The sequence below is a fragment of the Lacerta agilis genome, chromosome 14, assembly GCF_009819535.1.
Source record: "Lacerta agilis isolate rLacAgi1 chromosome 14, rLacAgi1.pri, whole genome shotgun sequence".
NCBI lineage: Eukaryota > Metazoa > Chordata > Lepidosauria > Squamata > Lacertidae > Lacerta > Lacerta agilis.
The window spans coordinates 36401968-36545645 of NC_046325.1; the positions used below are offsets into that span (position 1 = coordinate 36401968).

The following is a 143678-nucleotide window of genomic DNA, read 5'->3' on the forward strand; positions in this document are numbered from 1 at the left end:
TTACGGACGGCGCAGGAGCACTACTCTTCTGCACCTGACCGCCCTAACCGGCCTTTGGCTCTTTCTCTTCACTCTCCTAGACTTTATTACTATTATTAATTTTATTTTTATTTTCACATTTGCTTGGCCTTATTGTCTATTTCAACTGCATCGCTATCCTGTTGCCATAGGGCGCTTTGTGGCTTCTGCGTGTACCGCGCCGGCAGTTCGTCCCCGCCCACGCGACACTACGTCACCGGCGCAGATCCGGGGAAAGGGAGGTTTGGCCGCATTCCTTCCTTCCGGCCGGCGCCCGCCGCGAGGCATGCCGGGAGCTGAAGTCCCGCCGCCCTCGCCCGATGCTCGCTGGGAATGGTAGTTCGCCGCCCACGCCCTTTGCACTGTCAGCCTGGCCTTGAAAGGAAGCCGCTCCCGGGGATGGGCACGGTGCGGAGTTTTAGTTGCTGGAGTGCCAGCTTCGCGAGGGTAAGATGCTTTTATTGTTATTATTATTTATTTTTCTCCTCCTGGGAAGTCTGGGTATTGTTAGCCACGCTAGTAAGCCGGCTGGGGAAGGGGATTTAAAAACAACAACAACAACCACCCGGGCTGGGGAGGGCTTCTTTTAACTAAAACAGTTGCGCTTTAGAGCACGTACAGAGTGCAGCCTGCCTGCCTGCCTGGGCAGGATCAGCAGCTCCCCCCAGCCCAGTGCAGCTACCTATTAAATTGCGATTAGGGAAAGTTTTCTAGCGAAAAGGAAAGGACTGTGAGCTGTAAGCTCTGTTGTCTCTCTCGGGGAGTTATATATATATATAAGATTGGGATTAGGAAAAATTTCCTGGTGAAATAGAAGACTATGAGCTGTCAGCTCTCATGTAGGCCGCTAGACGTTTTAATAATATGTTTATAATTGCTTTTGGAAACACAGTTTGGGCATGGGGAATTAACTCTCCTGTCCGGGCAGTTCGATGTTGTTTGTTTGTTTTATTCGTTTCGTTAGCTAAAAATCTATACACTGCTTGCTTTTAAAGAAAAACAGCAGCCCTCAAAGTGCTTTGCAAGAAGATCAGGCAATAAAATCAAGGCGCTTTGAAACGTAACTAAAGTTGAAATGCTAAAACAGGTTCGAATGATCTCAGCTTCCTATTTATTTGCCAAATTTGGATACCGTCCTTCGTCCATGGATCTCAGGGCGGTTTACAGCATTAAAATGCAGGGTGGAAATGCAAAATACACAATAAAGCGAACCAATATACCTCCCTGCCCCCATGCTAGTCTTCACTCAGAGTAGGACCACTGGAATTAAAAGGCAGGAGTAACTTGGGGTTTCCTTAGTTTCTGTGGATCTGCTTTCTCAGTAGGACTTGTTTGAATACAGCAGCCCTGTGTCTTTCTTCCTAGCATGTATGCTGGCGGCTTCTATATTTTAGGAGACCTTTTTTAAAAGCCTGTACAGTAGTGACATGAATTGGCACTACAGTACTTTGCTAGCATTACCTTGCTTGCCTGGGGAACTTGGCTAGTGAGGGCTGGTTTGGACAATTATAATTTTAGCAAATTGCAGTACAGCTCTTCTGTTCCTGTTAAAACAAAATAAAGCAGGGTGGAAGGGGGAAAACGGTTTTGATCTTTAAACGTTAAGTGCCTTTAGTCTGCAATCCTAACACCATTTACCCTGGATTATTGAATTCAATATGACTTACATCTGAGTAGATAGGGTTCTGCTGTATGTTGTGGAGGAATAACTTTAGACCTAATGGTTCAAAACGCTTTCGGTGAAGTCAGTTTTAATGCTGCAGCTACATTAGTTGCATGAATTTTATGTGAATTTTGATCGTAACGATTGTATCGTGTATTATATTTAGTTGTATGTTATTTAGTTGTACACTGTCCTGTGACTGCTGCGTTGATGGGCAGTATAAAAAACACATCAATAAATAATAAATTTCACCAATAAATGGATATTGGTGGTGATTTCTTTAAGCACTGTTTTTTTTACTATTCTAGTGGCTAAAATATTTGGTTTCTGTGTGTCTTAGTAATATGTGTTTTGATTCTTTCTCTCCCATCTCTTAGACTTAAGGAGTATTCATTTTGGTGGGACCATGTTGTTTGTTGCATTCAGATACTGCCTTTCTGCCATGGAAGTTAACATTTGTCGTTATGCTCTTGTGGCTTCTGTGGTGTTGTTGATGATGGTCGAAGTATCGGCAGTGATTGGTTGGGGCTTCCCTGATGCTGGTGTCGGGTGGAAAGAGGGAGGAGAGTCTCTGGCTGCCATTGGCTGAGCTGCTGTGATCCGAGAGAGGGGGGTGTGGCAGGTAGGAATGCCTTGGAGATGAGTAGAAGAGAAGACAGGTGACATGAGAAGGTGTTACGCCTAGGGCAACTTAAAAGAGGTTCAGAGTAGGCAAAGGGGTAGCCGAGAAGAACCAAAGGAAGCCGCTTGAGAGGGTAAAGGAAACGATGAGACGGAATGAGCAAAGAGGAAAGGGGCTGAAGTGAGAAAAGCCAGAGTACACATAGTTGATGTGAAACTACCAGCCAGGCAGTAGCTCACTAATGCAATTGCATTGATTTGCCTGCCTTCTCTGTCTTCTGTGATTTCATTATTGGACTTTTTTCCCAGGGCTGATCTCTTGCAGGAAGAACCTCTTGGACCTGCGTCGATCTGATGTCTGGGTCCGGACGAAATGAAGCTCCTGGGGTTTACCATGAGCGGCAGCGGCTGGAGCTGTGTGCCGTCCATGCCCTCAACAACGTCCTGCAGGAGCGAATTTTCACGCAAGAGGCGGCGGACGAGATCTGCAAGAAGTGAGTACTGTAGCTGGAACGTCTTGTGCTTTTTCCGCCTCTCGCTAATACCTCTGTATCTGCTTTCAAGATTCCCAGAGGAGACTTTTCTCTGCATGCAGGATCCTTTTGTCAATGCCCTAACAGCCTTTCAGCTCTGTAAATGGCTTATTACGGCCGCCGCCTTTAAAAATTCCCCAACAGTCAATTGTTTTTTCAAGGAGCGAGGGGGAGAAGAAGGAGAAGGCTGTATCTCCTTCATATTTTCTGCTGTGCCCCCCAAATCTGACAGCCTTGAGGACTAGAACCTCCAGGCTGGCTGCTGGAGAGCCCCCATAGACAGCCCCCACAGTGTCATGTGACAAAGACGCATGAGACCAGGAACAGCTGTTGGAGTCTAACTGCCATAACTGCCATTCTAGTTTGTAACTGTCTATCAGTGCTGTGTGAGTTACTTACCTTGACTGTGGTGGCTAGTTCCTCTCAGAGTGTGTGCCTGTATAGAGAAGAGCCTGTCTTCTATATGTGATCTGTTTTTAAGAAGTTTATTTTAAGCTTAATAGAAGTTTTATTTGTTTCAATGAAAACTCTGCTTAAATAATTCCCGCTGCGCGTCACACAGTACCATGAAATGCATGTGAGCAGTGTTAGAAACTCAGATATATAAGCTAGGCGCCAAACAGCTCTTTAAACCCAAATGTCTCATTGCCATTTTGGGGCAAGACAGCTCTAAAGTCTTATTTTTCAAACGATGGAGTGACTGCGATTGATTCTCAGTTATAGATCTGGCTAGTTCAGATGACAACCTTGAGCTAGGTTAAGAGCTTTGAGAACTTAAAGAAAAGTAACTTGATGCAGGGACAGTCCACGTATATATATTGGCCGATTCCAACCTCTTTCTTAATGGTAACTGCTCCTGCTCAGGCTGCCCAGGAAAAGCATTTTGGTTCCAGAAGTTCATTCCGATTGTGCAGATAAAAATACAACTGATGGAATTCTACAGGATGGGGCATTAGTGTGTGGAAGAAGCAGTCAAGATCCAGTGATCCCCAGGCATGCACCTCCAGATGGTGGAAATGTCAGGCATCATCCTGGCTCCCAGGCATCTTCTCCGAGTCAAAAGTGGTCGAAAGCCACGGCTAATTTTGAACACTGCGTGTGAGGTTTTGCATAATTTGTGCTTAACTAGCTTTCAGTGAATCATCTTTAAAATACAGTTCTGCATTGGCACATGATGGCGCATCACCCCTTCCGCTTGGCGTGGACCTGCCAGTCTCTTCTCGTGCGCCTTTAAATTCGGGAGCACTGCACTAGGTTAGGGCACTAATTCTGTGTGTCTGTCACCGACGGTCCAGCTGTGTCCTTGACAGTTGATGGATGGACTGGGCAACTCCCAAGGTGTTTTGTGGGAGATGCTGTTTCCTTTAGTCACTTAAACCCACTGGTCATCGTGGTACTTTAATTAGCACAGTGCAGGTATAAATCTTGCATTCAGCAGCCACTCCAGTGGATGGAACAGGTGTGAAGTCCGCATCTGAAATACTGCTTCTTTTGCAGTATAGATCTGTTGATTGATTGTTCATTTTTATACAACGTTGTTCAGGGCAAGCACGCTTCCCTGGGGTATAATATTTCTCTGGAAAAGCAGAGGAGGCAGTTGAATAGAAAGAAGTACACATCCTTTATTCTCAATATATTTTGAGGGTATCTCTCTCCGGGGACAAGTTTCTACGAACTTTAAATGGGAACAGGACGTGTGAAACACACGTATTTTATCTGGCACAAACGTAGGAGAACCAAAAATTTGCAGGTTGATAATAAATGAATAAATTTGCAGGATGATAATAAAGAAATAACAACAGCTACATGGTAACATCATTGGGTTGGTGCTTTTACAGAATACAGTAGAAGAAAGAAAGGACTGTCTCGTGGAGAATACAATATAGCATTTGACAGAGGAAGATGGAAATAGGGCTGGGGGAGTTTGCAATGCAATTCAGTAATGATGTACTTAGGTTAAATCATGCATACATACTAAAGGGTTGTGCTGACCAGAGAAGGTGGGTATTGAGGAGAGATAACATGATGTGGTTAAACCCCTAAATGCCCTCGCCCCGTATACCTGAAGGAGCATCTCCACCCCAGTCGCTCAGCCCAGACACTGAGGTCCAGCTTCAAGTGCCTTCTGGTGGTTCCCTCACTGCGATAAGTGAAGCTACAGGGAACCAGGCAGAGGGCCTTCGTGGTAGTGGCACCTGTCCTGTGGAACACCCTGCCATCAGATGTTAAGGAGATGAGTAATTACAGTGGTACCTTGTGTTAAGTACTTGATTCATTCTGGAGGTCCGTTCTTAACCTGAAACTGTTCTTAACCTGAAGCACCACTTTAGCTAAAGGGACCTCCCACTGCCACTGCGCCGCCAGAGCACAATTTCTGTTCTTATCCTGAAGCAAAGTTCTTAAACTGAAGCGTTATTTCTGGGTTAGCGGAGTTTGTAACCTGAAGCGTATGTAACCCGAGGTACCACTGTAAATAACATTTAGGAAACATCTGAAGGCAACCCTGTATAAGGAAGCTTTTTAAGGTTTAATGTTTTACTATGTTTTTATATATGCTGGAAGCTGCCCAGAGTGGCTGGGGGGACCCAGTCAGATGGGTGGGGTACACATTAATAATAATTCGAAACAGTAATTCTCGGATTGAGGTCGAACACTGATCCCAAGAATTTCCATGTGCCTTATTTTTTTTCACTGGCGTCCAGCCCTCTGGTTCTTACAATGAGTCCCTCCTTTCTTCCCTCCAACAGGCTGGCCCCAGATGCCAGGTGGAACCCACACCGCAGCTTTCTGGGAACCGGGAATTATGATGTCAACGTCATCATGGCAGCTCTTCAAAGTGTGGGACTAGAAGCCATCTGGTGGGACAAACGGAGGTGAGGAGAGCCTGTTGTTGTGTATCTGTTTCCCCTGGCACAGGTGACTTTGCAGGCTCCCCATCATCTGTCGGCTTGCCATTGTTACAGTGGCGGACTTGCCACGCTTCTGTCCTTCTCCCTCCCATTGGCAGATCCTCTTCCACCTTCCTCTTTTAGCTTGCTTCTTTATTATGTTTATGAGATGCTTTTCTTCCAAATTGCTGGCGGCCACGGCTGACAATCTAATATGCAATTCTGTTACATGAAAGGAAAACAGAATGAGAAGTGGAGAGAGAGGTGGGGGGAGGGGAACTAAGCAGAGTTGCATAGCATCTTCAGTTCTAATAACCGGATGGAGTGGCCACTGCAGTGAGAGGGTTTGGAGAGAAAGAGGGCAGCCAGTTGGCGTCTGGTCCCAGCTGAGCTCATGGAGGGGCTCTTGCTGGCTCAAGGTGGCAGGAAGTGTCTCCATTTCATCCCCCATGTTACGCTGTGTGCATGGAGATGAATTGCGAGCACCCGAGGTGAGTTGGTCTGCGCTGCAATGTTGAGTAAGGAAGGCCAAAGTCTCATCCACTGAAATCTCCCACCGTTTGCTCTTTTGATATGATTGCAGTCCCCATAGGGCAGGCATTTCCAACAGGTCAATTGCGATCTACTGGTTGATCACAGGGCGTCCCTGGTCTTCTCTCCCCCCCCAAAAAAATCTCAACAACTTTGCTCAATCCAATGGATAGATCACTGCCAGTTTTGTTATAGTGGGAGTAGATCACAGTCTGTTGGGAGTTGGACATGCCTGCCATAGGGTGTTTTAGTTGTTGTCCCCTACCATGAATTCCTCCCGTTTAAAAAGTTGGACCTGGAATTTTGGAGAATGTGGAAGTGACTTTTAATCTCCTCTCCCGAGCTGAGACCAGCCTTACCAGCTCAACACCATTGAGTTTCTACAAGTCACTTGAGAAATCTCTGTCTCTCTCCAGAATCAAACCTTCTTTGATGAGTCTCATCTCCCTTTGTGCCTTAGGCCCCTAGAGCAGCTCTCCCTGGAAGGGGTTCTTGGCTTCATCATCAACGTCCCATCCAATGTGTGTCTGGGCTTCCTGTCCCTCCCAGTGAGGCGCCGCCACTGGATCGCTGTGCGCCAGCTTGACGGCACCTACTACAACCTTGACTCCAAGCTGAAGGGTCCGGCTCCAATCGGTGGTGAATCTGACCTCAGGTACTGCTCCTGTGGCTGGTTTGGGGATGACTATTGTGTAGTCCCAATGATGTTTATTTTAAAATACTTTATATCCTGCCTCCTTTATTCTCCTCGCGCCCCCAAAGTGAATCAGAGTTGGCTTACACCAAAGCAGATTGTGCAGTAGAATAGAATTTATAGTGTGAGAAAGAGACCTCAAAGTTCATTTTGCTGATTTAAGGAATCCACTGCGATAGCATTCCTGCTAGATGGCCATTTGGCAATAAATAAGAAATACATTATAACCTTGCTGGAAAGCCAAACACCATCAGTTTTGGAGGTAGACATTGCTTAAATAACAAGAGCATCAGAAAACTCAGTTAAAAGACTTCTGGTATAGTCTTGTCTTCTCTTTGCCAGGCCTCTTAGAAGAGTATGAAGTGTTGGGTCCTGACAAGCTTCCCTTGAAAAGTTATTCATAGAATCACAGAATTGTAGAGTTGGAAAGGGACCCCAAGGGTCATGTAGTCCAACCCCCTGCAATGCAGGGAACTCGGCTAAAGCCTCCATGGCAGATGCCCAACCAACCTATGCTTAAAAACCACCGACGCAGAAGAGTCCATAGGTAGGTGCTGCTATCAAAAAAGCCTGGCTTTTAGTAGCTGTTCATGGTATGTCATTTGGCAGTGGGAGAGAGAAAAGGTGAAGATGGAGAAGGAATATACAGGAGGAGGAGCCGGAAGATACACGGGTCCCAAGAATACTATGCAGTAGGTGGTAAAAAGAAGTTTGTGTAGTTTTAAAATCTCGCCACTGCCAACATGTAAAGGAGCGTCTCCACCTCCATCATTCTGAAGTCCAGCTCCGAGGGTCTTCTGGCGGTTCCCTCCCAGCGAGATGAGATTACAGGGAACCAGGCAGAGGGGTTCTCGGTGGTGGCCCCCGCCCTGTGGAATGCCCTCCCATCAGATGTCAAGGAAATAAACAACTACAGTGGTACCTCGGGTTACATACGCTGCAGGTTACATACGCTTCAGTTTACAGACTCCTCTAACCCAGAAATAACGCTTCAGGTTAAGAACTTTGCTTCAGGATAAGAACAGAAATCGTGGTCTGGTGGCGCAGCAGCAGCTGGAAGTCCCATTAGCTAAAGTGGTGCTTCAGGTTAAGAACAGTTTCAGGTTAAGAACGGACCTCTGGAACAAATTAAGTACATAACCAGAGGTACCACTGTATCTGACTTTTAGAAGACATCTGTTTAGGGAAGTTTTTAATGTTTGATGTTTTATCATGCTTTTAATATTCTGTTGGGAGCCGCCCAGAGTGCTTGGGGAAGCCCAGCCGGATAGGCGGGGTATAAATAAATAATAATAAAAATAATTAAGCTTTTGTTATTCTGAGCTGCCAGCATGAGAGATATATTTGAGAGAGAGATATTTGGGAGATGTTACTGCCACCACCCCTGTAGGCCCCCCCCCCCATTCTTGAGCTCAGAGGAAACTGACGTCGTTCTCTGGACATCTTTGGGATTCACAAAGACACGAGCCAAACAGTCCACTCCCTGCCTTTTGAGTTACAAAAACGAGCTTGGCAGCATGTGACAAAGCAGGCAGGTACGGGATTCAGAACCAAGTTCACTTCAAGCAGCTGTGCAAGGATAAATGCAATGCTTTATTAAGAAGGTTACAGCTGCTCCTTCTCCCCACACTTACACGGGGTTTATGTTCTGGGCCCCTGCAAACGTAAGTGAAATTGCATAAAGTGGGGAACCCACCCCACTTCAATAGGGAGGGCGTGTGGGGAGGAAAGAGAGAAAGAGGCTCATATACGCTATTGCAGCTGTTGCCTGGTAGTCGCTCGGAGTCGCTGCCCAACCTGTCCCGAGTCTTCCCATGTTGAGGACCGCTGCCCGGCACACCTTTCACCCACTCATTTCTGAGCAGCAGCCCTGAGCAAGAGAAGACTAATTAATTTATTAATTACGCAGTGACCCATGTAAACACAGTCGCATGCGAGTGGAATATGTAACATAAGCGTAAGAACCCTTTGCCGATAAAATACAGGCTTAACAGTATATGGTGTATTTGGGAATTGGGGGTGCAGAATAGAAAATGGCAGAGCCAGCTTGCCTCACGCTAATACCAACCATTAGAGTCAAACACCTCACTAGCAGATTTCCTCCAGGCATGCATGGTTTTTGCAGTTTACGATGCTTCAGCCAAATTGGAGCTATTAGACCCAGGTCAAAAGACAGGTTAAAAAAAAATAAATCAAAAAGTGCCTGGATACAGAGAAGGTAAATTTTTCCATCAGACAGTCTGGTCCTGGGAACATATTCCCCCAGCTCTGGAGGGTTATGTGCTGGGATATGTGCTCAGTGGATTTCTGCACAGTCACCGTGACCTTGACGCAGTCTTGCTTCAGATACGCAGGTGGCAAGATGAACTGATTTAATGAAACGTCTTCCTCAGTGAAGACTGTGCCCGGGATCCTGAGCAAAAGGCCATTTTAAAATGAGGCGGAAAGGTAGGGTTTATTTGCAGGAGGGGCAGGCAGAAGGCAGCCCAGAGGTACTTTGCAAAGTCTTGCTCTGGAAAGCAGTCAGGTCTCTTCCTGTCCCCATTTGCGTATCTGTGTGATGATATCCTTTGCATGATGGGTTAAGCCAGAGTTACTCTGGGGAAATGGACCCGAGGGACCATAATCCAAGAAAGAACGTTGTCCCATTTTTCTATTTGCAACTACTGATGCTACAGAAGAGGTGCTTCTGTTTCTGCCGCCGATGAGAGGCAACGCCTGAATCCAGCTCAGAATAGCCTAGGGCCAGAGTATCTGAAGAATGCTCCACCCCCATCGTTCAGCCAGGACGCTGAGGTCCAGCTCTGAGGACCTTCTGGTGGTTCTCTCATTGCGAGATGTGAAGCTACAGGGAACCAGGCAGAGGGCCTTCTTGGTAGTGGCACCTGCCCTGTGGAATGCCCTACTGACTGATTTTTAGAAGACATCTGAAGGCTGCCCTAGTAATGTTCAGGGAAGTTTTTAATGGCTTTTTTGAAGTTTTAATGAAATTCTTTTGTTGGGTGCCACCCAGAGTGGCTGGGGCAACCCTGTCAGATGGGCAGGGTGGTGGTGATGATGATGATGATGATGATGATGATGATGAACCACCTTCTCCTGTAGGAACCTGCCCTTTCCCTGAGGTCCTCACTGAGGCTGTTATCCAGGTTCCTCTTCCTTTGGGAAGGATAGATGGGTGGTCACTGGAGATAAATTGTCTTCATGGTAGTGCCCCAACGTAGGGGATATTCTTTCCAATGAGTCTTTTGGCAACCATCCTCCCAGTTTGCAGACACTGTGTTAAAACTCAGGCTGCTAAAGAGTTCTTAGGGTGCAGTCCTTTTGTGTGCTTACTTGTGAGCAGCACCAACTGAGCACAGTGTTACTTGCTTCCAAGTAAGGGGCAGGCTAGCATATGGATTCCAGTTGCTCATGAGGAAACAGCAATAGCCCCGGAGCGCTTTGTTTCACAAGGTGATGCATGGATGTGACACAACTGGCATTTTTAATAGGCATTTGCTCTTCTTGGACAGCAGGTAATTGCTTTAAAGGTGGCATTTGCCACCCACGATTTTTATATGTATTAAAAATGGTAAAGAAATCTGACTGAGTGGGAGCCCTTGGCTTTTCGAGAGAATAAGATGTCAATCCAGCAGCGGCTTAAAAACAATTTTCTTCTGCTGAACTTTGACAGGTAATAATAATGTGATAGGTTGTTTGTTTCTTTCCTGCCTGTTACAATCACAGGCAATTGCCTTGCACCAAGTAAGAGCATTGGTCCATGTAACTAAGTATTGTCTACACCAGGAATGGGGACCCTGTGATCCTCCAGAATGTTGGACTGCAACTCCCATCAACCCAGTTGTCTGGGATCATGGGCGTTGTAGTCCAGCAACAATCTGGAGGGCCACAGGTTCCCCCTTCCCGGCCTACACTGACCACCAGCAGCTCTGCAGGTTTTCAGAGAGAGATCTCTTCCAGTACTTACCTGGATATTCTTGGAATTGAACCTAAAGGCCCTTCGGCAAGCAGCGCATGTGTTCTATCACTAGGCTGTGGTGCTGCTGGTTCTGTTGCTGTGTGTTCCACTTTCAGAATGTATGTGACTGACTTTGGGTTGTAAGTTGCGTTGAAAACCTGATAGCGCAAAGGCAAGTCAGTAAAGAGGAACTAAATCAAGAAAACCAGAGCGACTTCTTGTAGCCAGAGATCATGCAGGCAATATTTTTTTCATTTTTTCATCGGATTCATGAACTAGAGTGTTAAAATTGGGGTGTGCACCGAGCAAAAGGGTCATTGCAGGATCAACCAAGCTAACCACGTGAGGAGGCACAAGATGGTAGGAACGTGGAGAACACAGCCTGGTCATCTGGGGGCGTGAGACATGAATGTCATCCATAATCTGAACAGCTGCTAGAGCATCAAAGCATATAACCTCTTGCCGTCAAAAGCCACGGTAAGCCAGCTACTCCCCAGAGACACTGCAGTGCCTTTTTGCCTTTGATAAAGACCAGTCCAGTAACTCTCCTGGAATTTTGTTCTTCCTCTTGGAACGCTACACCCCACTTGGAAGTCTTACTAGTGCCGGGCAAAATGAGCAATTTCCTTCTGGTGTGAGCTGGCAGCAGGGCAAAGGTGAAGTTTGGAAAACAGCCACGGCAATTTTGTGTGGCAACGGTTCTGCAACCGGAATTCTGCCAATGGGTGTTTGGAGTTTGCTTTGGGAGACCCTGCTAGATCCCGTTTGGGGAAGAACCTTTGACCACCTGCCTTCTGTGCAGAATATTCCAGGTTCAATTGCTGGTGTCTCCAGCAATCGCCCCCTGTGCAAACCCCCCAAATTGCTACCGCTAGTCAAGAGGAGTAGTAGTAGTAGTAGTAGTAGTAATAATAATAATAATAATTTATTATTTATACCCCACCCATCTGGCTGGGTTTCCCCAGCCACTCTGGGTGGCACCCAACAGAATACTAAACACACGATAAAACATCAAACATTCAAACTTCCCTAAACAGGGCTGCCTTCAGATGTCTTAGAAGTCAGATAGTTGTTTATTTCCTTGACATCTGACGGGAGGGTGTTCCACAGGGCTGGCGCCACAACCGAGAAGGCCCTCTGCCTGGTTCTGTTACCTCACTTCTCGCAGTGAGGGAACCGCCAGAAGGCCCTCGGAACTGGACCTCAGTGTCTGGGCTGAACGATGGAGGTGGAGACGCTCCTTCAGGTATGGACAATACCGAGCTAGATGGACCAATGGCAGCTTTCTACATTCCTGTCCATGACCTCTTCTTCCTTCCCTTCTCTTCACCACAGGGTGTTCCTGCAGGAAGTACTGTCCCAGGGCCCTTGCGAGCTGCTGCTGGTCGTGCCCCATGAGTCAAGCGAAGCTGGGAACTGGCTGAGCACAGTCAGGTGACCCCTGGCGCCTACAGATCCACGTTTGGGGCCTGCCCTGAAGCACTCTGCCCCACCCTGTTGTACTGGCTGCTGCATGCGTTGTGGGGGAGGAAGAAGCTGCACGTTCTCCCGTTTCTACACTGCCAGTCTGGGAGCAACAGTACGAGATCCGTCCTCCCCACTCCTTCAGGAAATAGGAGTCCCCGGCTTCCCCCTTGCTTTTTAAAGACTTGGCCTGTCCTGGGACAGTGTGGAATAAAGGATGCAGTGCCCAAATGGTGCCAGGTCTCCTGGCGCGACCAGTTAAGACCTGTGAGATGAGTCAAGCTATGTCTTCCAACAGTGACCAACCAGATCTTCCGGGTGTGTGTGTGTGTCTAGCTTTAGAGGCAGAGTATGATGGTGCTGTCCAACCCTTGTGCGTTTCCTGGCATGTGGCAGTCGGTGTTATAAATATGTCTGAACTACCCGGCTCTGCTTCCGGCCACTATGGCGTAGCAGACCTCTCTTCTCTGCTTATACTGGTACGTGATCCCTTTCGTGAAAAGCCATTTCTGCTAGTGCATCACAGCGAGTTCCTTGGGCTAAGCGAGGACTTCCTTTGCCTTTTGCCTTAAATCTGCTGCCTCTTCATTTTGGGGAGAGGTGCTTGGGGCCTCCAAAGGGTCCGCTCTGGAGGATATTGGGAGGGGCAATTTGCAGGACATCTCGTTGTTTTTTTTCCCTGCAGAAGGCCGTAGGAATGATATATGGGGTTAAGAACTCTGGAGTGGCTGTCTGACGAGTGAAGTTGGGAAAGAGGGAGAAAAGAAGTGTGAAAGTGCAATTTTGTTAGCGTGTCCGGGGATCCAGGGTGAAGTTTGCTTGAGGAATTATTGGGCTGGAGTCACAGATTGGCTTGCGCAGAGATGCAAGGCTGCAAACACTTAACTCCTGGGCCAGTAATTGCTGGCTAACATAAATTCAACCAGGAAGCTTCTCCCAACAATGTTAGGTGATGGGGAAAATCTGTCTGTTGGATTTCTACCTGTCACACAGCTGTTCCAAAGCACAGGTTGGATTGGGGTAGGGGGAAGAGGTAGGTTTTTATTTTTATTTTTGTGGGTGGAGGGAGTCTTCTTAAAGGAAAAGGTGTGTTTCTCATCCTCCAGGAGGAAAATTGCAAAGGGTTACCAGTACATGACGTTCCTTGCAGTAGATCAGCAATGAGTGGGAGCCGCACAGCTTTTCCGCAGCGGTCAGGGAGTGAGGCTAGTACCCTGCCCAGCTCTCTCTCTGCCCCCCCCCAATGTAATAATCCTTCCAATCTTTATGTTTTGTTTAGCAACTCGCGCTGTCCTTTTCCCGACAAGGAAAATATCCCACCCCCTCTTCCAAAACACAAGAACCTTTTTAAGTTCTCAGAAAACCGAAAAAGAAGGAAAAAACTAAATTATGCAAAACCAATAAAATGTGTGCTGAGTTTGTGATTGTTCCGCGTGGAATGTATTCCCCCCCCCCCCGGAATGGGCGGAGGGAGTCATACCTGCTTGCATAGGGAGAGTCAGCCTGTTGTTTTGGAAGAGTCACTGTGACTGTGTTGAGGAATGCATGAGTGGAGTGGGAAAGGCTGTCTATTGCAGGTAAGAAACCAGTTCTGTGTTGCTAATTATATTAGTGAGTTAGTGAGTGTTTGTGTGTCCTCACCACTTCACAGATGAAAACAGACGCGATCTTTTTGTATGCTGGTGCTACCCCTCTTTTTTCATCAAAGTATATTTATTTATTTTATTTTACTTTATCTTATTTTTTTATTTTTTTATTTATTAGAGTTGCCATATTTCAAACAGTGAAAATCCAGGCAGGAATGTTGTTGAGCTTTTCGTTTTTCTTTTTGGGGGGCAAAATCGCTTTTTAAAAATGCCGTTTTTGAGCTATTTTTATGGATAAACAGCAAGATCAGCACTGTAGACATCAGCTGCCAAAATTCGGACGTATGGCAACCCTATGTATATTTATTGAAATATCTATACAGTGGTACCTCGCAAGACGAATGCCTCGCGCAACAAAAAACTCGCTAGACGAAAGGGTTTTGCGGTTTTTTAGGTGACTCGCAAGACGAATTTTACTATGGTCGTGCTTCGCAAGACAAAAACAGTTTGTGATCCCCCCCCCCCCCGCACAATGCATTCCTATGAGAAACCGCGCTTCACAAGACGAAATTTTCACAAGACGAAACAACTCGTGGAACGGATTAATTTTGTCTTGCAAGGCACCACTGTATCACTCTTCATCTAAGGACGTCAGGCCAGTTTTCAATACAAAAACACAAAAATGCTTATGACATAGATTGTTTAATTAGCCAAACGTCTAGAAGAAGAGGAATGCTTTTGCTTGCTGCCTAAATATCTGTAATGATGGTGCCAGGCGAGCCTCCCTGGGGAGACCATTTCACAAGCAGGTAGCCACCACAGAAAAGGCCCGTTTTCCAGACCTTTTGCAGAAGAGGCACATGAGGAAGGGCCTCAGGTGATGATCGCGGAGTCCTGGTTGCTACCATTGGCTTAGCCCAAATGCCATTGAGGGACATTCCTGCCCCCTCCCATTTGTTTATTAAACTGAACAGCTACTATACAGAAGAGGTGAAAGGCTGGTTCTCTGCTTTTCTAGAAGCCAAAGCTAAGGTCACATTCATGCCATGCATTTAAAGCACTGTGATATCACTTTATAAACAGTCATGGATTCTCTCAAAGAATTATGGGAGCTGTAGTTTGTTAAGGATGCTGAGAGTTGTTGGGTGGCGCCTGTTCCTCTTCTAGAGCTTTGATTCCCAAAGAAGAGGAATTGATTGTTACACCACCCTGGAATTTGGAGCTCTGCCAGGGGAATAAGGGTCACCCAACAACTCTTAAGCACCTTTAACAAACTACCGGTACATCTCGCAAATGTATGGCCATATCTTCCAACATTCCTCAGGTGAAAATAGGGACATTTCTCAGTCTCCTCCTCGCCTGCTCTCCAGCACCTGTTACAACCTTCCCAAGGAAGGAGGCTGGCAGCGGAGGCTGTGTAATTCCGAGATTGTCCCTGGAAAATCGGGACACTTGGAGGGTATCCTGGCATGAATGTGGCCTAGATCTCATGGGCTTAAGTTACAGGAGTGCAGATTTTGAATGAAATACTCATTAACTGCTAAGAGCAAAACAAAATAAAAAATAAAAAAATTCCTTCCAGTAGCACCTAGACCAAGTTTGTTCTTGGTATGAGCTTTCGTGTGAACAAGAACAAACTTAGTTGGTCTCTAAGGTGCTACTGGAAGGAATTTTTTTATTTTTTATTTTGTTTTGACTATGGCAGACCAACACGGCTACCTACCTGTAACTGGTAAGAGCAGTTCTACAGTGAAATGAGGGGTGTGTGGAGGTGTTTCAGCAGAGTCTAGCCAGCCATATGTCCAGGAGGAGGTTCAAATGGATGGCCCCCAACAAGGGTGGGGACCTTTTTGGGGTCACAGGCCAGATATTTAAGAGGCTCCCCCCCTTCCACTGACTTATCAATCGCCTGGTGGCATCAGGGGATTTGGTGCTTTGAAGTCCCAAAGAGGCCTTGAAACAGCTGCGAAAGCGAAGACCCTTTTATTTTGCTGCCTCTGAGCTGCTTTGAAGTCCAAACTCACTTTAATCCCTGGGAATCAGAGCCTCGGTTTTGGTCGGATTTAGTGATGGAGGGAGGGCTTTTGTGCTGAAACTGCTTCTGAAATGAAAAGGCGGGGGGGGACTTTGCTTTAGCGGGGGTTTCCATTCTGCTTAGACCCGGGTTTGGGCTTGTGAGAGTTCCATGCTTGATGTTGGGTGCATGGTGAGTGGGCCTGCCTTGCCTGGGACAGCCTCACTGGCCAAATTTGGCGTGAGGGGCCAGAGTTTCCCCACTTAATGCCCTATGAGAGCGCTTCCAACTATGTTGTGGCACAGTGGGTCAGTGTATCTGGTTGTTAACCAGAAGGTTAATGGTTTGAGCTCACCCAAGGGACGGCTGTGGGCAGGATTCCTGCATTGCCAGGGGTTGGACTAGATGACACTCGGGGTCCTTTCCTTTCCAGCTCCACGATTCCATGATTCTGCAGTAGCCTCTTCTGCCCTTCCTCCTCCTGTGTTGTGTAGGAGCAAGGTGACCATAACTGCATCCCAATATAGGAATACTTTAATACACGTAATTGCAAAACGCTACAGTTCTAACATGCAGCAATATGTTAGAAATGGGGACAGATGGCTATGGCTGGTGAAGGGGCAGGGTAATTTCATTCCGTTCTCGTTTAAAGGTGAACGCACCTCATTCACTGTTTTCAAAACGAGATGTAATTTGAAACATGACCGTCCTTCACAACGTGCAGTTTCCCGAAGTTTCCAATGCAGTTCCCCAGCCAAGTAATGTGCTCACAAATGCACAGAATAAGGTGCACGTGAAAATGCATCTGTTCATGAAAGTAACATCTAAAAAGCATTGTTGCCCCAAGCTGCTCTGCAAAGAAAAAAAATATTGTATGTTAGTCAAAATTGCCTGCAATGGTATAAAGAGAAATTCGCATGAAACTGCTTGTGAAGTTTCATGATTTTTTTTTCCTTTTTAAGCAAATTGATGTGGAGAACTGAATTTAAGATTGGAAAAATGGGAAACGGAGAACCCCCAAATTTACATGTTCCTCTATCGTGGGGGGGGGAGGAGGAGGAGGAGTCCGGATTTGATATCCCGCTTTATCACTACCCGGAGGAGTCTCAAAGCGGCTAACATTCTCCTTTCCCTTCCTCCCCCACAACAAACACGCTTGTGAGGTGAGTGAGGCTGAGAGACTTCAAAGAAGCAGCAGCTGCATGTGGAGGAGCAGGGCCGCAAACCCGATTCACCAGATTACGAGTCTACTGCTCTTAACCACTACACCACACTGGCTCTGAGCAGATTTGTGTCCATATGCACCAATTTACATGTGGCGAATGTTGAGAGGCCAACAGAGGAGGTTGGATTCCAGACTAACTTGAATGAATGCTCATGATTGTCATTTTTGAAAAAGGTATCTTTCCCAGAAGGCAAAATGAATAAAACTGAGGGATTTTTCCAACCACAAGTATCAAGAAACAGAAACTTTCCCCTATTTATGAAAGGGTTACTTGGAGTACCCAGGTGTTTTGATTGGTGTGGTGGTGCTGGTGGGGTGGTGGGGGGCGGCAGCAAGTGCACACATGCAGAGTTTCTTACCGGGTCAAAAGAAAGGCGGATAACGTTGTTAGTGTCTTAACCTCTTTGCAGAACCGGGCCCCCAGGCTGGTAACAAGAAGGACCTGTGTTGCCAGTTTGTCTTGCTCTGCACCTCGTGAAAAGTGGGCCTTGGGTACTGGCAAATGTGGGCCAAGGGGTATTGGGGAAAGGATGGACTTTGCATGCGCAGCCACTCTTGTCAGGGTCACCTGCAGCCGGTAAAACGAAACACAAAACAATATATTTCCCTGATGAAGCAGTAAAGCTGCCTTCTCCTGCAAGCAAGTACAGTAGGAGAAACAGGTAGGCTCCATACCCTCCAACATTTCTCTGATGAAAATAGGGACATCCTAAGGAAAAGCAGGACACTCTGGGATCAAATCAGAAACTGGGACGGCTTCTGTGCATCTGGGACTGCTCCCTGGAAAGTAGGGACACTTGGAGGGTCTGCTAGCTGTAGAGATCTTCAGAACTCTGGACTAGATGTTTAAGGGGCAGAGAAGGACAGAGACATCTGTCTTGATGTCAGCCACAAAGCCTGCATTTTTAGTCTCCATTATTAAGACTGTGACTAGACTCCGTGGCAGACATAGGCAGACTCGGCCCTCCATATGTTTTGGGACTACAATTCCCATCATCTTTGACCACTGGTCCTGTTAGCTGGGATCATGGGAGTTGTAGTCCCGAAACATCTGGAGGGCCGGGTTTGCCTATGCCTGCTCTGTGGGTTCAACATCGCCATATTATTTTTCTCTCCTTGCCCTGCTTAGCACCCAGCATGAGGAAGAACCCGAAAGCTTGCTCATTATTTTCTGACATTTTGCTTGACACCCCCCCCCCCCCCAAAAAAAGAGAGCACAGCTTCCTTTACTTTTTAGTATCTATATAAGACTTGAGGTGGCAGCAGAGAGTCGTGCTGATTGATTTCCTGGCCACACAATTCACCACCACCTGGAGAATGGAACAAAGAGTTAGATATAAAGATCTCTTAAAATAAAATAAAAATCAGTGGAAACCCTGTACCGCTATTACAGTGTTAGCTGTCCTGAATGGTTTGTTTGTTTTAGACAATTTTTAGCCTGCTTTTTCACTCAGCAGCTTCCCAAACAGGGTGCAATTAACAATACAGATAAAAGCAGGCAGTGATAAAACAGCAAATGAAACAATGGAGGGAAAACAGTAACAAACCCCAGACCCGGCATTAAAGCAACAGCGATAAAGCAGATAAGAATAATGGAAAGCTCAAGGGGAGGGCCTTAACTGTTCTCTTTCAAAAGAAGCAAACAAGCCCCCAGATCTCCCAGGAGTGCAAAGAAGCGTGTTCAGCAGCGGCTGCCAGGATGCCAGATGGAAGATTTTCGTTACCAGATTTTAGAGTGGGAAGGTATATATATAATGAGGATATGGGCTAAAAACAAATAAAAGGGTGGGGTAGAATCAATGAGTTGGGAAGGACTTTAGAGGTCATCTTGTCCACACACACACACACACACACACACACACACACCCGTTCATGTGGGAAATCTGCTCCTAAAGTAAGGTTACCAGATTTTTTTTTCAATGAATCCGGGGACACTTTTCCACTTCCTACTAAATAGATGGGTTTTGTCAGAGGTCTGATTTGTAAATCCTGGGACCGTCCCCGGGAAATGGGGACGTCTGGTAACCTTATCCTAAGGGTCCATGAGAAGTGACTTTTCCAGCCTCTGCTTAAAAGCCACCAACAAAGGGGAGTCTGTCATCTTCTGCAAAAGCCTATTCCACTTGCATGGCAAGGCCCCGAGCCCTCCCCCATTTCTTGGATAATAAAACACACCGACACCAATATTTCGGGTTAATGGGATAAATAAGGCCACAACTTTTTATTGGTGACAGATGTGAGCTGTATTGGCTTAGGCCGGGGGTCAGCAACCTGCGGCTCCGGAGCCGCATGCGGCTCTCTGACAGGTCTCCCGCGGCTCCAGCATGCCCCCTTTCAATGCCCTTTCAATAATAATTAAATGGTTATCGGCAAAAAAAGGGCCAAAAAAACCATGAATAATCCGCATCAACGTTGAACAGCTGGGCGGTCTTTCTCAGCCTTCTCGGGGTTCTTGAGGACAGACCCAAGATTGATGTCCACCTTGACCACTCCCAGAGAGAGGAAGCGACTTCTTCACACCAATAAGCGTGTGGGGAGGGCTGAGCTTTTACCACCTCGGCGTGCCGATTGGCAGGACAGATGCCTTGGCGCATAGGCTCGGAGCCGGGGCCTTACCGCCAAGGTAGCCACAGAGGATGAAGGCGGGAGGCGGGCACGGGAGAGCGATGCTTCGTCCGGCCAATGAGCCGCCGGGATGCCTGTTCCTGTTTGAGGGGAACATGCCAATGAGGGTGGCGTTAGGGCGGGGAGAAGAAGGAGGTGGGCTTTGCGAGTTATCGAGAGAGAGAGAGAGAGAGAGAGAGAGAGAGAGAGAGAGAGAAGAGTCAGGATAATAAAGGCGGCGGGAGGTGGCGGCGGCGATTGGAGCGGCCCCTGTTTTGAGCGGCCTCTGTCGGGCGGAATCCTTTTCAAAGCGGCCGTGCGGAGGGCGGAGCAGGCGGGCCAGGCGTCGCCGTGACGGGAGGGCGGTGATGGTCGCCGACAGGATGAAGTAGAGCTGCTTTGGGGCGGCGGCGGCGAAAACGTCCGGGCTGCTTCTGAAACCTCCGCCAACCGGTGCTTCACCAGCGCTCGCTGCGGGCGGTGTACATGCTCAAGACGGCCCCAAGGGCGGCTCGGGGGCCCAGAGCCCCGAGGCCGGCGCGCTGCAGTGCCTGGCGTGATTTCCTCCCCCCCAACCTGTTTTTTGCTTTTGGGCTTTTTGCCTTGCTCTCCCACCCCCCTCTCTTTTTCTTCCTCCCCTCCTTTTTTAATCCAAGGGGAGAAATCCCATTTTTAAAACAAACAAACAAACGAAAAACAAACAAACACCCCCCACAGCTGCTGCAGCCACTCTATTTGAATTTTTATTATTACCCTTTTCTCCCTCTATCCCCCCTTTTTCTTTTCTCTTCCCCTTTTGTTTTTGTTTTCAAAAAAAGGAAAAAGAAAAAGATTTCCCCCCTTTATTTTTATTTTTTAAACTACTACATATTTTTAATAGATATTCTCCCCACCCCACCCCACCCCAATTTATATTTTTCCACCCCACTTTTCCATTCCCACCCCCCCTTTTTCTTTCTTTATTAGTTTTCTTGCCAACCTATCTTAGAGGGGGAAGCCCTCTCTCCCACCCACCACACCCCCCAAAAAACAACTTTGAGCTGAACCCCAAAAAACGGGGGTAGATCACTGCTGAAAGTAGATCACAGTTTCTTGGGAGTTGGCCACCCCTGGTATAAGACATGTAACTAGAATAAAAATTTAAAAAAACCAAGCAAATAATTGTAATAACTACTGTAATAAAGCACTGCTATAATTATATATAATTTCCCTAAAATTTTGGTTTCATTCGCCTTTCCGTGCTGAAATGTCACAACCTGAACGACCATGGCTTGCCCCCCCCCCCAGTTTTGATCCTGGGTACGCCCCTGAGTCAATGCAAAAAAGTAAGAACTTATTCTTGTTGTTTTTACTAATTATACTTTGCATTGGCTCCTATACATTATTTATTATTATTGCATTAAGGTAAGAAACAATATATGCAGCGTTATATTTGTTTTAAATGTCGCAATGGTTTTGCGGCTCCCAGTTGTTTTTTCCCCCTTTGGAAACGGGTCCAAGTGGCTCTTTGTGTCTTAAAGGTTGCAGACCCCTGGCTTAGGCACTGGAACTGAACCGACTATATCTGACTCCTGCCCGCCATGCAGGTAGTCTCATGAGGGTCCACCAGTAGGGGGAGCCCTGTTGATGTACATCAGGCATGTCCAACAGGTAGATCGTGATCTACCAGTAGATCACTGGACGTCTGCAGTAGATCACAGGTAGATCATTGGCTCCCCCCCAAGAAGCTGAACAACTGTGGCTCCCCTAAAAAAAAGCCCAACATTTTACCTCGTCCCTGAAAAAAACTCAACAACTTTGACACGAACCCCCCCCCCCCAAATGGGGTAGATCACTGCCAGTTTTTAACTCTGTGAGTAGATCGCAGTCACTTGGGAGTTGGCCACCCCTCATGTCAATCAACTGCAAGCTCCCCCAGGGCCCCCGATGGGGTCCCATATCTGGGCTTCAGACAGGATCCACACCCACGGATCCCTTTAACATATGGTTACCAGACGTCCCCATTTCCCGGGGACAGTCCCCGGATTTACAAATCTGTCCCCAGACAAAATCTGTCCCCGGAATGTCCCCGGATTTCCTCAAACAGAATCTGTTCCAGAAGTCCGTTCCAAAACCAAAGCGTTCCAAAACCAAGGCGCACTTTCCCATAGAAAGTAATGCAAAACAGATTAATCTGTTCCAGACTTTTAAAAACAACCCCTAAAACAGCAATTTAACATGGAGACCATTGATCCATAAAATGAAAGCAATAATCAATGTACTGTGCTATAAAATAAATAAGACACAATTGTAGATGATAAAAATAAAAATTATTTTTATTTCTTACCTGCACTGATGATATTGTTGGGATGGGGGGGGGGGGGCTTTTATCCATTTCCGCAGTCACACTATCAATCAATCAGTAGCTGAACTGGGTTCCATACAGTCACAAAAACAAATTAACGGAAAAAGCCTCAAAAACGCAAAAATAAATAGCAAAAACAAAAGCGCCAAACTTAATCCATTCCAGAAGTCCATTTGACTTCCGAAATCTTCGAAAACCAAGGCGCAGCTTCTCATTGGTGCAGGCGCCCCAGAAACAATAGCCGACAGCCGAATTGGATGTTTGGCTTCCAAAAAACGTTAAAAAACCGGAACACTTATTTCTGGGTTTTTGGCGTTTGGGAACAAAGGCATTTGAGTACCAAGGTACCACTGTATATGTAAAGTTTTTAAACCTTACTCTACCCTCCATGTAAAAACTGTAAAATAAAATAAATAGGCATGATCCAACCAAGTTAAGCATTTTGCACATGTTTACTCAGGAGTAGCGATGAAAAGAGCTGCCAAGGTCAGTTCACTCAGCTTCTCATTTTTTTTCCCCAATCTTAAAACCGGTTCTCCACAGTTACTTATTTTTAATTTATTTGTATTTATTAAATTTGTAGACCGCCTTTGATCCAAAGATCGGAGGGCATATAAAAATACAAAAAGAGACCACACAATGCTTAACAGAAAAACACAAATGCAAACCAATAACCTGCCTCCCACAAACACACTTTTAAAGGCCATCGATTTTTTAATCATCCAAGGGCCTGGTTCAGAGAAACGTTCTTGCTTCTCACATAAATATATGTAGGCCTAATGAAGGCACCAGATAAGCTGCTCTGAGGAGAGCATTCCACAGATGGGGAGCCACCGCAGAAACTTGTTTGTTGTTGTTTTTGCAGATAATCGTGAATATTTGCTCGCATTTTAGTGCAGTTTCTAGTAATGTACAAATCTTTGCAAGAAATTTCCCCTAACATAATATATTTCAGTGTACAGTGGTACCTCGGTTTACAAACTTAATCCGTTCCAGAAGTCCGTTCTTAAACCGAGGCGCGCTACATGTGCTGTTACACTGTAGTTTCTATGAGGACTTACGGTTGACCTTCATTACACCGGTCCTACAAAAGTGCAAGAATGAACCTGAATCCCAACGTCTAAGAGCCTTGGTAGATGACAAGGACCCTGAAATCACGATCAATGTAGCTAAATTTTGTGTATCTGCCATTAGACGTAGGAAACAAGAGCTTCTTAACGGCTGAACCTTTTAACGGTAACCAGTGGGGGCATGCTAACATTTAATCTAAATTGCTGTTTGACTTGCACTGTAATGCTTTTTGTATCCCTCTTATGTTTTGCTATGTGATTTGTTGTATAAGCTGGAGCTGGTCTGCGACCGTTTTAATAAATTTATTATAATAAACCGAGGCGCGCTTTCCCTAATGAGGCCTCCTGCTGCAGGTGCCCTTCCACCGTTCGGCTTCCGTTCTTAGACTGAGGTAAAGTTCGCAAACCAGGACACTACTTCCGGTTTTGCGGAGTTTGTAAACCAAATCGTTCATAAACGGGACTATTCTTAAACCCAGGTACCACTGTATTAGTTGAATAATCTATTTGTTTTTATGTTAAGTAGTGGGTGGACACAGCAGACGACACAGTGATTTTCAAGCAGCTCTTGTTTATTCTCAGGCTGGAACAGAAGTGAGCTGAAGGGCTCAGCAGCCTGCTTATATAGAACTCAGCTACAAGCAACAGTAACAACTTTCTGTAGTTACCCAATCCTTGAACGTCACTTTCAATCCCTCATTTGCATGTGCGGACCTGAGTGAAAACTGCAGCAGAATGAACTATCTACACACACCCCTAGTGGCCTAGGGTGAGAACTTCAATACATAACACATTCTCCCCTAATAAATGATTTTTTTTGTCAACTCTGGTTACTTGGAGAACTGCATCATGAAATTGGGATTAGTATTTTTAATTTTTAAGGAGGGCTGTGTTTCAGTTCTCATGTTGTTTTGGAAAGGGCAGATTTGATAGATTCAGTTTTAAATGCTAACTGAATCAAATTTCTAGTTACAGGTTGGTCTGCCGTAGTCGAAACAAAATAAAAAAAAATCCTTCCAGTAGCACCTTAGGTAAGTTTATTTATTTTTTTTATTTTGTTTTGAATCAAATTTGTCCCCCATCCCCACTCAGAGGTACGGGAAGCCCCACTGAGCACAACGGTCTTCTGAATAGACAGGCCGAGGTTCATTTCTATGACCATTCTGTATTATGATTTCAAAGGCTAACATTTATGCAAGAGCCTGAGGCTTACGATGGAATCGGTGGGCCTTAAGCATTTTGAAGTGTCCCTATTTTCATCAGAAAAATGTTGGAGGGTAGGGTTGCCATATTTCAAGCTTTGGCAAACTTAAGTTTTTTGGGGAAAATTACAAAAAAGACCATTTTTTTACCTATTTTTATGGAAAAGCGGCAAAAACAGCGCTGCCAGCATAGGCTGCCATACGTCCTGATGTTCCTGGACATTTTTGTATCTTTACACCAGGATAGGTCTTGGAAATTACAGGTGTATTACAACCCTAATTTTATGTGTCTCCCGAGCCAAGGAGATAAGTAACTAGACAACCTTTAGAAGACATCTGAAGGCAGCCCTGTATGGGGAAGTTTTTCAATGTTTAATGTTTTATTATGTTTTCATATAAGTTGGAAGCTGCCGAGAGTGGCTGGGGCAACCAAGTCAGATGGGAGGGGTATAAATAATAAAATTATCGCCATCGCCACCATGGAATAGGACCCTATTTTCATTGGGGAAATGTTGGAGGGTATGTTGTCTGAATCATGCACTACAACTATAAACTGCAAATGAATCCAAATCCTTCCTTCCTTCCTTCCTTCCTTCCTTCCTTCCTTCCTTCCTTCCTTCCTTCCTTCCTTCCTTCCTCCAAACCTTTATTAGGCATTACAGATAAAGACCATCTTAAAACATCCATATACAGTCAAACCTCGGATCCTGAACACCTCTGTTTTGGAACGTTTCGGCTCCCAAACGACCAAAACCTGGAAGGAAATGCTCCGGTTTTTGAACATTTTTCGGAAGCCGAACATCCAATGCAGCTTCTGCTTGAGTGCAGGAAGCTCCTGCAGCCAATCAGAAGCCCTGCCTCAGTTGTCGAACGTTTTGGAAGCTGAACAGGCTTCCGGAACAGATTATGTTCGACAACCAAGGTTTGACCGTACAATTTTTTAAAACATATATACGAAGAAACAGCCATGTAAGATATATAGTAACAGGAGTTTTCAATGGTGTGTCTTCCTGCTAAACAGTGCAACTCTAAGAGAGACTACAATGCAACCTCGAGTTGCGGACATAATCCATCCCAGAGGCACACCCGCAACTTGAAGCATTCGCATCCAGAAGTGCTGCGTCTGCGCGTGGCACGATTTAGCGCTTCTGCGCATGCGCAAGCAGCGAAACCCAGAAGTAATCATTCCGGTACTTCTGGGTTGCCGTAGGACACAACTTGAAAAGACGTAACCTGAAGCGGACGCAACATGAGGTATGACTGTACTGACAGAAATTCAGCCACCCTTGCAGTTACCCCCGGGTTAATATCAGACAGGTAGAATCTGATATTTTCATTGTGTCATGATGTTAAACTACCACAAAAAGGGGAATAACTCACGTTCACGTAGCTGGTTGTACAGTGGACTATTGAAAAGAATAGGTTCTACAGTGTCCGGCACATTCTAATAACGTCCCAATAAAAATGACCCATAATAAGCAACCCCTCGAAAACTTGACAAACCGAGTGGAACTTGCAGAATCGGCGTGGTTGAGCGGCACATAAATGGAAATGCCATGTTTGCCTCCGTACCTCGTGTTGACTTTGTGCCTCGTAAAATTGCATGTCCCTGGCGAGACCGTATCCCAGGGCAGATGCTTTTTGCCCAGGCAGTTTGTGACGGGAGCTTATGTTCTCAACAGCTGTTGGCGTCTCTCAATGGCACCGTCCCATCTGCCACTCAGCACTCCCTCAGCTGGTGCCAAAGCCGCTTGGACAGAGGTGCTTTTGACTCCTTTTGGGACTGGGTGGTTGGGCCCTGACTTTATTATGTGCCATGCTCTCCCCTCCAGCTGTGGTTTTGCACCCCTACAGCCTGCCTGTCTACCCGCCGGCACCCCAGTGTTACTCCGGGCTGGTTCAGGTACGACTCTTTGTCTTCCTATCTATGCATGTGAGTGTGTGTGTGTGTGAGAGAGAGAGAGAGAGAGAGAGAGAGAGAGAAAGGGAGTGAGATTTGTGTCATTGACAGGGCCCAGCTGCGGCTGGCTGGTGGTCTTGAGGGGGGACAGCTGATAAAGACTCCCGCAACGATAAATCCCTTCGTTCCCGATGAGTTATTTTTACAGAATTGCTCAGAGAAAAAGAGAGAGAAAGTCCTTTCCTTTTAAGGGGAGAGAAATTCATGGCTCTGGTGGGAAACACGGAGATCAGTCCATTTTGTACCTGATTCACCGGGTTCCATAGAGCAGATGGACTCCGTCAACTGGAAGGCCCTGCAAACCTAATGGGAGAAGTCTCTGCGGATTTAAACTACGTGCCAGTTTAAAATGGTGGTGTCATAAAACAGCTTCTGACTTTGGTGGACGCAGCCAGATAAATCCAAAAGGAGAGGAGGACCTTACATGTGAATAAAGAGAAGGGACAAACACCGGCAACTGGCTCTCTCTTGGGGGCTCACTGCCTTCTGGTTATGTCCACGAGCCTTTAAGCCCCCCTAAGCTGATGGTGGCTTCCAGGTTCTTTATATTGTAATGCCATATCTGAGTCCTTCTGAGTGAAGGGTCATTTCTGGTACAGTGGTACCTCGGTTTAAGAACAGCCCTGTTTACAAACGATTCAGTTTACGGACTCCGCAAAACCGGAAGTAGTGTCCTAGTTTGTGAACTCTACCTCGGTCTAAGAACGGAATCCGAACGGTGGAAGGGCACCAGAAGCGGAGGCCTCATGAAGGAAAGTGTTCCTCGGTTTAAGAACGGTTTTGGTTTAAGGACGGACTTCCGGAATGGATTAAGTTTGTAAACCGAGGTACCACTGTAGGTTAACATGAATGCTCTAATCCCTGTCATAGGCTGGGTACAGACCTTACATTTAAAGGCCCCTCCTCCACAATAATCCTGGGAACTGTAGTTTACAGAGCTACAATTCCCAGAACCCTGGATTCTTTGGGGGAGCAAATGTGCTTTAAATGTGTGGTGTGTCGTAAGCAGCCAGAGACTTTATCCCTGCTCAGGCGGAACATCTTGGAATAAAGCTGGGGCATGTGTGAATATTATTATTATTATTATTATTATTATTATTATTATTATTATTATTATATTTTATTATTATTTTACTGAGCAAATGAAGTGGCATTTGCAGGCCTAGCAAAAGATATTTTGACACCCGGTTGGTTTCACCACATGGATGGTGCACCTAAAGATCCCACGTGGTTATGCTGAGGTGCAACCACATGAACTTTGAGCTACTTCACTGGTGCCCTTAACAACATGGCTGCCCTCAGCAACTGCATGCACTGCTCGGCAGGCTCTCGCCATTTTGCACACTGAGAGGAATGACACAGCTTTCATGTTTTCGCTTCTTCTTTCCCCTCTTTGTGTTTTTCATTTTTTCCTGTGCATTATGAACATTGGTGCAAAAGGGACAAAGGGTTTAAAGGTGTGTGGCCAAAATGACGAAGGTTGAGGTTCTTGCAGAATGATTTGTGGCTGGCAGTTTCTCTCTGTGTCCCTCATCTGCTGAACAGCACGGCCGAACTCCCAGTTTATTTTCTTAGATAATTTTTATTGAAGTTTTCAGGTTTTACATTTCCACATGAACATCTTTCATTATACAGATACATTCAATGACTTCCCTCCTTCCCCTTCCAAGATTCTTTTAATTTACCCATAATTCCTGCATATTCTTCTATATCCATCTAAATAATCCCCCCCATTTTACACCATTTTAAATATGTTATACTGTTGAATTTGCCTTAATACTGCCAGCGTTTTCAACTGTGTAGTTATTTTCAACTTACTAAAAATAATAATAATCCACTCCTCTTTAAATACCTGTTCTTCTTGCTCTCTTATTCTGCTAACTCTACATATTCTATCATATTAAGTTGCCAATCCTCCTTACTAGGGACCTCATTCACCCTCCATTTTTGGGCTAACAAAATCCGAGCCTCTGTTGTTGTTCCTAACAGGAATACCTCTGTTTTTTTTTGGGGGGGGGGACGACGACATTGTTTTAAACAATTTTTCCCCCATCTCATTATATATCATCTCCCAATATTCTTTAACTTTTTTTGCACGTCCACCACATGTGAAAGAAGTTTAAACTCCCAGTTTATTTTCTTTTATTTTTGTAACCAGGGGCGCCAACTACAGGGGGTGGAAGGGACTCTGGCCCCCTCAATATTTTTGGGCAGGGGGCTCAGCCTCCCCCGCCACAATAGGCGGGGGCTCGTGCGCCGGGGGGGGGGGATTCTGGGCTGCCTCAATGTGGCGTGCAAGTCAGTGCCCCTTTTTGTAACTACATTTTTTTATCCGACCTTTTCCACCGCAGCTGTAATAAGTGCTCAGAGTCACACACAGAAGTGACTTGTTTCGTGAGCAACCTTGAACACTAGACAGTAGTAGATTCAAACCCATGAAAAGACACAACTTAAAAAACGAGACAACAAAACTACGAGTCATGAGTCAACAAAAGCAGATGAATGTCTGTTTGAAACAGCGGCAATGATTAACTGTGGCGCAAGGGGGGCATTTTGGTGTCTGAGGCAAAACAACAACAACACCACCAAAATGGCTGATGACAATCAATACCATGATTTTGATAATTGATCCATAACTGACTACAGTAGAACCTTGGTTCCTGAACTTAATTCGTTCCAGGAGTCTGTTTGACTCCCGAAACGGTTTGGGGATCAAGGCGCACCAAACGGACGTTCGGCTTCCACAGAAGGTTCGAAAACCGGAACAATCACTTCCAGTTTTCAATCGTTCGGGTGTCGGAACATTTGCCTCCCAAGGTGTTCAGGAGCTGAGGTTCCACTGTATTTGCTGCCAGTACCCCCCAAAAGACCTGACCTGAGGGGCCCCCTTTCTATGTGTCATTAAAAGTTTACAAACGATTAGTTGTTGCTTTAGTATACTGTAGGGCATAGCTGTCAACTTTCCCCTTTTTTAAGGGAAATTCCCTTATTCCGAATAGGATTCCTCGCAAGAAAAGGGAAAAGTTGACAGCTATGGTATAGGGAGAGGGACAGGACACTCGCTTTGTGGTTTTCTGCCTCATGCATTCATAATATCTCAGGCAGCCCTAAATGCCAACTGAAAACCTGGCAGAACAGAGAATCTTGACAAGCTTTCTAAATATTTGCATCTGTCTTTTCACACATATTGCGAGAGGTGCGAAAATATTCAGGGGGGAGAAATTGCAGGGGAAATCCAACTGAAGTATATTTGGCAAGGAATAAGCTGATACAAACGTCAGTGCTCATCCGTGGCTGGAATAAAAAGTATTCCAGATGATATGCAAGCTGGGGCTTTGTCAAAAAGAAGGAAATCTAGCAGCTTGGTAGAACCTCTGCACATATGGATCTGGTATGAACAAGGCATGATCACAAGCTGTAGAAATCAAAGTGGGACTGCTGTGTTCATTTCTTTATTTTCTTTGGAACTGCTTAACATTTCAAAAATCTTGGATATATATATATATATATATATATATATATATATATATATACTGAAAACCAACCAATATATCGTCAAAAGTATTAAAACACAACCTAAAATGAATAAGACAACATTTTACAAACACATACATATACGCTGTAAGCTGCCCAGAGTGGCTGGGGAAACCCAGCCAGATGGGCAGGGTATGATGACGACGACTGTTTCACATGAGATCATCTGTAGGAGTATCTTTGCTCATTCCCTGAATCGGTGAGGCTCCTTTGACAACAATGAGAAATGGTTATTAAGGAGATGAGTAACATGGTTATTAAGGAGATGAGTAACTATATAACCTTTGGAAGACATCTGAAGGCAGCCCTGTATAGGGAACCCTTTTAATGTGTAATGTTTTATTATGTTTTTATATACGTTGGAAGGTGCCCAGAGTGGCTGGGGCAACCCAGTCAGATGGGTTGGGTACGAATAATAGCATTACCCTCATCCTCATGATTATTATTATTATTACTGTTATTTTTTATTCAGAGAAACTCAAAAGTGGCTTGCATTGTATTTCGTTCCCTGTCGTTGGGATGGGGGCTAGAGGAGAAACTATCTACAGATGTTTTGTTTTGTTTTTAAAATACAAGGCTAACCTGGCTTCCTGCCAAAGGCACCTCAGCAATCCCTGGGCCTCAGAAAGATCCCTTGGGAATGGAGAGCAAATCTATTTATGAGCATGTATGCAGCTCCCCCCACCCACCCCCAATTCGGGCCCCTCTTGGGCTGTGACTGACAAGAAGGTGCTGTTTTTGAAGTGGAGCTATTTTTAAGACCTGGAAGTGGAGCCAACATTGATAAGAAATGGCCTCCCGAGGGCTGCTTAAACCACCCAGTGGTGGTGACGAGTGTGTGTGATTCGCACAGCGACGGGACAGGACGGTAGCGCATAAACCCAGGGAACAGGTTGGAAGGCTGGAAAATTTCAGCTGTTTATTTGCTCCTTTTGTTTCCTAAACGAGGAAAAGAACTTCATAGGAGACAGGTGGCTTTTAAGAGCGCCTGTCACACACACACACTCTTTCTCCTCACACGAGTAATCTGCTCCTCAGATTAGAAGCAATCTCTCTGACATGTCTTCTCATGTGCAGCTCAAGCCTTTCGCTCCAAAGGGAAGAAAACATCTTTTGCACTCAGGTTTTGGAAACTTTGCTTCACAAAACTGTCAAAGTGTCCTAATTATTGCAATGCTAGATGGCATAAAGGTAAAGGGACCCCTGACAGTTAAGTCCAGTCACGGACGACTCTGGGGTTGCGGCGCTCATCTCGCTTTATTGGCCGAGGGAGCCGGCATACAGCTTCCGAGTCACGTGGCCAGCATGACTAAGCCGCTTCTGGCGAACCAGAGCAGCGCACGGAAATGCTGTTTACCTTCCCGCCAGAGCGGTGCCTATTTATCTACTTGCACTTTGACAGGCCTTTGAACTGCTAGGTGGGCAGGATCAGGGACCGAGCAATGGGAGCTCACCCCGTCTCGGGGATTTGAACCACTGACCTTCTGATCGGCCAGCCCTAGGCTCTGTGGTTTAACCCACAGCGCCACCCACGTCCCTGCTAGATGGCATAGGATGCCCTAAAATCCTTCAGCTGTGGGGAGGGGAATTCATGGGGAGGGGAGATTTATCTCTTGATGCGACCAAACTCTATGCTGTTCAAGGAAGCTAGACATATCCCATCCATTCAAAATAAAAATAAAAAATCCTTCCAGTAGCACCTTAGAGACCAACTAAGTTTGTTATTGGTATGAGCTTTCGTGTGCATGCACACTTCTTCAGATAAGCACAAAAAGCACATAGCAATAACAAACTTAGTTGGTGTCTAAGGTGCTACTGGAAGGATTTTTTTCTTTAGTTTGTTTTGACTACGGCAGACCAACACGGCTAACCTACCTATAACTAGACCCATCCATTCAGTGTGTTTAAGGCAATTTTAAAGCAGGGGTTGGTAACTTGTCCTTCCAAGGCTGTTCAGCCTCAACTCCATCAGCCCCAGCTAGCATGGCCAATGAGTGTAGTCTAGCAATATCTGGAGCTCTACAGGTTAACCACTCCTGTTTCAAAGCATCATCCTGGGTGGGAAAGCCTAAATCAATGTCTGAAAAGTTGCCCTGGCCAATGAGAGTTGCTATTGCATGTTGCACGTGATTTTAGAATGTTAATGCAGGATGGAAAGCGAGAGAACAAAGGGAAAGTGCACTCCAGGTAATGTAAAATTGCAGAGTTGTGGGTGTGAGTGTGAGTGTGAGGAGGCAAGGATTACCACACACCCTCCCCTGTATGCTGTTTACCCTGCAGAAGGAAAAAACATAAGATACAGGCAAATATAGTTTGGCCCAATAGTGATGCATTTCTGGAGCCCCATCTGTATTGCAAGTTATTTTCTATTCAGAAGAACAGCAGTATGCTCATTTCACCTATATCTATTTGTTGTTCTGTCGTGTCCGACTCTTCGTGACCCCATGGACCAGAGCATGCCAGGCACGCCTATCCTTCACTGCCTCTCGCAGTTTCGCCAAACTCATGTTAGTAGCTTCGAGAACACTTTCCAACCATCTCATCCTCTGTCATCCCCTTCTCCTTGTGCCCTCTATCTTTCCCAACATCAGGGTCTTTACTAGGGAGTCTTCTCTTCTCATGAGGTGGCCAAAGTACTGGAGCCTCAACTTCAGGATCTGTCCTTCTAGTAAGCACTCAGGGCTGATTTCTTTAAGAATGGATAGGTTTGATCTTCTTAAAGTCCATGGGACTCCTCCAGCACCATAATTCAAAAGCATCAATTCTTCGGTGATCAGCCTTCTTGATGGTCCAGCTCTCACTTCCGTACATTACTACTGGGAAAACCATAGCTTTTTAACTATACGGACCTTTGTTGGCAAGGTGATGTCTTTGCTTTTTAAGATGCTGTCTAGGTTTGTCATTGCTTTTCTCCCAAGAAGCTGGCGTCTTCTAATTTCGTGACTGCTGTCACCATCTGCAGTGATCATGGAACCCAAGAAAGTGAAATCTCTCACTGCCTCCATTTCTTCCCCTTCTATTTGCCAGGAGGTGATGGGACCAGTGATCTTAGTTTTTTTGATGTTGAGCTTCAGACCATATTTTGCGCTCTCCTCTTTCACCCTCATTAAAAGGTTCTTTACTTCCTCCTCACTTTCTGCCATCAAGGTTGTATCATCAGCATATCTGAGGTTGTTGGTATTTTTTCCGGCAATCTTAATTCCGGTTTGGGATTCATCCAGCCCAGCCTTTCGCATGATGAATTCTGCATATAAGTTAAATAAGCAGGGAGACAATATACAGCTTTGTCGTACTCCTTTCCCAATTTTGAACCAATCAGTTATTCCATATCCAGTTCTAACTGTAGCTTCTTGTCCCACATAGAGATTTTTCAGGAGACGGATGAGGTGATCAGGCACTCCCATTTCTTTAAGAACTTGCCATAGTTTGCTTTGGTCTATATGGTTGTTTAATTTAGCACTTCTCCTGAACTCAGTGTCTGGGCCTGACATCTCTTTTTGAAGCTGTAACCAAAATCCCACAAAATGCATTGGCTGCAACTTTTGTTTTCTTCTCATCTGGAGAGTATATTGCTTCTGACAATGGGCAAAGAGCCCTCCTTTGATTTTAAAATACCCCCCTTCTGCTTTCTATATAACTTGTTTTATTATTACAAGATCTGTATCTCTCTGATACCTAACATGCCCTCCAACATTTCTTCGATGAAAACAGGGACGTCCCATTCCTTAACGATAATGTATACCCCACACATTTTACTGGGTTGGCACAACCATTCTGGGCAGCTTCCAGCATATATAAAAACATAATAAAACATAAAACATTTTTTTTAAAAAAACCTTCCCTATACAGGATTGCCTTCAGAAGGCTCATGGGGGGGGCCTTGGATGACTCCATACCCTCCAACATTTTTCCAAAGAAAATAGGAACATCCTAAGGAAAATTGGGACATTCCGGGATCAAATCAGAAACTGGAATGACTTATCTAAATCAGGGATGTCCTTGGAAAATAGGGACACTTGGAGGGTCTGATCTAAGAACATAAAAGGAGTCTGTTGGATCAGGCCAATGGCTCATAAAGCCAACAGATGCTTGTGGGAATTTCCCATGTTAGGAGTTTGGTGTGTGTGTGTGATATGGAGGGGTATTCAGTTATGGAGTTCCCAAATGCAGTGCCACAGCACAGACTCAGATTTCCCACTTCAGTGACAACTCTTTATTTATTTGCTATATTTATGTAAGGCTGGCTAATAACCCTGTCCTACAGATAGCTCACAAACGATAAAATGCTATCAAAATGCAACGGCATAAAATAGCAAAATCATAAAAGGATAACTTGCAGCCTAAACATTTTCAGCAGAGAGAATAAAGCCAGATGACTAAAAAAATAAAAAATAAATTTACACGGCACATAAACTGAGGCTCAGTGCATGAAAATCACAGTTTGTTTTTAAGGCTTGGGAGAATAAAAACAGTCGTCACCTGGCAATAAGCAGCCATTCTGATTTGTTTATGAGGCGATTATATGACAATGAGCTTTCATCCTCCATTCATCCTGATTTGCTTGTGGGGTTGTTTATACATCTTCTCCTTAAGTCATTCATTCATTCATTCATTCATTCATTCATTCCACACTTTTCAATGCATATTCCCATCTCTTTCTGAACGTCTTAAAAAGTGGATTTGCTGTGCAAGAGCAACAGAGCGCTTTAATCCGCCTTAACTGTGCAAACTTAAACCACTCAGTATGCACCTCAACCCCTCCCACATGACACCTATAATGACCACAAAGAAGGTCAAAACAAAATAAAAATAAAAAATAAAAAAATCCTTCCAGTAGCACCTTAGAGACCAACTAAGTTTGTTCTTGGTATGAGCTTTCGTGTGCATGCACACTTCTTCAGAGCTCATACCAAGAACAAACTTGGTCTCTAAGGTGCTACTGGAATTTTTATTTTTTATTTTTTATTTTTTTATTTTTTTATTTTTTATTTTGACTATGGCAGACCAACACGGCTACCTACCTGTAACCACAAAGAAGGTGAGAGCCTCTTTAAATATCTTAAATTAAGGGTACGTACAAGTGAGCCAAAGTGATCTTTCAGACATCCTGGCTCCAAATCAATAAGGGCTTTAAAAGCTAAGATCACACTTTGAGTTGGGCCCAGAGCCAGAGAAGCTGATAAAATGTTTGTATCATCACGTGATGTAGATATGAGCAAAGTCACTTAAATAACACAGATGGAGTCCAGCAAGCAAAGTTCAGAGGAACTGAAAAGCTGGGAGGGGAAAAGACTAGTGTATGTTTCCAGGAGAGAGATTTTGTCTTTCTTAGTTCAGGCCTTGTACATAGCATAAAGACATTCAACTAAACATACAGAAGAAAACCCTCCCGGAACTACATAGCCAGTCAGAGTATGTGCTACCTCGGTATTATTATTATTAATTGAATTTACTGTATTTTTCCGTATATAAGACTATAATTTTTCCTAAATTTTTGAAGTTTAAAATAAGGGGTCGTCTTATACACATGCATAGTGCATTTTCTTAATTTTGAGTCCCCAAAAATAGTCCCCGTCTTATACACGGGGACGTCTTATACACGGAAAAATACTGTATATACCGCCCTATACCCAGAGGTCTCAGGGCAGTTCACAGAATAAAATCAAAATATAAAACTACAAAATATATAATCAAAATAAAAACAACAACCCAATAACCCACTCTCCCCAAAAAAACCACATTTTAAAAGGGCATAGGATGTCAATCAAATCAACCAAAGGCCTGGTTAAAAAGGAATGTTTTTGCCTGGCACCTAAAGATGTATAATGAAGGTGCCAAGCAAACTTCCCTGGGGAGAGCATTCCACAGACGGAGCCACTGCAGAGAAGGCCCCGTTCTCGTGTTGCCACCCTCCAGACCTCTCGAGGAGGAGGCACACGAAGGAGGGTCTCAGGCGATGATCTCAGGGTCTGGGTAGGTTCATATGGAAAGAGGCAGTCCTGGAGGTTTTGTGGTCCTGAGCCCAGTAAAGTTCATATCACTGCCTGGTTGCTAAGCAATACTTTCACCCCTCTTGGTTAGCTGTCTTTAACACTAACAGAATTAGCACTTATGTAAGAAGCCGAATGATCCCTGCTGATGCACTTCCAGCAGGAATTGGCCAGTCCAAGCAAACCATCTTGCAGCCCTATTTTGAACCACCTGACGTTTCCATACCTTTTTCGAGCAGCGCATTGCAAGAAACTAAATGGGGAGTAGCGAGAGCATGGGCAATTGTGGCTAGGATCCAGTTATGGCTGCGGCGCTGGGCAGATCAGCTGACATGCACAGGCAAAAAGGTCTCAGTTTCTTCTACACTGTCCCCTGCTGTCTGGGGTAGCAGATCACAATGTAGATCTTTATTCCGATGTAGTTCTTTATTCCCTGCCCCCCCGCCCCCATTCCTGATGCAGATCTTCACTCACCCCTTCTTCCCTGGCAGGGAAGTGGGTGCCTTAGGTGCCAAAATGCATTGGGCCGGCCCTGCTGTCTGGTAGGACAGTGGCATATTCACAGAAGACCTTCCCATCCCATCTGTTGCAAGCTCTAGCAAAGGAGATGTGTGGGAATTGAGGCTCTTGATTCAAGGATTTTGTGCTTCAACCGTCCTCAGTTCTTCACAGGAGAGGTAGAAAATCACCTTGGCAGACAAATCCCACCATTCACAGCATATTTAAAATATCATTTAAGGAAAAAACCAGACGCTTTCCTTCTGGGTTTAGTAACGGAAGATAGCCCCAAAAGTATGAAAAAAATATATTGCTATATGCAACAGCAGCTGCCAGGACCTTGATTGCAAAAAAACTGGAAAGGGGAACAAGCCCCCAAAATAAAGGAATGGCAGAGCAAATTTGGTGAATTTATAAATATAGAAAAATTGACCGCAATTATAAGAGGAAAACCAAATAAAAAAATTAAAGAATGGAGTTGCATAAAGGAATATATGGGAAAACATTGTTTTGGTATTAAAATATTGATATTTAAGGGATCACAAGGAGAAGTGACAGAGTAATAAAAGGCATAACAGAAATGGTGGTATAAGATGGCACAAGAACACAACGAGAGAAGTAAAATTTAAAAGGAAAAGTCACATACGGGTGGAGGGAAGTCGTTTTGACTCCTTTTATGTCATCTTAATTTGTACTGATTATTCTATCTGATATGTTGATATTTGAAAATAAATAAATCCACAGCGCATTTGTGTGTGCATTAATGCAAACTGTGCCAACAGTTGTACGACTTCCAGGGACTGTACGAGGGCATCAGGGACCCCTAGTTAAAACAGAGCCACCCACCTAGGATTTTGTCAATGAATCATCTTTTTTTACCAATTGAATACGTGTAAACACATTTGCATCTCGCCAGAACCTCAGTACAAAAGATTTCTGCATTGCAGGGGGTTGAACTAGGAGGTGGTGTCAGTGGTGCCTTCCGAATCTTCCGTTCTGTGATTCTATAAATGCCTTTTTCAGATGTTGAAAAGAAATGTGAGATAACATACAGAAGCTATCACATAACGCTTGAAGGAAATTCCACCTTCAATAGTTCCTTTCCAAATCCTTGTTGACACAGTGGTGCACCAGGGCCAAAACAGCATCATTGTGTGTGTAGTGGCTGCTGTTTGGGATCAGAACAGGGAAGTTATGGGTTCAAGTTCCCATAGCTCTGAAGCACGCTGGGGAACTTTGGCCCTGCCACTCACTCTTAACCTATCATAATGGGTTACAGGTAAGTAGCCGTGTTGGTCTGCCATGGTCAAAACAAAATAAAAAATAAAATAAAAATTCCTTCCAGTAGCACCTTAGAGACCAACTTAGTTTGTTTGTTCTTCTTCAGATTCATGCTTGCACATGAAAGCTCATACCAAGAACAAACTTAGTTGGTCTCTAAGGTGCTTCTGGAAGGAATTTTTTTTAAAAAAATTTATTTTGTTTTGACTATCATAATGGGGATGGGGAGAGATACACAAGCCCTTTGGAGAAATAGTGGGACAAGATTAGAATGTAATACATGTGACCTTAACTCTCAACCCCGCCAGTTAATCAACTCAAGCTTTTGTTGATTAATCCTACTAATTAAGCAAGCGGAAACATGTAGCCCGAATTAAAGCCCTTTGTGCTAGCTTCTAACAGGAGCACTGTTTGCTTTCTTCAGTCTGAGATGCCAGTACACACCCTCAGATTCCTAATATTAATTCATACTACTACCGATGCATAAACAACCTGGTTCCTTCTAGGACTAAGCCCTTGGGCTCAGATTAATCCTTGCCCCTGTCGATGGGACAGGTGGGGCAGGTGCGTGGGCCACAGGGGCTGAGCCTGCCTGGCAAATTGCAGATTCCAGCGAAATCTTGCAGCTGTCTTTCTTCTTTATCTGCAGCCTGGGTTTTACAAAAGCCCCCAAACAGCTGAAAGAGAGAGAGAGAGAGAGAGAGAGAGAGAGAGAGAGAGAGAGAGAGAGAGAAAACAGCAACTCCAAATAAGGGCTGAGGAGGTGCTGATAAGAGGCTGGCCAATCGGAGAGCCTGCGCCTGTTGCGATTTCTCCCCATTGGCAGAGGGGAAAGGACAAGGGATGCCTTTATAGTCCTGGTCCAGGGGGAGAGAAAGGGTGTGTGCGTTTTTTCCTGAGCATCTTATCCTGGCAGAGACTCCGGAAGGTGCCAGGGGATGGGGCCTGTTGGCATAGGTGGGTGAAATCTTGCAGGGTGCCTCGTTGTCCTTATTATGATACATTGGGGTGGGGTTTGGCTTGAAACCCTGAGCTTTCCCATACAGGAAAAAAAGAGGGGAGTGTAATTGGTTCAGGCAAGAGCAGCTGGGAGATGAGACTCCGGGGTCCTCTGGGAGGGAGGAGTGGGCTGCTTTTCAGGTTAGGGGTGGGTTGAAATTCTGTCTTTATTTCCTGTCTTTTGAATACAGGATAATTGGAGGCCTGGGTTCCCCGTGAACAAGAATTGTGGAGAGCAGAATTTATTAGTGCTGGATTTTAGGGAATTGGTGATGAATGATTGGGACCTCCCTCATCCAGCTCTCGCCTCCACCCACATCACTGGACCACCTTAGGCATTTTTCTCTTTCTCTCTCTTTCCATTCCCTGCAAGCTTTGGATTATAATAGTGTCCTACCTAGCAGGGGTGTTGTAAGAGTTACTGAGACAAATGTCTATAGGTCGCTGAGGAGGAGAGCTCCACACTATTCTTTGGGACAAAGGATACTGGAAACGTCTGGAAAGGAGAGCAGCGTATTAGGAAGGTGGGTGGACGTGTTGTGAGAGAGGAATTGGTGTTTAGCAGTTGCGGGGATGAAGATCGGTGGCCTAGCTATCCCCAGTCCTGCTTGATTCTGAAAAATGGCTGCGATGGCTCCCCTCTCGTTCGCTGCTTGCAGCTCCTCACTTTGTTGTCTGTCTGCTCTTCCTCCCTGCAGGGTAGTCCAGATGCAGCGGTGCCGCCAGCAGATGCCATGACACAGACGTTCCCAGCTCAGTACCCTCCGCCGCCACCCCAAGCCCGGCTGCCTCCGCAATACCATCTCCACAGCACCCCTTCAGAGTACCCATCCCCAACAGCGCCGGATCACAGCCTTCGTATCTTCCCCGAACAGGGAACGGCTGCGCCAGAGCCCCTGCCACTGCCCCCACCGCCTGCGGTAAGTGATTGGCTGAAGGTCTGGCTGGGCTTCACTTGGGCAAATGGATGGGGAATTGTGGGTGGTTTGGGGTTACTTTTATTTTGAGGGGTGTGCTATGGGTGCCACGGATCGTAATGGCCCTGATTCCATTTGTAGCATTCCTCCAAAACTGTTCAGGAGCTGGTTGAAGGATTTGGACCCCTCCTATTCGTTATAGGAAAAATCCTGAATGCAGGAAAGAGCTGCATTTCTCTTCCTTCCTGTCTCCACATCTTGCACCCCAACAGGAGCTGTGTAGGGCAGGCCTGGTTTTTCTCCAGGAGCCTCAGTTCCCGGGTTCTCTGGGGGAAAGAATGACATCTCTTGGGGGTTTGGTGTTTGGCAGGCGGATTTTCCGAAAGGAGAGGGGGATCTTGGGATTTTAGAATGAGAGTAGATTAAAGATGGGTGTGTGCTGGGCTTGCAGGACTTTGCGTGGTCATGGTTCACCATGGGGGCTTGCCTTTAGCCCTTTGGGTTCTCAGGATTGAGCCCTGACACCTGTGAAGCAATAGAGAACAGCATCTCTAACCACGTGCAGAGAGTGGCGTGTTTTTCCACCCTCGTACCATGAAGCAAACCATTACCAACTCCTACATCTGAAAAGTTAGAGGTTGGAGAATGGACTCCCAAAGCAAAGGATAAATCTTATGGGGACAGGCTCTGACTCCGAGGCTGTTCATTTTAGAAAATTAAACACAGGAGAGGCATCGGATTTCTACAAGAGGTTTTGTGCGTTTTTGTTTCTGTGCTCGTCTGTTTGGACTTCCCTTGGCTGCAGCCCCCAAATCTTGCAACAAACAAGGAAAAGTGCCTCTGAGCATATGTAGAATGTGCTTTTGGTCAACTACTAAACAACTGCTGCTTGTTGACAGCACACACACACACACAGAGAGAGAGAGAGAGAGATTCAGATTCATGGGACCGAATAGTTATTCCCCACCCACCCCCAAAATTACCACTGCCCTTTCCTCCTTTACCTACACCAGGCACCCCCAAACTCGGCCCTCCAGATGTTTATGGGACTACAACTCCCATCACCCCTAGCTAACAGGACCAGTGGTCAGGGATGATGGGAACTGTAGTCCCAAAACATCTGGAGGGCCCAAAACATTGGGGATGCCAGACCTACACTATTGGAAAAACTAGTTCCTATCAAGACTCTACCTCTGGTCCTTTCCGAACCCATTTTATTAGCTCCTTGTAGATCTGCTTTCCCTGGTTTTCTGTTGCAGCCATCCCCTTCGCCCTCTTGTAAGTGCTCAATTTTTACTTCTCCCTCATGGCTGCATTGTGCCTGAGCGCAGGACTGGAATTTACCTCAGTACCAGTAAAGGTTGGCCGAGGTTTGAGGTGCCCCTAGGCACAATGTCTTCTGCTGAGCTCCCTCTTATGTTGGTTGGCCCTGATGGTTTTATCTGATATTGGCAGCAGCTGCCGCCAGGTGGTTTGCGGCTGCCATTTTACATTTCCCATGATGCCCCTGGTGTGGCATCATTCCAGGACATTGAGGGAAATTAAAAATGGCAGCTCCAAGCCATTTGAGGGGTGGGTGGGTGGCGCTGGGCAGCTAACTGCTGCCCACGTCCTGATGTTGGGCCTAAACGCCAGGGAGTCGCTTCTTCCCCTCCAGATACACTGGAGGAGCTTCTTCCTGAAATAACAGCATGTCTTTTAGAGACATCATGTGATGTAACATAGCTCTCCCACTGGAATTTCCCAAAGTTAGACTTCTGAGGAAGGACAAGATTAGTGTGAGGAAGAGAGACCAATGGATATTCTTCTTTTTTTGTAGACCAGAGGCTTTTTTTAAAAAAAAGAAAAAGCACTTGCACTCAGAGATGCAGACACAGTCATCCGATAATAATCGAGAGCAATGGAGGCTTCCCTTTGAGGTGATCATAGGGACTAGAGACATGGAATCTCTACTGATGGCTTCCATTTCTTTTCATGGCAATCTGTACTGCAGACCAAGCGCATAATTTCCTTTCTCTGCTGCCAGTTGCCGAATCACACCATTCCTCATTGGTTTCTTACCTCTGCATACATTTAGGATGAAAGTAATCGAATTCCGATTGTGGGGAGTTTCTTCATGGAGAGTTGTGTCACGGAGTAAGTTCTTTCTGACTTGGCAGAAACTCCGAGCTTCTGTTTTCAATTGCACCATGTTGAACCTCCCCAAGATGTTTCAGTAGTCTTGCCTAAACTCTCTCTCGCTTCTCTCTCAAAATCACCCAGATGCCATAGCCAAGCAGGAAAAACCATATTCAAAGCAATCTGAGGTCAAATATGGTAGCAATTTTTACTGTGGTAGGAGAAACAGGAGTATTATTCAGCTGGTTACACACCATACATTCAAAGCACCTGCCCAAAGATTATTGGGGACAGTAGTTTACCCATCACAGAGCTACAACTCGCAGAACCATTAGTGAACTACAGTTCCCAGGATTCTTTGTGGAGAGGGGGAAATTGTGTATGGTGTGTGAGAGGAGATCATGGCTGCTGTGCCACACAGAACCAAGCCAGTGTTTGGCATAGCGTGCCTCTGAACCTGATCTCGTGGTTTGGCTCTCTCCAGACTAACCCAAAAATGCAACCAGGTTTGTAGAGAAAAGAACAGGTCTAATATAAATCGCATCCACACCATACCTACAAATCAGTCTTATACCACATTAATGGTCATGACACCCCCCAAAAAGAATAATGGGAACTGTAGTTTACCAAGGGAGCTGAAAGTTAACAAACTATAGTTCCCATTATCCTTTGTGGAGGGAGCCTTGACTGGGAGTATAACAGGGCCTGAGGGTAGTTGAACGCTGTTCAGATGTTGTGGGCAAGGGGGTACATGGCACAACTGTTTCATATTATGTGGGCTCTCATGCTTGGTGCCCACACATAGCAGAATGATGGAATGGCAGAGTCCTGAGGTGATAAAATGGACTGCACCACGTAAGTTTATGGGGAACGTGGGCAGAGGGGAGAGGAAAACCTACCTTTATAAACAAAATCCCTCCCTGCAAGTAGGATATTAGCACTGTTAAAAGTTGCCGGGTTAGAACCTCTCTTTTCTCTCCGATGTGCTTTTTAATAAAAGAGAGAACTCCCAAATGACACCCACACCCCCGCAGTCTGAATTAGTATGGTCCACTTTGGCACCTCAGGATTATGCTACCTTATTCTGCTGCATGTGTGGACCCGGCCTTACTGCTCACGCAGAAAGCGAGTCACGCAGGCAGGACATGGTTGTGGAAGGTTTCAGATTAGAACAACTCCTGACTCTTGCTCCAAAGGAAGCAGGGTGAGACCCGCTTCTCCCATCATATGCATTGGATGGATCTTCCCCTCTTTCCCCCACGTTTCAGGGCAACAGCTTCCTCCCTCCTCTCGCCTGAGCCAGTGACCCTCGAGGAGATGGACTCTCTGCCCATATTGGGTAACACTTTTTTTTTTGCCGGCCAGGACAGCTGCGCCTCACCCCCTATCAGATTCCCTGTTCTCTCTCTCTCTCTCCCCTCCCCCCCCGCCCTCAACTTTCACCATCTTTGCTGGCAGCTGTTTATCTCCACATGGGAGACAAGTGGTGTGTTGCTGATAGCCTCATCTCAAGGGCACTGTGCCCTCCGAGAGACTGTAAACAGAGAGGGCTCAAGACAATTTGGTGCCCGAGGCAAAAAAACAAAACAAAAAACACAACCTTGATGGATTCCCTTTCCACTCTCTGGTGGTGGCAATAGTAGTAGCTCTTACTGACCACCACCACCGATCGCCCAAAGTTCAGCTTCCAAACTGACATTTGGCTGCTTTCCAATGGCACCCCAAAATCTATCACATGAGCAGTGGCGGAGGAAGAGGAGTGTGGCGGGAGTGCATGCCCCCGGCAGCGCCGGGGGCCATGACCCGGAGACGGCGTGCCACGCCCCCAGGACGCCCGCCATACCCCTGTGCTCCGCCCCGCCCCAACCTGCTCTCCACCCCCCCCCCCCCGGTGCCAAAGCATGGAGCTCTGCCACTGCATGTGAGGTAAGCCTTTATAGTAGGGCTGGTCTAACAAAGGAAGTTTAAATGCCCTCCCTCACAGAGTCCTGTGCCGTCGCCCCCCTGCTTCCGCCCCCAATAAAGTTGCCATCTGTCCAGATTTTTTTTTTAAAAAACTGGCCTCTAAACAACTGCATAAGCTGCAGAAGTCAACAGGTGAAGTTTTTTCCAGGGCCTAAAAACCCACCATCACCTGCTAATTCCTGCAAACCAAACTGTTGTTTAGGACGCAGCTGCTGGGGTCGATAAACTGGCAGCCCTGCTTGTCAATCCAGTGTCTGGCTGTTCCACGTCCAGGCAAACCCTGATCTTTGGTTCTCTCGTGCAACCTAGATTACAAATTACCCCACAAGATCTAATCCTGCTTGGCTATCTTCCTCCAGCTTTCCTCCTCGGCCACAGTTAGGGTTGACACATTTCCCTCCCTATAGCCCTGTTCCTCCGCCTTTAATGCCAGGTGGGCATGCAGCAACCAGCAGGTGAAGCCTGCATGTTCTTTGTCACCTCCTAACGCCGGCACATCAAATTAGAGCACAACATAGAAGCTGGTAATCATCATCATCATCATCATCATCAGTGCTTTTTTCTGGGGGTACACAGGGGTGCGCATAGCCCTAAACATTTTGTGAATGTAAGTTCTGCCTCATTTAGGGGCAGTATTTCAATATGAGAAGGAAAATGATAGTAACATTTGTTTTTGGAAAAAACACTGATAATAATAATAATTTAATGGCTGCTTTGTCTTCAGCCTGACAATACCTGCCTTTCGAAGGTGCCCTTAGGACAGGCACCCCCAACCTGCGGCCCTCCAGATGTTTTGGCCTACAACTCCCATGATCCCTAGCTAACAGGACCAGTGGTCAGGGATGATGGGAATTGTAGTCCAAAACATCTGGAGGGCCGAAGGTTGGGGATGCCTGCCTTATAACATATTTCATTATCTGATGTTGAATTATAATGTTCAGTTCCACATTGCTCATTATCTGATGTTGAATTATAATGTTCAATTTCACATTGCTTACTGTGTCCAGCTCTGGGTTGTTCCCACCCCATGTATATGTTTTGTAGCTCACCTTATTTCAGTTGCAGGTGCTTCCTTTCTTCCATGTTCAAGGTGGGCAACACAGAGGCTAAATTGGAAGAGTGGGGAGCTCCCCCCCCCATACCGCTCATTCCCTAGTGGAGAGCCTTCCGGAGTGGGAGGCACAAGAGGGTGATGGGTGGGGCCAGAGACAAAAGTGGGTGGGGCCAAGGCTGTGGGTCTTACCTTTGGTGCAGTGCGATTCATTCCATCTATGCCTGTATTTCCCAAAGTGGGTAAGAATGCGGCAGCTGGACTGGTGACTGGGAGTGGCCGGCATAACCATATAACACCTGAAATACCTACATTGGCTCTCAGTACATTTCCGAGCACAATTCAAAGTGTTGGTGTTGACTTTTAAAGCCCTAAACGGCCTTGGCCAAGTATACCTGAAGGAGCGTCTCCACCCCCATCGTTCAGCCTGGACACTGAGGTCCAGCTCCGAGGGCCTTCTGGCAGTTCCCTCACTGCGAGAAGTGAGGTTACAGGGAACCACACAGAGGGCCTTCTCGGTGCTGGCCCCCACCCTGTGGAATGCCCTCCCATCAGATGTCAACAACTATCTGTCTTTTAGAAGACGTCTGAAGGCAGCCCTGTTTAGGGAAGTTTTTAAAGTTTGATGTTTTATCGTGCTTTTAATATTCTGTTGGGAGCTGCCCAGAGTGGCTGAGGAAACCCAGCCAGATGGGCGGGGTATAAATAAATTATTATTATTATTATTATTATTATTGCCCCCTGGGCAGCGATGGAACCATCTGGGGGCATTAGTAGCATCAGGTGCAATTGGGGAGCATTGAATAAAAATATAGGGGTGGTGGAAGCATAAAGAAGAGAAGAAAAATTTGAAAAAAACGTTCGTACATGTTTCATTTGTTGCATAAGGACGCTTACGGCCAGGTCGGGTGCTGTTGTGGGACAGTGACAGCACCTCCCCTGGATCCGATGGTTGTGCTGGAGTCGAGGGGTTTTCGAATTCAAGCTTCATGGTGTCTTATACTTGCAAAACATTTTCTTTACTGAGTTGTTGGACTCAGTAGGTAGAAATATAGATACATAAAAGAACGCAAATTTGTCACTGCGACTTTCTGCTTGCTCGTTTAAAGAAGTTGGATTTTAAGAGGGGGCGCTGAGTAGTGGGTGTCACCCCCCCCCCCGGATGAAAAGGGGGTGGTAGGCCAAATAAGTTTGGAAGCCTCTGGTCTATGCAAAAGTCAAAGCGGTGCTTGGGCCCCCATCTCTCCAGCCCTCACCCTGCCAAGGAAGAGGCAGCCTCGCCGTTCCAGGACAGCCCAAAAAGCACTTGAGGAGGATGTGGAGCAGGGCAGGTGAACCATGTGGTCTGGGGAGGGAAAGTGTTTGTTTGGGAGGGGTGCGGCCTGGGGAGATCCCCATGGGTCAAACAGAGAGGCTGCCACCCACTACCCTGTGGGCATCAGGTCCCCCAAACCCTGCTTTAATGTCTGTATGTGTCTCTCTTCTCTCCTCCCTTTCCCCTCCCTTCTCTCTCTCCCTCTGCTGGAAAGCCTTTGCTAAGTACCAACTGCCAAAGGATTCCTGGTCTGTAGCAATTCCTACCCCCCCACTCAATGACTGTGTCTTTCCCGGACTAGGGGGCCTTTTCCTGGGGGTGTTAACAGCGACGGTTCGTGGACCTCTCCCATCAAGCTCAGGTTTTTGTCCCAGGCATCTTGGACATCCATCACGTTTCTCTTGTTCTACTCTCATTATTAATACATGAATAGTTAACCTCTTACTCACCGTGCAACTGCACCTGCCTGTCTTCTCAGCCTGACACCTCCCCGCCCCTACCACTCCTGTGCATTTGACCCTTCCAGCCAAAATCGGGGAGGTTTTAATCCCTGTTGAACTTGTCTTTATGAGCAAAGAGTCTGCGTAGCATTTGATGGATGCATCCAGCTTTTATGGGGGGGGGGGGCAGGGTTGTGGAGTGTATTGCCGGGTTGGGATGGCAGGGGGTTGGGTGTGGGGAAGAAGCGGCAGAAGACGAAGGAGGGCTGGCTACTGCCTGGTGGATTGTTTGCATTTGTGAGTGGCCAGGATCGCGTGTCTTGTTTTTTTACTAGCAACATGAGGGTGCTCCTTTCTGCGGGTGTGACATGCTCAGAGGCTGGCGCACTGCCGGCACGGCCTGTAAGCATGCCCACGCAGAGCGGCCGTATTGTAGAGCTCTCCACAGGTCCCACGGATATCGCTGTTTATTTTGGAAGGGCTGTTGTTGCTCAGCGGTAGAGCACCTTCCTCGCGTGCAGGTGGCCTCGGGTTCGGTTCCCGACATCTCCAAGCAGCACAGAGAGAGACTCCTGCCTGAAACCCCGGAGAGCCGCTGCCGACCAGGGTAGACATCACTGAGCTAGATGCACCGATGGGTCGCACTCGGTTTAAGGCTTCTTGTCCCTAAAATGGAATGTCTGCATGTGGACAGGCTGAGGGCGCGGATCATTACCAGCAGAGACTCCTAACTTTCACGGGGGGGGGGGAGAGATAGCAGAGCGAGACATGCACTTTAGCAAAAATTGTCCCTGGGCAACGTTGTACATGCATGTTTCTTCCCCGTTGCTTCTGAAGATTGCTCCTCGCCCCCCCCCCCCCAGCATCTTGTCTCAGAGACCAGTTGCTTTGAAAACAAAGGGAGGGTTCAGCCACAGAAGTTTGTGGGGGGGGGGGAGGGCTCAGAGGAATTTTTATCCGAGCCCAGATCCCTCATCACCATTGATTCCCAGAGTCTGTGCTCGAATGAAACTTTCCTGAGCACCATCAAGCTGCAAAGGCAGCTTGTGAGAGGCATTTCCTTAGTAGAGAGAAATGCAGGGGAGGGAAAAAGTCGCCTCTGCTCAGCACTGTTTCTCCACTCAAAACGCACAGCCTCCCAGGGCTACTTTTCATTGTTATTTTTTAAAAAAGGGTTCTATTGGTATACCAAAGGTATAGGTAATGGCTGGACGGAGTCTTAAGTTGTGTGCCCCACATGTTCTTCCAGTGCGTTGTGGGGGTGTCACCTGTACCCCTTCCCTTTGTCTGGACTGTACCATTGTAGATGGCAGCTAAGAGCTCACATGATGGAATGCTTGTACAAAACCCAACAAATCACCACACGTAGGAAGTTGGACGTTACGAAGAAGGATCCTAGCCTTCCTTCCCTCCCTGGGCAGGCTAGTTATCTTTGAGCATGTATGCATTGCTCTTAATGTGCAAGGTTGCATGTGGGAGCTTCCCATCAGGTGCCGTTGACATGGCAGAGTCCAGACACAGTTTACGGCCTTATCTGCCGTTTCTAAGAACAAAGCCACGGAGGGAGCCAGGCTTCTTTGGCGATTAGCCCATCCTGCGGCAGCAGGTCAACTGAGCTTCGTGAACTGTGAGACTTCGTGCTCCACAAAGCCTGTTTGGACATTCCTGCCTTCCTTGTCATCGCAGGGAGGTGGTAGCACATGCCCCAAAGAGCGCCCCCCCTCTTTGTAGCAGGAATTTCAAAGACAAGTTCAACTCTGCCCCCCTGCCGGATTAATTGCTTCTCTCAGGCTCTTCTCTCCCCCCCCCCAACCCTTTGGCACTTATAAGACATTGCAAGAGAGGCTGCCCACACCTCGGCCGTGGCCTTGGAATGTTGCATCGTGGTGATTGCATCGTGAGTCGAGGGGGACCATCTGCATGGAGAAGAGGGGTGGTGGTGTCCGGTTTGGGGTGGTTCTCTGTGTCCCCCAATCTTCTCCACAAGGTTTCTGTGAATCGTGCCCTCTCTCACCTGGCCCTGCTTCTTCTCTCCACTAATGTCCTTCTGTGTGCTGGTTTGTGTCCGTCCTCTCCATTAACCCAAGCCAGAATGTTTTGCTGATGCATTGGGACATTTCTCTCTCTCTCTCTCTCTCTGGTTGACCGGGAAAAGGTTGGGAAGAAGGTTGGCCCCATCTTCCTTGCAAAGAGAGTGGATCTGACTTTGGGGGTGGGATTGGGTGGGAAACAAGGAGGGGATCTGGCCCCCTCTCTTCTGAACTTCCATGCCAACTGACAAGATAAACAAGAAGGGCCAAATGAATTTGTGGAATTAGCAATTGTGTGAATTGTTCAAGAGTAAATATAGCAGATGGAGGAGCCCAGTCTTGAGCAGAATTCTGGCAGGGGAGCTTCAGGTCACTGCAGGCCAGAAATGGATTCTGCCCTTTCTCACTTGCTATTCACACAATTGCAAAATGTGTGACAGGTGTCACATTGAGTTGGCCTCCAAGTTTCACATGAATCCTTCTGCAGATAAATATTGCAGCTCTTGCTGGACAGCACCACTTCAGGTTTCAAGGGCAAAGGAGTTCATGACTGACTTTCCCCCCTCCATTTAAGTATCTGCGTATGCGGTGCTGGCATGCCAGGCAGAAAAGCAGGCAAAAAAAAGCTTCTTTTAGATCTGCATTTTTCCGAGGGCAGTAAGTCCAGTTCTTCTTTTTAAACAATCTGAGAGAACCTCCATACATCTAAGGAGCTTCCATGTGAAAACTGAACTCTCAGGACTCTGAACCCATTACACATCTCCTTGGCCACTGTGAGAGCAGAATGCTGGACTAGATGGGCCTTTGGTCTGATCCAGAAATGGTCCGTCTTATGTTCTGGCTCGTCAGAAGAATGGATCGTGCTAAGGCTAGACAGAGCAATAGTCTGACTCAATGTGAGGCAGCTTCAGATGCTCAACATTGGGATGATGCTAGCTGCTGGCATCTGATGTCTTGGACATCACTTTCACTGCACACATATACACAAGCCACACCTGCTTGCTTTCTCCTTTACAAAGATCAGAGCGACAGAGCAAAATTGCTATGCAGATGCTGCTGAATATTCCCCCACCCCATGGTACCCAATCCTCCCACCCCATCTTGGCATCAGTTAGACACCATAGACTGACGTTCCCACACTGCGAGTCTCTGTACATCCTCAAGACCACTTGCATATGAACTGGAGAATGCCCATTTTTGGAACTTGTCCAGCTCTGACCACCTTGTTCTGCCCATGGCACGACTTGGGGATGTTATGCTACACGCCCTCTGTGCAGGTGTGCAAGAGGAGGGTTGCCTCAGTGGTGTTTGTGATCCTGCTTCTTTTCCTCCTTGCCCCACCCCTCCCCACAGCAGCCGGAAGAAGCCCCTGCGCCTGAGCTGTCTCCCGAGGCAGAGGAAGCAGAAAGCAGCGAGAACAAGGCCCAGCCCAAACGCCTGCATGTGTCGAACATCCCCTTCCGCTTCCGTGACCCAGACCTGCGGCAGATGTTTGGAGTGAGTCTTTCCTCTTCCCTGCTTCCCTCCAACCTGAGTCATGTCGTGTGATGCTTTTTGTACGCAGTGATCTTTCATTCATCCTCCTTGCGGGTCTCTAGAGTAGGGAAAGTTCAGGGCTTGGTCTGTAGTGGGTGTTTAAGGGCCCTTCAGCATCAATGGGCCCCGGGCAGCTGCCCGGATTGCTGGATGTTGATGCTGTGGAGCCAACCCCAGCACATTGCTGGATTCAGAGGTCTGGGGTGGCATGGTCATATTGCAGGGGTGGCTGAATCCAGTGGCATAGTGTGGAGGGGCCACAGGGTGCAAATTGTTAGAGGCACAAAATTTCAACACCCAGTGCTGCCTCAATACAGCTGCATGCTTCCATTGCTGGGCTCTGTTGAAACTGGCTTCTCCATGCAAACCAGGAAGTGACCTCTCCAGACTATAGAACAACTCTTCTTTTTTATCTGTGCAGCTGTGCTCTCCAGGGCAATGTGGATGCCGTTAGGCAGTTGAATGCGAATGCGTAATCTGTTTTCCACCCTCCCTTCCACTGTGTGGCTTTGGGCACTGGCAACCCATGCTATGCCACTGGCTCAATATGTAGCCCTCTAGATACTGTTAGATTCCGACTCCCACCAGTCCCAGCTTCATGGCCAAATGGCCAAGGGTGATGTGAGTTGTAGTCCAACAAAATAGGGAAGGCCACAGGCTCTCCACACGGTTGCCACATGTAATGCATAAGGAGATGCAGGGGCCATATTTCTGGTTTGGAATGCTCAGGGATAAGTTGTGTATCCAGCCATGCTGGAGGATGGGTGAGTTGTAGGGAAAGCACTAAGTTTTGTATTAGACACTGTCATAAATTCGTTACACATGGTTTCTAGGGCCACAGGCTGCGTATTGTCTATGTCAATGACTGACTTTTCCCCTCCTCCCCCTAGCAATTTGGAAAGATTCTGGACGTGGAGATCATCTTTAACGAGCGTGGCTCCAAGGTATGGAAATGCTAGCTGCCAAGAAGGGGTGGAGAGGTGTGTGGACAAGAAAGTCAGGGTCTGCTGGGCAATGCTGAGCAATTTCTATGCCAGGGATGCGAAACCTCTGCCCCTGCAGACATTGCTGGCCCATAAATCCCATTGTTCCTGGCCACTGGCCTTGCTGATGGGAGTTGAAGTCCAATAGCATCTTGAGGGCCACAGGCTTCCCCATCCCTAGTCGATGTTCTCACAACCACACTGTACAAGTGCAGGATTTGATGTTGACCAAGTGGCCAACTTGGTGCCTATCGGAAGCCTACAAGCAAAGCTAGAATGTGATAGCACACTGTGTTGCCCTCTCCCCATTAGCAACTGGTATCCAGTAGCATGGAGGCTCCATGCACCCCCTACGGCAGAGGAGCCATTGATAGCCTGCTCCACTTTCTCCCCTTCTAATCTCCCTTTAAAGCAGTGTTTCTCAAACTCCTTCTTTCCTCCATCTGGACGAGCAAGAGGTGTTAACAGAATCCAAGAACACATTCCAGCCAGGCAAAAACACTCAAGGGGAGAGGACAAAGCAGGGTGGGTAAGGGGTGTGTGGCCTGGAATCTAAAGGGCCAGGTAGATTATGAGAATCTTCTCCTTTTTTCCAAATTAATTTTTATTTGGTATTGCAAATTAAAATTAACATTTAAAATCACAAATAAAAACAAATACACAAGATTCTCCCGAATCTTTGGACTTCCCTCCACCCCTCCTTGGGTTCCATACTTACCCTTTTCTACTGATTATTTTAAGTCCCTCCACTTATTTGATTGTCCATTACAGGCATAGGCAAACTCTGGCCCTCCAGATGTTTGGGACTACAATTCCCATCATCCCTTGCTAACAGGACAAGTGGTCAGGGGATGATGGGAATTGTAGTCCCAAACATCTGGAGGGCTGGAGTTTGCCTATGCCTGGTCCATTATATCCAAAGTCCTTGTTACATTACAAGGCGTTTAATAAGAGTCCTGCTAATGAATTCAACTGTTTACAGTGGTCTTCCAAATATGGGGGGGAAAAAATCTCCCCCCATTCTTTGTTAAAATTTTGATCTTCCTGGTTCCTGATTTCCCCGGTCATTTTTGCCATCTCTGGATAATCCATCAACTTGGTCTGCCATTCCAGTCTGTTAGGGACCTTGCCGTCTTTCCGTCGCTGGGCTAAAAGCATCCTGGCGGCATACTTACCTGGCAGGGGAGACACCATGATCATGAAGAATCTCCTCTCTTAGGGCTTTGGCTTTGTCACCTTTGAAAACAGTCAGGATGCCGACCGTGCGCGGGAGAAGCTCAACAGCAGCATTGTGGAAGGGAGGAAGATCGAGGTAAGAATTTACTGTGTCCTCAGCATAAATGCCTTGTGTGCATTTCAGTGCCCAAATGCTATGAGCTCTTGCCTGGGAGCTTAACCTGTTGGAAGGGGAAGATGCCCATTTCCAAAAAAAAAACCACGAGGCCCCTTGATCAATGAATACCATATACCTGTATGCTAATAGTGAACTAAATTTTCCGAGTGCCAGTCCTTGTACCATCCACATACAAAAGTGAAATATCAGTGGGTTTTTTTTTGAAGAGGTATATATATATATATATAAACTTCCAGAGAATCCCCCACAGCCTTAGTTTTAAAAACAATTTAAAAAAAACCGCTGTCTTTAGTAGTAGTTGTTTTGTTTTGTTGTGTAGTGCTTTTAATGTTATTTTAGTCGAGTTTATGTAAACTGCCTTGGGACTCATGCACAGTGCCTGATTTATGTATATGCTAAACAAGCTATAGCTTAGGGCCCCACTCTTTTGGGGGCCTCCCAAAAGTGTAAAGGGAAAAAAAAACTGGATGTACATTTCCAGAATATAAGATAAAAAACAAATAAAATAAAACCTACATACAGCAACAGTGTTTTGTGCTGTGTAGGCTCCTGTGATGTAAGTAATGGGCCCCACCTGCTAGCCTGCTCCCTAAAATATCACTGCTTTGCTCATTTCTATATATAGTGTGCCTACATTCTTCATGTGCAAATGGCTTTAGATACCTACCGGTATTAGGTCCATAGATTTCCTTATAGCATATATTCAACATAAAAAAACAGTGGCAATTTGTTGTTGACAAAGGACAGCTGGATATATAAAGGGCCCCATTAGCTGTAGTAGCTTAAGGGCCTCATCAAACCTTAATCCGCCCCCTGCTCATGCGGAAGGCAACTCCTTAAATAAATAAATAAGGACTGAGCATGCTCGGTGCATGTGGAGGGACCAGTAAAACCAAGTGAGGGGTAGAATGGAGTGGTTGGAACAGAAGCACCCCACGCGGCAGCGGTTTGTCGCAGGCCCTGCTCTCGTTTGCCCACCAGGTAGGATCCTGTATAACTACGTGTGGATGCGCATATGTGCATGTGTGAAGAATACCTAGGGTGTACAGATATTGGACAAGCCTTACCTGCCTGAATCCCCTCTTCTGCACAATTATCAGAGGTGCAGAATCCTGTCCTCACTTGCCTTTGGTCATGCCAGGAGCACCACACAGGCATAAATAGGTGCGTGTGTGTGTGTGTGTGTGTGTGCGCACACACAAACACACACACACATAGAAGAAGAAGAAGAAGAGTTTGGATTTGATATCCCACTTTTCACTACCCGAAGGAGTCTCAAAGCGGCTAACATTCTCCTTTCCCTTCCTCCCCCACAACAAACACTCTGTGAGGTGAGTGGGGCTGAGAGACTTCAAAGAAGTGTGACTAGCCCAAGGTGACCCAGCAGCTGCATGTGGAGGAGCGGAGACGCGAACCCGGTTCACCAGATAACGAGTCTACCACTCTTAACCACTACACCACACTGGCTCCACCTTAATTCAAACCCCTTAAGAGCCTTGTCAAAATCATCACTGTGTGGCTATCTATTTACTTGTCCCACTTCTTTGGAGGAAAGAAGAAGAAGCTAATAACAACTTGTTTATGCATGTGGCCTCACTTCCTGCTGCTTCCTTCTCCGATCCAGGTCAACAATGCCACAGCCCGTTTAGTCACCAAGAAACCACCAGCAGCACCAGTGGTGAATGGTATGTAGAAGCTGGAATAAAAATACCTATTTATCTACTTGTACTTTTGACGTGCTTTCAAACTGTTAGGTGGGCAGGAGCTGGGACCAAACAACGGAAGCTCACCCCGTCGCGAGGATTCGAACCCCCGACCTTCTGATCGGCAAGCCCTAGGCTCTGTGGTTTAGACCACAGCGCCACCCGCGTCCCTTTACCTTTTACCTTTACAATAATCAAATAACAGACCCAATAAAGCAGCAGCAAAAACATACAACTTGTAAACAGCAAAATCATCATAATTGGTTCGTTAAGGGCAGGAGCAAGACTACCTGGAGATAGACCGGGAAATAGTAATGAAGCTTGGACAAGTTTCTCCTCTGATTCTCTCCTTGTTTGTCTGTGTCCATTTAGGATGGAAAATCAATCCTATGGTTGGCGCTGTCTATGCCCCTGACCTGTACACAGGTAAGTCCCCACCTCTTTGCGATTGCTTCCCCCTCCTAAACTTCCAGCAAGTTCCACATTTCTGCCTTCCTTTCTCATTTCACCACTTACCAAAAACCCCAATTCCTGTACGCATTTATTTAGGGCATTTCCTTGGAATCAAGTTAGTTCTGTTTTATGATCCCAATTACTAAAAACCCTGCACTGGACTGGCCCTTCTATCACTTAGAATGAGATTTCTGTGATCATTAGAAAGCAATACTAAACAGTCAAATGTATAATAATAATAATAATAATAATAATAATAATAATAATAATAGTGTCATCTGTATGCACCATTTGCCTCAGACTCCAAAATTTTGTGGGTTGGCTCTGTGCCTGTTCAGTGGACCTATCTAGCACCAAACCAGAATACAAGGTTTAGCATTTCTAACCCTGGAATTTTCCCGTTCATTTGGGGTTCAAGGGGCTGAAGAGCAGAGAGTTGTTTGGGTCTGCCATCCTGTTTTGTGCACAGTGCTTCACTGCTGTTTATTGTACCTCTGAGGAGGCTTCCCAGCTGAGTTGAAGCAGTCTGTGTTGTCAAGCTGAGAGATCCAGCTGGAGCATGCTGGGTTCGGTCTTTTTTTTTTTATGTGTATGTGTATAATTTCCTAAGGCCTCAGGAGTATCAAAACTAGCATTCCTGAGGTGTCTCTCAGCTAGGGATGTGGGGAAATCTCATCGAAAACAGGAACATCAATTGCTGCAGTTTGCATGTCCATGCAAGGTAAGGCACTAAAACCATGCAAGCGGAATGCAACAATTCTTGGCTACATATTTTTTTCTTTTTAGTCTGCAAACATTATGCAAACACCAGTGTTTTTGACGTTCTCCTTTCATTGAAACCATCTACTTAATTCATTGTGCTAGTTTCAGCCACAGTGGAGTACGAGGGAATTGTTGGAAGAAGCTGGACCGTAGAGGAAGAGAAACAGCCCCGATTGTGGCGAAAGCAGGATGGGACAGAAATGGTTGCCCCCTTTACATCCTTAGATCCAACCCTGGCTGAAAAATCTCAGTCGTGGCTGAAATTCTTTGGTGGCTTCTCAGAATCCTGTTCCAGGGCTTCTTCTCTCTCTCTTTCTCTCCTTCTTTGAAAAACGCTTTGGGCCATACAACACCCACTCCTTCTTTAAGTCACCCAGTTCCATTGAGCTCATGCTCAAGTTTTCCTCCACCATTTCTGCCCCTAGGCCCCCTTTCCCTCCATTGTGGATTTAGCAAGCTCCAGCTGCTTAGACACACTCCCTGGCCTTTGGGGACTTCTGTGGAAAAAGCTCTTTCTTATTAGGCAAAGTCCATAGAAGGCCAAGAACGAGGGCAGGAAGTGCCACCTGAATAATCCTGGCACCACCTCATTTCCATTCCTGCTACCCGACTTGAATGTGACTTTTATTGTGGAGAATATTTAGCAAGCTGCTTTGAGAGCTTCTCGGGGGTATAAAGTGGGGTATAAGTACTGGAAGTAAACACATTAATATCCTTCTCCCTCCCATCTAGTGGCGAGCATCCCTTACCCCATGATGGCACCAGCTGCCCTGGCATATCGCGGGGCTCTGCGAGGGCGTGGCCGCGCTGCCATCTATAATCCCATTCGAGCAGCACCTGCCCCTTCTCCAGTTCCAGCCTATGGCAGGTGAGAGGCTGAGAGTGTTCTCTTTCTTTTCATGGGGACAACTTCTATAGCCTTAAAAATTTAGGTCCTGAAGTCTGGAGCTTTTGATAAAAGTTCCCCTCAAAATCTTTGCAACCAGCAAATATGTTTTTTATTAAATAAGCACGCTTACATTATAAATGTGCATTTCCTTTTCAAATCTGCACAAAGAAAGAGAGAAATGAGCCCAAGTCACTCTGGGACCTGGCCATTGCCGGTTGGCGGCCCCTAGCAGATTACCCCTGAGAGAACGCGGCCCTTAACAAGGAAAAAAAGCTTTATTATTTCTTTTCTCTGTTCATTTGGAATATATTAAGCTGCCCTTTATCGTAATCAGTCTCATAGTGGAATATAAAAACTCAATCAAGTAAATCAGATGCAAATATAACAATCCACTTTAATGCAGGCATGGCCAAACTTGGCCCTCCAGCTATTTTGGGACTACAACTCCCATCATCCCTGGCTAACAGGACCAGTGATCAGGGATGATGGGAATTGTAGTCCCAAAGCAGCTGGAGGGCCAAGTTTGGCCATGCCTGACTTTATGGCAATAACAGGTAAAATGGACTTCTTGCAGGTAGGAAAGTAACGGTGAAATGCATTGAAAAGTGTGGAATGGATGGCTTAGCGGGAAGACATATAAACATCCCGTGAGGAAATCGGAATGAATGCTCGTTGTCGTTTAACCTTCCTTTAAAGAAATTGGAAAGTACTTCTCCAAATTTCCTAATCCAGTTTGTCAATGAATAAATCAGTAAAAACGGAGGGAAAGGTTATTAAGCTTATTATTTAGTTTATTAAAGTTTATTATTATGGGGAAGTTTGCACGGAAATGTGTACGTTACTGAAAGTAACATCCAAAAAACGACTTATATTAGCGGCTTGGAAAAATGCATATCATATACAGTATTAGGCACAAATTTGTGTATTAGGAGAAATGTGCTTGAAAACACTTTTGGGGGTAGGTGTATACGTATATATTTTAAATGCATGAGACGCTTCAGAAATGGGGCAAACTGAATTTAAGATTAGAACAATAAGAAACTGAGAGAAACCCAGATTGACAGATTTATCATCCCCTGTTGACAAGCTGGGCAAGGTAGAGGACCATCTGTGCTGATTCTCTCTTTCTTTTCCCACCCAGTGTCCTCTATCCAGACAGTCTGTATGGCTCTGACATCTACGTAAGTCTTTACCTGGGTTTCTTTGGGTTTTAGGGTTCAAAGGTCCTGGGTATGTGCTGGCACCAGTTACCTGCGAGTAGAGAAAACAGAGTAGGTTGGGGACTGTCTTCATGGATTTTGCAAGGCAAAGGTCAAGGTTGGGGAGGCATCTCTCAGGGTAGGTGAGCTGGCAAAATAGTCCTGCAAAACTGGCAGGACCCACAAAATTGGGTAGAATGAAGGATTGCCTTGGAAACAAGATGGCATGAGAAATGAGGAACGTGAGAATCTTCCTTTTAGATGGCATGAGAAATGAGGAACGTGAGAATCTTTCTACTGTCTACACTGACTGGCAGTGGTTCTCCAAGGTATCAGGCAGGGAAACTTGGCACCTCTGCATGCAAAACAAATGGTCTCCCCCTGAGCTACAGCTCTTCCTTTAAGGCTGGGGCAGTGGGGAGGCATGGGTGGGATTTGGCCTGAAGGAAAAGGGCATTGAGCCATGTGCAAGTCTGGGAGATCCAGCATGAGAATTGCTCCTGATTTGGGGATTTCATGTGGGCCTGAAAGAGTGGGAATCCATCCTTTAAGGCTGTATTTTATCTATTGAAGAACCATCCAGAAACTGCATCTTATGGGGTGGCCATGCACGTATAGTTAATAAATAAAATTAACAGTAATAGCAAATAAAGAGAGTGTCATGTAGGGGTTTTGTGAACTAACATCACGCATAAGACTGCACAGCGTAGACCTCGTGCAAACATCTGGTGGCTAGGCAGGTCTCCAAAATAACAACAACAACAACAACAATTTATTTATACCCCGCCCATCTGGCTGCGTTTCCCCAGCCACTCTGGGTGGCTTCCAACAGAATGTTAAAATACAATAATCTATTAAACATTAAAAGCGTCCCTAAACAGGGCTGCTTTCAGATGTCTTCTAAAAGTCTGGTAGTTGTTTTTCTCTTTGACATCTGGTGGGAGGGTGTTCCACAGGGTGGGTGCCACTACCGAGAAGGCCCTCTGCCTGGTTCCCTGTAACTTGACTTCTTGCAGCAAGGGAACTGCCAGAAGGCCCTCAGCACTGGACCTCAGTGTCTGGGCAGAACGATGGGGGTATATCCTTCAGGTATACTGGACCGAGGCTGTTGAGGGCTTTAAAGGTCAGCACCAACACTTTGAACTGTGCTCGGAAATGTCGAATCATAGAATCATAGAGATGGAAGAGACCACAAGGGCCATCCAGTCCAACCCCCTGCCAAGCAGGAAACAACACCAAAGCATTCCTGACAGATGGCTGTCAAGCCTCCGCTTAAAGACCTCCAAAGAAGGAGACTCCACCACACTCCTTGGCAGCAAATTCCACTGTCGAACAGCTCTTACTGTCAGGAAGTTCTTCCTAATGTTTAGGTGGAATCTTCTTTCTTGTAGTTTGAATCCATTGCCCCGTGTCCGCTTCTCTGGAGCAGCAGAAAACAACCTTTCTCCCTCCTCCATATGACATCCTTTTATATATTTGAACATGGCTATCATATCACCCCTCACCCTTCTCTTCTCCAGGCTAAACATACCTAGTTCCCTAAGCCGTTCCTCATAAGGCATTGTACTGGGAGCCAATGTAGGTCTTTCATGCAAAATGCAAAATCAGTCCACTAGTGGATGGCCGAGGGGCAAAATTCTTGTGTAAGAAGAAGCAGAAAGAGGCATGGGGTCTCTGTGACTCACTGCGAGGTGAGTTCCAGTGGCTGCTCTTGACCATGATTCAGAAAAGAGGGAAGAAGGTGCATGGAGGAAGTCTTTTGTTTTCCTTTGAAGAACTGGAGACAGGGTGGTCTTCAAGAATCATGCACGGTGGGCTATTGAATTGAATTGAATCTTTGAATTGCAGGGTTATCCTGCAGCTTACAGAGTGGCCCAGACACCTGCAGCTGCAGCAACAGCAACGGCTTACAGCGATGGGTAAGTCTGAGACAGATTGTGTGTCTTGTCCAATGACCCCAAGAGGCTTATCTGATGATCTCCTCTTGGGTCTTTTGGTTCACAGGTATGGACGGGTCTACACTACCGCCGACCCCTATCACCACACCGTGACCCCCGCCTATGGAGTCGGCGCCATGGTGAGTCACTGCATTAAATGCCAGGCATATTGCATCCCCATCGCAGAATCACAAAGCTGGGGGTGGGGGCATGGAAGACCATGTGTGCGCAAGGCAGGGTCAGCTCAGGCGATCTAGTTCCCAGTAATGTAAGCATTGAGCAGGCAGAGTGGAGGAAGTTGCTTCAAGAGCAGCAGTTTAGCTTCAGAAGATAAATGCAAGTGAGGCAACTCCTGTCAGGATGTCCTACACATGAGTAGGACCTTGGCAGAGACAGATGCTTGACTGGCATGTTCCCTCCCTCCTGGGCGATCGTTCGGGAGCTTCAAAAGCATTCCTCAGCCCGAACATCACAGCAACTGATGCCAGAAGACATCAGCACACTTGGGGATCCACAGAGGTTTACTCAGTTGCGTAACAGAACTCAGCAACTCAGCATCTTGGCTAATCTACTTTATTTACATATAAATACACACAGAGCACTGCAACATGGCTCCCTCTCTCTCTAGCATCAGACAGCAAAGAGAAAGAACAAAGGACAATAGTCCCACTTCAGGGAACACAGTCAGACAAACATCCTGTCTACGTCACATCCCATTCCTGTGGAATCAAAACACACAACCAGTCATGTGATAGACAACAAACCCATGACTGCACATGGGGAATGAATCTCCAACAACCCCCTCACCCCCAAGGAAGCATTTCCGCCCTGGGACTGAGCAGGCTTTTTGGTGGTTGCTTCATAAAAAGTTTGGGAAATGTCTGCATGTTTGGAGTGAGGGCTGTGCATTCTGAATAGGCTTTCTTTGCCCTTGATGATGTCAGCCTGCAGCCAAACTGGTTATGCAGAATTGCAGTATTGTTCCATTTGCTGCCTGTTCTGTGGTTGGGTCATTGCCCGTGTGACTAATAGAGGACAAAGGAGGAAGGCCTAGTGATTAGAAGGTTGTGTCTAGCTGCAACAGGGGAAAATAATGAGCTAGATGCATGTTTGCTGCAGGTAGTTCCTGATGAAATCTGTGGGGTTTTTAAGTCATGGCTAACTTGTCCCGCCTGATGTCAATGGGGCCAAGTTTAAGCAACGGGAGTTAAAGTTCTATGCCCACTCAGTTGGGAGTAAGTCCCACTGAAATGTATGGGACATATTTCTGAATACACACATATAGGGCTGCCCTGTTAGACTGGATTCAACCCAGTGTCTGCAAACATGAGCACGAGCAGTAATTTCAACTTCAAAAAATCACAGTGGGGGACGATTTGGCTTGGCTCTCTTTTTATAAAAAAAGGAAAAGAAAAGAAAAGGAGGAAGGAACAAACAAACAAACAAAAAACAGCTGTTTAATAAACTACCACAATGCAATCATAGATCTAAAGAACACAGCTGTTTGTACAAGGGTCTAGCACGGCAGTAAATTTTCCATGAAGGATCAGAAACAGAAAAGCTAAAGTCATTAAAACCAAACTCTGGTGTTTTTGTTTTGTTTTGTTTTGTTTTTTGAGCAAGGACCATTGTAGAGATATGTGAAACCTTCTCATCACAATACTGGGTGTAGCTTGACTGTGTCCCTGAAAAATGCCCAGCAGATGGCAGTGTTTACCTGTCTATTAAGGGTCTTCTACTTTTTCAAATAACAAGCATGTACAATCCATATTCCTTTTGCTCCTATGTGGGATTCCAGTTTCGGTGCTTTGTTTGGCAGCTTTAATAAGTTCTGAAGGAAACGAAAGAGTGCGTTGAGCTTGTGCACGATGTTATAAATTAGAAATGTCACAGTGTCTGACTGAGCCCAAACTTCTGACCTGAGGACAGCCATGCAACTCCCCAAAGTAGGGTGGTTGGTGGGAGTTCTATATTGCATGTGGAGGAGAAGCCTAGACAGACAGGAAGCATGGGTCTCTCAGGCTTCCTGTCCTCTGTATCTTCCTTTCAAATAATCTAGAGCTGCAGGCACCTTATTTGTTGGGGAAGAGAGCCCCCAAGAGGAATTCTGGGGAATGGAAAGGAAGATGGTAGGACAGGCTCTTCCTATCTGGCTCAACTTTCAGTTACCCACCCAAGCTTAAAAAATAAAACCCCAAAAGCTTGGAAGTAACATGCACATTATTTTGTATATTAAGTTTAGACGCTTACCACTAATTTTATTGTCACCAATTTCCTTTTAAATTTAATTGTGTGAGTGTAATTGCTCTTCCTGTGTTTTTTGTCTTGTCTTGCTATGAGCTTAAAGCTGAAATCAATTGATTGATTGAGGGTGCCATTTTGCTCACATATGGTATAGTCTCGATTTATGTAGTTGATCTGTGAGGAATGAATTGTGTGAACGTTCCTATCTTTAGGCAGAGAGCTAAAATAGATTATGATGGTGATCCCATATACTAGTAGGGAATGCTTTCAATAAAGATCCATCTTTAGTTAAAACAGCGCCATCCGTGCAGACGAGGGAAGGTATTGAATGGTTTAGAGAGGAACACCAGAGTTTGTAGAAATGCAAAACACACACACACACACACACACACACACACACGGGGGGGGGGGATAGGAGACAATTAGGACTCAGCAGGCTCAGTGGCCATGGAAAACTGATTGGGGGGGAGTGTAGAAAACTGTTGGCGGTGGTGGAAGAAGAATGGAATACGCTGGGGAAAGGGGCATGGCTGGAATACTGAACAGGAGTGCTCTACACTGCAACATTTTGTTGCAGATCCTACTTCGTTTCTACAACGCAGACAAATACACTGCATTTTACTACTACTACTACTACTACTACTACTACTACTATATTATTATTATTATTTATACTGCGCCCATCTGGCCGGGCCTCCCCAGCCACTCTGGGCAGCTCCCCACAGAATATTAAAAACATGATAAAACAATAAAACATTAAATACTTCCCTAAACAGGGCTGCCTTCAGATGTCTTCTAAAATTCAGATAGTTGTTTATCTCCTTGACATCTGATTGGGAGGCCGTTCCACAGGTCGGGCACCACTACCGAAAAGGCCCTCTGCCTGGTTCCCTGTAACCTCACATCTCACAGTGAAGGAACCGCCAGAAGGCCCTCGGCGCTGGACCTCAGTGTCTGGGCTGAACGATGGGGGTGGAGACTGGTATACTGGGCTGAGGCCATTTAGGGCTTTAAAGGTCAACACCAGCACTTTGAATTGTGCTCAGAAACGTAATGCATGTAAATAGACAAGTCCCTGCAGAATTCCCAGTTTAACAATAAAACTGTAGGAGGTACCAGAGGAAGAGAAGAAGATAGCAAGAGGGGTTGCATGACCTATAGGCTTTGCTACAGGAGGTGATGAGGATTAAGAGGTCAACATAGTTTTTTTGTTAACTCCTTCCTGTCCTATTATTTTGACTTTTCCTCCTGTACAACTTTCCCTTCACACGCCTGCTCCCTCTCTTTCTGGCAGGCCAGCTTGTACCGAGGAGGATGCAACCGTTTCACTCCGTACTGAGGGACCAAGCGCTGGCGCTGAGCATCTTGGAGGCACCTGTGAGCTGATGGCACAGGTGGTGGGACCTGGCGCTGAGAACCTTGCGTGTGTTTGTGTGTGTGGTGTATATATATGTGTGCGAGAGGAAGGCAGGCAGGTGATCGGTGAAGATACCTCTCAACCAGCAGGACGCTAATTCTGGGTGACGGTCAAATGACGACAACAATTCAGGTGCTTCCTCCAGTCTCTTCAAAGCCTTCGTCGTTACTCACAAATTCTGGCCTCTCCTGTGTTTTGCTGTTGGCCACCAGTTGGATGGTCGACACAATTCAGATGCAGGGCAAACTGAAAACAGGCAACCACAGCTAGGTTACAGGATTGGCAAGGTGAAAGCAAATCCAGTTCACTTTGCGGCAGTGGGGGCAAGCTAGGGCCTTCGCAAAAGCCATTCCCTGGAGTTCTCTGTGATAGAGCAATCTCCTTGGTGTCCTTCCGCCACAACCATAAACCAGTTTCAAAGCTGTTTAAATAGTCATGGCACCTGATTATGCAACCTTGAGGAAGATTGTGGAGAATCAAGGATAGAATTGTGTATTTCTTCAACCAAGGATACTCAGGTCCTTAGATTTTGGCAGATGGACTGGGGAACTGTGAGAACGAAAACTGATTCCAGGCTATTTCTGGATTTCAATTCACCTTCACTACAACATGTGCATCAGTTATGGCTTCCCTAAGAATCCTGGGATGTGTAGTTTTGAAAATGCTGAGAATTCTCTGCTTGTGGTTCCTAAGACTGTCCCGGGCCACAATTCCCAGGGTTCCCTGGGGTGTAGCCCCCCCCCGCCCCCGGTGTTACAGCTCCGCCATATGGTTTAGCTAGCGGAGGTTCAGAATCATCGGTGCGGGGGGGGGGGGGGACTTTGGTAATCTTTCGTAATATGGCGTCCTGTGCAAGGCAAAAATCTGGCACCCCCAAATTGATCTTCTCAGTTTTGCACCCCCTTGGCTTGGCGCCCTGTGCAGGGGGTCTGCCTGTACCACCCTAAATCTGGCGCTCATCTGTCTCTATCTTTCTCTGGAGTTCTCCCCTTCCTTCTCTCATTTCCTGTCCTTTTCTTCCTCTTTGATTGCTCTTTTATATTTTCTTCATGATGCACTCATACTGTAGTTTTTTGTGCTCCCCTGTACTTCAGATCTGCTTTGGGTATCAGCTCAAGAGCCAGCCTCTTATTTTTCTGTGAAAACTTTGAGATTATTATTTTTTTTATCAAAGTCGGGGTAAATCACAGTATATTTTTTTATAAATATTACTTCCCTATCTTTTATTCTTTTGTGAATCTGTCTGCAATGGACCCTCTGGATACGAACTTAATTCGTTCCGGGGGTCCGTACGTACCCCGAAAAGTCCGCATCTAGAGGTGCCGCCTCTGCGCATGCACACGGCGCAATAGAGTGCTTCTGCGCATGCTTGTGCGGTGAAACCTGGAAGTGTACCTGTAAGTATACACTTCCAGGTGTGCCACGTTCACAACCCGAAAGTTACGTTACCCAAAGGTAACGTAAGCCAAGGGTCCACTGTATATCTAATGGCCAAAATGGCTTTGTGTGCAGGGCTTAGTAGCAGATGTTTTCCTTGCACAGAAAAAACAAATGAACTCATGCAGGGGTTCTATTCCACGTGAACCTATTCAACAATCAGGCGCTGTTTTGCAGGACCCTCCTGTGCACATCATATTGTGCAAGGGCTTTGCATATCTGTGCTTAGAGAATGATGTGTGCGCACACACACATGTATGTATATATTCACACATTCTTCTGGATCTCAGCCAATTCTGCATCAAACTTAGTTTAGACACTATTCCAAGTCCCATCGATCTGAATGTGCTCAACATTTCCCATTCAGATCCATAGGACTTTATAAAAGTACCTAATTTTGCCCGGATTTCCCCCTAAAAAATAAAAAGTTTTTTTTTTTGAGGGCTGAGGTTTTGATTCATTCATTAAAAAACACAAAACCAAACTGGGAATGTTTATAGCTGGAAAAGAAATTGTAATATTATTTTAAAAACGCAAAAGAGACAATGCGAAAAGAAGTCCTAGAAACTGATAACACAAGGAGTTTCCGATGAAGCAAAAGGGCATTAAAGAACTCAGTGCTGCAGAGTGGAAGCCTAAGGAATGTTACGAGGCAGTTTAAAAACAGAACAAAGACAAAACTGGAGGCAGCTAATTCATTTTCCTGTGATGGATGCTGAACCCAAAGCAGAAGCCGCTTCTGTTTCTAGCAATTTGCTTTCCACGTATTTCTGGGCTTGAGTGTCTGGTAGTAGCTGCTCAGTTCACAGTGCAATATCTCAGGGAAACCCTTCTATATAGATGCTTGTTCTTTCCCCCCCCCCCCCCACTGTTTCCTTGTTACTGTAATAAAATCCTGATTCTGGCTAATTTCTTTTACTCTGCCTCTTTTACTTCCTCCTCCTCCTCCTCCTCCTCCTCTTCTGTTGTTGCTGCTGCTTCTGCTACCTACTTCCTCTTGACTGGAATGAAGGCCACATCCACACCAAACATTTAAACCCTTTTAAGAGTCGTGGCTTCCCCAAAAGAATTCTAAGAACTTATTAAGGAGAGTTGTTTGAAGGCCCCCCCCCAAGAAACTACAGTTCCCAAGATTCTTTGGGTGTTGGAAGCATGACTCTGGTACAACTTTAAGAGTGCTTTACATGTATGTTAAGGATGTGACTGAAGACTTGCTTGCTTTCAGCTCTCCACTCCTAACTGGCAGGGGGTTTAGTGAAGGACAGGAGCAAAGCAAGGCTGGAGTTTGCTGAAAAGCGCTGCTGTTGGTGCCTTCATCCCACCCTTTGCCTCTGGTTAAACAGGCCTGGAAGGTATTTTTTAAAACCTGCCAAACCTGTTTGTTCACAGGTGACAGTGGAACAAAAGAAACTTGCATACACCATAGTAAGCGATTCCTCTCTCAAAACTACTTTGAATTGTTTCAAGTGTGTTTTGTCTGCCTTGAGCCTAAGAATAGTTGATTGCAGGGGTCGAGCATGGAACACAGGATCGTGAACTTCCCTGCTGGTCTTTGGAGAGGGGCAATCTGGGCCATCCAACCCCATTGGTGAAACACAACGAGGTTGGCTGCATTTTTTTGTAACTTGCAGTACCGTGGAGCCTGGACTTCCCTCTAGCCAGAGTGGTTTGCATGTTGCCCTGAGCAAGTGCTGAGGCTCAGCGTTCGGCACCCTACACTTTCGCTTGTTAAGAACCAAGTTCCTCATCCTTCTGACTGTGACGCTTGAATGCATGTTAGCAGTGCCTGTGGAAATTGCAGAAAGCAGAGACAGGATCTGAGAAAAGTACACTTGTACCTTGGATCTCAAACGACTTGGCTCCCGAACGATCGAAATCCGGAAGTGAGTGTTCCGGTTTTCGAACGATTTTCGGAAGCCAAACTTCCAACGTGGCTTCCGCAGCTTCCAATTGGCTGCAGGAAGCAGCCAATCAGAGGCCGCACTTTGGTTTCCGAACGTTTGACTTCCAGGGTATGGCTGTAGGTCTAGGGTGGGATTCTGGTACTCTTCCCCACTTCCTTGTCCCAAGATTCATTTTTTTAAAAAACACACGAACACAGAGCACACATCCTCCTGACTATAGCCTTTAATGAGGACTTAATCTGAGTTTCTTTAGTGGGCAGAACAGGTGGCCTGAAATGATGCGGTTTTAATGGGGATGCTATCCAATGCATAGCTTCTCATAAATTTAACAGTTTGATTTGCCTTTTCAAGGAAGGAAGGAAGGAAGGAAAGGGAATGGCTCCTTAGTGCTTTGTCAGAATGGGGGCTTCCTCAATGCTGCTTACTCTTTCTCTTCTCACTCGCCCCACAATTCCCTCCTCCTGTCACCTTTCAGAATCGCTGCCCCAGATCATGCTGGAAAGTCAAGCTAAAGGGTCTTGGGCCACAAAATACTTGGTCCGGTTCAACATACGCAGCTGGATGAAGAGGTTGGATGATGTGGTAGGGCCCGGACTACAGCTGGGGGATACCGAACATTGCCCTTTCAAAATAAGACAAAAAATATCCTGCATGTAGAAAACCAAAATACGAGGAGCCTAACCCCGTGCTTACTGCGCCACATCTCTGCGTTTGCCTCCCACTGAGCTTTTCTGCCTCCTTGGCCACTTACTCTCACACTCCTTTGCTTGTCTGCTCTCCCTTGAACCCCTATCGCTTGCTCGCAAACGCTCCTTTCTCCTTCCCTATCCTGCTCCCTGTTTCTCTCTCGCATTCTGTCCTGCATGTGATCTCCATTTTGCTTCTGTCCTCTTTTTGTTGCTTAGGCACCCTTTATTTTTCTTGTCCCTCTCAGATTAAAATTAGATGTGACATGTGAGGAAATGGGAAGGAGGGAATGCCTTAACTCTGTTTCATCTGCCTCCCCCCTTTTTTGCTTGAAATCACCCCCCCCCCCGTCTGTTTGTCCACTCAGTGGGGGGGGGATCAAGAGTATTTTGTTTTACTTTGAAAAACCAGAGTGGGCAAACTTTTTTTGTTCTTCTAACATATCGGGAATGTAGGAGGAGTTGCAAAGCATGGCGATTGGGGGGGGGGGAGAGGGAAGAGAATTTAAGGCTTCTCTCCCCCTTCCTCCTCAACACCTGTAAGTCCAGCGTCTAAAATTAGCTGGCTGTGCCACTTGGAAAGATACACATAACCATGCATTGCTTCTGATTTGACTGTCAGCATCTTGGTATTTCATTTGCTCTTGTCTTCCCTTCTCTGTCTGCTGCACTGACTCTCTCTCTCTCTCTCTCTCTCTCTCTCTCTCTCTCTCTCTGTTGCTCTCTATGCTTTGATTCACATCGCCTTTGCTTTCTTTCCCACTTCTTTTGTGTCTTTGCCTTCTCGCCCTTGCTTAGTGACTCTCATTTCTTCTGTCACTTTATTACAACTCTCTTCCTCTATTGTATCAGCTGAGAATTTCCCATAGTTCATTGTCACGTGATACCTGCAAGCCATCGCATGAAGGGGTGAGACCACAGTCTCCTGCCCTCCTACAATCAGGCACAATTGGTCGCTCCTCTTGTTGTCAAGAGCTCTCCTGGTCCTGATGAACGGCAGGAATGGGCTCTTCTCGTCTCCTGCAATTCAGAAGAAAGGGTTGCCAACTGAAAGTGATGGCGAGAAGCCGCCTTGCAGCGAGTGCCTTTGCTGAAAACAAAAATGAACATGGGAATCTAGCATTAGCATGCATCTTGCTCTCTCGTCGACTTTGCTTTCTAGCCTTCTTCTCCCTTTACCTCCTTCTCTACGGTCTCTGCATTTGTGCTGCTTTGCATCCTTCCTGTCTCTCTCTCTTCCTCTCTCTGTGTGTCTTTCTGCCACTCCTCACCTTTCTTGTCTAATCCTTTCCCTCTTCTATACTTGCCCTCTGTGGGTGCTTCCTGATGGGAGCTTAAGAGTTCAAGCAGTGTATTCACATAGTGTGGACAATAGTGGGTTTTTAAAAATAATAATAATTAAAAAAAAACAACAACCACCCAAAACCAGATTTCCCCCAGGAAAGGGCAAATCCAGATTATATGGGGAAAACAATAAAGGCCGGCATTCTGGTCCCAATGACAGCATCCGGTCCCTGCAAAAAAAAAGCTTGCATATATGAGCAGAAACCCAACCCATAATAAACAATCTGGAAGCAACTTTTGAGAGGATCTCCTGATTTATTAACAAAACCAAAAAAACACTAAAAGTGCCAACCCTCAGCTCTGATTTTGATCAGAGCAGATGCACTTGGGGGAGGAGAGAATGTTTTAACACTCTCTCCCTATCACTCTCATGTAAATAGACTCCCCAAGCTGCATTTAGTCCTTCTTGGGTGGAGGGTAGAGATACTGGTATTGTATGGTGCCATGTTCCCCTTTCCGCCTCACTTTTCTTTACTAGTATTCTATCCCCTTTTCATCATAGAATTCAAGACAGGAGATGTGGGAGGTCTGCGGTCCAAGCGCTGACCAAACAAAACCACACCTGCTTAGCTTCAGCAAGGGTTCCACAGCCTGGGTCTTTGGGCCATGTTGAGAACCAGTTGCCTCCTCATTGTAGGAACGTTTATATACAATATAGCAGGGTTAAACGTTTCCTTATTTGAATTTACACAGCAGCAAGCGGATTGCTGACTCATTTGAGTCCTTTTCAATAATTATGTCTTCTACCTTCCTGCCTTCTTGGTTGTTAATCCCTTTTGTTCCTCTTAAAAGAGAAATACACATGAATCTGAATGATAATAATATAAACTAGTTTACTATCAGATTCATTGAGTACATACTTAGGTTACAAAAAATATAAACTATATATTAGATATTAAAGATAAAGGGACTCCTGACCATTAGGTCCAGTCACGGATGACTCTGGGGTTGCTGCACTCATCTTGCTTTACTGGCCGAGGGAGCCAGCGTATAGCTTCCGGGTCATGTGGCCAGCATGACAAAGCCGCTTCTGGCGAACCAGAGCAGCGCACGGAAACGCCGTTTACCTTCCCACCGGAGCGGTACCTATTTATCTACTTGCACTTTTGACGTGCTTTCAAACTGCTAGGTGGGCAGGAGCTGGGACTGAGCAACAGGAGCTCATTCCGTTGTGGGGATTCGAACCGCCAACCTCTGATCAGCAAGCCCTAGACTCTGTGGTTTAACCCACAGCGCCACCTGCGTCCCATATTAGATATTAGTGAGTCCTAAAAAGACTCCATCAGAGCATTTACTACTTAACACTTCTATCAGCAGCAGCCTAACGACCAACGGACCAAAGAGGCAGTTAGTCCTCTCTAGAATTTGTATTTGACATATCCCACATCATCACCTACTTGCTTCCTTCCTTCCTTCCTTTCCTTCCTTCCTTCCTTCCTTCCTTCCTCTTTCTTTCTTTCTTTCTTCTTTCTTCTTCTTTCTTTCTTTTCTTTCTTTCTTTCTTTCTTTCTTTCTTTCCTTTTTCTTTCTTTCTTTCTTTCTTCTTTCTTTCTTTCTTTCTTTCTTTCTCTTTCTTTCCTTCCTTCCTTCCTTCCTTCCTTCCTTCCTTCCTACCTCCCTCCCTCCCTCCCTCCCTCCCTCCCTCCCTCCCTTTTCTCTCTCTGTCCTCTTTCTAGCTTCACTCTTGCCTCGGCTGGGTCCCTGTCTTCTTTTGCCCTCCAGCTCCCATTGCTTTGCCATCTCCATGCATCTCACGCACTCGCCATCCCTTTGCCTTTTTTCATACCTGCTCTCCATTTCTTTTCTTCACTCTCATGCTTTCTGATTTCTCACTTGGAGCTGAGCCAGACCTGCACGTCTGTTGCCAAACTCATGCTTAGCAATTTGGCTATAAAGTGAAGGGGAGGGTTGCCTACTTTTGTCCATAAATGGAAAGTGGGGACAATAATTAGACTTGTCTTCTCAACCACCTCGCCTCCCCTACTTTAATTCCACCTCCTTTTGCTTGGCTCCAATACTGAAAGTTTGCCAGCTTAATTGGGGAGGGAGGGAATGGATGTCTCCAAATATATATTTTTATATCTCTTAGTATCAAAATCAGCCTCTGTGCAGTTTACAAAATATAAAATTGAAGTTGTGCCATAACATTAAAATATGTCATAATTAAAACACACAATAAGGCAGCACCATTACAACAACAGAGCAATTAAAAACAGGAAACATGGCAAGAAATCGAGCACCTGGGTATAGGGAGGAAATGTGAAGGAATGGACAGGTTTCAGTCCATATCCCCTGCCCTGCGCTCGCATTTCATAGTCCCGGCTCTACCATTAGGCAGAGTGAAGCAGCCCCTTCAGGCCTCCATCAATTTCCCCTCTATTGGAGGACTGAACTGTGGGTGCCACCTAAGCTAGCTCGCTGCTCTCGAGAGTGGTGGAGAGCACTCTCCAATTGCCAGTGCTGAAGTAAGATTCAACAAGCTCTGTATGTGGAACAGTACATCTTGTCATCAACCAAACAACAGGTCTTGGGCCGGCCCTGCTGTTTGGCGAGAAAAGTAGACAGCTCCACTTTATGGCCAAACTGGTGAGTGTGTGTTAAACATGCAGGTGCCTGATTTGAAGCTTAATTGCTTTCTTAGGTTGCCTCTTCTCTCTCTCTCTCTCTCTCTCTCTCTCTCTCTCTCTCTCTCTCTCTCTCGCATGCTGCTTTCTCACCTCTTTCTCTACCTCTTCAGATGATTTGAGGACACCCTGCCACAATGAAAGGGTAGCGAGCAAGGAAATGGAGGTGAATGGGCAAAGAAAGGAGCCCTTTAGACACTTAGATTTAGCGCTAAAGGCAGCACACAGACCCACTTTCAAGCAAGCCCAAATGCAGGGGTGTCTATGGTCTGTATGCAACCATAAAGGGCTCACTTTAACCCAGGAACACTTCATGCAATGCATCAGAAAGGCTGATTCTCTCCTGAAACAGGCCAATGGATGCTTAAATGAGTTGTAGCAGTGAAAGTTTCAAATCCCTCTATGTAACATATATGCACTATGTTTTTAAGCACTGGGCATCCAACAGAGTAAGTATGTTTGAATGTCCACTTAAATTAATAATAATTCATTATTCATACCCCGCCCATCCGGCTGGGTTTCCCCAGCCACTCTGGGTGGCTCACAACAGAATATTAAAAGCATGATAAAACATCAACATAAAAAACTTCCTAGTCAGATGTCTTCCCTTCAGATGTCTTCTAAAAGTCAGATAGTTGTTTATTTCCTTGACATGTGATGGGAGGGCGTTCCACAGGGTGGGCACCACTACTGAGAAGGCCCTCTGCCTGGTTCCCTGTAACCTCACTTCTCGCAGTGAGGGAACCGCCAGAAGGCCCTCGGAGCTGGACCTCAGTGTCCAGGCTGAACGGTGGGGGTGGAGATGGAGTATACCTTCAGGTATACTGGGCCGAGGCCATTTAGGGCTTTGAAGGTCAGCACCAAACACTGAAGCCAGTATATTTTTCGTATGCTTGGGCCAAGTGAAGTGAAGTGTTCTACACCCCTTTCCAGACAACAACACAGGTTGTACAAAATGCTGTTTCTTGTAGGGGCTCCTGACTGGGATTTTCCTTGCTGGTGCATGGAATGTTTGGAGTTGCATTCTTCTGGCACCCAAAGCAGAGTGATGAGTTGCTGGGAAACTACAAATTTCACCCCAGCAAATACCTGCATTAGAGTAGTAAGTGTAGTGGCGGCTGGAAGTGACACAAGCACTATTGGCTGGTGCCTGTGACGTCATGATGGCAAGTGACACAAGGCCTTCCCTTCTCGCCACATTGTTTCTGTCATCATCTTGAAACCTGGTTTGGAGGTCTTTCTGTAAAAAGATTCCTAGAAACTTGAGTGAGGTCTGCGCTGTGCACATCTAATCCTCTGAATCAAAGCAGAAAGAAAAAGCCACGAATAAGCAAGATTGCAAAGGGCCACAAAAACGCTATCTAATAGTCCCACCATACCAAGGCTACCTTATATGAGGAAAGGGAAATATAGTGGATTCTGAGAAGTGCCACTTGGGTGTTAAAATCCTTCTTTAAATCAGTGACTGAAGGCCTTACATCTCACTCAGTCCATTCTTACTGTGTCTATTCACATGCTTTCTTACTGGGCACTTCCAGACTGTCCCTATTTTGGGGTGGGATTCAAAACCCCAGTAAATTAAAATGGATTTGGAGCTCTTGTGTGACAAACTGGCTTCTCCAAAAATATTGTGCTATATTACAGTCAGAAAAGCGTACCAGGTGCAAAGTCATCTAACCTCCATGCAAACCAAACAGGATGAATGCTCAGGAAACAGGTCATCTGGAATCAACCATGATATCCTCTAATCCTTTGCCTCCTTTGCTCTCCCACAATCTTTTTCTTTTGCCCAAATCTTCTGCTCTGCCACTGATCTTTATCTTACTTTTGGCTGCTTGATCTTCCTTCTGCTGCTTACGGTAAATGGCCTACTGTTGCTTCACACTTTCCTTTGTGTCCCTTTTCCCATCACATTTCATGTTTCGCTCACTCTTCCCCTCTTGAACTAGTTACCTCTTACTTGTACAGTGGTACCATACTAACATGAGTTTGGCCAAACTGCGAGAGGCAGTGAAGGATAGGCGTGCCTGGCGTACTCTGGTCCATGGGGTCACGAAGAGTCGGACACGACTGAACGACCTGAACAACAACACCATGGTTCTTGAACTTAATCCATTCCAGGAATCTGTTCGACTCCTGAAACTGTTCGAAAACCAAGGTGCGGCTTCAGATTGGCTGCAGGAGCTTCCTGCACTCAAGCAGAAGCTGCGTTGGATGTTCGGCTTCCGAAAAAACGTCCACAAACCGGAACACTTCTGGGTTTGCGGAGTTTGGGAGCCGATTTGTTCGGGAGCCAAGCCATTCGAGTACCAAGGTTCCACTGTATACTGTATGCAATTACTTACATTTGCAATTTTTCATACTCACTTTGTTTCTTTGCACAGTATCTTGCTTGCTTACTCACTACTTCCTTCCTTCCTCTCCTTCCTTCCTTTCCTTCCTTCCTCTCTTTCAAGTTGCTGCCTCTCTTTCAATCACTTGCTTTTTAAATGCTTCGCTAGGGATGAAATCAATTAGGTGAGAAAATGACCTGTTCAGGCTCTCTCCAGCTCCTGCAGCAATGCACCTGCCTATTGCCGACTGTGCATGGTTTGAGCAGTTATCAGTCGCCCGGTGCTGAATCAGGACTCATGCCAGGGTAGCAGTAAAGGAAAAGTTGCTACTATGTTCTGCAGAATGATCCTCTCTATGCAGCCCTCTTCTCTCCTTTGCCTGCCTTCTCCTCACCCTCATTTTGCGTCCAGATCTTGCTTGCTCAGCAACTGATCCTTTACCCAAGAGGTCTTCACGCATCTATTTATTTACACTACACTTGATCTTAGCCAAGTGTAGTGTAAATAAATAGGGGCCTATGGCCGTAAATAAAACTTACTTACTCTATTTTATTTATTATTTTGTTATTAAATTTCTATACCACCCTCCATCCAAGAATCACAGGGCGGTTAACAACATAAAAACACAAAAATACATGGCAACAAACACCCCCCCTTTTAGAGACTGTAGATTGTTTTATTAACCAAGGGCTAATTATGAGAAGAGGAATGGTTTTGTTTGGGTGCCTAAAGGAAGGTGTCCAGCAAGCCTCCCTGGGGTGAGCATTCCGCACATGCCTAAAATCACTTTCAGCTTTAAACCTGTTGCATTCACCACTGTAAAACTAGCGCTGACCGATATGCCTCTTTTATTTCTTCTGAATTCTTCTCCCGCATTAACAGCATTCACATCTGATGCCAAAATATGAGAGGGCTGACATGTACTTTTTTTTAGTACCTTGCTGTTTTCTGCTTAACTGCTCTTACTTGTGTCTCTGCGCATCCTCTGTTTCAACCAAACTTTTCCAGAGTGGGTACTTGGCTTTGAGCGCAACATGGGACCCGCTTTCACAATTCTTACTGCCGATCTTGCCGTCTTTTTCCTTCTCTCCTCTTGTTCACTCCTTTATTTTTATTTTTTGCTGTCTCCTTCTGCTTTTCTCAACCTCTCACTCCCCTCTTAAAAGACAAACAACCCTTTTTAAACAAAGCAAAAATTGTGAGTGTGCCACTGGTAGAACCCATCTTTAGACTGAGGTGCTACCCTGCTTGTGAATCCTAACCCGCCAGTTGAAAACCAGCACTTGTTTTCTTTGCTCAACTGTTCCCCCGTCACCCGCCTCTAATTCCTGCATCCCATCCTGTTTTCTGTCCTATGCATTTCTCCTGCTTACCTTCTTACTGCTTTTTAACTGCCTCTGTTTTATTTGCTTGCTCTTTGCTCGACTGCATCCTCTTTGGCTGCTTTCATTTTTGCCTGCTGCCTATTCCCCTTGTTTTGTGCTGAGCTTCGCTTCTCTTCCTTCCTCTACTGTAGGGCTGTTACACCCACACATCCAGTTTGTTTCCATCCCTGCTTTTCATCCAGCTTGACTTGTGATGCTTCCTCAAGCCATTAGCAAAGGTGCAGTACAGTGTAGGCACATGAGGAAAAAGGTGCCTATTTCTGTGAGTAAGTATCCATGTTGGTCTGTTTACAGGACCAACAAAAAACCGGAATCTACTAGCATCCCATGGACTGGCAGCTTATAAAGTTGCCTGGGTGGATTGGGGAGCAAAGGCAGCAAATGAGTTTGTGGCAGGGCCTATATTTATGCGTTTGGCAAATATCATGTTGCTGAATAGCCACATTAGATTGGGAGGCTATCCGTGAGCGAGGACAGACTCATGTGTCTTCATGCATATGATGAAGGTCTAGCTCCAGGGGTCAGCAAACTTTTTCAGCAGGGGGCCGGTCCACTGTCCCTCAGACCTTGTGGGGGGCCGGACTATATTTTGAAAAAAAAATATGAACAAATTCCTATGCCCCACAAATAAGCCAGAGATGCATTTTAAATAAAAGGACACATTCTACTCATATAAAAACACCAGGCAGGCCCCACAATAACCCAGAGATACATTTTAAATAAAAGGACACATTCTACTCATGTAAAACACGCAGATTCCCGGGACCCCTCTGCAGGCCGGATGAGAAAGTGATTGGCCGCATCCGGCCCCTGGGCTTAGTTTGGGGAGCCCTGGTCTAGCTGTTGCCAAATCTGTTAATCTCTAAGGTTCTGTAAAGCTGTTTTGTTTTTGTGAATACTTTTGTGGTTATCTTATATTTGGAGTAAGGCCCAGTTCACTGAAATGAGAAACTTTGGATCACTCCAATTCTTGCTCTCCCACACCTTTGTACTTTGCTGCTGGCTTTCTATCTCTCATGCACTCATTTCTTCTCCCTTTATGCATGCTTGTCAACTCTCACTTCACCAGCACATGCTTATCTCTGTCTTTTATCTTCTTGCTGGACTCTTCCTCCTGGCCATTCTTTTCAATTGTTCAGTTGTCTCTTTGTGAAGTCCATATATTTTATTCTTTTTAACCCCTGTGTCAGGATTGCCTATGTCTGTTTCTTCAATTTCTCGGTCCTGGCATGTGCACAACCTCACACACTCTTCCTTCCTTCCTTCCTTCCTTCCTTCCTTCCTTCCTTCCTTCCTTTCTCTCACCCTCTCATTCTCTGGGCCAATTTACTCAAGTGTGTGTCAGCTACTGGAAACCTGCTTGAAATTCCTGCATTATGGGGTTTGTTTTTCAGTGCCTTAGCCAGACAATGTAAATGTGGTTGCTAGGTTTAGTTTGTGGACTGTGCGCAAACTACTACTCCCCACAGCAGGGAGAAACTGAGCACAACACACTTCAAGCAGCCACCTCCGAATGTGTGAATTGGCTTTACAATCTCACTATTTCACGTCTTGTTTTTACTCTTCTGTTTTCTTCCTGTTGACCTAGCTTCCCTTCCCTTTGCTACATGCTTTTGTGATCTGTCTCATCCATCCCCCTTTAATTGGCCTTGTTCTACCTCTATGTGATTATTAAACAATGTCACAAAAACTTAATGCAACCAATAAATAAAATTATCCCACAATAGCTCTTTCATATGAGCAGCGGCACAGACTCGTTCATATGAAAAAGGCCAAGTGATTGAGCGATCCTTCTCCTGCTTTGATCAGATCTGCATTGCTTCGTCCCTACAGTGAGCTCACAGTGACGTTCCTGGATCTATCCCTTTTCTCCTCCCCCCCCCCCGAGAATTCTATGAGCCGAGCTTGGGCGAAGAATGAAGGTGTGTACAGACCGTAATTTAAAAGTTAAGTCCAATGTGGAAATATGCATATTACAATTTGAGCACATCTGCCATACTCCCCACCACCACCAGATGGATATTCTGGTTTTCAGCAGAAACTGGATTGCACAGTGCAGATTGTGTCTGTCACAAAAGCAGCTCTTGCCACCACCCACACCTTTTGGAACAATTTTTCGACAGAAAAAATAAACAAGTACAAAAATGTTGAACTTTGAAAAAAATAAAGCACCAAGAAAGATTTAAATTTGGGGAACGGTTGTGTGTGCCCTGTGAGGAGTGAAGGCAAGGGGAAGCAAACCTTGAACCATCATAGCAGAAAGGTTTCGCTCATTTGTTCTCTGTGACTGACTAAAACCATCCTTTAAGCTTCATGGCTGAGCAACCGGCTCTGGAAATAGAACAAACAGCTGTGAGCTTCACTTGGAGAAAGAACAAAATATCCAAGCAATATATCCCACCCATTTCATTATATTGGTTGTGGCCTCCTTTGCTTTCCCTCTGCATTCCTTTTTTTAAAGCAACGATTTTAACACAGAACTCCCTGATCCAAATCCAGAAGTCTGTCTATATACCATATTGGCGCGTACACTAAACTGCAATATTCATCCTATGGTTCATATGAGAATATCTAGGTATTTCCCGCCCATACACCCCCAAAAAATAATTTTCTGTTTTTTCCTGCCCAAACATGAAGGATCGTGTGCAAATTGCACTATTCATGTTTCTGATAGAAACCTCAGTGCTGGATATATGTAGACTGCCTGGAGGACTGTACTGTATCTATGTAAATCATCCAGAGAACTGTTTGGGAGGCGATATACAAATGTAATAAATAAAAATTAAATAGCAAATAGCCAGAAAATGATAAATTAACATCCCTGAGGTATCAAGATGAAACTTTACAATTGCCCAGGTGTATCAGTATCCAAAGCAGGTCATGGAATATAATTTCTAGTTTTTATTTACCAATCTTATTGTTTGACATTTTTTTTCAAATAAAGTGTGGTGGTATTGTATTTCCTAATAAAATGGAGCTGAATTTCACTCATGTTCAAATGCTGTTTCTCCAAACTGTTCATTCAGATGCACCCTGTCCCATCTTATAATAATAATAAGGCTGGTAAAAGCCCAGTGTTGTTATCCACTGAATTTAGGTAAACACACCTACCAGAATCAATAAAAATGGCTATTAATAAAAGCAGCAGCTCGGCTGAAACCTACCTTACTCAAAAGTTATTTCAGTGCAACTTACTTCCAAGAAAGCAGTCTCAGAATTGTAGCCCAGCTCATACTGCAATAACTTTAAATGAGCTTTAGCCAAGACTAACTCTTCCTAGATTATGTCCATGGGTGCATTAACCATTACAAATAGTGAACAATTGTACTGCTAAAATGTACACAATTCACTGTTTACTAGATATTTTTGTTAACAGTACAAAAGAATGAGAAGCCAGCAGCCCAATATTGCTTTGAGGGCATCTCCAGATAGTCTATTTGAATATTCACTCCAATTGGTTTCTACAAAGTTTGTGGGATGGTTAGACTATGCCAGCTGTTCGTTTAGTATTCATTCTGATTCATTTGTCAGGTAGTCAGAGGGTGTTGCAAACATTATCCCACACTTTCCAAGTCACTTTTAACTGCAGAACCTGAATTTGCTGGTATGTGATTGTATTCAGCTCAAAAATACTGACAGTCCAGGAGAATCCTGAGATTTACAGAGGTCACCTTGATTCTAGAACAAGCACTTGATGCTTTCTTTTCCCCTCCTACTACAGCTGCTGCCTCCTTCTGCTACTACTGGGAATGAAAGCATTCTGCAGATGAATGCCTCAGAAACAGGACAAGATTGCTTGTTTCGGGAAAGGAAGGGTTCCCAAACTCATTATGTTTGAGCTAGTTTCTAAACTTGAGCAAGCAATCATTGTGTTTTCTATACAAACAAACAAGAAATTCTTATCACCTAGTGTTCATTATGTTATTCTAAGTCAGGGGTCAGCAACCTTTTTCAACCATGGGCTGGTCCACCGTCCCTCAGACCATGTGGTGGGCTGGACTATATTTTGAAGGGGGGGGGGGATGAACGAATTCCTATGCCCCACAAATAACCCAGAGATGCATTTTAAATAAAGCCACACATTCTATTCATGTAAAAACCCGCTGATTCCTGGACCGTCGCGGGCTAGATTGAGAAGGGAATTGGGCCCACATCTGGCCCACGGGCCTTAGGTTGCCTACCCCTGTTCTAAGTTCAAGGAAGATAACCACTCCTATGCCTTCTCAAAGTCAGCAGGCATTTTCTTCTGATGGCAATTTTTGAAGACAATTTATTATTTTGGGTGTTTCTCCTGCCATCATTATATATAAATATATTGATGATCTTCTCTTTTTACAATGTGATGAAAGGAGTATCCAATGACTCAAGCTATATGTCCCACTCAAAGTCCAAAACAAAAACTATATCCAAAAGAGTTTCTTGATTCAGATGTAACAAAGCACACATAGCCAACTTTTTAAATAGAGATTTGCAAAGGATACCAGCCATAAAATGCAATGTAATTATATGAGGTTGGTGCCCATAATTTCATAGAACAGAACACAGAGAATATGCTAATTTGCTATTTCCTTGTTGTTAACTGCTCCCTGCTATTCAGACCAGGCCTCAACACAATGATGTAGCATTTGGGAGCAAAGATGGAGCCCAGTAAACCAGCACTGGAGGCCAAGATGGAGAAGATCTCCACAGCCACCATGTATTTCCCCTTGGTGCTCAGGTACACTGGAACAAAGGAGATCCAAACACTACAAAACAAGAACATGCTGAAGGTGATGAATTTGGCCTCATTGAAGCTCTCAGGCAATTTCCTGGCAAAAAAGGCCACAACAAAGCTGACAATGGCCAGGAAGCCCATGTAGCCCAGGACACAGTAAAACAGGGCAACTGACCCTTCGTTGCAGCCTAGAATGATTTCCCTCATCACAGACTCCATGTCGGAATCGGGAAACGGGGGAAAGGTTCCTATCCACACAGTGCAAATACCTGCTTGGATAAGAGAACAAGAAAACACAATGGCGCTTCCAAGTCTTTTCCCCACCCACTTCCTCATTCTGGATCCAGGTTTGGTGGCCACAAAGGCCAGAACCACTGTGATAGTTTTGGCCAGCACACAAGAAACAGTCACTGTGAAAACAAGGCCAAATGCCATTTGTCGGAGCAGGCAGCTCACTCTTTCTGGAGGGCTGAGGAAGATCAATGGGCAGAGGAAGCAGAGCAGGAGGAAAGTGAGGAGAGTGTAGGTGAGGTCCCGGTTGTTTGCTCTGACAATGGGTGTGTCCTAATGTTTAATGAAGATGACCAGGACCACCACTGTGAGGAGAGAGAGAAAGAGAGCAAAAAATGCTAAGCTCAAGCCCAGTGGCTCTTTAAAAGACAGGAAGTTGATTGTCTTTGGAATGCATTGTGATTGGTTCCTGTGTGGATAGTGATCTTCGGGGCACCCAACACAGTTATCCATGTCTGGAAAGAAAGTAATGCATTCTTATTTCAGATGTCTTTGGAGAGCAGCTACTAAACTGTTAGTATGGTACTCTTAAGGTTAGATTAGAAATATCACCGATGTCTCCTTTTTCACATTACAAGAAATGAGATTCTGACTAAACATCAGAAAGAAACTTTTGATGGAAAGAGCTTAGGTCGTGTGTAACAAACTTTTTCCTTTTAGGACAATGTCCATTATGGGGGCTGTCTGTAAAAAGGGATGGAGGAGAAATTTGGTTTTGTTGCTATTTGAATGGGAAAGTTATCTAAATTGCACTCCTTGAACCAATACATGAACCAAAGTAGAGTTACCCTGAAAAATGTGTAATTCTCTAAAAAAAATTGTGATAGATTCTCCAAACAATACATATAAAAATGCACCTAATACTAATTATTTAATTAACTTTCTCCACAACTTCTAATATAACTTATGTTTGAAAAGTGTTTATCTTGTTTCTCTTACCCTTCTGAGATGAAATCTCGCCTTGAGGACAAGGAGCACAATCATAGCAGCAGAATGGCTCCCCCTCCTTCTTTTTCTTGCTGGTACCAGGAGGGCAATTTGGGTTACACACAGAAAGGGGTGGAAACTGCCCGTTTAAATAAACAGATAAACAGTTTAGCACACAGAAATTAGTAGCACTTTTGGCTTACTTTTCCTTCCAGCTAGAAGCAGGAAAACACTAAACTACGGTACTCATTCTGCTATTCATGGTTTTAAAAAATAATGCTGAAACTGACTCTCTTTGAGCATGAGGGCTCAAGGTGGGAGGTAGATTGGGGGCTCATCCTCACCAGCCCTGCCCCCCACTGTCTCCATACATAATGTAATACCTGCTCCACCCTCAATTCTCCAGTCATAGGGCATGTAAAAACTCATGGTTCTTGGAGAGGACAGAAGCGTAGTGCCAAGAATGATCTACAAGTGTAAGAGTGGTCTTGTGCTCAATCATGTTCAGCTTGTGGGTTACCAACAGGCATCTAGTTGGCCATACATAGTTCAATATAATAACCACCTGAGAGAATAGGAATGTTTTTACATTGTACCTAAAGATATGTAGAGAAGGTGCCAAGCGAGTCTCCTTGGGGGACAGCGGATTTTATTTATTCCTTTGCCCTTATTTATTGTTTTGAGTTTTCCACAATCTAAGAGCCCCTTTCCTCATTCTATGGTTGGTGACACAGGGCAGCTACCCACAAACCTCCATGGTCCCTATTTCCTTCCCCCCTGAGCAACAAACACCTTATTTTCTTAACAAAAGGCTCATGTAAAAACCCTGGGATAGAGAAAGCCCAGCCCAAGAGCCACGTTTATGCCATATCCAGATGTTGGACAAGATGGGCCATTGGCCTGATCCAGCAAGCTCGTCTTATGTTCTTATGTAGTGCAGAGGAAAGTCTGAAAGTGCAATACCATTGTTTTTCTATATCTCACGGATGTAGGAATTATGCCCCACCTGGTGAAAGCTTCTGTGCCACACCATTTGGTTGTCATCAATGGAAATTTGCTGGCCTGGGATGGCTTCCACATCCACCCTTCCAACCTTGACCCTCACGAAGGAGTTATTTGGAAAAGTGACCATGTTGGTAATATCAAAGCCAGCTTCTACTTCCCTGTTCTCACCAAAAGATACAGTTTCTCCAGCAGAGTTGTTAAAGGAGACACTGCTAAGGAAGGGATGGAGCTGCATTGAAAGAGAAAAAGAGTAACTATGAAGTAATGTAAATGTGTCTTTCCTTACTGGCACTCAGGATGTCTCCAGACTGTCAGTACACATAGATACTGCTATGCAAAAGTAAGCCATCCCTGACAAATGGTTAGCAAGCTGAGCATTTGCCTAGTGAAACGGCAATTTCTATTGTTTCCCATGGGGAAAATCCCAATGCTTTCCGGAACAAGAAATGAGAAAAAATCAATGACTTTTAGGTCACACTGCTTGGATATCTGCCACTGTTGCAAGAGGGCAACCAGCCTCATATACTCAACATGAAGGGGTTAATACCATGGAGTAAGCTGTCCTGCCAGGCCCCCTCACTTTGGGAAGACATGGGCAATAAAGCTTGTTTTCTAGTCAGCCTATGTGTGAATTCTCTGCTCCCTCCAGACACATGAATTTAATCTGCCTCTCTTGTTTCAGACAAGAATGGAATATGAAACTAGTGTTTTCTATACCAATTGTTTAGGAACTATTACCATTTTCTGATCAAGTTATGTTTTACTGCCTGTGCAGATTTTTTCTGACTGCTATATGGAAAAGCACATGAATGTTACCTTTGAAGAGTTTTGTAAGTAAAACTATGTTATAACCTTCAGTGGGATTCACTGAAGGAGCACATCTTAAATTTTTACAGCCTATATTTCTGTGCTTTGATCGGTGCATGTTAAATCTCTGCTACGGTTTCCTTACCCAAAACTTGGGTCTTGGCTTCCCGGGATTTCCAACAAGAATGACATTCCTTAATGATCTCAACTAAGATACCTAAAACAGCTTTAAAGAAATGCACTAAGTCTTCTTCGTTACTTGTTTGTTTTTTGCTGGTCAGGGACAACTTCTTTGGGTGCTGTGCTTGCTCTTCCCTAGCTTTTTCCTCAGCTGCAGCTACACGCCTTGCCAACTCTCTCTGTTTCTGACCAGGAGGCCCATGTAGAGCTTGTCCGAGGCATGAGGAAGCTGGGGTGCACATGGTGTTCTCGGCATGATAGTGTAACTTCAGCAAGCCCTGGCAGGGCCCCATGACCAGCTTAGCTTTTTGATGAACAGGGCAAGTGTGCCCAGCTCTCTGCATGGGTCTGCAGATCTTCCGATTAACTTGTATGCAGAGAGGCTGCTTGTGAAGGAGCAGAACAGTGCGAGATCGGATCATCCTGCACTAACAGTTTCTCTGCATATACAGCTGCTCACAAAAACACAGCGCACTGCAGGATTGGATCCTCCTGCTTAACAGCTGTAAGTGGGACGGTCTGATCCCACACTGTGCTACTCCTTCATGAGCAACTTCTCTGCAAACAAGGGGATAATCTGATCCTACACAAAGTGCTCAAACATTTTTAGTGTAGTGATTTACACATCATTGCCCATGTCACATAAAATGTATCTCATGGAAGGAATTACCTGCCAAGGCTGCAGCTTCTGAAGCTTCTGCACCCCCCCTTCCACCGCTGCCCTGTATTTGGTCCTGGACAAGAACATGGCATGTAAAGCATGTGCCGTGGCATAGACAGCATTATAGAGACTGTAGCTGTGGCCAGTTATGCTCATCTCAAAACCAGATGAAGGGAGATCTTCCAGCTTCTCCTCTCCAGTGCAGGTTCCACTGGCCTGCTCCTCTGTGTTGGAGTTTGGAAATAAACAGAGAAATGCTTGTTCCCAGAACTGCTTGACAAAGCCATTTCCCTTTGCCTCAAAAGGATTTTGGACCTGAAGAAAGGCTTTGAATCCTTGTACCACATTTGAATGAACTGCAAAGGAGAGGGAACCATGGAAGAATTGCATATCCCAGTTCATTTGATAGGTCAATGCTGTGAAATCCACCTGTGCCGTCAGAATCCACACCTTGCCCTCAGAGGTCTTGGTCACATTTTCCAATTCACCAAGTGCTACCATTTCTTTCAAGTCAATCATATAGTTTGTTTCTCCATAGAAAACAACAACTTTGGCTTTACTTTCCATCACAGCTTGATAAATTTGGATTGAGTAGGACTGCAGATCATAATACTCTGCCAAATATGTGGTTTTTGGGGTTTTCTTTGAGAAGGCCAAGCAAATGCCTTTCTGGGAGAGCAGAGGTTTCAGGGTCTGAATAAATCTCTCTCCACTGTCATTATCCACAGCGAGCAACCCAACCCATGTCCAACCAAAGTGCAGAAGTAACTCAACAATCCCAATATACTGATCGGCTTCATTGGGCACCATCCTGTAGAAGGAAGTGGATTGGCTTTGAGCAGCATGCTCTGGGGCAAAGGAGCCATAAGTGAGCTAAAAGGAAATAAAGGAGCATTGTGTAAATGAGCCAGTTGCCTTAAGGTAGGTAGGTTCCAGAAAGCTGGGAGGGGTGACAGTTTGCACCCTGTGTTTCTCAGCCTCCACCTCCCTCTCTGCCACCCATGCTTGCCCAGAAACATTGTAAATAAGTAGACTCACTAGCAGGGTTTGAGTAAACACTTACAACTAAGAACACAAGCATAAAAACTAAGATGTAATAATGGGGAAATAGCAAAGTGTTAAGATGTAACTGGAAAAAACTGGTACAAAATGACAAGAATATAACAATATTTAATTAAAATATTACAAAATCAAGATAGAATAAGACAGGCAGGAGAAGTAAATATTTAAAGAACCAGAAGAGGAAGTTGAGGGAAATCATGGGGGGGGGGGAGATGGGAATTCATATGTTCCCTTTTGTAGTATTGGTGATTGTGTTGAATATAAAATTGTAAAACTTAATAAAAATTATATATAAGGAAAAAATACTATCTGACAGCTTTATGCTAAACATTTTATTTAATTGTGTGAGGCACACTGGAAACACTTTTTGTGGAGTCACAACTATTTTTTGCTATACAAAACCTTTCTGGATAGAAAAGATCATGGTGAATGAGTGAGAAGTCTCCAATGGGGGATCTTACCTGTGGGATCTTGTAGATGCCCAAGACGTTTGCCATTAGGAGGGAGGTCTCAAAGTCAAGTCCTCCAATAACTGCCATCAGAAGTTTCTGAGTGTCACACTTGTAGTTGGGTACAAGTGTGGATGGGAGGTTCAGAGTAGCCGAGTAGGTCATCCTTTCATTGAAGTAACTGTCATAGATGTTGAATCCCAGTGTAATATTAGGTAAGACCTTGGGGTTCTCATTGATCTCCTTGACAGCAAACACCAAGGCCAGGATATGCTGGTAGTTCTTTGGCAACACACTGCACAGAGAATTTTATGCTGTATCATTGTATGCAATTGTATCAAATGCGTGCAATGCATTTTTTAAGGGCCACTTGATGATTCTTCAGCATTTTAGGGCAAATTGTGCCCTAATATACAAATATCTGGAAAACAAGTTCTGTTAAAAGAATGTATTGTATTCTACTTGTGTAACACTTTCACTAATACATGCATTTTGGGGTCGTTTTACCCCAGGATACGCATTTTTGTATGCATTGTTTGGCTGGAGAAGTACACTGTAAAATTTGGAGAAGGGTGAATTTCAAATGATGGCTCTCTTTTGATTTCAACATCTTTTTAGAGCATGAGAAATCTGGTAGGTTCACATTTAAATGTGATTTGAATTCCCCGCCCCCCCCTTCTCTAATAAGGAAATACTGTACATATATTTATTTAGGGGTCCTACATGTACCTGAACAAGATCAAGTGATGCTGTTGCTGACACCATCCTCTGACCAGATTCCCTAAACCTCCACTCCTGCCCAATTCACTCACAGATTGGTTAAACAACTGCTAGATACAAATTGCCACTTAACACCCCCCCCCCCCCATTGTATTTCTGGCTGCTTGGACAGTTGAATTGGTTTAAAAAATCTGCTTCCTAACCTGAAATTTCCACCGGCTCATTTGTTCTGATGCTCACCTCAAAATATTATTAACACACTGAGGATAAATAGCCTTATCTGTACACTTTCACCTCAGCTTTCTCTGGTCTTTGCCACATATCCACCTCGTTCCTTCTCCCAACTGGCAGTTAACTGCCATTTCTTCACTGATCAGAACCTTCAGCCAATCAGAGTCATTTGTTGCCCGGACCAATTGGAGTGAATGTAACTGATCCAGGTCCTGTCTATAAATATTAAGATGCAATTTTCTCCCCCCCCCTTCTTCTCTTCCCCTCTCACCAAGAAGCCATCACCAAACAGCCCTACACCACATTAAGAGCACAAGGCCTCAAACTTTGACCACCACACCTGGACATCAACAGAGGCCATAGACTTAGGGTTGCTGCCTGAGACTTAGAAAGCATAGATTTAGGGTCTCCACCTCCTCCTTTCCAAGCCAACCCTTCAGCTTTTCAACAATTGCCCCACCCACCCCCACCTATGCCTGGAAGTAAATCCCAGTGAAAATCAGTGGAACTTGCTTCTGAGTAAGCCTGGTTAGAGCTGGGGGATGTTTTTGTGACATCTGATTACGTGACATAAGAAGTCTTTACAAGGTATTAAGAAGCTGACGGGTAGTTAGCCTTTCCTTGAAGTCTTCTTTGTCAGAAGCAGTAAGGAGGTGAGAAGCAAGTCCCCCAACAATAAGATGACCAGGTTGGTAGTATTCATGTGGAATTCTGGACCGATCATGGATGGTGCAGCTTGTATGTTTGCACACCATATGTGGCAGATGAAAGAGAAGGGGCACAATAAACAGCAACATACTGAGGCAAATATTCTTCTTCATCAGACACCCTCATTTCCATCTAGAAAATGAACCTTAGCTTCACAACCTCACTCAGTACGATATTTTGCCTGACAGGAACCACACCAATTCACAGATTAGAATCTTTTATTGCAACTTGACAAAGAGAAAAGCAGAAATCCTTCCTCTTCCTCTGCCCCCTCTCCCTTGCTTAGATTGGCAGGAAGGGGTTTTTATACCTATATTTAGACTTTGGCTGGTATTGTCTGGAAATCTATTGAGACATTATCCAAAGGAGACTTTGTCATGACAAGAGTGGTAATTACAGATGAGATAATAACGAGGGCTCTTCACACCAGGTACATCAAACAGATGGCATGAACACCTGCTCGTAATGTTCTGTTCTGTCCATCTTTGGGCCAATAAAAGTAAATATTGTATTAACCAATGAGAAAGGACATAAGAGTGGGTCTGTTATTAATGCTGACCAGTGGAATAATTTATCAGACCTCCTAAAATTTCCCACTCAACCATCTGTTCATTAGTTTACTGAGAATCATACCAAGACAGGCAAAAGAATGGTGAAAGGGACTGAGTTTTGCAGGTGGTTTGTGTTGGTGACAATGAAGAATAGGTATTAAATGAGAATTCTCTGGATGCCAGGATCCAGGTTTGGGGCAAGTAAATACTCTTTGATGAGAGAATCCCAGCAGAGATTTTAAATCACAAAATACCCAGTAAAGTAAACATGGAAGTATAGGCTTTTAAATCTTTAAAACAAGAACTTGTTAGTTCCAAAACCTCCCTCTTCCCTTTGTTTATCACTAGTTTTGACTCCAAATTCTACCCTTAAATCTAAAGAATAAATTTCCCTCCCTGCTCACAGCAACTGGTTATTGCCCAAGAGAGGAAACCTCTTATATACCAATAGTGGCTTGGGTTAATAATATCTGGAGCATTGCCATATCAGAATGCCTCACATACCATCGGTGACTATCATCTCCAAATAAGATACCTTTGACACGATCCGGGACTCGGCCACAATGGTGAAGAAAAAGTGTTCGATATGCATTATAACACTGTGACACCAGATGGCGCTGTGGAGTTCCATATTTCGCCAACATGATTTGCCATTACAGTCGTACCTTGGTATTCAAACACTTTGGGAGTCGAGCATTTTGGCTTGCGAATGATCGAAAACCAAAAGTGTTTTCGAATTTTCCTTGGAACCCAAACGTCTGACGTTACTTCCATAGCTTCTGATTGGCTGCAGAAGTTTCCTGCAGCCAATCAGAAGCTGTGCCTTGGTTTCCGAACCTTGTGGAAGTCAAACGGACTTCCAGAATGGATTCCATTCAACTTCCAAGGTACCACTGTATAAAGTTTACAACACGTTTTCCTGAAATGCTTTTTTGCTTTGTCTAGATCCAGCCCTGGTTTCCCATTTCCCCCTCTTTATTGAACAGCATATTTTAATGCCATCACCATTCACAGAGGTGTCTGTGGAGGGCATTGTACGATTGAAAATGTTTAGCCAACCAGTTGGGTTGGATGCCTATTGAGGATATTCAGTGAGCCAATATGACAGTGGTGTTGGATTGGGGATTGGAGTGATCATTATGTGATCTTATGGCAGTGAGTGGACAATCTGTATTGTAACTTAAAAATTTGTTAAAAATGCTTTCAGGTTTATATATTTCACTTGTTTTACAATCATTTTAACATTTTAAAATCTGACTCCTCCCCCTCTTTCTGTGGTTCCTTAAATTTATTTTTATATGTTCTGCATATCCAAATTAACTTAATTTGCTCATTTATTCATCTATTTTAAATATATACTCTTATAAAACTGCAGGTTATTAAATGCAGTGTTCTTATCTGTTTACAATTTATCTGTAAATATTCAATGAACCATTTCATTCTTTTATAAAATGTTTGTTATCCTGATTTCTTATTTTTCTAATAAGTTTTGCCATTTCTGCATATTCCATAAATTTTTGAATCCATTCTTCCTTTGCTGGGACCTCTTCTTTCCATTTTTGAGCGAGTAACATTCTTGCCGCTGTAATCCCATACATGAGTAAGTTCTGTCCCTATAATTATCAAAAGAAAAGCTTCTGGTTTGTTTGTTTTTACAAATGTTATTTTAAACATCCTTTTCAATTCTTTATATATCATTTCCCAGTATCATTCCCCACATACGTTAAAAAGAACCTTCTTTCTCTTTACATTTCCAACACTTATTTGATTTAGATTTATACATTTTTGCCAATTTGTGGGAATACGTTTTTAAGGTGCTCCTGCACCTGTTTGTTTATGTTTACTTTAAGGTAACCTTCCACGTTAGGAAGGAAGGGCAAAGGATCTAGCAGAGAGTTTGCTGCATGGATCCCTCCGCGTTTGGGCAAAGCGCGCTAATTTAGCCAATGTAACGGTCAGTTGATAGTTTCCCGCCCAGAAACTAGCTTAGAGACAAGGTTGGGATTGGTTCTTGTATATGTATTGACGATGTTTGATTTCTTAATAAATAGCCTCTGCTCTCTGTAGCGTGTGTGGAGAACGCGCGAGACAAGCCAGAGAGAAACCGAAAGCAAAACCAGCCGCACAGAGCAGTTGAGAGCTTCTTCACCATTGACTGCAGTCTCTTAGTTTTTATTTCTTTTATTTCAAAAGCATTTATTTGGTCTTCTAAGTTTTGGCCGCTATCTAGCGTAGCCTATCTTTCTATCCGGAGACCTCCAGAATCTCCGGAACCTTCAGATACCTGCAGAAAACCTTCGGAAACCTTCAGTAACTTTCAGAACTCACGACAACTACCTTCAGATCATAGCCAGCGGACCCTTACACGACGCAGTGGGAGCAGGAACTCCGGGATTACTGGTCGTCCCATCTGCTGGTTATCCCCACACCAATTTACTCAGTGTTAGATACCATAAATATATCATTTTCATATAATTTTCTCTTAGACTATAACATGCTGTAAATTTTATATCCATATTCCACAATCGTTCCCATGCTTCCATGTCTATATTATGACCAATGTCTATTGCCCAATGTATCATTGAGGATTTTACTTGCTCATCTTTTGTTCCAAAGTCCAATAATACCTTAAACATTTTAGACAGCACATTGCCGGGGTGTCAAAGTTACTTAAAGGCACTCTGGGTCACTATAATGCCTCCCACTGCTTTAAATACAATGATACCTCAATAGATGAATGCCTCACTAGACAAAAAGCTCGCTAGACGAAAGGCATTCGCTAGCGAAAGGGTGCTTTGCAAGACGAAGTTTTCTATGGCTGCGACTCACAAAACAAAAATGTTTGTGGTGTTCCCCCCCACCCCGTAAAGCCGCGTTCCTCCGACCGTGCTTCGAAAGACGAAATTTCCGCTATACGATAGCACTCACGGAATGAATTAATTTCGTCTTGCGAGGCACCACTGTAGGTAGTGAGAATAAACAAAAGATGCACTAACTCTCCAGGAAACCTCAAACATTCACAATTGATTAAGCATGGGTCTGAATGCCTGCAGCTTCCTTAGCTAGCAAAAAACAGAACAAATATCTCCGCCAGCTTCTTAGTTTCTCAAATACACCGTAAGGTCAAAAAAGCATTGGGAATCCCTGTGTCAGAGAGACCGCAGAGGATTTTTAAAGGATTTGCACATAGGAATTGTAACAGATAAGATACAACATAGTTATACAATGTAGAAAAAGAGAGATTAATTTGCCCATATTCTGATAGAACAAACAAACAAAGATGATAGGTTATTTCTTCTTTATTAACTTTTCCCTGCAGTTCAAATCAGATCTCAACACAATGATGTAGCATTTGGGAGCAAAGATTGAACCCAGTAAACCAGCACTGGAGGCTAAGATGGAGAAGATCTCCACAGCTACCATGTATTTCCCCTTGGTGCTCAGGTACACTGGAACAAAGGAGATCCAAACACTACAAAACAACAACATGCTGAAAGTGATGAATTTGGCCTCATTGAAGCTCTCAGGCAGTTTCCTGGCAAAAAAGGCCACAACAAAGCTGACAATGGCCAAAAAGCCCATGTAGCCCAGGACACAGTAAAACATGACAACAGACCCTTCATTGCAGCCTAGAATGATTTCCCTCATCATTGAGTGCTTGTCAGAATCAGGGAATGGGGGAGACGTTCCTAACCACACAGTGCAAATGCCCGCTTGGATGAGGGAACAGGAAAACACAATGGCGCTTGCCAGTCTTTTCCCCACCCACTTCCTCATTCTGGATCCTGGCTTGGTGGCCACAAAGGCCAGAACCACCATGATAGTCTTGGCGAGCACACAAGAAACAGTCACTGTGAAAACAAGGCCAAAAGCCATTTGTCGGAGCAGGCAGCTCACTCTTTCTGGAGGGCTGAGGAAGATCAGTGGGCAGAGAAAGCAGAGCAGGAGGGAAGTGAGGAGAGTGTAGGTGAGGTCCCGATTGTTTGCTCTGACAATGGGTGTGTCCTGGTGTTTAATGAAGATGGCTTGGACCACCACTGTGAGGAGAGAGAGAGAAAGAGCAAAAAATGCTAAGCTCATCCCCAGAGGTTCTTTAAAAGACAGGAAGCTGATGGTCTTTGGAATGCATTGCGATTGTTCCATGTTTGGATAGTGATCTTCGGGGCACCCAAAACAGTCATCCATGTCTGGAAAGAAAGTAATGCATTCATATTTCAGATGTTTGGACAGTAACAACTACTGCTGTGAGTATTGAACGTTTAAGGTTAAATTAGAGTTATCACAGATATTTCCAGAGTTACCAGATTGAAACTGATGCATGAGAATCCCATCTCAACCTTTGTGTTGGGTTATGTGGGGTGTCCTGTGATGGCTTGCTAACTCAATATAAACACAATGTTATTGTTCAGAACAGGTACAGTCCATGACCATTTTGCACAGGGGTTCCATTCCCAGCCCCGTTCCACCCCACGTCCTATGCTGAATCTATTCCACTGCGCCCGGGTGTACGATCTTTCAGAGGCATGTCTACTTGTTATTGCCTGAACTAAGGAAGGTTTCTCATACGAAGTCATATCACTGGTGCATTTAATTCAAAATTGCCTGCTGTATTTTAACCTGTGACAAAGATTACATCATGGATGACAAACAGATTCTTTTTAGGGGATGGTCCATATTCCTTTATGGGGGTTGTCTGCCAATACGTATGGAGGAGAAATTTGGTTTTTACGCCACTTGAATGGGAAAGTTATCTGAATTGCACTCCTTGAAACGACACGTTGCCCTTAAAAATGTGTTCTTCTCTAAACACTAGTGATGCAGTTCTCCAATCAAACTATGTACAAAAATGCACACATTACCAATTATATATTTTTCCTTTTCCTCAACTTCTAACATGACTTATTTTTGAAAACTATATATCCTGTGTCTCTTACCTGTCCAGGATGAAATCTTGCCTTGAGGACATGGAGCACAATCATAGCAGCAGAATGGCTCCCCCTCCTTCTTTTCCTTCCTGGAACCAGGAGGGCAATTTGGGTTACACACAGAAAGGGGTGGAATCTGCCCATTTAAATAAACAGATAAACAGTTTAACAGAGAAGTAAGTAGCGCTTCTGGCTTATTTTTTCTTCCAGTTGGCAATAGGAAGATGCTAAACTACTTATTCGAAACACAGTGCCAGGCTACTCATTTGGCTGTTCATGGTTTGTTTTTTGTTTTTTTAAATAAACATAAAAAATGCTGGAACTGACCATGTTTGAGCCCTTTTCAGGCATTCAGAAAGAATGATTGACAGCTGAAATTGGGAAGGGGATTGAGAGTTCAACTTTGGCAGCCCTGCCCCCTTTTGTCCCCCTATATAAAGTAATATAAAGTAATACTTTTACACCCTCAATTTCCAATCATAGCAAGTGTTAAAAAAAAACCCAACACACTTTGTGGAGATGGCAGTAGCGTAGTGCCAAAAATGAACTACAAATGTGGAGACTTTGTGGAGTGTGGTCTCACCAGCTCAGCCCATATTGTTCCCATACCTGTTCCACCAATAATCTTTGCATACTAAGCAGAAAGCTCTGACAGGCTGAACACACTGAGAAGCCTCCCTGTGATTAGGAATTTTGTGTTCTTATCTCATTCCCCAAATATGAGGAGTCGTGTAAACAATTTCAGCCAAATGTTCTTAGAAGCCCCCTTCACACTCCCTGCCATGCATTTTATCTTAACAGATGCATTTTCAAGTGTATTTTATCCTGTTGTTCAGTCGTTCATTCGTTTCCGACTCTTCATGACCCCATGGACCAGAGCACGCCAGGCACTCCTGTCTTCCACTGCCTCCCACAGTTTGGTCAGACTCATGTTGGTAGCTTCGAGAACACTGTCCAACCATCTCATCCTCTGTCGTCCCCTTCTCCTTGTGCCCTCCATCTTTCCCAACATCAGGGTGTTTTCCAGGGAGTCTTCTCATGAGGTGGCCAAAGTACTGGAGCCTCAACTTCAGGATCTGTCCTCCCAGTGAGCACTCAGGGCTGATTTCTTTAAGAAAAGATAGGTTTGATCTTCTTGCAGTCCATGGGACTCTCAAGAGTCTCCTCCAGCACCATAATTCAAAAGCATCAATTCTTCGGCGATCAACCTTCTTTATGGTCCAGCTCTCTTTGGTCCTTTTTTGAGCTGAGACTATACCACAAGATCCACAGAAATGTGAAACCTGAAGGATAATCAATGATGTTCCAATATGTGTACTAGTCTGAGAGGTATGAATTTGGCCAGTTTCCATGAAATTCTAGACAAAATGAAATTCTCCTCCACTCTTGCCTACTGTTCCTTTTCCCTTAGGATACAAGTGGCTAGCATAAGCACACTTGTTTTTTGTTTTTGTTTTTAAAAAAGAACATGAATAATGGAATGTATAGCTTGTCTTAGGTGTCTCAGTAAAATTAGGGCTGCCATATGTCTGTGATTTCAAAGTGACATCCTGGGGAAAGTTATGGAAGGTGGAGGTTTGTCCTGGATCTTTGGCAAGTAAAACGAAAAATCGTGGGATTTTGGCATTTTTGTAATAAACAATAATAAAAAAAAGCTCAACAACTTTCAGGGTGTCCTGAAATATGTCAACCCTAGTATAATTGAAAGGTGTGGTAGCTTGGGTGTGATTCAACCCCCACACACCCCATAAAGTCTAAGAAATGCAGTAGAGGAATGTTTTCGGCTGGTGCCTAAAGATACAAAGGGAGGTGCCAGGCAAGGCGTCTTGGGGAGAGCGGATTCTTCCCCAATCTAGAAGCCCCTTTCCTCATTCTACACTTGCCGACAAATAATAGCTACCCACAAACTTCCACAGCCCCTACTTCCTTCTCAGCCACCAGCATTTCAACTGCAAGCAGCAAACACCTTCTTCTTCCCAAGAGACTCATGAAATACACTGGGATGAAAAGAGCCCCAATCCAAAAGCCATATCCAGATGCTGGACCAGACTGGCCATTGGCATTATCCTGCACTAGTTGGGCATTGATCTGAGCCAGCAAGATCTTATGTTGTGATTCCTGCATCGCGGACCACATGACTGTTGCGATGACTTCCAACTCTAAGATTCTATTATTCTTAAGCAGTGCACAGAAAAAATGTTTAGAATTTGGCTTGAAAGGCAGGTATGTGCTGGGCTGATGATCTGTAAGTAGAATAACATTCTCTTTTCCTATCTCTCATAGATGTAGGAATGATACCTCACCTGGTGAAAGCTTCTGTGCCACACCATTCTGTTGTCATGAAGGGTGAATTCCTGGCCTGGGACAGACTTCCCAACTACCCTTCCAACCTTGACTTTCATGAAGGAGTTATTTGGAAAAGTGACCAGGTTGGTAATATCAAAGCCAGCTTCTACTTCCCTGTTCGCACTAAAAGATACTGTCTCCCCAGCAGAGTTGTTAAAGGAGACACTCCTAAGAAAGGGGTGGATCTGCATTGAAAGAAAAAGAGTAACTTTGATGTAATGCAAATGTCTCTCTTTTCTCACGTTCAGGAATCCTCCAGACTGTCAACACAAGGAGGTAGTGCCATGCAAATATAATCTGTTTTCTGAGAAATGGTTTGTAGGGCAAGCATTCGTATATTGAGCCAATGATCTGCATTGTTTCCTATGGGGAAAATCCCAAGGCATGACTGACCATGCTTGGATATCTCCCCCCCCACACACACTGCCCAACTAGCCTCATATAACCAGGATGCTTGAGTCTAATAAATACATAAAGGGTTTAATGTAATAGAATAAGGTGTTTTTTGGAATGCTAAAGTAGGGAGTCAAGAGATAAAAGGAACAACTGGCAGGGCGAAGGCTAATAGAGTTATGTGAAGAGAATAAGCTGATCATCACAAACACTCTTTTCCAACAACACAAGAGACAACTCTACACATGGACATCACCAGATGGGCAGGATCGAAATCAGATTGATTATATTCTCTGCAGCCAAAGATGGAGAAGCTCTATACAGTCAGCAAAAACAAGACCTGGAGATGACTGTGGCTCAGACCATCAGCTTCTTATAGCAAAATTCCAGCTTAAACTGAAGAAAGTAGGAAAAACCACTGGGCCAGTAAGACACAATCTAAATCAAATCCCTTATGAATACACAGTGGAAGTGAGGAACAGGTTTAAGGATTTAGATTTGGTGGACAGAGTGCCTGAAAAACTATGGATGGAGGCTTGTAACATTATACAGGAGGCAGCAATGAAAACCATCCCAATGAAAAGGAAATGCAAGAAAGCTAAGTGGCTGTCCAATGAGGCCTTACAAATAGCAGGGGAGAGAAGGAGAGCAAAATGCAAGGGAGATAGTGAAAGATACAGGAAATTGAATGCATATTTCCAAAAAAATAGCAAGGAGAGACAAGAGGGCCTTCTTAAACGAGCAATGCAAAGAAATAGAGGGAAACGACAGAATGGGGAAAACCAGAGATCTCTTCAAGAAAATTGGAGATATGAAAGGAACATTTCGTACAAAGATTACCATCATAAAGGACAAAAGTGGAAAGGACCTAACAGAAGCAGAAGACATCAAGAAGAGGTGGCAAGAATACACAGAGGAATTATACCAGAAAGATACGGAGGTCTTATAAACCCCAGGTAGTGTGGTTGCTGACCTTGAGCTAGACATCCTGGAGAGTGAAGTCAAATGGGCCTTAGAAAGCACTGCTAATAACAAGGCCAGTGGAAGTGATGATATTCCAGCTGAACTATTTAAAATTTTAAAAGATGGTGCTGTTAAGGTGCTACACTCAATATGCCAGCAAGTTTGGAAAACTTAGCAGTGGCCAGAGGATTGGAGAAGATCAGTCTACATCCCAATCCCAAAGAAGGACAGTGCCAAAGAATGCTCCAGCTACAGCACAATTGTACTCATTTCACACGCTAGCAAGGTTATGCTTAAAATTCTACAATGCAGGCTCAAGCAGTATGTGGACCAAGAACTACCAGAAGTGCAAGCTGGATTTTTAAGGGGCAGAGGAACCAGAGACCAAATTGCAAACATGCGCTGGATTATGGAGAAAGCTAGAGAGTTCAAGAAAAACATCTACTTCTGTTTCATTGACTACCCAAAAGCATTTGACTGTGTCGACCACAGCAAACTATGCCAAGTTCTTAAAGAAATGGGAGTGCCTGATCACCTCATCTGTCTCCTGAGAAATCTCTATGTGGGACAAGATGCTACAGTTAGAACTGGATATGGAACAACTGATTGGTTCAAAATTGGGAAAGGAATACGACAAGGCTGTATATTGTCCCCCTGCTTATTTAACTTATATGCAGAATTCATCATGCGAAAGGCCGGACTGGATGAATCCCAAAACGGAATTAAGATTGCCGGAAGAAATATCAACAACCTCGGATATGCTGATGACGCAACCTTGATGGCAGAAAGTGAGGAGGAATTAAAGAACCTTTTAATGAGGAGAGCGCAAAATATGGTCTGAAGCTCAACATCAAAAAAACTAAGATCATGGCCACTGGTCCCATCACCTCCTGGCAAATAGAAGGGGAAGAAATGGAGGCAGTGAGATATTTTACTTTCTTGGGCTCCATGATCACTGCAGATGGTGACAGCAGTCACAAAATTAAAAGACGCCTGCTTCTTGGGAGAAAAGCAATGACAAACCTAGACAGCATCTTAAAAAGCAGAGACATCACCTTGCCGACAAAGGTCCGTATAGTTAAAGCTATGGTTTTCCCAGTAGTAATGTATGGAAGTGAGAGCTGGACCATCAAGAAGGCTGATCGCCGAAGAATTGATGCTTTTGAATTATGGTGCTGGAGGAGACTCTTGAGAGTCCCATGGACTGCAAAAAGATCAAACCTATCCATTCTGAAGGAAATCAGCCCTGAGTGCTCACTGGAAGGACAGATCATGAAGCTGAGGCTCCAGTACTTTGGCCACCTCATGAGAAGAGAAGACTCCCTGGAAAAGACCCTGATGTTGGGAAAGACTGAGGGCACAAGGAGAAGGGGACGACAGAGGATGAGATGGTTGGACAGTGTTCTCGAAGCTACTAACATGAGTTTGGCCAAACTGCGAGAGGCAATGGAAGACAGGAGTGCCTGGCGTGCTCTGGTCCATGGGGTCATGAAGAGTCGGACATGACTAAAAGACTAAACAACAAGGTGTTCTGACAGGCTTGGCCTATATCCATTCCCCTTACCTTGGGAAGAAATGGGCAACAAAGCCTATCATTCTGCTCACTCTATATGTGAATTTTGTGTGTGTGGAGTTCTGAACTGCTCCCTACAGTCGCATAGAATTAAGAAGCCTGTTTTTCCAGATAAGAATGTAATCTGAAACTACCATTTTCTGTACCAATAAAAAGTTTAGGAACTTTTACCATTTTGTAACCAAGCTATGTCTTCTACTTCTGCAACATTTTTCTGAGTGCTGTGTTCCAAAAAACTTTTGAAGTTGGAAGAGTTTTGTAAGTAAACCATGTTACGTCCTGCTAAGCATGTGATCTATTTTTGTGCTAGGAAAGCGGGATATTCTGGAATTCACTGGAAAGGGCTTATTTTACGGTTTTGCGCCCTGTATTTCCATGCTTCTGTTTCTGCATGTTTTGCCATGCACACAAAGGAAGTTGCTCACAAAAAACACTGGACAGGGCAGGATTGGATCTTCCTGCTTAACAGCTGTAAGCAGAACAGTCTGATTCTTCACTGAACTAGTCCTCAATGAGCAGCTTCTCTGCACACAAACAGAGAATATGGAGCTTAAAATTTTCCAAGGCGCTGTTTTACACATCATTGCCTATGTCAAATAAATTATATCTCATGATAGGCATTACCTGCCAAGGCCGAAGCTCCTGCATCTCTCCTTCCACCGCTGCCCTGTATTTGGTCCTGCACAAGAACATGGCATGTAGAGCATGTGCTATGGCATAGACAGCATTATAGAGACTGTAGCTGTGGCCAGTTATGCTCATCTCAAAACCAGATGAAGGGAGATCTTCCAGCTTCTCCTCTCCAGTGCAGGTTCCACTGGCCTGCTCCTCTGTGTTGGAGTTTGGAAATAAACAGAGAAATGCTTGTTCCCAGAACTGCTTGACAAAGCCATTTCCCTTTGCCTCAAAAGGATTTTGTGCCTCAAGAAAGGATTTGAATCCTTGTACCACATTTGAGTGAACTGCAAAGGAGAGGGAACCCTGGAAGGCTTGCATATCCTGGCTCACATGATAGGTCAATGCTGTGAAATCCAGCTGTGCTGTCAGAATCCACACCTTGCCCTCAGATGTCATGGTCACATTTTCCATTTCACCAAGTGCTACTATTTCTCTCAAGACAAGCATGGACTTTGTTCCTCCATAGACAACCACCACCTTGGCTTCACTTTCCATAATATCTTGATAAATTTGAATCCAGTGGGGAAACATGTCATAATACTCAACCAAATATGTCATTTTTTGGATTGTCTCTGAGAAGGCCAAGCAAATGCCTTTCTGGGAGAGCAGAGGTTTCAGCGTCTGAATAAATCTCTCTCCACCGTCACTTTCTCTAGCAAGCAACCCAACCCATGTCCAACCAAAGTGCAGAAGTAACTCAACAATCCCATTGTACTGATGGGCTTCATTGGGCACCATCTTGTAGAAGGAAGTGGATTGGCTTTGAGCAGCATGCTCTGGGGCAAATGAGCCATAAGTGAGCTAAAAGGAAATAAAGGAGCATCGTGTAAATGAGCCAGGTAGTTGCCTTAAGAAGGAAGGTTCCAGAAAGCTGGGAGGGGTGACAGATTGAACCCTGTGTTTCTCAGCCTCCACCTCCTTCTCTGCCACCCATGCATGCCCAGTTTCCTGAACTCCTGCTTTCCTCTCCTCCCCCCTCCTTTTCATTATCCACTTTGAGCTCTATGCCTTCCTGTGCTGCTGCTTTTCTCTCCCCTGTTTCTTTCATGTTGCTTCACCACAACATTTCAGCTCCTGATTTCACGCCATCTTCTCTTCCCTTCCTCTCTCAAACCACTAACACACAGAATCCCCATCAAGTGCCATAATGTGTCCATCTTTGCAAGAGAGCAGCTTCCTTCTCCAACCAGTAGCCCATGGGAAAAAGGTGTCAGTCATCAGAATAGAATTTGGAGACATGTTTTTATTATGCTGATGGCTTAATGCTACCGGACAGCTTGATGCTACGCATTGCATTTAACTGTGCAAAACACACTGGGAACACTTTTTGTGAAGGGCAGGATCACTCTCCTTTGTCTCTCACAACTATTTCTATATTTAAAAAATCCTTTCTAGATAGAAGACAACATGGTGAATGTGTAAAATCCCCAAGGCAGTATCTTACCTGGGGAATCTTGAAGACGCCCAAGATGTTTGCCAGGTAGACGGAGGTATCAAAGTCCAGTCCCCCAATAACGGCCATCAGGTGTTTCTGGATGTTGCACTTGTAGTTGGGTCTAAGTGTGGAGGGAAGGTTCAGAGCAGCCCAGTATGTCATCCTTTCATCACAGTAACTGTCATAGATGTGCAATCCCAGTGTGATATTAGGTAAGATCTTGAGGTTCTCATTGATCTCCTTGACAGCAAATACCAAGGCCAGAATATGCTGGTAGTTCTTTGGCACAAAACTGCAATGAGAATTTTAATGATTATCATTCAGTGATATCCTATGTATATATATTTTTAATGGGCTTCTTTATGATTCTTTAGAACTTTAGTGCAAATTGTGCCTTAATATACTCATATCTGCAGAACATTTCCCACTGAAAGAATGCATTGTATTCCACTTCTATTCCACTTACACTAATGTATTCATATTTATGCACACTTTGCCTACATATATTTATTTTGTTTACATTGCTTGGCTGGAGAACTGCATTGAGCAACTTGGAGAAGTGTGAATTTAAAATGATGGCTGTGTTTTTGTTTTGATATATAGTTAGAGCAAACAAAGTTTGGTAGGTTCACCTTTAAATATGAAATGATTTGAATTCTCCCCTTCCCAATAAAGGAATATTGATGTGTACTTTGGGGTCCATTATATACTTGATAACACCTTTTGAACACCCAAGAGATGCTCTTGCTGACACCAGCCTCTAAAGCCTTTCATTCCATACCAACTTCCCTAAGCCTCCACTCCTGTCAAGTTCACTCACAGATTAGTTTAGCAGCTAGGTACAATCTGCTTCTGAATGGGAAACTCCTCAGATTATGTTCCTGTCTGATTGGACAGATGGGCTCCTTTAAGAAATCTGCTTTTATAATGTTCTTCGGGTAAAAACTGAGCAGCATTTTAGCTTAATGTGGGGCTCATTCTGACTTTTCCTAGTCCTACCATTTTCCTCCAGGAAAATCTGATCTTTACCGCTCAATTGGAACTCACACCTCCCTCATAACATCTCCCAGCTGACAGTTAACTGACATTTCTTCACTGATCACTACCTTCAGATGAATACAGTCGGAATGTATCTGATCCAGGCCCTGTCTATCAATATTAAACACAATTGTCTAGCCTGACTTGGATGAGAATATCAGGCGCTATTCTTGCGTCACCTCAAAGGAGAAGAGAGTTTTTAAGACCCTTCACAAGAGAGTTTCTGAGGAGAAGATTAAGAACAGAGAAGGGATTTCCATTTTAAACTAGGGAGGTTTAATCCAGTGTTTTTCAACCTTTTTTGGGCAAAGGCACACCTGTTTCATGAAAAAAATCACGAGGCACACCACCATTAGAAAATGTTAAAAAATTTAACTCTGTGCCTATATTGACTATATATAAAGTAATTTTTCAATTTTTCCCACGGCACACCAGGCAACATCTCGCGGCACACTAGTGTGCCGCGGAACAGTGGTTGAAAAACACTGGTTTAATCTGTGAGTCCTTGGAAGAGATTTGGGGGATGTGGGTAGGAGAGAACACATCAACAAGACCAGGCTCTCTCATCTCACTGACACATTCAGATCTGCATCTCCCTTCTTCCAAGCCAACTCTTCAACTTTGTAAATGCCCCCCCCCTATCTGTCTGGAAGTTAAACTCACTGAAATCAGCAGAACTAGCTTCTGAATAGACCTGGTTAGAGCTGGTCTATTGTCTGATTATTTGCTGTCAATACATAATCAGTATTGTCTGATTATTTGCTGTCATTACTTGGTATTAAGAAGTTGATGGATAGTTTGCCTTTCTTTGAAGTCTTCTTTGTCAAAAGAAGCAAAGAGATGAGAAGCAAGTCCGCCAACAATAAGATCACCAGGTTGGTAGTATTCATGTGGAATTCTGGACAGATCATTGACGGTGCAACTCGTGGTCTGTTTGCACACCAAATGTGGCAGATGAAAGAGAAGGGGCACAATAAACAGCAGCATACTGAAGCAAATAATCTTTCTCATCAAACACCCTTATTTCCACCCAGCACATGAACCTTGCTTCACAACCACCCCCAGTACACTATTCTGCATTGTCACAAATGCCACTTCTCTAACAATCCACAGATTTTACAACTTTATTAAGAGAAAAGTGAAAATCATTTCTCTTCCTCTGTCCACTCCCTTGCTTAGAATGGCAGGAAGAGGTTTTCATACCCATGTTTTGACATTGGTTAGTATTCTCTGGAAATCTACTGAGACATTATCCAAGGGAGACTTAGCCATGCTGAGAGTGATAATTATAGGTGAGATAATAACAAGCTGTCTTTACATCAGGAATATCAGAAAATGACCCAAAAACAAAGAAACCCCTGCTTCTGATTTCTCATCCAAAGTGTTTTTTGTATGTTTATGGGACAACTAAAGGGCATGCAGAATTAACAGCAACAAGGAAAAGAACAGTTGGCCAGTTTCTTACCAATGCTGACCAGTGCAAATGATTAATTTGACATCTTATAATTCCCCACCTGAACACCACTTCATTAGTTTTCTGACAATTATACCAAGACAAAAGAGTGGTGAAAAGGAATGAGTTTTGTATGTGGTTTGCGTTGCAAGCAATGAAAAACAGGTACCAAAAAAAGAGAATTCTCTGGATGTCAGGATCTAGGTTTAGGGATCAAACTCGTTGGTGAGGGCGGTATATATGGTATAGCATATATTGCCCATAACTACAGGCATCCCTCAGTACACATGAATAATAACGAAATCATTTAATTAATACCCAGAAATGGAACATAACGCTCAAGTGGGGACTCGCTGTAGGCCTACTGAAATCTCTGAGACTGGTTAATCATGACAGTAGCAACCCTACTGAAACTTTACCAAGAACAAGAGGAAAATAATCTAGAAAGGAATGAGACTTTTTTTTAAAAAAATGCCTCTCAATATATGGTTTTTTCTTCCAATCAATAAAAAACCCTCCAGGGATGGTCTAGCCCATGACCACAGGCATCCCTCACTGCACACTATAAAGAACCAAATACTTTAATTAATACCCAGAAATGGAGAGAGAGAGCTGGAGAGTTCCCATGGCTTGTGAGGGTAGAGAAGAGACTGGAGATGCAGAAGGGGGTTGTTTCTGCTGCTCACCCCCCCCCCCACCTGACAGCTAATGTGCATAGAAGAGTAGCAGAAGCAGCACATCCACACATCCTCCAGTCAGCCCCCAAAATTCCAGATGTGTGTACTTTAGGTGCAGTATTTTTGATCTGGAATGCAAAGGGAGCAGTAGAGAAGACATTCAAAGAGTCTCAGAGGGTGCTCCCCACTTATCCAATCTTCATTTATGTGTGGGGGGCACTTGAACATAACCCTGAGGAAGTGGGGTCTTGCTGTACTGAAAGCTCTGAGACTTGTTAATCATGACAGAAGCAACTCCACTGAAACCTTACCAAGAGGAAAATAATCTAGAAAGGAATGTGACTTAAAAAAAGAAAGAAATTGCCTCTCAATGTATTATTTTTTTCCTGTTCAGTTTCTAATCATTTACCCTCTGAGGTTCTAGTCAGGTCTTAATATTTTGTGGTACAAATGGCAGTTTTTTTGGTTTTCAAATAAACCTTAGTGTTAAAACAAGATCAGTCGCTCCTGTCTCAGAGAAACCATAGGGGATTTTAACACAGCAATTGCAACATGTAAAACACAACATAATTTAATGATGTGGATAAAGAGAGCTTATATTGCTCATAGTTTGGTAGAAAAAACCCAAAAGATGAGGGTATAATTTATTATTTCCTCTTTATTAACTTCTCCTTGCTGTTCAGATCAGGCCTCAGCACAATGATGTAGCATTTGGGAACAAAGATGGAGCCCAGTAAGCCAGCACTGGAGGCTAAGATGGAGAAGATCTCCACAGCCACCATGTATTTCCCCTTGGTGCTCAGGTAGACAGGAACAAAGGAGATCCAAACACTACAAAACAACAACATGCTGAAGGTGATGAATTTGGCCTCATTAAAGCTGTCAGGCAGTTTCCTGGCAAAAAAGGCCACAACAAAGCTGATGATGGCCAAAAATCCCATGTAGCCCAGGACACAGTAGAACAGGGCAACAGACCCTTCGTTGCAACTCAGAATGATTTCTCTCATCATTGAGTGCTTGTCAGAATCAGGGAATGGGGAATAGGTTCCTAACCACACAGTGCAAATGCCAGCTTGGATAAGGGAACAAGAAAACACAATGACGCTTGCCAGTCTTTTCCCCACCCACTTCCTCATTCTGGATCCTGGTTTGGTGGCCACAAAGGCCAGAACCACTGTGATAGTCTTGGCCAGCACGCAAGAAACGGTCACTGTGAAAACAAGGCCAAAAGCCATTTGTCGGAGCAGGCAGCTCACTCTTTCTGGAGGGCTGAGGAAAATCAATGGGCAGAGGAAGCAGAGCAGGAGGGATGTGAGGAGAGTGTAGGTGAGGTCCCGGTTGTTTGCTCTGACAATGGGTGTGTCCTGATGTTTAATGAAGATGACTAGGACCACCACTGTGAGGAGAGAGAGAGAAAGAGCCAACAATGCTAAGCTCATCCCCAGAGGCTCTTTAATAGACAGGAAGCTGATGGTCTTTGGAATGCATTGTGATTGTTCCATGTTGGGATAATGATCTTTGGGGCACCCAACACAGTCATCCATATCTGAAAAGAAAGTAATGCATTCAGATTTCAGATGTTAGGATAGTAACAACTACTGCTGTGAGTATGGTACACTTAAGGTTAAATTAGATTTATCACACATATTTACAATAACCAGATTGAAAGTGATGCATCAGAATCCCACCTCAACCTTTGTGTTGGGTTATGTGGGGTGTCCTGTGATGACTTGCTAACTTCCCATAAACCACATTGTTATTGTTCGGAACAGGTACAGTCCATTACCTTTTTGCACAGGGGTTCCATTCCCAGACCCGTTCCACCCCCACACCCTGTGATGAATCCATTCCACCCCAACTAGGTGTGTGATCGCGCATCAATCAGACACTTGTTTATTTGTTATTGCCTGAACTAAGATAGGTGTCCCTTACCAAATCATATCATTTGTGCATTTTGGTCACTGAACCTGTGACAAAAATTAGATAATGGGCACCAAACCATTTCTTCCTTTTTTTTTTTGAGAAGCTCCATATTCCTTTGTGAGGGCTATCTGCCAATTGGGATGGAGGAGAATTTTGATTTTTTTATGCCACTTCAATGAGAAAGTTGTCTAAATAGCACTCCTTGAACCAACAAATTAATCAAAGTACAGTTGACCTTAAAAAATCTATACTTTTCTAAACATTTGTGATGCGGTTCTCCAATCAAACAACATGTAGAAAAATGCACACTTTACTACTGATTTATTTTTTTTCTTTTCCTCAACTTCTAACATGACATACGCTTTGAAAATTATATATCCTGTGTCTCTTACCCTTCCGGGATGAAATCTTGCCTTGAGGACATGGAGCACAATCATAGCAGCAGAATGGATCACCTTCCTTCTTCTCCTTGCTGGAACCAGGAGGGCAATTTGGGTTACATACCGAAAGGGGTGGAACCTTTCCATTTAAATAAACACATAAACATTACAGCACAGAGAAATCATTAGTACTTTTTGTGTCCTTTTTCTTCAAACAAGCCGTAGGAAGACACTAAAGTACTCATTCGAAACTCTGTTCTAAGCTACTCACTTCCTTTTTTATTGGTTTTTATTTAAAAAAAAATAAAGAAAATGATGCTGAAACTGACCATGTATGAGCCCCTTTCAGGCATTCAGGACGAATGCATGAGGACGCAAATGAGAAAGAGGATTGGGGATTCTCCTTCACCAGCATTCCCCCTACTGTCCCCATACAAAATGTAATTAATACCTGTTCCACCCCCAATTTCCCAATCTTAGCACATGTACAACAATCCTGCTTCTTGTGGAGGACAGAAGTGTAGTCCCAAGAATGAGCTACAAATCTGGAGACTGTGTGGAGAGTGGTCTTGTGCTCAGGTCCAACTCTGACAACCAGGGTCATTTTCCGTTTGAAAACACAAATATCTACCTTATACAGTAACAACCAAAAGAATACAACCCCCAGATCAAAAGTCCAGAGCTACTTTAATTTGACGGTCAACTGGGAGAAGAGGAATGTTTCAACTTGGCACCTAAAGCTATGTAGGTTTGTGTCTTCCTCAATCTAAGAAGTCAATTTCCTCATTCCACTGTTGGTGAGAAAGAACAGCTGACCACAAACTCCATAGTCCCTGCTTCTTTCCCATCGAAGCAACAAACACTTTATTCCTGACAAGAGATTCATGAAATACCCAGGGATAAAGAGAGGCACAAGCCAACAGTCACATACATGCCTATCCAGATGCAGAACGAGACTGGCCATGGGTATTATCCTGGACTAGATGGGCCATTGGCCTGATCCAGCAAGCTCATCTTATGTTCTTATGCAGTGCAGAGGAAAATCTAAAAGTGCAATACCATTGTTTTCCTATATCTCATGGATGTAGGAATTATGCCCCACCTGGTGAAAGCTTCTGTGCCACATCATTCGATTGTCATCAATGGAGAATTCCTGACCTGGGGCAGTGTCCGAATCCATCCTTCCAACCTTGACCCTCACGAAGGAGTTATTTGGGAAAGTGACCATGTTGGTAATATCAAAGCCAGTTTCTACTTCCCTGTTCTCACCAAAAGATACAGTTTCTCCGGCAGAGTTGTTGAAGGAGACACTCCTAAGAAAGGGATGGAGCTGCAAAGAAATAAACATAGTAACTATGAAGTAATGCATATGCCTCTCCTTATTGGCACTCACGATGCCTCCAGTCTGTCAGTACACGCAGAAATTGCTATAAAAACTAATGTGTTCCTGAGAAATAATTCATAAAGTGAGCATTGGCCTACTGAGTTGACAACTTTTATTGTTTCCTATGGGGAAAATCCCAATGCATTTCTGACCAAGATGAAAAGAAAAAATATCCATGCCTTTCAGCTCCCACTGCTTGGATATCCTCCCCGTAACTTGTGTGCAAAGAAGCTTAGATTAGATCCGCCTTCACTAACAGGTCCTCTGCACATAAAGGAAGTTGCTCAAAAAAAAAGCAGGAAAGTGCAGGGTTGAATCCTCCTGCTTAACAGCTGATAGGCATTACCTGCCAAGGTTGAAGCTCCTGCATCTCTCCTTCTACCTCTACCCTATATTTGCATCCAGGCAGGAATATGGCATGTAAAGCATGTGCTATGGCATAGACAGCATTATAGAGACTGTAGCTGTGGCCAGACATGGTCATCTCAAAAGCAGATGAAATGAGATTTTCCAGCTTCTCCTCTCCAGTGCAGGTTCCACTGGCCTGCTCCTTTGTACCGGAATTTGGAAATAAACAGAGAAATACTTCTGCCCAGAACTGCTTGACAAAGCCATTTCCATTTGCCTCAAAAGGATTCTGTGCCTGAAGAAAGGCTTTGAATCCTTGTACCACATTTGAATGAACCGCAAAGGACAGGGAACCCTGGAAGACTTGCATATCCCGGTTCATTTGAAAAGTCATTGCTGTGAAATCCAGCTGTGCTGTCAGAATCCACACATTGCCCACAGATGTCTTGGTCACATTTTCCAATTCACCAAGAGCTACTATTTCTCTCAAGCCAAGCATGGACTTTGTTGCTCCATAGACAACCACCACCTTGGCTTTACTTTCCATAATAACTTGATAAATTTCGACCCAGTGGTGAAACATGTCATAATAATCAGCCAAATATGTTGTTTTCAGGTTTGTCTCTGAGAAGGCCACGCAAATGCCTTTCTGGGAAAGGAGAAGTTTCAGGTTCTCAACAAATCTCTCTCCACTGTCATTCTCTCCAGCGAGCAATCCAACCCACGTCCAACCAAAGTGCAGAAGTAACTCAACAATCCCAGTGTGCTGATGAGCCTCATTGGGCACCATCCTATAGAAGGAAGTGGATTGGCTTTGACCAGCATCCTCTGGAGCAAAGGACCCATAAGTGAGCTAAAAGGAAATAAAGGAGCATCATCTATAATTGCAGAAGGACTAGGTATGTGCATCGAAGGCATACCCACCCAGGACGCAAAATGAGCCAGTTGCCTTAAGAAGGCAGGATCCAGAAAGCTGGGAGCGGGGGCAGATTGCACACTGTGTTTTTCTGCCTCCAGCTCCTTCTCTGCCACCCCTACATGCCCAGTTTCCTGCACTCCTGATTTCCTCTCCTCCTTTGCTTAACCACAGCATTTCAGCTCATGCTTTCATGGCATCCTCCCTTCCCTTCCTTTCTCAAACCACTAACACACAGAATCCCCATCAAGTGCCACAGTGTGTGGGCAGCTGACTCCTGATAGACAGGCTTCCAGCTCTGCAAGAGAGCAGCTTCCGCCATGGACAAATGGTGAGAGGGTGTCAGTCGTCAGAATGGAATTTGGATACATGTTTCTAGGTGTGTGTGGACAAGGAAGTGTGGTGAGATGAGCACTTTTCCACCATCACATTACCTTGTGAAGGATGGGATCACTCTTCTTTGTCTCTCACAACTATTTCTATATAATACAAATCCTTTCTGGATAAAAGGAATTATGGTGAATGTGTGGAATCCCCAAGGCAGCATCTTACCTGGGGGATCTTGTAGATGCCCAAGATGTTTGCCAAGTAGACAGAGGTATCAAAGTACAGTCCCCCAATAACGGCCATCAGGTGTTTTTGGATGTTGCACTTGTAGTTGGGTCTACATGTGGAGGGAAGGTTCAGAGCTGCCCGGTAGGTCATCTTTTCATTAAAGTAACTGTCATAGATGTGGAATCCCAAGGTGATATTAGGTAAGATCTTGGGGTTCTCATTGATCTCCTTGACAGCAAATACCAAGGCCAGAATATGCTGGTAGTTCTTTGGCACAATACTGCAACAAGATTTTTATGCTGTATCATTGCGAGATATCCTATGTATATATATTTTTAATGGGCTTCTTTATAATTCTTTAGAATTTTAGTGCAATTTGTGCCCTAATATACACATATCTCCAGAAGAATTTCCCCACAGGAATGCATTGTATTTCACTTCTACTCCACTTACAATAATATATGCATTTTTAGGGACACTTTACCACCAGATATTCATTTTTGTTTATATGGCTTGGATGGAGAACTGCATTGAACAATTTGGAGAAATATGAATTTCAAATGATGGCTGTGTTTTGGTTTTGATATCTTTTTAGAGCAAATAAATTTTTGCAGTTTCACGTTTAAATAGGAATTTATTTGAATTCCCACCTTTCCAATAAAGAATATTGATATTTATTTCCCCTCCTGTCCAATTTATTCACAAATTGGTTTAGCAACTAGGTACAATCTGCATCTGACTGGCAAACTCCTCAAATTATATTCCTGGCTGCTTGGACAGCTGAGCTCTTTTAAGGAATCTGCTTTTATAATGTTCTTCTGGTAAAAACTGAGCAGCATTTTAACTTAATGTACGGCTCATTCAGACTTCCCCATGCCCTGCCATTTTCTTCCAGGAAAACATGATCTTTACCTCTCAATGGGAACACACACTTCCCTCATAATTTCTCCCAACTGACAGTTAACTGACATTTCTTCACTGATCACAACCTTCAACTGAATACAGTCTGAATGTCTTTGATCAAGGCCCTGTCTATTAATATTAAACACAATCGTCTAGCCTGACTTGGATCTTCAAGCACCACCTCAAAGGAGAGGTGAGCCTTTAATACCCCTGCCTGGTTAGAGCTGGGGGATATTTCAGTATCATTCACCATGATATATCATCTGATTATTAGACATTTGATTTGTTTACAAGGTATTAAGAAGTTGATGGATAGTTAGCCTTTCTGTGAAGTCTTCTTTGTCAAAAGCAGTAAAGAGGTGAGAAGTAACTGCGCCAACAATAAGATCACCAGGTTGGTAGTATTCATGTGGAATTCTGGACAGATCATGGACAGTGGAACTCGTGGTATGTTTACACACCAAATGTGGCAGATGAAAGAAAACAGACACAATAAACAGCAGCATACTGAAGCAAATATTCTTTCTCATCAAACACCCTTATTTCCATCCAGCACATTAACCTTCCTACAGAACCAGCCTCAGTACAATATTCTTCCTTGTCATGAACAGCACTTCTCTAACAATTCACAGATTAAAATCCTATTTTACAACTTGATTTAGAGAAAAGTGAAAATGCATCCTCTGTCCTCTTCCTCTGTCCTCTCCCTTGCAAAGAATGGCAGGAAGAGGTTATAATACCCATGTTTTGACATTGGTTAGTATTCTCTGGAAATCTACTGAGACATTATCCAAGGGAGACTTAGCCATGCTGAGAGTGATAATTATAGGTGAGGTAATAACAAGCTCTCTTTATATCAGGAACATCAGAAAATAACCAAAAGAAAAAAGAAAAGCCCTGCTTCTGATGTTTCATCCAAAGTGGTTTCTGACTGCTTCTGGGACAACAAAAGGGCATGCAGAATTAACAGCAACAAGGAAGAGAAGAACAGTTGGCCAGTCTCTTATCAAAGCTGACCAGTGCAAATGATTAATCTGACCTCCTAAAATTCCCTGCTGTACACCAGTTCATTAGATTTCTGACCATTATACCAGGACCAAAGAATGGTGAAAAGGACTGAGTTTTGTTGGTGGTTTCGTTTGTAGGAAGGAAAAATAGGTATCAACAAAGCAGAATGTTTTGGATGCCAAAATACAGGTTTGGGGCAAAACTCTTTTTCTGAGAGATTCTGAGCCGAGATTTTAAATCACAAAATATGCAGCCAAATAAAGTGTGGAAATATAAGTTGCTAGGCCTTTAAAATATGACCTCCCTCTTCCCTAAGCATAGAATAAGACTAAACATTTGGTAAGTTAAGAACTGGTATACTTACAAACTTTTCAAAGGTCAGGTTCATGTGCTTTTCCACATATCAGTCAGAAAACACAGGCTGCAAAACTTGGCTTATTTACAATGCTGAAAGTTCCAAATTCTTGGTATAAGGATGTAAATGTGGCTTGTTAGAACAATGGGGTCTGAGAATGAGGAAACCAGTTCAGACCTAAAACATTGCGCTTCTCAGGTGGAGTGAAGGGGAACAATAGGCCTGCAGTTTTAAACCTGTCTTATATTAATTCAACTTAAGCATATTAGCCTTGGAGACTTTCCAGTAAATGGTGGGGACCATGTTTCGGTTTCAACCGGTTTCCATTTATTTGGAATCAACTGAGCTATTTTCTGATTTTGTAGGAGGAAGGGGAAATCCTGGCTCATGCCTGTCTCCAAGGCATGGCAGAAAATAGTAGAGTAGCTGATGGGTGGAAAAGTAATTCCCATGCAGCTCCCATACGGAGCCCAAAGTAAAACATACACAGGCAGCAGGCTTTCTTCAGTAATATTTTATTGAGGTTCTTAGAGCATAAGAATAGTTATAAATCCAAAATTCTTGCTGGATGCCCAGGCAAGGGTCAAAACATAGCTCAAAAGAGTATATCCAGTTACAGAAGCAAAAAACACAGGTAGACTGTACAGGAGAAAGAGAAAAATTGAGAAAGAATACAGATCTGCTCAGTAGCAGGATATTTATCTCCAGAGTTTTTGACCTTTAGTGTCACATGACACCAGTTGCAGAGAAGCTTTGAGAAAGTTTAAGTAAAGTTCTACACCCATAAAACTTGCAATGCATGACACACAGTGGCAAAAAGGGGTGTAGAAAACCCTCCACCTTCCTTACATGTGAACATCTCTCTCAACTTCTTCACGTGGTTTGCAGCAATGGGAATTTAGCCCTGGGAAGATGTCAAGAAACCATGCCTTCTTTACAAGCACAAACAACTATTTTTCTGTTCCCGATAGAAAAGCAGCACTCAACTGGTTGGTGGGACAGTATAAAGAAGTAATAAATAAAAAGTAGTGTGTGGTGGTATTATATTTTCTAATAAAACTGAGCTTAATTTCACTCATGTTCAATATGCTTTTCCTCCAAAATATTCACTCAGAAGCATTCCGCCCCATCTTATAACAACAGGCCCATTAAAAATAGCACAATTGTTATCTATTGAATTTTAAGTTTTAAAAAAACTCACCAGGAATGGTCTAGCATATGTTGACTACAACCACAGGCATCCCCCACTGCACATAAATAATAATAAAATAATTTAATTAATACCCAGTTATGGAGGGAGTGAGCTGGAGAGTTCTCATGGCTTGTGAGGGTAGAGAAGAAACTGGAGGTTGTTTCTGCTGCTCAGATCCCCCACCTAACAGCTGTTGTGCAAAGAAGAACAGTAGGAGCAGCAACTTTTCAACACATCCTCCAGCCAGTCCTCAAAATTCCAGATGTGGGTATTTTAGGTGCAGTATTTTTGATCTGGAATGGAGAGGGAGCAGCAGAGAAGGCATTCAAGGAGTCTCAGAGTGTGCTCCCCACTTATCCAATCTTAATTTATGGGGGGGGGGCACTGGAGCATAACCCTATGTAAGTGGGGACTCGCTGTACTGAAAGCTCTGATACTGGTTAATCATGACAGGAGCAACTCTACTGAAATCTTACTCGCAGGAAAATAAGCTAGAAAGGAACAATACTTTTTTTAAAAAAGTTTTCTCTCAATATATGTTTTTCCATGTTCAGTTTCTAATCAATTACCCTCTGAAGTTCTAGTCAGGCCTCAATATTCTGTGGTACACATGATAGTTTTTTAGTTTTCCAAATAAACCTTAGTTTTAAAACAAGATCAGGGACTCCTGTCTCAGAGAGACCACAGGGGATTTTAAAAAGTAATTTCATACAGCAATTGCAACACAGAGAATATAACATAATTTAATGATGTGGATAAAGAGAGATTACATTGCCCATATTTTGGTAGAACCCCCCCCCCCAAGACAATAGGATAATTTATTATTTCCTCTTTATTAACTGCTCTTTGCTGTTCAGATCAGGCCTCAGCACAATGATGTAGCATTTGGGAGCAAAGATGGAGCCAAGTAAGCCAACACTGGAGGCCAAGATGGAGAAGATCTCCACAGCCACCATGTATTTCCCCTTGGTGCTCAGGTAGACCGGAACAAAGGAGATCCAAACACTACAAAACAAGAACATGCTGAAGGTGATGAATTTGGCCTCATTGAAGCTCTCAGGCAATTTCCTGGCAAAAAAGGCCACTACAAAGCTAACAATGGCCAAAAAGCCCATGTAGCCCAGGACACAGTAAAACAGGGAAACTGACCCTTCGTTGCAACCTAGAATGATTTCTCTCATCATTGAGTGCATGTCAGAATCAGGGAATGGAGGAGACGTTCCTAACCACACAGTGCAAATACATGCTTGGATAAGGGAACAAGAAAACACAATGACGCTTGCCAGTCTTTTCCCCACCCACTTCCTCATTCTGGATCCTGGTTTGGTGGCCACAAAGGCCAGAACCACCGTGATAGTTTTTGCCAGCACACAAGAAACGGTCACTGTGAAAACAAGGCCAAAAGCCATTTGTCGGAGCAGGCAGCTCACTCTTTCTGGAGGGCTGAGGAAGATCAATGGGCAGAGGAAGCAGAGCAGGAGAGATGTGAGGAGAGTGTAGGTGAGGTCCCGGTTGTTTGCTCTGACAATGGGTGTGTCCCGATGTTTAATGAAGATGGCTTGGACCACCACTGTGAGGAGAGAGAGAGAAAGAGCCAACAATGCTAAGATCATCCCCAGAGGCTCTTTAATAGACAGGAAGCTGATGGTCTTTGGAATGCATTGTGATTGTTCCATGTTTGGATAGTGATCTTCGGGGCACCCAAAACAGTCGTCCATGTCTGGAAAGAAAGTATTGCATTCAGATTTCGGATGTTTGAAGACTAACGATTACTGCTGTGAGTATGGAACTCCTAAGGTTTATTCAGAATAATCCCAGATATTTCCAGAGTAACCAGATTGAAAGTGATCCTTGAGAACCTCACCTCAGCACTTTGGCCATGTGGGGTATCTTGTGAGGGACTTCTAACTCCACATAAACCACACTGTTATTGTGTAGAACAGGTACAGTCCATGACCATTTCACACAGGGGCTCCATTCCCAGCCCCGTTCTACCCCCACGCCCTATGCTGAACCCATTCCACCCCGCCCGGATGTACGATCATGCATCATTCATAGACATGTTTATTTGTTATTGCCTGAGTTAAGGAAGGTGTCTCATACGAAGTCATATAACTGGTGCTTTTAGTTCAAAATTGCCTGCTGTATTTTAACCTGTAACAAAGATTAGATCATGGGTCACAAACCGATTCTTTTTAGGAGATGGTCATTTTCCTTTATGGGGGCTATCTGCCAATAGGGAAGGAGGAGAAATTTGGTTTTTATGCCACTTGAATGAGAAGGCTATTTAAATTGCACTCCTTAAACCAACACATTAACAGATGCCCTTAAAAATGTGTACTTCTCTAAACGTTTGTGATGCAGTTCTCCAATCAAACAATATGTACAAAAATGCACACATCACCACTGATTTATTTATCCTTTTATTTATTTATCCACTCCATCTCATATAACAAATGTTTGAAAAGTATATATCTTGTGTCACTTACCCTTCCGGGATGAAATCTTGCCTTGAGGACATGGAGCACAACCATAGCAGCAGAATGGCTTCCCCTCCTTCTTTTCCTTCCTGGAACCAGGAGGGCAATTTGGGTTACATAGCGAAAGGGGTGAAACCTGCTCATGTAAATAATGGGGAAGAAGGTAAGGAAAAGCTTTTTCTCCCTCTCTCATAACACTAGAGCTCAGAGATATCCAATGAAGCTAGATATTGGATTGATTAGGGCGCTTCTTCATGCAGTAGAGCTAAAACTATGAAACTCAATCCCACAGGAGACAGTGATGGGCATCAACCTGGCTGACTAGAAAAACTAATGGAGGAGAAGCCTATCAGAGGCTACCACCCTTGGTGGAGGGTATGCTTTTCCTCAACGGTGAGAGGCAGTATGGTGCTGAATACCAGTTGCTGGAAACCGCAAAAGGGGAGAGTGGTCTTGTGATCATGTCCTGTTTGTGGGTTTCCCACAAGGGTCTGGTTGGCCCCTTTTAGAACCTAATTAATTAATTAATTAATTTTACCACACGGCAGTTTACATGATAAAAACACAGAAAGGCATAGAATAACAAACAGAAATAATAACATCCCAGTTTAAAAGGCTATACATAGTTCAATCCACCAACAGTCTGGGAGAAGAGGAATGTTTTTGCCTGGTGCCTATAGATATGTAGGGAGGTGCCAGGCAAGCCCTCTTGGGAAGAGCTGATTCTTCCCCAATCTAAGAAGCCCCTTTCCTCATTCTACTCTTGGTGACAAAGACCCACCAACCTTCACAGCCCCTACTTCTTTCTCAACCATCATGCATTTGAACTGAAAGCAGCAAACACCTTCTTTTTCTTTCCAAGAGACTCATGAGATGTACTTGGACAAAAAGAGCCCCAAGCCAAAAGCCACATGCCATATCCAGATGCTGGACAAGACTGGCCAATGGCAATTTTCTGCAGTAGTTGGGCATTGGTCTGAGCCAGCAAGATCATCTTATGTTGAGATTCCTGTACCTCAGACCACATGACTTTTGGGATGACTTCCAACTCTATGATTCTATTGTTCTTAAGCAGTGCAGAGGAAAATATTTTGAATCTGGCTGGAAAGGCAGGTATGTGCTGGACTGATGGCCTGTAAGTACAATAACATTCTCTTTTCCTATCTCTCATAGATGTAGGAATGATGCCTTACCTGGTGAAAGCTTCTGTGCCACACCATGCTGTTGTCATCAAAGGTGAATTCCTGGCCTGGCACAGCCTCCCCACCAACCCTTCCAACCTTGACTTTCATGAAGGAGTTATTTGGAAAAGTGACCAGGTTGGTAATATCAAAGCCAGCTTCTACTTCCCTGTTTGCACTAAAAGATACTGTCTCCCCAGCAGAGTTGTTAAAGTAGACACTCCTAAGTAAGAGGTGGAGCTGCATGGAAGAAAATAGTAACTCTGAAGTAATGCAAATGTTTCATAACACATACATAAAGGGTTTAATGTTGCAGAGTAAGGTGTCCTGACAGGCTTGGCCTGTGTCACTTCCTCTTACCTTGGGAGGAAATGGGCAACAAAGCCATTTGTTCTGCTCACTCTAAATGTGAATTTGGTGTGTGTGGAGTTCTGACCTGCTCCCTACAGCCACATGGATTTAAGGGGGGGAAAACAGAGATACAACCTAGGACACTTTTGGACCATAACCCAAGTCAAGGAAATTGCTGGCATGGCAGTTAAAGAAAAAAAAAGAGTGAAAATTTAATAGATAAACTGAAAGTAGAAGGGAAAATAGTAGACAATCCAAAAGATATAAGGAAACAGTTTGTTATTACAAAGAGCTATATTGAGCCGGTGATGAACAAAGAGAAAAAATGGAAGGTTATTTAAAGCAGAACAATTTACCAAAAATTCCGAAGAAGAAGATTAGTTATTTGAATGCACCGGTAACAATGATGGAGATGCAACAGGCAAATTTGGGGGGGAAGTGGAGCTTATATTCAAGCCAAGACGGTATAAGAAATTACCGTATTGGCCTGAATATAAGCTCCACTTTCTCCCAAAATTCAGACTGTGAAAAGTTAAAGTGTGGCTTATATTCACAACCTTATGATATGGAGCGAGGAGCATTGGGCAAACAGCGCCAGGAGCATGGCAAAGCAGCACCCACCCCATGCATAGTCCTGCATCCTCTCCCCCAAGGGTGGGAATTGATATGGCCGCCAGCAATGGCGATCACTCCCCCCCCCCCAGTACGCAAGGTATTTTTTCTTTTTCTCCCCCCCCCCCATCAAACTTAAAGGTGCAGCTTATATTTGGGTCAATACAGTACAAGATTTTCTGGCACAACCACTTAAGGATATAATGAATGGAATATTAAATACAGGGAAACTGCCAGAATCTCGGAAAGAGGCATATGTTACATTGATTCCAAAATAAGATACAGATTTATTGTCAGTTAAAAATTACAGGCCAATCTCTTTATGAAATAATGACTACAAACTATTCCCCAATATTTTCGCAAATAGAATGAAAAGGATTTCATCCATCAAGATTAAATCGGCTTTCTTCTTGGTTGGCAGATGAAGGATAACATGAGAAATGTAATTGATTTAATAGAATATCAGGAGGCCAGGAATGATAAACAAGCGGCATTAATGTTTATAGATGCAGAGAAGGCCTGTGACAATGTTTCCTGGACTTTTATGGAAAAAAACTTTAGAAAAGATGGATTTTGGAGAGAGATTTTGGAGAGGAAATGATGCAATTTATTCAGAACAACAGGCCAAGCTGATTGTGAATAATGTAATAATGGAAGATGTAAAATAATGAACAGAACAAGACAGGGATGTCCCCTGTTGCCATTACTGTTTATTTTAGTACTAGAGACACTGGCACAAAATATAAGATCAGATGAAGAAATAAAAGGAATAATGGTGGGAAATAAAGCATATAAACCTAAAGCTTTTGCAGATGACCTTGTGATAACAGTAGAAGACCCGATTGTAAGTCTCCCGAGGGTCCTGGAGAAGATTAATTAATTAATTTGGCCAAGTAGCAGGCTTCAAGCTTCATAAGAGCAAAACAAAAATGCTGGTGAAAAACAGGACAGAACACAATAAAAAAAGAACTACAAAATACCACTGAGTTGATAATAGATGTAAAAGTTAAATATTTAGAAGTTTGTTGACAGCAAAGAATATTAATGTCTATAAGGATAATTATTTAACTGTGTGGAAAGAAATAAAAAGAAATTTGGAGTATGTGGGAAGATGAATCTATCATTTTGGAGGAGGATATATGTGTTAAAAATGAACCTATTGCCAATAATCTTGTTTTTGTTTCAATAGACTCCTGTGATCAGTGGGGCAGGGCCCTTTAAGGAATGGCAAATACATATTTCAAAATTTATCTGTCAGGGGAAGAAACCAAGAATAAAACATAAAATATTAATAGACTCTAAACATAGAGGTGGCTTTTCCCTCCCAGACTTAAAAATATATTATGAGGCGTCCTGCCTTTGCTGGTTTGGGGAATGAATAACATCACAAAATACAGATATTTTGGATTTGGAGGGTTATGCTAACAGATTTGGTTGGCATGCATATCTATGGTATGAAAATGTTAAGGTACACAGATGATTCCTGCACCATGTAATAAGAAAGTAATTATACGTGGTATGGGAGAAATATGAAAATTAGCTAGAACCGAAAACACCATGGTGGTTCACCCCAATAGAAGCGATCTCTGTGAAGAAACTGAATATGAGAAAAGGCTGTGAAACATATAGGGAGTTCTTAGTAGAGGAGGAACATCAGCTGGAATTGAAAAAATAATTGAGGACATAAGAGACCTTTTAACAGATTGGTTACAGTATCACCAGCTGAATGATGTTTTTAAAATAGATAAAAGAAACGGTTTCGCTACTGAACTATCAAGGTTTGAGAAAGAATGGTTGGGAAATAATGTGAAATTATTTTCTAAAATGTATACATTGTTATTGGAATGGTTTGATGAAGAAGTTAAATCGGTAATAATTCAATGGGCAAGAGACTTTGGGTAAAATACACAGTTTGCAGCATGGGGAAAACTATGGAGAGATGATTTGAAATTTGTGGCGTGATATACTTTATAAGAAAATTATATGGAAATGATGTATCGCTGGTATTTAACCCAGAGTAAATTATCAAAAATGTATAGGACAAGTTCAAATGTTTGTTGGAAATATAAGGGAAAGGAAGGCACCTTTTATCATATATGGTGGAATAGTAAAGTGATAAAGGAATTCTGGGAAATGATATACAATGAATTATATTTTAAAAAGGTTTAAAATAGCTTTTGTTAAAAAACCAGAAGACTTTTTTGTTAGGAATTGTAGGTGCAGAAATACCGAAGGAACTGAAAAGACAGTTTATATATGCTACAACAGCTGCAAGGATGCTTCTTGCCCAGAGATGGAAAGACAACAAGATACTAGGGCAGACTGGGAGGTGAAACTACTGGGCTACACAGAGATGGCAAGATTAAGCAGGAAAATCAGAAATCAGGAGGATCAAAACTTCAACAAAGAATGGGACACATATATACTGTATTGTACTTAAAAGACCACTGTAAACACTTGAACTCTTTGGCAGGCTTTAAATAACTCTTGCAATGATGCATAGAATTTGGATACAATGAAGGATGATAAATTAGCTAGATTTATAATATGCAGTATAAAAAGTTATTTGAAGAATCCAGGGAGGGGAGGATGGAAATATTGAGATTTGGAAAAATGTTGTGCAAGTTTTAATGTTTGTAATCATATTATTCACAAATAATTTTTGTTGTTTTTTTTTAAAGCAAGATGGTATGATACTTCACTGTGCTAGTCCTTAATGAGCAGCTTCTTTGCACACAAGGGGAGAATGTGGATTTTGAATTTTTTCAGGGTACTGTTTTACATATCACCGCCTACATCTAATAAATTATATCTCATGATACGCATTACCTGCCAAGGCCGAAGCTCCTGCATCTCTCCTTCCACTGCTGCCCTGTATTTGGTCCTGCACAAGAATATGGCATGCAGAGCATGTGCTATGGCATAGACAGCATTATAGAGACTATAGCTGTGGCCAGTTATGCTCATCTCAAAACCAGATGCAGGGAGATTTTCCAGCTTCTCCTCTCCAGTGCAGGTTCCTCTGGCCTGCTCCTCTGTACGGGAGTTTGGAAATAAACAGAGAAAGACTTGTTCCCACAACTGCTTGACAAAGCCATTTCCATTTGCTTCAAAAGGATTTTGGACCTGAAGAAAGGCTTTGAATCCTTGTACCACATTTGAATGAACTGCAAAGGAGAGGGAACCCTGGAAGGCTTGCATATCCCAGTTCATTTGATGGCTCAATGCTGTGAAATCCAGTTGTGCTGTCAGAATCCACACCTTGCCCTCAGATATCTTGGTCACATTTTCCATTTCACCTAGTGCTACCATTGTTCGCAATGCAAGCATGGACTTCGTTCCTCCATAGACAACCACCACCTTGGCTTCACTTTCCATAATAACTTGATAAATTTGGGTCCAGTGGGGATACATGTCAAAATAATCAGCCAAATGTGTCGTTTTCAGGTTTGTCTCTGAGAAGGCCAAGCAGATGCCTTTCTGGGAGAGCAGAGGTTTCAGGGTCTGAATAAATCTCTCACCACTTTCTGCAGCAAGCAACCCAACCCACGTCCAACCAAAGTGCAGAAGTAATTCAACAATCCCAGTGTGCTGATGGGCTTCATTGGGCACCATCCTGTAGAAGGAAGTGGATTGGCTTTGACCAGCATCCTCTGGGGCAAAGGAGCCATAAGTGAGCTAAAGAGAAATAAAGGAGCATCATCTATAAATGAAGAAGGACTGGTTATGTGCATCCATGGCCTGCCCACCCAGGAGGCAAAATGAGCCAGTTGCCTTAAGAAGGCAGGTTCCACAAAGCTGGTGGGGTGGTGGGGGTGGCAGATTTCATCTGTGTTTCTCAGCCTCCACCTCCTTCTCTGCATGCCCAGTTTCCTGCACTCCTGCTTTCCTCTCCTCCCTCCTCCTTTTCTTTCTTCACTTTTTCCTCTATGTTTTCCTGCGTTGCTGCTTTCTTCTCCCCTCTTTCTTTCACTTTGCTTCACCGCAGCATTTCAGCACCTGATTTCATGGCGTCTTCCCTTCCCTTCCTCTCTCAAACCACTAACACACAGAATCCCCATCAAGTGTCACAATGTGTGGGCAGCTGACTCCTGATAGGCAGGCATCCAGCATTACAATAGAGCAGCTTCCGTCTCCAACCAGTAGGCCATGCAGCGAAGGTGAAAGGGTGTCAGTCATCAGAATGGAATTTGGATACATGTTTTTAGGTTTGTGTAGATAAGGAAGTGGGGTGAGATGAGAACTCTTCTACCATCACATTTCCTTCTCACCATCCAAAGACACTTTTCAGTCAGTAAACAAACAAACAAACAAACAAACAAACTCACTCACTCAAGGGGTTGGGAGAGCAGGACTGGAGAGTGTTTTGACTAGGGCTGCATTTTGTCCCTGAATCGGATATTCCTAATCCGTGCTCTAACTCAGCAGCATTAGCAAACCTCAGTGCCACAGGGGTATCATTTTCTGGTTCACCTCAGGCAGCAAAGGGTCTTGGGCTGGCCCTGTGTGCATTTCTAATGGTAGTGATGGTAAAAACAAATGGGTGGGAGGGAAGGAGGTATCTTCACTTCACTCTCCCCTTCTCCACGGCATGTGGTGTACTGGAAGCTTCAGTTTGGGAGGGGCTGGAAGCTTCTGTTGGTACAGAAGACATCAGGGCCGTCTTCTTGCATATTGGGCACCGTGGTGCAAAGAACCCTCCGGTGCCGCCGGCCCCCCCCCCATTTCCCAGAGTTGTTGACCTTTTTTTAGGTAGGACAGTGCTGCCAGCAATGCACCCAACTTGCGGGGCTGGAGGCGGCAGGGAGCGGCTGGAGGGTGGCTCCTCCGGTGGGGAAGAGGCGGAGGCTCGATCTGGCAGTGGCTGGCTCAGCTGGCCGCTTCGTGCAGCAGTTGCCATGGCAGGTGGAGGCTCCGGGTGCGGCACTACTTTGGCGCGGCATGGCGGAGGTGGCCGAGGGCAGTGAGCTGATGCCAGGAGGCACCACGTCCAGCCACCACCTCTTCCCTTGCGCCCTCCAGAACATGGTGCCCTGGCACACTGCGCCACTAGCCTCTATGGGTAAGAGGCCCCTGGAAGACATCTGCCAGGAAGCTTTTTAGATTGATTCTAGTCTCATTTCAAAGTTGAATATTCATCTTTACAAGCCGTGAATTGTCTGGAATTCATATGTCTAAAGGACCGCCTTCCTCCATACCATCACACTTTTTGGTTCTGTGAGTGAGGCTGAAGACATTCTGTTGCCTGAGATAGAAACTGACTGGACCTGCCATTCAATCTTCTTTCAGTACTGCCATTGGGATGGCATCATCAACTGAACCCGAGACACCAAGCTAGATAGAGGAGACATGTAGCATTTACTGCTCAGACCTCATGCCGAGAGAAATGGCCAGTGTGCTTAAGAATGGGGGAGAGGAATGGCTACCTGTAACAGCAGACATGTTTTTATTATGCTGATGGCTTAATGCTACCTGTCAGCTTGATGCTACGCATTGCATTTAACTGTGCAAAGCACACTGGGAACACTTTTTGTGAAGGGCAGGATCACTCACCTTTGTCTCTCACAACTATTTCTATATTATACAAATCCTTTCTGGATAGAAAACATCATGGTGAATGAGTGTGATATGCCCAAGGCAGTATCTTACCTGGGGAATCTTGTAGATGCCTAAGATGTCTGCCAAGTAGACGGAGGTATCAAAGTCCAGTCCCCCAATAACTGCCATCAGGCGTTTTTGGACGTCGCACTTGTAGTTGGGTATAAGGGTAGAGGGAAGATTCAGAGCAGCCCGAAAGGTCATCCTTTCATCAAAGTAATTGTCATAGATGTGGAATCCCAGTGTGATATTAGGTAAGATCTTGGGGTTCTCATTGATCTCCTTGACAGCAAATACCAAGGCCAGAATATGCTGGTAGTTCTTTGGCACAATACTGCAATGAGAATTTTATGCTGTATCATTGCGAGATATCCTATGCATTATTATTTTTTAATGGGCTTCATTATGATTCTTCGGTATTTTAGTGCAATTTGTGCCCTAATATACACATATCTCCAGAAGAATTCCCCCACAGGAAGGCATTGCATTTCACTTCTACTCCACTTAAAATAATAAATGCATTTTTAGGGACACTTTACCACCAGATATTCATTTTTGTTTATATTTTTTAGCTGGACAACTGCATTGAACAATTTGGAGAAGTGTGAATTTGAAATGATGGCTGTGTTTTATGAATGATATATTTTTAGAAAATCTTTTTTTGTAGTTTCACATTTAAATATGAACTGATTTGAATCCCCCCTTTCCAATAATGGAATATTGGTGTTTACTTTGGGGTCCATCATATACTTGACAACACCTTTTGAACATCCAAGAGATGCTCTTGCTGACACCAGCCTCTAAAGCATTTTACCTCATACCAACTTCCCTAAGCATCCATTCCTGTCCAATTCACTCACAAATTGGTTTAGCAGCTAGGTACAATCTGTCTCTGACCGGCAAACTCCTCAGATTATGTTCCTGTCTGCTTGGACAGCTGAGCTCATTTAATAAATCTGCTTTTATAATGTTCTCCTGGTAAGAACTGAGCAGCATTTTAGCTTAATGTAGGGCTCTTTCAGACTTCCCCATGTCCTGCCATTTTCTTCCGGGAAAACCTGGTCTTTACCGCTCAGTTGGAACTCACAACTCCCTTAGAACTTCTCCCAACTGACAGTTAACTGACATTTCTTCACTGGCACTACCTTCAGCTGAATACAGTCTGAATATATCTGATCCAGGCCCTGTCTATAAATATTAAACGCAATCTTATAGTCTGACTTGGATAAGAACATCAGGGGCTATTTGAGCACCACCTCAAAGGAGAGGTGAACCTTTAAGACCCTTCACACGAAAGTTTCTGAGGTGAAGAACAACAACAGAGAAGGGCTTTCCATCTTAAACTAGGGAGGTTTAATCTCTGAGTCCTCCTCTTGTTAAGCTCTCCTCGGAAGAGATTTGGGGGATGTGGGGAGGAGAGAACACATCAACAAGACCAGGCTCTCTCATCTCATCTCCCTTCTTCCAAGCCAATTCTTCAGCTTTGTAAATGACCCCCCACCATCATCTGCCTGGAAGTTAAACCCACTGAAATCAGCAGAACTAGCTTCTGAATAGATCTGGTTAGAGCTGGGGGATATTTCAGTATTGTCTGATTATTTGACATTTGAATTCTTTACAAGTTATTAAGAAGTTGATGGATAGTTAGCCTTTCATTGAAGTTTTCTTCGTCAAAAGCAGTAAGGAGGTGGGAAGTAACTCCGCCAACAATAAGATGACCAGGTTGGTAGTATTCATGTGGAATTCTGGACAGATCATGGACGGTGCAACTCATGATATGTTTGCACACCAAATGTAGCAGATGAAAGAGAAGGGGCACAATAAACAGCAGCATACTGAAGCAAATATTCTTTCTCATCAAACAGCCTTATTTCCATCCAGCACATTAACCTTCCTACAGAACCAGCCTCAGTACAATATTCTTCCTTGTCATGAACAGCACTTCTCTAACAATTCACAAATTATACTCCTATTGTACAAGCTGATTAAAAGAATAGTGAAAACCCCTCCTCTTCCTCTGTCCTCTCTCTTGCTTAGAATGGCAAGAAGAGGTTATAATACCCATGTTTTGACATGGGTAAGTATTCCCTGGAAATCTACTGAGACATTATCTTAGGGACACTTAGTCATGAGGAAAGTGATAATTACAGGTGAGGTAATATCAAGCTCTCTTTACATTAGGAAGATCACCAAAAGAAAAAAGAAAACCCCTGCTTCTGATTTTTCATCCAAAGTGGTTTCTGGCTGTTTATAGGACAACAAAAGGACATGCAGAATTAACAGCAACGAGGAAGAGAAGAACAGTTATCCAGTCTCTTATTAATGCTGACCAGTGCAAATGATTAATCTGACCTCCTAAAATTTCCCACCTGAACACCAGTTCCTTTCGTTTTCTGACAATTATGCCAAGACAAAAGAATGGTGAAAAGGGCTGAGTTTTGTACGTGAATGGTGAAAAGGGCTGAGGTTTCCATTGATTTGGAATCAACTGAGCTATTTTCTGATTTTGTAGGAGGAAGGGGAAATCCTGGCTCATGCCTGTCTCCTGGCAGAAAATAGTAGAGTAGCTGATGGGTGGAAAAGTAATTCCCATGTAGCTCCCATACAGAGCCCAAAGTAAAACATATGCAGGCAACAAGCTTTCTTCAGTAATATTTTACTGAGGTTCTTAAAGCATAAGAATGGTTATAAAGTCCAAAATTCTTGCTGGGTGCCTATACAAGGGTCAAAAGTTAACTCAAAAGAGTGTATCCAAGGAAAGACAGGTAGATTGTACAGGAGAAGGAAAACTGGAGAAAGAATACAGAACTGCTCAGTAGCAGGATATTTATCTCCAGAGTTTTTGACCTTTAGTGTCACACGACACCAGTTGCAGAGAAGCTTTGCAAATGTTCAATAACATTGTGCACCCATAAAACTTACAATCCATGACACACAGACTGGTCCCCAGTGACGAAAAGGGGTGTAGAAACCCCTCCACCTTCATTACTCGTGAGCACTTCTCTCAACTTCTTCACCTGGTTTGCAGCAATGGGAATTTAGCCCTGGGAAGATGTCAAGAAACCATGCCTTCTTTACAAGCACAAACAACTATTTTTTGATCCTGACAGAAAAGCACCTCACAACTGGTTGGTGGGACAGTATATAAAAGTAATAAATAAAACGTAGTGTGTGGTGGTATAATATTTTCTAATAAAATGGAGCTTAATTTCACTCATGTTCTAGTTTCTTCAAGACTGAAATTCTAAATATCCCTTTTTGCTTTTTTATTAAGTTTAGTTTCGAATGACATTCCTAAGAACAATAGGAATGTATTTCTTTATGCAAGCATGGCAGCCAGAATTGTACTGGCGAAAAACTGGAAATCTAACAAAATACCAGAATTAGTAGAATGGAGAATAAAGATGTCTGAATTTGCAGAGATGGCACAATTAACAGCATCAGTCACAGGATGTTCTAATCAAGCAATTAAGAAAGAGTGGGACTGTGTTAAGGAATACATGGTGAAAGTGGGTGCTAGAGTCTGAAAATTAATATGTTATAACTTAATAGCCACAAGGTGACACAAAATTTAGTAGGAATGACAGGATAAATAAATAGATATAGTGAACAACACAACAATAATAAATAGTACAGCAAGTAAAAGAAGATCGGACATGGATAGAGGGAAGTGTGAGGGATGGGAGGGGGTAAGGGGGAAAGGTTTGTTTTTTTCTTTTAAAAAATCACTCATGTTTAATATGCTTTTACTATAAAATATACATTCATAAGCATTCTGCCCCATCTTCTAACAATAAGCCCATTAAAAACACCACAATAGTTATCCATTGATTTTTAAGTTTTAAAAAACCCACCAGGAATGGTCTAGCATATATTGCCCATCATCACAGGTATCCCTCACTGCACACAATAAATAACCAAATAATTTAATTAATACCCAGTCATGGAGGGAGAGAGCTGGAGAGTTCCCATGGCTTGTGAGGGTAGAAAAGAGACTGGAGGTGCACCAGGGGGTTTTGCTGTTCACGCCCCCCCCCCACACCTGATAGCTAATGTGCATAGAAGAGCAGCAGAAGGGGCAACTTTTCCACACATCCTCCAGCCAGCCCCCAAAATTCCAGATGTGGGAATTTTATCTGTAAGGGGGAGAGAGCTGTAGAGAAGACATTCAAAGGGATTAGAGGGTGCTCCCAAAAGATCCAAATTTCATTTATGGGGGGCACTGGAACATAACCCCCAAGTAAATGGGGACTCGCTGTACTGAAATCTGAGGCTGGTTAATCATGACAGTAGCAACCCTACTGAAACTTTACCAAGAACAAGAGGAGAATAATCTAGAAAGGAATGAGACTTTTTAAAAAAAATGCCTCTCAATATATGGTTTTTAATTCCAATCAATAAAAAAAAACCCTCCAGGGATGGTCTAGCATATATTGCCCATGACCACAGGCATCCCTCACTGCACACTATAAAGAACCAAATACTTTAATTAATACCCAGAAATGGAGAGAGAGAGCTGGAGAGTTCCCATGGCTTGTGAGGGTAGAGAAGAGACTGGAGGTTGTTTCGGCTGCTCAGCTCCCCCACCTGACAGCTGTTGTGCAAAGAAGAGCAGCAGGAGCAACAACGTTTCAACACATCCTCCAGCCAGTCCCCAAAATTCCAGATGTGGGTATTTTAGGTGCAGTATTTTTGATCTGGAATGCAGAGGGAGCAGTAGAGAAGACATTCAAAGAGTCTCAGAGGGTGCTCCCCACTTATCCAATCTTCATTTATGTTGGGGGGGCACTTGAACATAACCCTGAGGAAGTGGGGACTTGCTGTACTGAAAGCTCTGAGACTTGTTAATCATGACAGAAGCAACTCTACTGAAACCTTACTGAGTGGAAAATAACATAGAAAGGAATGCGACTTTAAAAAAAAAAAAAAAAAAAAGCTTCTCGGTGTATTGTTTTTCCCTGTTCAGTTTCTAATCAATTACCTTCTGAGGTTGTAGATAGGTCTCAATATTGTGTCGTACAAATGGCAGTTTTTTTGGTTTCCAAATAAACCTTAGCGTTAAAACAAGATCAGGGGCTCCTGTCTCAGAGAAACCATAGGGGATTTTAACATACAACATAATTGAATGGTGTGGATAAAGAGAGATTGCTCATATTTTAGTAGGAAAACCCCCACAAAGATGATAGGATTAGTTCCTCTTTATTAACTGTTCCTTGCTGTTGAGATCAGGCCTCAGCACAATGATGTAGCATTTGGGAGCAAAGATGGAACCAAGTAAGCCAGCAATGGAGGCTAAGATGGAGAAGATCTCCACAGCCACCATGTGTTTTCCCTTGGTGCTCAGGTAGACAGGAACAAAGGAGGTCCAAACACTACAAAACAACAACATGCTGAAGGTGATGAATTTGGCCTCATTGAAGCTGTCAGGCAATTTCCTGGCAAAAAAGGCCACTACAAAACAAACAATGGCCAAAAAGCCCATGTAGCCCAGGACACAGTAAAACAGGGCAACTGACCCTTCGTTGCAGCCTAGAATGATTTCCCTCATCACAGACTGCATGTCAGAATCGGGAAACGGCGGAGAGGTTCCTAACCACACAGTGCAAATGCCCGCTTGGATAAGGGAACAAGAAATTACAATGGTGCTTCCAAGTCTTTTCCCCACCCACTTCCTCATTCTGGATCCTGGTTTGGTGGCCACAAAGGCCAGAACCACTGTGATAGTTTTGGCCAGAACACAAGAAACGGTCACTGTGAAAACAAGGCCAAAAGCCATTTGTCGGAGCAGGCAGCTCACTCTTTCTGGAGGGCTGAGGAAGATCAATGGGCAGAGGAAGCAGAGCAGGAGGAAAGTGAGGAGAGTGTAGGTGAGGTCCCGGTTGTTTGCTCTGACAATGGGTGTGTCCTGATGTTTAATGAAGATGACCAGGACCACCACTGTGAGGAGAGAGAGAGAAAGAGCAAACAATGCTAAGCTCAAACCAAGAGGCTCTTTAAAGGACAAGAAACTGATGGTCTTTGGAATGCATTGCGACTGTTCCATGTTTGGATAGTGGTCTTTGGGGCACCCAATGCAATCTTCCATGTCTGGAAAGAAAGTAATGCATTCAGATTTCTGATGTTAGGATAGTAACTACTGCTGTGAGTACGGAACACTTAAGGTTAAATTAGATTTATCATAGATATTTCCAGAGTAACCAGATTTAAAGTGATGCACCAGAATTCCACCTCAACCTTTGTGTTGAGTTCTGTGGGGTGTCCTGTGATGGCTTGCTAACATCCCATAAACCACATTGTTATTGTTCAGAACAGGTACAGTCCATTACCTTTTTGCACAGGGGTCCCATTCACAGCCCCCTTCCACCCCCACATCCTATGCTGGCCCCATTCCACCCCGCCAGGGGGTGCGATCGCACATCGATCAGACACATGTTTATTTATTATTGCCTGAACTAAGGAAGGTGTCTCCTACCAAGTCATATCACTTGTGCATTTAGTTCAAAATTGTCTGCTGTACCTTAACCAGTGACAAGAAATAGATAAAGGGCGCCAAACCATTTTCTTTTTTTGGAGAAGGTCCATATTACTTTGTGGGGGCTATCTGCTAAAAGGGATGGAGGAGAAATTTGGTTTTTATGCCACTTCAATGAGAAAATTGTCCAAATTGCACTTCTTGAACCAACACATTAACCAAAGTACAGTTGCCCTTAAAAATGTACTTCTCTAAACGTGTGCGATGCCGTTCTCCAATCAAACAATATGTACAAAAATGCACACGTTACTACTGATTTATTTTTTCTTTTCCTCAGCTTCTAACATGACATACACTTTGAAAATTATATATCCTGTGTCACTTACCCTTCCCGGATGAAATCTTGCCTTGAGGACATAGAGCACAACCATAGCAGCAGAATGGCTCACCCTCCTTCTTTTCCTTCCTGGAACCAGGAGGGCAATTTGGGTTACATTCTGAAAGGGGTGGAACCTGCTCATGTAAATAATGGGGAAGAATGTAAGAAAAAGCTTTTTCTTCCTCTCTCATAACACTAGAGCTCAGAGATATCCAATGAAGCTAAATATTGGATTGATTAGGGCGCTTCTTCAAGCAGCAGAGCTAAAACTATGAAACTCAATCCCACAGAAGACAGTGATGGGCATCAACCTGGCTGACTTTGAAAGATGACTAGAAAAACTAATGGAGGAGAAGCCTATCAGAGGCTACCTCCCTTGGTGGAGGGTATGCTTTTCCTCAACAGTGAGAGGCAGTATGGTGCTGAATACCAATTGCTGGAAACCGCAAAAGGGGAGAGTGATCTTGTGATCATGTCCTGTTTGTGGGTTTCCCACAAGGGTCTGGTTGGCCACTTTTAGAACCTTATTAATTAATTAATTTTACCACACAGCAGTTTACATTATAAAAACACAGAAAGGCATAGAATAACAAACAGAAATAATAACATCCCAGTTTAAAAGGCTATACATAGTTCAATCCACCAACAGTCTGGGAGAAGAGGAATGTTTTTGCCTGGTGCCTATAGATATGGAGGGAGGTGCCAGGCAAGCCGTCTTGGGAAGAGCTGATTCTTCCCCAATCTAAGAAGCCCCTTTCCTCATTCTACTCTTGGTGACAAAGACCCACCAACCTTCACAGCCCCTACTTCTCTCTCAACCATCATGCATTTGAACTGCAAGCAGCAAACAACTTCTTCTTCTTTCCAAGAGACTCATGAGATGTACTTGGACAAAAAGAGCCCCAAGCCAAAAGCCACATGCCATACCCACATGCTGGGCAAGACTGGCCAATGGCAATATTCTGCACTAGTTGGGCATTGATCTGAGCCAGCAAATCATCTTATGTTGAGATTCCTGTACCTCGGACCACATGACTTTTGGGATGACTTCCAACTATGATTCTATTATACTTAAGCAGTGCAGAGGAAAATATTTTGAATCTGGCTGGAAAGGCAGGTATGTGCTGGACTGATGGCCTGTAAGTACAATAACATTCTCTTTTCCTATCTCTCATAGATGTAGGAATGATGCCTCACCTGGTGAAAGCTTCTGTGCCACACCATTCTGTTGTCATCAAGGATGAATTCCTGGCCTGGCACAGCCTCCCCACGAACCCTTCCAACCTTGACTTTCATGAAGGAGTTATTTGGAAAAGTGACCAGGTTGGTAATATCAAAGGCAGCTTCTACTTCCCTGTTCGCACTAAAAGATACAATTTCTCCAGCAGTGTTGTTAAAGGAGACACTCCTTAGAAAGGGGTGGAGCTGCATTGAAAGGAAAATAGTAACACTGTAGTAATGCAAATGTTTCATAATACATACATAAAGGGTTTAATGCTGTAAAGTGTCCTGACATGCTTGGCCTATATCACTTCCCCTGACCTTGGGAGGAAACGGGCAACAAAGCCTTCTCTTCTGCTTACTCTATGTGAATTTTGGTTTGTGGAGTTCTGACCAGCTCCTTACAGCCACATGGATTTAAGAAGCTGCTTCTTTCAGACAAGAATGTAGTCTGAAACTACCCATTTCTATAGCAATAAAAAGTTTATGAACTTTTACCATTTTGTAACCAAGCGATGTCTTCTGCTTCTGCAACTTTTTTCTGAGTGCTGTGTTCCAAAAAAAAAAACACCTTTGAACTTTTAAGAGTTTTGTAAGTAAACCATGTAGGACCTGCTAAGCATGTGATTTATTTTTGTGCTAGTGAAGTGGGATATTCTGGAATTCACTGGAAAGGGCATATTTTAAGGTTTTACAGTCTCTATTTCCATGCTTCTGTTTGCTGCATGTTTTGCCATGAACACAAAGGAAGTTGCTCACAAAAAAAACAGAATAGTGCAGGATTGGGTTCTCCTGCTTAACAGCTGTAAGCAAGGTGGCCTGATATTTCACTATGCTAGTCCTTAATGAGCAGCTTCTCTGCACACAAGGGGAGAATATGGTCTTACATTGAAGCTTGATTTTTTTTTCAGGGTACTGTTTTACATATCACTGCCAAGGTCAAGTAAAATGTATCTCATGAAAAGAATCACCTGCCAAGACTGCAGCTTCTGAAGCTCCCGCATCCCTCCTTCCACCACTGCCCTGTATCTGGTCCTGAACAAGAACATGGCATGTAAAGCATGTGCCGTGGCATACACAGCATTATAAAGACTGTAGCTGTGGCCAGCCATGCTCATCATAAATGCAGATGAAGGGAGATCTTCCAGTTTCTCCTCTCCAGTGCAGGTTCCACTGGCATTTTCCTCTGTAACAGAGTTTGGAAATAAGCAGAGAAATACCTGTGCCCAGAACTGCTTGAGAAAGCCATTTCCATCTTCCTCAAAAGGATTTTGTGCCTGAAGAAAGGCTTTGAATCCTTGTGCCACGTTTGAATGAACTGTAAAGCAGAGGGAACCCTGGAAAACTTGCATATCCAGGCTCATTTGATAGGTCAATGCTGTGAACTCCAGCTGTGCCGTCAGAATCCACACCTTGCCCTCAGAGGTCTTGGTCACATTTTCCACTAAACCCAGTGCTACCATTGTTCGCAAAATAAGCATGGACCTTGTTCCTCCATAGACAACCACCACCTTGGCTTTACTTTCCATAATAACTTGATAGATTTGGATCCAGTGGGGATACATGACATAATACTCAGCCAAATATGTCATTTTCAGGTTTGTCTCTGAGAAGGCCAAGCAAATGCCTTTCTGGGAGAGCAGAGGTTTCAGCGTCTGAATAAATCTCTCTCCACTGTCACTTTCTCTAGCAAGTAACCCAACCCACGTCCAACCAAAGTGAAGAAGTAACTCAACAATCCCAGTGTACTGATGGGCTTCATTGGGCACCATCCTGTAGAAGGAAGTGGATTGGCTTTGACCAGCATCATCTGGAGCAAAGGAGCCATAAGTGAGCTAAAAGGAAATAAAGGAGCATAATCTGTAAATGTGGAAGGCAGATTGCATATGTCCATTGAGGGCCTGACCACACAGAAGGTGAAATGAGCCAGTTGCCTTAAGAAGGCGGGTTCCAGAAAGCTGGGAAGGGTGGCAGATCTTGCCTCCATGGAGCTTCTCAGCTTCCACCTCATCCTCTGCAACCCCTGCATGCCCACTTTCTTGCATTCCTTTTTACCTGTTCTCTCCCCCCCTTCTTTTCCTTCTTGAGTTTGTAGTCCTTGGTTTCCTGCACTGCTGCTTTCCTCTCCTCCATTTTCTTTCTCCGTTTCATCCCTTTTTCTTCATCACTGCATTTCAGCTTCTCATTTCATGGTGTCTTTACTTCCCTTCCTTTCCACACATCTATCAAACCACTAATGCACAGAATCCCAATCAAGTGCCACAATGTGTGCACAAACTGCCTCCTGATAGTCTGGGTCCCAGCTTTGAGGATAGCGCCTTCAGTCATTAAGCTATGGGCAAAGGTGAGAGAGGCACCAGTTGGCAGAATGCAAAGTGGAAGCGTTTTTCTTTTTCCTTTTCTTTTTTTCTTCTTTTTGCTCTCCCACTACCATTGTACCTTCTCTCCATCCAAAGACTCTCTATTTTTACTTCTCTCTTCCCTTCTTTCTCCATGGCATTTGGAGTGCTGCTGTAGCACTCCTCCTTGGACAAGGAATGAGAAGCCAGCAGCATTATGGCATTTCCAGGTTTTCTGTTTATTCAATATGGACCCTGATTTATTTCTACATATGCAGAAAGATTGAATGATTTGTGTGATGGCCTGGGATTCGGACTCGGATGCTGAACCTGGGAGATTCCAGCCTGCACAGGATCCCCCGCCTCCAGAACCAGCAGAGCCGGGGCTAGGGCTTCAGTCTGAAGGGACCTCACCTCAGTCTGAAGGGAGAGGCGAGTCACCAGAGGATCGGGGCCACCCTATGCCTTGGGGCAGATAAAAGCCGCCCAGCCCCAAATTGCGTGAGCAACACAGTTGCTACCGTGTGCCTGCCTGTGTCCTCGTGCCTATGCCTGACCTGTACCTTGCCCTGCTTCCTGCTTTGCTCCATGCCGGACTGACCCCCTGTTGAACTGCTGAACCTTGGACTGGACTTTGACCCTGCTTCTTGGACGAACCCCCGATGTGTTCCTGACCTCTGACTACCAGGCTAGACCCACAGACTGTTATCTGACCCTGCTGCCGTCCCGTCCCAGGAATTGGATGCTTTGCTGGACCCACCGCTGTTGTCCAGGACTGCTTACCACGGCCCCACTCGGCCCCAGGTGAGTTTCTGGTCTTCCCACCCAGTGTCCGCTGGGCTGGGCACCCCTGGGGCCAGCACAATTTGTGAGGTGGCTAGACAATGTTGCATCAAGTAAATGTTATCTGGCACTTTCCAGTGCATTTCCCAATCGCTTTTTTGAAGGAAGCAGTTTTCCTGTCACTTGCAGAATGTTTATGTGTGTGTAGTTTTGCTCACAAAAGCTCCAGTTCACCCATGCAGAATCATACAATCATAAAATTGTAGAATTGGAAGGAATCTCAACTAAAGCATCCATGACAGATGACCGTCCAACCTCTGCTTAAAAACCTCCAGTGAAGGCATAGGTGCTGGGTGCCCAAGCACCCACAAAATTTCCCATGTGGGGCTGGGCACCCACAAATATTGGGACCATGACCATGCATGTTGCATGGCACCCAAAGCCCTGAGAACCCACAATAGCGGGGTCAACCTGCACTTATGGGTGAAGGAGAATCCACAGCCTCTCGAGGGAGGGGAGTAGTTGAATCCTACACAAAAATAGTGACAGCCTGGAGGCATCCTGAGATTTGCAGAGGTCACATCGATTCTAGCTCAAGTACTCCATCCATGATGCTGCCTCTCCCCATCCCACTATGGCTGCTGCCTCCTCCTGCTACTGCTAGGAAGGAAGACATCCCACAGCTAAATGCCTCAGATGGAAGCTGGACAAGATGCAGGAAGGTGACTACTACTGAATCAGACCACTGATCCATCTATCTCAATATTGTCTAGATGGAGTGGCAGGAGACCTTCACAGACCTACCCAGAGATGCCAGGGATTAAGCCTAGGACCTTCTACATTCATTGTGGGTGCTCTGCTAACCCTTTCAATGGTGTGACGACTTGCCAGTGGGTAAGACTAAATAGGAGAATGCTATTTCCCGGCACATGACAGACACCCATACATCCAAAATATGTTCACCACAAGATTGTGGATTGCACTATAGGGTTGCAGAGAAGTTCCACCAATCCATGCAGTATCCCCTCCAGTTGGATTATATGGTTTAAGCATGTATGGGGGGGATGTGTGGTGAGTTTCAGATGGTACAGAAGACAGCTGCCAGGATATTGCCAGATTGCTTCCAGACTCAATTAAAGCCCTAGAAATTGTCTGAAACTCATATATCTTCTCCCATACCATTCACACTTGGGTGCAGTCAGGTCTGGCCAAAGACATTCTGCAGCCTGAGATGGAAACTGATTGGACCTGCCATTGAATCTTCCTGCAACACTGCCAGTGGGATGGCATCATCCACTGAACTTGAGACACCAAGCTAGTTAGAAGAGTCAGGGGAAGCCTGCAGCATACACTACTCATACCTCCAGTAGATAAAAAAGGCCAGTGTGCTTAAGAAGGGAGAAAGGAATATCCAACTAGAGCAGACATGTTTAAATGCTGCTGATGGCAATACTATATGACAGGGTATGTATTTTTTTTGGTGGCATTTAATTTAATTGAGCAAAGTTCACTGGAAACACTTTGTGGATGGAAGGATGACTCTCCTTTGTCAGTCACAACTCCTTCTCTACTGTACAAAACCTTTCTGGATAGAAAATAGGATGGTAAATATGCATGAAGTCGTCAAGGTGGTATCTTACCTGGGGGATCTTGTAAATGTCCAAAATGTCTGCCATTTGGAGGGAGGTATCAAAGTCCAGTCCCCCAATAGCTGCCATCAGGTGTTTCTGGGTGTTGCACTTGTAGTTGGGCATAAGTGTGGAGGGAAGGTTCAGAGCGGCCTGGTAGGTCATCTTTTCATTGAAGTAACTGTCATAAATGTGGAATCCCAGGGTGATATTAGGTAAGATCTTGGGGTTCTCATTGATCTCCTTGACAGCAAACACCAAGGCTGGAATATGCTGGTAGTTCCTTGCCACCACACTGCGAAGAGAATTTTATGCTGCATCCTTCGAAAATATGCTATGCAATTTTTTTAAGGGCTTCATAATGCTTCTTCTGTATTTCACTGCAAATAGTTCCCTAGTATACACATATCTGCAAAGCAATTTTCCCTAAAAGAATGCATTGTATAAATTTCAAATGATAGTTCTGTTTTGGTTTTGTTATCTTTTTAGAGCAAGCTAATGTTGGTAGGTTCACATTTAAATGTGAACTGATTTGAATCTTGCCTCTATCTCTAATAAGGGAATACTGATACTTACTTTCGGGTGCTCCGTATACTTGACTAAAGATTCAAGAGATGCTGTCAACAACAACAACTTATTATTTATAGCCCGCCCATCTGGCTGGGTTTCCCTAGCCACTCTTTAAAAACACAATACAGCATTAAACATTCAAAACTTCCCTAAACATGGCTGCCTTCAGATGTCTTTTAATAGTAAGATAGTTGTTTATTTCTTTGACATCTGCTGGGAGGGCGTTCCACAGGGTAGGCGCCACTACCGAGAAGGTCCTCTGCCTGGTCCCCTGTAACCTCACTTCTCGCAGCGAGAAGCTTACACCAGCTGCTGAAGTTTGAGTAAATGTTAGTCTTGGCTGGTGGGCTGGTTGTAGTCTCTTCCTGGTTTAAGGGCATCTTGTTAAAGGGATCTGCAAGTTGCCCGGGTGGGAACTAGGGCAGTAGCACTCCTCCAAGTGCCCAGATATGGCTTACCATTAGATGCACTCCCAGCAGACAGCCTGGGTTGGGAAATGGCTATATCCAATGCCTATGGCCAAACCATTTACATTTGTAATCAATAAAGTTCTGACCTATTTGAAATCAATTTATATGTTGCTGTCTTGTCTGGTTATTGACCATTAAGGAGTGATAAGGTCACATGGCATTGGCATGCAACACTTTCTAAAGATTCAAGAGATGCTGTTGCTGACACTAGCCTGTGAAGATTATTACCTCAGACCAAATTCCCTAAACCTCCACTTTTGCCCAGTTCACTAACAGATTATACCTAGCAGCTGAACCAATCTGCCTCTGACCTCAACATTCATCCAATTGTATTTCTGGCTGCTTGAACAGTTGAGCTCTTAAAAAACCTACTTTTATGGCATTCTTCTGTAGGAAATGGGAAGCTTCCTAGCCTAAAAGAGATACCAGTTCACTTGTTCTGATTGTCACTAAAACAAATCTTGACACACTGGGGATAAGTACCTAACTATTTAAGTCTCAGTTGTCCACTTTTACCACAGCTTTCTCTCGTCTTTGCCTCACGCCTCACTCATTACTTCTGACAGTTAACTGCCATTTCTTCACTGTTCAGAACCTTCAGCCAATCACTGTCTGTTGTTCCCAAGGGCAGTCAGAATGAATGTACCTGTTCCAGGCCCTGTCTATAAATATTAAACACAATTGAATCTCTTTCCCCTTTCTGTCTTCCTATCACCAAGTAGCTATAACTGAACAGGTCTGCACAACATTAAGAGCACAAAGCATCAAACTTTGACACTCATACACTGAGATGAACCTTCAACAGAGGATATAAAGCATTTTTAAAACACAAAGCACAGAAATATACAAAACATTTATATACAGGTACTGATTTGATCCAATTAAAAATGTGTATCAAAAGGCAGAGAAGCAGGTAGCCTAGCTTAATGGAGTAGTTCTCATAATTTCCAAACCTGTGGCATATTTTTAACTAGGAGTATCCTATAAGCCTTGCCACACTTGGATGTGAACATCTGGGGGTCTTGGAACCCCACCTCTTAAGAGCTCTCAGCCCAAACTTCCTGAGGTGAAGTTCAATATTCAGAACAGAGAAGGGCTTTCCATCTTAACTAGGTAACTCTTCAGCTTAGCAATAGTTTCCCCCTCCCCCACCTCTGCCTGGAAGTAAATCCCACTGAAACCAGTGGAACTTGCTTCTGAGTAAGCCTGGTTAAAGCTTAGGAATGTTTCTGTATTATCTGACATATGAAGTATTTACAAAATATTAAGAAGTTGATGGGTAGTTAGCCTTTCTTTGAAGTCTTCTTTGTCAAAAGCAGAAAAGAGGTGAGAAGCAAGTCCGCCGACAATAAGATCACCAGGTTGGTAGTATTCATGTGGAATTCTGGACACATCATGGATGATGCAACTCCTGGTATGTTTGCACACCAAACGTGGTAGATGAAAAAGAAGGGGCACAATAAACAATAGCATGCTGAGGCAAATATTATTTCTCCTCAGACACCCTTACTTCCATCTGAAACATGAACCTTAGCTTCAGTACAACCCTCAGCACAATGTTCTGCCTTGACTGGAACCACACTACACTACCAATTCACAGATCAAGATCCTATCCTACAACTCAACATAGACAACAGCAGAAATCCTTCCCCTTCCTCTGCCCTCTCCCTTGCATAGAATCACAAGAAGGGTTTTTATATTCTAATGTTTAGACTTTGACTGGTATTCTCTGGAAATCTATTGAGACATTATCCAAGAGTCAGTAATTATGAGAGTAATAATTACAGATGAGATAATAACTAGCTCTCTTTACATCAGGAAAATGAAACAGATGACAAAAAACAACAACATGTTTGTGATGTTTCATTCAAAGTGGCTTCTGTCCTCCCTTAATGGGACAACAGAAGGGCATGTAGAATAAACTGCAATGATAAAGAAAATCAGGGTCTGTCTGTTATCAATGCTGAAATGCCTCACTTGACCATGGAAATGATTAATCTGACCTAAAATTTCACACTTGAACATCTGTTCATTAATTTACTGATAATTATACTAAGACAGGCTAAAGAATGGGGTGGAGTTTTACAGCTGGCTTGTATTAGTGAGCAAGGAAAAATAGTTATAAAAATGGAGAATTCCCTGGGTGCCAAGATTTAGATTTGGGGCAAATACTCTTTGCTGAGATAACCCTAGCAGAGTTTTAAAATCACAAAATATACAGCAAAGTAAGGCGTGGAAATATTGGGCTGTTTGACTTTTAAAATATGCCTTTGTGACATTTACAGATTTTAGATCACAAAATATGCCACAATGTAATAACAGTTATATATAAAAGATTAGATTTACTAGGGATGGGGAAAATATTCAATTCAGTTTGCATTTAATATTCATACGCTTAAATTTGTACTTTCTGAAACAATCTGAGAACCGAAACACAACCATCCTTTGAAATTTGCACCTACCTGAATATTGTGACGCTGTTCTTTTACAGAGGTTTACAAAAATGTCATAAAACTGCATAGTGAAAATAACATTACACTGTTTTTGATTATTAGTAGAAATTGAAGCTAAAATGCTTGAGAATTTTCATGAGGATTTTTTCCCCAATAAAAAAATCATGAATTTTGCAGAAATGTGGATTATTGCATTTAAGATGGGAAAGATGAGAAACCAGTATAATAAAAATTGACAGGCTTTTCCATCCCTATTGACTACTAATGCAAATACTTTTAATTGACCTCTTCAATCACACACACAAATGCACATCAAAGTGTATATGCACCACCAAAAGATGTCCAAGATTTTGTGCCTAGAGTGCATGTGTGAATGCAGATGACACACCCCTTACAGGATTGAAACTACAGATTCTTTATCATGCAGTTATAGACCTGGACAGAAGAAAAACAAAAGTGGTACAAGTAAAAAATCATAATATACACATTCAAGTGGGTTTGTACATATAAATGATATAAACTATCAGGGAAATCGAAAACATGTTCAAGCTAAGATATACAACATATCTTAAATCATGGAAGCTTGTGAGGAGGAAATAACATAACTAGAACAAGAACTGCCAACCAAATTCTCTGCTTAGATTTGGTGCTAGCTGTCAGAGACATGGCGCCCCAGAGTGACAATGGGGAGGAAGAAGGGGACAGTGAACTAGAGATCTACAGAGACAGGGATCTTCAGAGAGGCAGCGAGGTAGCTCTCCTTCCTTCACAGCAGTTTGAATCCAGCCCTCCTCAATCCCCCTCTGCTTCTCATGTCAAGGCTGGCGGGGAGCCCAGACACTGATAAGAAGTATCGGGTAGCAACCGAGAGGGAGGGAGATTCGTCAAAGGAAGAGGCATTATATCAATATGAATCTGCTGGCGCTCGTAGGTTAACGAGGGTTAAAGAGAGGCGTCAATCAAAGTGGAGGAAGGGGGGCTCCTGGGGGATATCCTGTTGGAAGAGAGGGCGTAATTCAGATGCCTCAATGTCTTGAAGAGAGCCAGTCACTGAATAGCTCGGAGAGTAATTACTGTACATAATGAACTGTTTGAAACACCAAAAGCTGCCTAATTAAGCAAAGAGTAAATCAGACCATGACACTAGCACTCAGTCAGAAGTGGTAATAATCATGGGGTTAAATATAGAGGATTATTATTGGTGTTACTGGTTGCAGTATTTGGAAGGGGGATTCTGTGCCCACAGAGGAGGGATGGTACCATTTTGAAAGGGACATTGGATAATATAAACATTTGACTCAATATAAGAGGGTCATTGAGGGGGTTGAGAAATTAGATAATTTTGATGTTACATGGTTTCCATTCCTTTGTTATATTAATAAATCTCATAGTCCACCTAGGCCACCAGCAACCCAAAGAAACAAACTGGTGCGGCTACTGGCAATAATGAAAATCATTACAGAAGAACAGTGGCGGAGGAAGAGGAGTGCGGGGGGAGTGCACTGCCTCTGGCAGCACAATCCCGGTGACCAGCAGCCAGACAGGATAGGTTTAATCAGGGAGTATTTTGTAGGCTTGGAAATAGGAATAGAGCACTCACAGCAACAGAACACTGACTACAGAATATGTGTAAGCTCCCCTGAAGCTTTCCTAGATTCAACCCCCATTCATTTATGTTTCTATGCATGCCATCAATTAGTGTAGCTTACCACCTGAGTTTGCATCAACGTCACAGTGATGTGCAGAAATCCAATTAAGTGGCTGCACAGGCTTTGAGGATGTATATTGTATTAATATACATAGTCTAGAGTCTGAAGGACTGATGAGCTAAGTGAAAATCTATCCTCCTGTATCCAGGCCTTTCTGAATGGAAGCTGGGCTTTGATCTGGATCTAATGGCCCCCACTCAGAAGGAGGATTGCATTTCCACAACCATGTATGCTTGGATACAGTTTGGTGCTGGGGCCGTACTCAAATTCCGAAGGTGTCTTTGTATATTTCTTAAGTGTAATGTTAAGGTAAAATTATTCTGTTTGGTTCTGCAATCTCTTCTTAAAGTATTTGCTTCTATTTGATAATGTGGCTTCTTATTCTAAGCTTTTGCTCTGATTCTGGTGTGTAGCTAATTGGTTATGTCTGTTGAGTAACTTCTGGGCTTGTGGCTTGGAAGACAAAGAATGGATCTCTGTTTTTTGTCTTGGGGAATCTCATTCAGTTGCTAATCAATCACCCTTGGATGTTCTAGTCAGGCCTAGATATTTTCTGTTACCTATTAGAGTTTTTTAGTTTTCCAAAGCCTCCAGCCTTGATCCAGCCCCCAAAATTTTAGATGTGGACATTTTTGGTGCAGTATTTTTGATCTGGAATGGAGAAAGAGCAGCAGAGAATACATTAAAAGGGTTTTAGAGGGTGCTCCAAACTTACTCAGTCTTCATTGATGTTTGGAACATACTGTAACCCCCAATTAAGTGTGGAGTGGCTGTACTGGGACAGGTTAATCATGACAGCAGCAACTCTACTGAAACCTTACTTATAGGAAAATAACCTAGAAAGGAATGTGATGTGTTTGTTTGTTTGTTTGTTTGTTTAATTGCCTCTCAATATATTGTTTTTCCTTGTCCACTTCCTAATCAATTACCCTCTAAGGTTCATGTCAGGCATCAATATTTTGTGGTACTCATGATAGGTTCTTAGTATTTCAAATGAATCTTAGACTGGAGACACCTGTTGTAAAGATACTAATAGTGGATATTTCAAAGAATTGCACATAATTGTAAGAGACAGAATATAGCATAATTATATGATGTAAATAAAGAGAGATTATATTTGCTATTTCCTCTTTATTAACTGTTCCTTGCTGTTCAGATCAGGCCTCAATAAAATGATGTAGCATTTGGGAGCAAAGATGGAGCCCAGCAAGCCAGCACTGGAGGCCAAGATAGAGAAGATCTCCACAGCCACCATGTACTTCCCCTTGGTGCTCAGGTAGACCGGAACAAAGGAGATCCAAACACTACAAAACAAGAACATGCTGAAGGTGATGAATTTGGCCTCATTGAAGCTCTCAGGCAGTTTCCTGGCAAAAAAGGCCACAACAAAGCTGACAATGGCCAAAAAGCCCATGTAGCCCAGGACACAGTAAAACAGGGCAACAGACCCTTCGTTACAGCCTAGAATGATTTCCCTCATCACAGACTGCATGTCGGAATCGGGAAACGGGGGAGAGGTTCCTAACCACACAGTGCAAATGCCCGCTTGGATAAGGGAACACGAAAACACAATGACGCTTGCCAGACTTTTCCCCACCCACTTCCTCATTCTGGATCCAGGTTTGGTGGCCACAAAGGCCAGAATAACTGTGATAGTTTTTGCCAGCACACAAGAAACGGTCACTGTGAAAACAAGGCCAAAAGCTATTTGTCGGAGCAGGCAGCTCACTCTTTCTGGAGAGCTGAGGAAGATCAGTGGGCAGAGGAAGCAGAGCAGGAGGGAAGTGAGGAGAGTGTAGGTGAGGTCCCGGTTGTTTGCTTTGACAATGGGTGTGTCCCGATGTTTAATGAAGATGACCAGGACCACCACTGTGAGGAGAGAGAGAGAAAGAGCCAACAATGCTAAGCTCATCCCCAGAGGCTCTTTCATAGACAGGAAGCTGATGGTCTTTGGAATGCATTGTGATTGGTCTCTGTGTGGATAGTGGTCCTTTGGGCATGCAACACAGTCAACCATGTCTGGAAAGAAAATAATACATTCAGATTTTGGATGTGTTGGAGAGCAACTGCTAACGCTGCGAGTATGGAACTCATAATGTTAAATTAGAAGTATCACAGATATTTCCAGATAAACCAGATTCAAAGTGATGCCTAAGAACCCTACCTCAGCACTGTGTGTTAGGCTATTTGGGGTGCAGTTTAGACGGACAAGAGTGGCAACTACAAATAAAAATCATCCTTATAATTGTTCAGAATAAGAATTAAGGAAGGCGTCTTATACTCAATCAGATCAATGGTCCATTTATTTCATGGGTGACAAACCTTGTCTTTTTAGGACAATGTCCATATTCCTTTATGAGGGCTGTCTGCCTATAGGGATGGAAGAGAAATTTGGTTTTGTTGACATTTGAATGGGAAAGTTATCCAAACTGCACTCCTTGAACCAACACATGAACCAAAATACAGTTGCCGTGGGTGGGGGGGGGGAGAATGTGTACTGTTCTAAAAAATTGTGGTGCAGTTCTCCAAACAAACAATATGTTACCAATTATTTACTTATCCTTTTCCACAACTTCTAACACGACTTATGTTTGAAAAGTATCTATCTTGTGCCGCCTACCTTTCTGGGACGAAATCTTGCCTTGAGGACATGGAGCACAATCATAGCAGCAGAATGGCTCCCCCTCCTTCTTCTCCTTGCTGGAACCAGGAGGGCAATTTGGGTTACACTCAGAAAGGGGTGGAACCTACCCGTTTAAATTAACACACAAACAGTTTAACTCACAGAAATTAGTAGCACTTTTGACTTCCTTTCCCCCCTCAGTAGGAAAATACTAAACTACTCCCATTACAAGGCTGCCTTCAGAATGTGCATTCTATTTTCTAATATCTCATGGATGTAGGAATTAGGCCCCACCTGGCGAAAGCTTTGGTGCCACACCATTCTGTTGTCATCAATGGAGAATTTCTGGCCTGGGGTAGCCTCCACACCCACCCTTCCAACCTTGACTCTCACGAAGGAATCATTTAGAAAAGTGACCATGTTGGTAATATCAAAGCCAGCATCTACTTCTCCATTCTCACTGAAAGATACAGTTTCTCCAGCAGAGGTGTTAAATGAGACAGTCCTAAGGAAGGGATGGAGCTGCATTGAAAGAAAAATAGTCACTATGAAGTAATGAAAATGTCTCTCCTTACTAGCACTCAGGATTAGTGGCAGGGAGTAGAGGGGCTGTGGCCCCAGGTGCAGAATCTTGGGGTGTGTGTGAACCAGGCCCCCACAAAGATCCCTGCACCCTGCCTGGCTCGGGGGGGGGGGGCTTGGTGAGAGTGCAAGGTGAACAGCACCCTCCATGTCCTGCCCCCACCCAGCATGTGAATGCCCACCCGGGGGGAGGGGGGCTAGGAAAGTACACTCCACCCAAACTTGGCATCCGTGTACCTGCCCTGGGCACCAACAAGCAATGCTACGCCCCTGCTCAGGATGCCTCCAGGTTGTCAATACATGCTATGCGAACCTAATCCTTTCCTGAGAAATGGTTCAGAAGGGATTTGCCTAGTGAGCCGATGACTTCCATTATTTCCCATGGGGGAAATCCCAATGCATTCCTGACCAAGAAAAAATGGGGGGGGGGGGAGAACCCATGGCTTTCATGTCCAACTGTTTGCATCTTAACTCAACAAGAGAATTGCAGGGTAACCAGCCTCATGTAACCAACATGCTTACCCGAAGGGTTGCTAATGAACCATCCCTTCGGCGAACAGACAAGGCGAAACAGAATATATAAGTGCACACGATCACAGTGTGACCTTATGACCTTCGACAACTTCACACTTGTCCTTTTAATTATCCCAGTGATTTTAAATGTTCTATACTGTGATGCCAATAAAGCTATTTGTTATTTGATTTTATATTTAACCAATGTGCTTGAGTCTAATTAATGCATTAAGTCTGTCCGGACAGGCTTGGCCTATGTC

At 44.2% G+C, this 143678-nt stretch overlaps 5 protein-coding genes, 1 long non-coding RNA gene and 1 pseudogene across 8 annotated transcripts in view; 2 read left to right on the plus strand and 5 right to left on the minus strand.

The window, feature by feature from the left end:
* Positions 1-335: 335 nt before the first annotated feature.
* JOSD2 (Josephin domain containing 2) lies at positions 336-12632 on the plus strand. Its single transcript, XM_033169913.1, has 5 exons — positions 336-465; positions 2612-2796; positions 5583-5708; positions 6715-6909; positions 12242-12632. The coding sequence occupies exons 2-5, from the start codon at positions 2657-2659 to the stop codon at positions 12342-12344; spliced, it is 564 nt and encodes a 187-aa protein (XP_033025804.1). The 5' UTR covers positions 336-465; positions 2612-2656; the 3' UTR covers positions 12345-12632.
* A 13486-nt stretch (positions 12633-26118) lies between these two features.
* LOC117059261 (RNA binding protein fox-1 homolog 1-like) lies at positions 26119-63745 on the plus strand. Of its 3 annotated transcripts, none has more exons than XM_033170871.1 (12): positions 26119-26318; positions 39376-39597; positions 49870-50010; positions 50940-50993; positions 52252-52344; positions 54011-54071; positions 54462-54515; positions 56037-56172; positions 57335-57374; positions 59241-59311; positions 59397-59469; positions 62868-63745. In XM_033170871.1, exons 1-12 carry the CDS (start codon positions 26232-26234, stop codon positions 62910-62912), a joined length of 1077 nt encoding a protein of 358 aa, XP_033026762.1. In that variant the 5' UTR covers positions 26119-26231; the 3' UTR covers positions 62913-63745. The 3 variants fall into 3 exon arrangements, with proteins under 3 accessions (XP_033026762.1, XP_033026761.1, XP_033026763.1); XM_033170870.1 differs by having other exon boundaries at positions 26124-26318; positions 49867-50010; positions 62868-63744; XM_033170872.1 differs by lacking the exon at positions 26119-26318 and adding an exon at positions 38552-38635 and having other exon boundaries at positions 49867-50010; positions 62868-63744.
* Positions 63746-79264: 15519 nt separating this feature from the next.
* On the minus strand, positions 79265-94058 carry LOC117057953 (annotated as a pseudogene).
* On the minus strand, positions 80725-82023 carry LOC117059262. The gene is made up of 2 exons (XR_004427904.1): positions 81642-82023; positions 80725-80774 (listed from the first exon to the last, which is right to left on the minus strand). It is a non-coding gene; the product is annotated as an uncharacterized LOC117059262 (long non-coding RNA).
* A 9072-nt stretch (positions 94059-103130) lies between the features above and the next one.
* Positions 103131-106021, minus strand: LOC117057954 (vomeronasal type-2 receptor 26-like). Its single transcript, XM_033168794.1, has 3 exons — positions 105896-106021; positions 104806-104932; positions 103131-104036 (listed from the first exon to the last, which is right to left on the minus strand). The coding sequence occupies exons 1-3, from the start codon at positions 106019-106021 to the stop codon at positions 103138-103140; spliced, it is 1152 nt and encodes a 383-aa protein (XP_033024685.1). The 3' UTR covers positions 103131-103137.
* A 20843-nt stretch (positions 106022-126864) lies between these two features.
* LOC117057955 (vomeronasal type-2 receptor 26-like) lies at positions 126865-127795 on the minus strand. Its single transcript, XM_033168795.1, has one exon. The coding sequence runs from the start codon at positions 127759-127761 to the stop codon at positions 126865-126867; it is 897 nt and encodes a 298-aa protein (XP_033024686.1). The 5' UTR covers positions 127762-127795.
* Positions 127796-140816: 13021 nt separating this feature from the next.
* LOC117057956 (vomeronasal type-2 receptor 26-like) overlaps positions 140817-143678 on the minus strand; it is a 9386-nt gene continuing 6524 nt past the window's right edge. Inside the window, exons 4-5 of the mRNA XM_033168796.1 lie at positions 142321-142447; positions 140817-141719 (exon numbers count right to left, since the gene is read on the minus strand). Coding sequence (XP_033024687.1) covers positions 140821-141719; positions 142321-142447 — 1026 coding nt within the window. The 3' untranslated portion in view covers positions 140817-140820. The remainder of the gene's footprint in view (positions 141720-142320; positions 142448-143678) is intronic.

Excerpts from the sequence above, each read along its gene's own strand:
- JOSD2 (XM_033169913.1), top strand. The coding sequence starts at position 2,657 with ATGTCTGGGTCCGGACGAAATGAAGCTCCTGGGGTTTACCATGAGCGG. Across the intron at positions 2,797-5,582 it reads GCGGACGAGATCTGCAAGAA|GCTGGCCCCAGATGCCAGGT; the intron begins GTGAGTACTGTA and ends TCCCTCCAACAG. Across the intron at positions 6,910-12,241 it reads GGTGGTGAATCTGACCTCAG|GGTGTTCCTGCAGGAAGTAC; the intron begins GTACTGCTCCTG and ends TCTTCACCACAG.
- LOC117059261 (XM_033170870.1), top strand. The coding sequence starts at position 26,232 with ATGCTCTCCCCTCCAGCTGTGGTTTTGCACCCCTACAGCCTGCCTGTC. Across the intron at positions 59,312-59,396 it reads GCAACGGCTTACAGCGATGG|GTATGGACGGGTCTACACTA; the intron begins GTAAGTCTGAGA and ends TTTGGTTCACAG. Across the intron at positions 59,470-62,867 it reads CCTATGGAGTCGGCGCCATG|GCCAGCTTGTACCGAGGAGG; the intron begins GTGAGTCACTGC and ends TCTTTCTGGCAG.
- LOC117057954 (XM_033168794.1), bottom strand. The coding sequence starts at position 106,021 with ATGGTCACTTTCCCAAATAACTCCTTCGTGAGGGTCAAGGTTGGAAGG. Across the intron at positions 104,933-105,895 it reads GGCACAGAAGCTTTCACCAG|GTTCCACCCCTTTCGGTATG; the intron begins GTGGGGCATAAT and ends TTAAATGGAAAG. Across the intron at positions 104,037-104,805 it reads CAAGATTTCATCCCGGAAGG|ATATGGATGACTGTGTTGGG; the intron begins GTAAGAGACACA and ends CTTTCTTTTCAG.
- LOC117057955 (XM_033168795.1), bottom strand. The coding sequence starts at position 127,761 with ATGGAAGATTGCATTGGGTGCCCCAAAGACCACTATCCAAACATGGAA.